Raw genomic sequence first — 143,710 nt, forward strand, 5'->3', positions numbered from 1 at the left:
AGAATCAATGGCATAACTGATTATAAGATATCCAGAGAAATGCTGCCAACTAGTACTGGAATAGGTCATAAACTACATTGTATGTAAAGGCATTAACAGGAATTTGTCTGTGAGCTTCATTCCTAGCCTAAATGGGAAATACTGGTTCACAAAGCTAGTTACTATTTTGAGCCCACACGTGCACATGTTCTTACGCTTCCCAGTAATGTGTGTATCCACAACTGCACGCTTGTTTTTGTACTTTAAATCAGAATTGGCACAAGCACTAGTCTTTGCCACAACACATACACTGAGCTGATTAGCTCTGCTCTGGCTCTCTCGCTCAGAGAACCCCCCACCCCCCAGCCCCTCCAAGCTCTCGGAGATGATGGAGAGGTGCAGAATTAAATCCGAAATAGAATCAAACAACTATAGTGTTGCCTTTTAATTAGCGTAGGAGAAAAATAAGAGCAATAATTAAAGACTAAATCCACCCTCATCGTAAGCGCCAGTCTCAAGGTTTAGGTTTTGATGCAGCTAATCCCGGATTTATCATAAATTCCATGTGATAAAGTGTCACATGGAATTTTACTTCATGAAGAAAATGAGGCTGACAAAAATGGGAGCACAGTTTGCCCCAGTGTGTTCTGCTCTGATTCATTCATTTTAATTTTAGAGCTCTCCCGAAAGAGTGGTTGTCTTTTTCCATATGCAGGGGCAGCTGATCAATATGCATGTTGCTATCTGTTACACTGGACCTCACAAAACCCAGCAGCAAGAAACCAGGGCAAACTAGTATCTTGACACACAGACAACCTAAATGGATTATCTTCCTAATGCTGGAGGGGTCTGCTCTGCATACAGTGAGGAAACAGCAGATCACTTTTTTTCAATGTCCACAGCTGCATATATGTGTTAGAGGTTTTCTGATTCTTGCAGGGGACAGTAAACATCTATAAAAGCTGCACATCTGTTTTTTAAACGGTAAATTCATGTTGATAACTTCATAATGCAGCTTTTATTTATAGTCAGGTACGTGTCTAACTAGGGACCTGTAGCTACACAAAAAGAGAAACTCCAAAGCACAGACCTCATGTCGCCCTTCATGTTGGTGCCCATGTGTCTTCATTACTGTCCTTCATTCAATTATCCTCTCACTGAGGATGGAGGCCAGATGACCTAGTGTGATCAAGCCAGGGGATTCATTCAGCAATAATCAAATCACTGCTCGATGATGTGATGTATCAAGTGGGTGTGTGTACGTGCAGTTTAACTGCAGTGTCCATTCAATATAATTATTTATCCCTGCAAAAACCTGCAATTAAACGTGTGTACACTGTGGGTTTTTGGAAATTATTTTTCCCAGCACTGGATTACTAGGTCGCACTTTCCATTTTTGACGCAGGCGACAACAGAAGAGCAAGTGTACAAATGGAGGAGGGCTGAAGAGCATGGGGGAGGGTTAGCAGAATGACATCATACTGAGATAATTGATTACTGCCCTGCAACAAAGGCAGGGGGGCATAACATTTGGTGTGTGTATGTGTGTTTCTGTATGTGGCCAAAATGTCAACACAACTGCTTGTATCTCTGGTACACCTGGTTGGGAAATGCACAATAGTTAGCAGTTAATGAAGTACAATTCTGCAGTTTCTGTGCATTTTGTAAGAAAATAAGCTTGACATAATTTTAAAACTACCTACAATCCACACAAAGGTGCTTGTTTGTAAAAGCACACATAACTATAAACCACACAAAGACACATACTGTCATAATGCTGCGAAGACAGAAAGTAATGTCCCAATGAACAAATTTATAACCTGCACAGATTTGAAGTTCTTATTGGTGATTAGTATGAACAAGAGGCAGAGGCACAGATGGCATCCCATTACTGCTATTCTTTTTTATTGATGCCTCACTATCTTCCACTTTATATTCCTGTCTGCACGCTGTAGGCTACTCTTGCCTACTTTTCCTGCACCACTTTATTTTTGCTTATTTGTTTAGTTCTAGTTTGTCTGTAATAATATAAGAATTTGTCCTTTTACAGCCGCAGTCTGGCTGCAGAACAGTCATGCTTGAGTGATGTTAGGAACCAGTACTGCTGATGTCAGCTAACTAAATCTCTGGAGTTGCTGCAGGAAACACTGCAAGAAACAGTTTTACTCTAAGTTGGATCAAAAAGCCCTTTTCAAACCTCTTTACACCACTGGTGCTACTTTTCGCTGTATTTATACTTATTATTCTTTTGGAAGTGCAAACACTGGATTAAAGTTGGTTGTTTTAAAAGCCTATTTTGCCCGTAAATAAATGTAAGCAAATCATTTGTGCACAAAATTTGATGATCATAAAACTGCAGTTTGTTGATAAGTGTCATCACCATAAACACCATCAACATATGACAAATTACTTAATTAATTTTGGACTTAGCCAATGTTTCATTTCTTCAGAGCAAATCATCTTAAACTGGAATACAATTTGACATTTTGTAACATATTTAACTTCCAATTAAAAATAAAATAAACTTCAATAATAAAGACAGGAACAATTTCAATTCACTATTTTTTTTTCTTATAAGTAAAATGACCAGAATTAAAGTGCGTGTATCTCTTCCTCATATGCACAGAGGTACACAGTAAGCACAAGGTTTTCAGGTAGTTTGTGGCCTTAAGATTACACTTAGCCTTCAGTGCCCAACATGAAGTAGTAAAAAGTGAGCAAATCTGATGGAGTGGAAGAAAAATACCATCCAAGAGGAGAAATGTTTCTTAAAAATGTAAGTCCAACAATCACATTTTGGGTTAACCTAGGTTTATTGTCCTCTGATGAAGGTATTTATTTATTAATTTTATTATTTGTTGTCTTTAGCCAACTGCTTTACTTACATTAGCGGCTAACATGAGTTACAAGCTAACTATCCTTTTGTTGTTGGGTAAGCAGGATAATCTGTTTTGAGTGTATCTGTCAAAAACAGCTGTTAAAAAAGATAAGATTAAACTATAGAAGAGTTAAATATGCAGTAAACTAAACTGGTACTGCGTGGAGCTTTGAATTTATACTGTGCAACTAATCACAGTATTGGCTGATTAAGATCAAAAGAGCATCAGAAATGTCTTCTTCAGAGTGGATTTGGCTGTGATCTTTGTGGAATAAATTAATTTTCAGATGTGTTCCCCCCCCCCCCCCCCTTTTTTTGGGTTTGCTTATTTTTGCTTTACTTACTAGCTAAGAATTTAATTATTGTAGAATGAGAAAAGGGGGAGGGTAGAGGGAAGCAAACAAGAGAAACAGTTCAAATCTCAGAACATGCATAAATGTATAAAGGTTGGTGTTTGTGTGCCAGTGGCTAAAGCGTGTAATTAAATCTTCTGAACTGTTTACAGTCTCTTTAAGGACTATTGATGAGCTGCAGAAATTAACTGACTTCGCCATAGTTTCAATTAGCATTAGTAGTGGTCTTTGTTTCTAGCCAGAGGAAGGTCTCAGGTGTGACTGTTGGAAGTGTTTGCAGTAACAGCGTGGTGTTTGCACTGCATCTTAATGTATGCTGCAGCCTCTCAGTGATGTGTGACCGCATTTCTTGAGAACCTAATGGCTGCCAGGTTATCAGCTGAGCTTAGCTGGTGCAGGTAATGTGAGTGAGGGGTTAAGGAAACTGCCATTAATGAGCACCAGCATGCACCCGGCAGATGCTCATCACAGTCTGCCAATCCTTCCCTGTGCTGTGGCTCCCTGCCTTCACCCTGATGCTTGTTAAAGCTCTCTGTCTCGTTGTCAGGCTACCTCTTCAGGTGCATATCTGTGCAGTGAAATTATCCAGGCTTTCTAATTATGGGTTACTGCAGTGCATAGAACGAATATGGGATGAAACGTGTACATTGATTTATATACTCACTCATGACATAACATGTGGTCTCTTGAATAAATATTTAAGAGCAAACAAAATGCTTAGATCCTGCATCAGTTTTAAGAGATTCCCCTTTTGGCTATTGTTGACTTGCAGGATATTGCTTTCAGTAAAGTGCATATAAGATATCCATCTGATGGCTGCCCTCCTTTAAGAGGTCAGGATCCTGTGGAAAAGATCAGGGCAGATAAATGAGAGATTTCTGTTTGTACTGGTGCATCGAGACACAATAAGCTCAGTATGGAGCGTAGGGCGTGAACCGTGAGATAAAGGTAAAGTGAGCTGGATTTGAATGTTTCATTTTTTGCTTATTTGCATGTCAGTTTCAATAAAGTGAATGCATAAATAATTTTCCAGGGCAGTGGCAGTGTCACATTCACAAGGTGCCACCTGTCATGTGAGCCAGGATGCAGGTTTAGGGGAGGGGCAGCAGGATGGCACAAGAGGCGGGGAGTAACAGAGGCACCAGGCGGTCTGATTGGCTCACCATCTGTCTCTGGGACCGAGCAGATGTCTGACTAGAAAGACCAATCTCGATTTGCTTCCAAGTTCACTTTCTCTCCCTTTGTGTGGGTGTGTGTGTGTCTGCTGCTGTGAATGTGACTGCCGTGGGTCATGGATGTGTATATTGTGTGTGTGTGTGTGTGTGTGTGTGTGTGTGTGTGTGTGTGTGTGTGTGTGTGTGTGTGTGTGTGTGTGTGCTACAACGTGCATGCATCTGACATTTCACACTCTGGTTGACACAGGTCCCAGAGGGGCTGATTGTCTTCCATATGGAGTGAGTTAACATAGAACAGGCCCTTGTCATAATGAAGAGCTGTCCTGTTAGCAGCACTTACAAGGTAGGCATGAAGAGAAAATATGACGGGTGAGTCACTTTGTCATACATGTGCAAAGTAACTCACCTGTCACATTTTCTCATCGTGCCTACCTTGTACGTGCAAGGTTATGTTAGGTAAACTCAGGGAATATTTTTGCAGCTTCCTTTTTTCTGCTCCAAAAGATAAGGAATCATTTGAAGAGCCCTTTGTGTAAAATGAGAGATATATCGTCTTCATCTGGGTCAAATTATACATGCCAATCCTATGGAAAGTCAGCAACAACCCTGAAGAAGGCAGGGTTTAGCTACTATAGAACAGTGATGGTTGTTGGGCAGGACACAGATCAGAATTGTTCTAAAAACCACACTTAGTCATGGTTTCAGTATATTTATTTATAACAAAAAGCAGTTGTCTACCAGTGAAGTCCTTCAATTATATTCAGTTGATCCAGTAATAACAGAAGGCTTGATTAGCTCCATTTTTGTACTCAGCAGCCAGGTTTATCTCATAATTCTCTTCTGTCCGTTGTTGCCGTGATACATCGGTTGCAGCAATATTGGAAACAGAGATACTGGTCCATCGTTTATAGAGATAAAGTCGCAAGGTTTGTCATCCAGGAGACTGAATTGTGTTCTGTTTGACACTGTGTTTCCACTCACTTGCAACTTTTTCTCACTGGTTTAGTTTAAACACCAAAAACCTCTCGGTTAAATTTAGGAAAAGGTGCATGGGCATTTAAAAAGTTTTAAAATGCTCCTGCGCCTCATTAGCACAGCATGTTGGTCCTTGCATGTTTGTGTGTTTAAATGCGTTGCAAAGGGTTGTGCACTTTAAAAGTGTCCATACAAGCGTTCTGGTGACCATGTCAAGAACGTGTTTTGGGTAACTGTGAGACTTCTTTGGCAAAATGGCTGTATTTGCTGCCTAAAACTGGTTGTTTTTGCATACCAGGAAACAGTTAATTCACAGTTTCACTAACAAATCAACTTTTTTCTTTGTACCTCTTAAATTTCTCTCTTAATGTCAGAGTGCCTCTTATTTGAGGTTTTTTTTTTACCGTTCTTCTGGGTCCTCTCCATCTTTTAGCCATGTCTTGACCCACTTAGCCCACCTGAACCGCATCAACATTTCTAACAAAATGTGGCATGACAATGTTACTGAAAAGCAGTGACTTTAAAATAATCAACGACAGCATCTGTTTGCTTTTTAATGTAAAACGTTAACTGTTTGGTTGTGTATATGCCAAACTTCATGTTGCCCATGATGAACTCACAGTAGCTGTGGAGATGTTTGTCTCCTTGTTTAATAATATTTTCCTGCTGGCTGCTCAAATTGGCGAATGGTAGCTGCGGTCCTCCTGGCCTACTGCTTTAACTTTGCTTTAAAGAAAAGAAAAAAAAAGAAAAAAATGGGTGTATGGGCAGTGAAACCAGGAACAAATCACCAACATCCTGTTTTCAGCAAGAAATAGAAGACTTTCGGAGACTTGAGAAACTCTTTGCTTTGTGTGTACTGCAGTTTATCTATGTGTCAGTGTTCAGTTCTTAAAATAGTCCATGACAGTCAGATGTAACTGAATCAGCACACCCCATCAGACTGACTTTGCTGCGTCTTTCTTTTTTGTCTCTCGCTTCCACAGACATATGACCTTGGTTGTCCTAGCAACAGTCATCTTATCCAACGCTTTTTGAAAAAAATCTTTATTTCTCTACGATTAATTTCCAGTGGAGATGTTTGTGATGTAGAATATATTCAAAACAAAACCTATGTAAACTTGAGGATCATGTTTATGTTTCATGTCAAGGCTTACCCAGTATAGCAGGGTAACAAACAGGATATCCATTTAAGGCACCATTAACAATGACTGGTCTCATTTGAGTGGGTATTTGAATAAGGTTTTGAATGTGTTTCAGACGGTTTAATTATAAGGTGGGAAGTTGAAATGCGAAATGTCATTTCTTCCCGCCGTGCATTTATTGCAATATGTTGAAATATGATAATGTTAAAAAATATGTTATGTTAAAATGCTCAGTGCCACCAGGTATGTGTTCTTGCTTTTCTGTGAGGAGCAACTGCATGTGTAGTTCAGTTAAGAGAAGTAACGGAACAGCTATAGAAAAGCAGAAAGTGCAATTTCAGTGCATGATCTTCCTGTGTGAAAAATGATGTAAACTGCAGAACTAGGTGTTGAGAAATATTAGCAGAAGAACAAACACACATGCTGCAACAAAATTAGTCAAGACTGTGTTACAGAGTTTCACATATGACCGACAAAATCTTTGATTTAACTCCCTGTGACTCTTAGAAATGTCATGATTTAGGTGTGATGTTCATTAACTCACTGGGTGTTTTTTTTTTTGTAATGATATGGTAATAGCTTACAGTACAAAAAGTGCCTGTGTGTATATGTGTCTGTAAACAATGAAAGCAAGACTTTTGTTTAACCCACTGAGTTAAAGCTGAAAGTCTGCACGTCAATAACATTTTGATTGTGTGATTTCATATCCACTGTGGTCGTTTAAAGAGGCAAGATTGTCAATTTATCCAGATATTTATGGACCTGAATGCATTTTACAGCTAATTCTCCATGGAGCAGGGGTAAAATGAAAAAGATGAAATAGCAGAGCAGAGCAAGACAAAGAGGGCCAAGCTATAAACCTTTCGTTTTTCTGCCTCTAGAGGGAGATAAAGACATGATAAAGCCTGTTTGAAAGTCTCACCTTTACTCCAACGTACCTCATGTCATTGTTGCCAAATAGCTCAGTGTTTGTCTTATCTGTCCATAAAACTTGCATGCATTTTGTATGCATTTGACATGTCCATGTGGGCATCTGCAGATTTCTGCATATTGATGTATATTTCACTTAACTGTGGACAGTGACCCTGGTGTTCATGCACTAGTTCCAGTTCAAGGCAGGTATGAGCCTTAGTGGTTCCAGGGTTCTTCCTGAAGATCCTAACCAATTCCCGCTCATCGGAGGGTAACAGTTTAGGTCTTCTTCCAGGCCTTGGCAAAATGATGGCTTCTACTTACATATAGTGTTTTTAACTGATGATCTTGTATAAATCTGTGAGTTTCCTTGTTAGATCCTCACTGAGTTCCTTGGACTTTCCAATTGTTCCGAGTGTTAGTCAGTCTAATGAGTGCTGTCAAACAAAACCATTTTATGTTGGCAAAAAGGACCTACCAGCTGTAGTCAATCATGATCACTAATGAGAAGTTAATAGGTTCAGCAACAATTATTAAATGTTTTTAATGAAGTTAACATATTCAGGTATGAAAACCATTGAAGATGTATGCTGTACAATCATTTCCACCCTGGCCAAATGCAAAGTTATGACCACAACTATATATCTAATATAAGATCTATGATCATTTGTGCTTTTAAAATTGTACCGTGCATTTTGCAGTTCTTAATGCATCCAGGAGCCTACAGGAAGTGTTGTATTCTGGTCATTTGAGCACACCTGTCATTACATGCAAATTCAGCCAGTCAGAGAGCATTAAGTCAATAGTAACGTTTTATTATTGCAAATTATTGTAAAAGGTGTGTACCCATGAGCTAGTTCATGTTTGTGCGCACACACAAAGAGAGTAAAAACAGTGTATAAATGAGGTTCATAATAGGCTGTCATTCTGCTATGGCTAAATCAGGATTATGTAAGCAAGTTACAAAAATATGAAACTATAATAAACTAAACTTACAAGATGTGTAATTAGATTATGATTACACTGTTAATGACTGTCTTTGTAAGGGAAATTTTATTTGACCAACAGAGGATGCATTTTATTTGCTTAAACAATTTGCATAAAGGAAACAAGAGTATTTTTGAAATTTAAAAAATTGTGGCTGCATCCATTTTTAAGTGAACATTTATTTATGTTTATCTGTTTTGTAATTTAGTTAATTACGGTTCTTATTACAACGATGTCCGGTAATTTGTATTCAGTTCATTTCAAACTAATGCACAATTTCCACCCAGAGCTATTAGCTGAAAACTTAAGACCCAGTCCTGCTGATCAGTGACTGATATCAACACTGACTGACGTTAACCAGCCTAATTCCCTCAGTCATGTATAATATTTAATAAATATATATATATATTATTTAGTACTGAGGGAATGTATTACCCAACAGGCACACTGATGACGGGGTGAAGGATGAATTTACTTACTGTATGGATTCCTAATGGTTGTAAAATAGTGTATTAGTAGTAGTGTATGTGCAGTATATGTAAATTCTTACATTCATCTTAAAAGTTGTCAGACTTGCCAGAAACCTGCTCCAAACTTTGTTCGTTAAAGGTCGACATACACATTAACATATATAGTATAGGAATCTTTCTCCCTGAGGAAAGATATGTAATTTTTTACTTTAATCATGATTACAGCTTTAGCAGTAATAAACTTTTTCAAACAGTTTGCTATTTGATGTGTCATCAGATACAAGCCTAATGCTTAGCTTTCAACCTCTTTTTATAAAGAGGGCGCATTTTATTTGAATATAGGAACTGCCAGCATGTTTTATTAGAGTTTCTTCAGTAGAGGGCAGTGTTTGATTGCAGGTGAATAATGCATCACTCCTGGTACCTGCTATACTGAGTTTCTGGCCATGCTTTGGGCATGTGTTTGAGTGTACAGCGTGTGTCAGGAATATCGAAATAGGTCACATTTCTGTGAGTGTCTTTGCCTGCAAAAGGAGTCATCATGGCAAAACTGCAAAGCCGCACACTTCCTCTGAATAAGAAAAGGCTTTTCATGAACCGGTATGAGTAATGGTGACACATGAATGTAGATGATGAGTCTGTATAAGCAAAGCCTGACACACAAACACCAAATTAACTGCGGTCAACTCTCCACCATGCTGTCACTCTCTGTGTATCTCTCGCTCTCTCTGCAAGGCTCGGTGTGCTGTCTGCAGAGAATGCTGGTTGCCCGTGACGACGGTTGCTAGGAAACCGTTTTGGAATGACTTCATAGCATCGGGCATGCTCATGCCATGGCTCACGATGAATAAAATCAATTCACTTTCCTTCTTACCCAAATGTGCATTTAAATAAGGGGGAAATATTGTTTGGCACCGATAACACTTCATCAGCACGCACATATGTGGTGGATAGAAAGTGTTTTCACATTAGCACATCTATGGAGGAGAAGATTCTAGGCTCCTGTGAGATGTCTTGTGGAAAAAAACGTGAATATAGTCCAGCTGATGCCTATGTTGTTCTTGTACAACACATTTCCAATCAGTGGTCCCACAGAAGCTGCTTTTTTTCCCGTGCATAAAACTTGGAGAAATGAGGCTGATTGAATATTTTCACCCTCTTTGTCTCTCGCTGCTATTCTCTTATGCCCACACTCCCTCAATCCCGTATGTCCTTCGCCTACAAACCCCTGCTCACATTACCCTCTCCCATCCATCTTTCTCCCTCCTAATTCTCTGTCTCTCTGCAGTAGTGAGATAAGATGTTCGTCCCTCTGAGCTGTGGTGAGGTGTGAGAGAAGAGAAGGGGTTTCCCCCTCTTCCTTTAACTACCTCCAAGGACTGCAGGCCAATGAGGGCAACCACACATATCAAATGTATGCGTCTGTGCATGTTGGTGCAGGGTAGTTTCTGTTTGTGTGTGGGTGTGGGTGACTGCGGATATGTGTGTGTAAGGGCATATCAATGTGCAAGTGCAGCATGTTTCTAGGGATTGCTGTTTAATGAACTTTAGATTAGATGTCAGACATATTCCCTCTGGCAACAATCAACCTGGCGCTCTTAAACATGGCCAGAACCCTTGGCACACCCCAATATATAACAGTAAATCTCAACCTTGGCCATGACTGGTGACTCTAAATAGCAAAAACCAATTGCACTAACATCTTGTTGAAAGCAGAGACTAACGCCTCAGTTCTCAGATGTAAAGTGTGTATGAGTGCGTGTGTTTTGTGATGATTTTACTCTATTTCAATGCTTAAATAATTCCTGGACTAATCCTTTTACACCAAACGTTTACCAAGAGTGAACAGTTTAAATATTTAATGATGATTATGTGGTTAGTAGATTAATGCAGTAATCAACACTTCATTGGCTTACTATTTTAATCCCTCAGACACATACCACATAGATTTGTCAATATTAATTTACGAGATTGCTTTTTTGCCTCTTTTGAGGCTTAATGTGGAGGCAGAAATAAGAGTGGAAGGGTAAAATTCAAGGGATGATACTGATTTTTCTATCCTAGGATTATCAAGCATAGAAGCTGTTGACTGAAATTTACACCCAACATGTGAAAACCTGGAGCAGCGGGTCCCAGTCTGCCAGTTTTTCCATCAGACCTCCCACAGTATTGACAGTGATTGTTAACAGGGACACATCTTATCTCTCCAACTCCCTACTGAGCCGATTCTGTTAGTCTGTGTAGACAAGAAGTCCCTGTCCACCTTATGAGAGTCAGCAGCAGCTTACTCTCTTTTGGCATTGATTTAGCTGTTGTTGTGTGACAGGGTCACACATTGACTTATAGGGTCTTCTGTTGTCAGCCAGATGCCCGGACACACAGTGAATAATGATAAATATGACTCCTTTTTTCTTTCCTTCCACTGTTTCTCTCTGTTTTGTTGTCCCATTCTGCCATGGGGCTGCCAGTCTCTTGTTTAGTGTAGTCACCTGGCTTGCTGTACCAGATAGGTTTTGATATATCCTACTATGCAAAAGTCTTGGCTCATCCTTCATTTCTTATATCTTGTTTTCTTCCAAGCAGCCAGACTTTCTTGTAATCTTTTAAAGTGGTCTTGAGCAATAGTTTTCTTCTCTGAAGGTCTTGCAAAGTTTTTTCCTGGCCACTGGCTGTTTTGTTTTTTTTTATATTTATTTAATTTAGTCCAGTCCTCAGACCTGACCATTTTCACAGTATTGTGATCTTTGTTTGCTGAGTCACTTAACACTGACCTATGAATCTCGCAAGTATATAAAAGGCATCTAACCAAAGAGATGAAACTGTGTTGTGTCTACACATAGCAGAGAAAAGACTATTTTAAATGGAATCTTCAGGCACTTCATTCCTAGCAGCCTGATGCAAAAATCTGTTCCCACTGAATACATAAAAACAGATATAAAGTAGTATTTTTGCACCAACAAGATAATTCCAAAAGAGCTATTAGCTGAAAGCTGCTTGCTGTGCAGTGTGTATTTAAAAAATATGAGGTAAATGGACAATTTGAGGACAAAAGAAGAAGTGTCCTGTGTAAAAAGCTCTCTGCAGCAGATTAACGGTATCTAAAAGCCACATTCTCAAGAAATAGGCAGAAATCCAGTAAAGACCTGGTAGTTGAGCTGAGAGATACAGCTAAAGCTTCAGTTAATTCATCTACTGTTTGCTTAAGTCTCATCGCAAATGGTCTCAGTGGAAGGGTGGCTGTCAAAAAGCAATTCTTAAGGAAAAGAAACAGGTATAAAAGGTACAGGTAGTGGATCTTATCAAAACGGATGGCATTGTGAATGCAGAAAAGTGTTTTTGCTGCACTTGCGGAAAAGTATCTGATTATGTGCTACCATGAAATACCTTCTAGAAAGTGTCTGATTGGCATTGGGTTCATTTTAAAGCATGGCAGTGAACGTTAGATTATATGTTGATGCAGTAGAAGCATACCTTGATGAAAACACACACCGAGACAATGAAACGCTATCATTCATAGATTGGCCTTTTCAGAGCCCGGACTTCAACATTACTGAAGAAGTGCTGTCATGCCATCAGGGAACAGAGCAATAAGCAGCCAACGTCCAAAGAAGAGCTCTGAATGTCCTTCAAGAAGCCTGGAGAACTATTCCTGAAGACTACTTAAATAAATGAGGTTACCTAAGAGAGTTTAGGCTTAGGCAGGGATAGCTCAGTAGGTAAAGTGGTCGCCCCATGATCGGAAGGTCGGCGGTTCGAATCCACTTAACGGCTACCCTGAGGTACCCCTGAGCAAGGTACCGTCCCTACACACTGCTCCCCGGGCGCCTGCTTAGTGGGCTGCCCACTGCTTCACTGAGTGAATGGGTCAAATGCAGAGAAAAACAAGTAATTTCCCCATGGGGATCAATAAAGTATCCATTATTATTATTATTATTATATTGCATAATAAAGGTGTTCATATTAAATACACACTGCGGGTCTCAATAAAGTGCTGCACTTTGTGAAAGGTGACTCAAGTCACCTTTGCACAGTGCTGTAGTTCTGCAGATATTCCCTGGTTGAATTTCCACTATTGGATATTTTAAAAAATCAAACTAAATAATCAAACTAAAAAAGTGGTGTCTGGCTAATTTATCAGAAGAGCACTGAAACGTCCAGAGTGGCAGATGGAACAACAGATTAAACGACAAAAAAGACATCAGGTTGAAGCATGAGTTGGAGAGCCTCTACAAGGAAAAAAACTCAATAAAAAAACCAAACCTCGTTTATGCTTTCTTTTTCTTTTTTCTTTTCTTTGTTTTGATGTAGTTTAATTGGTAATCATTGCAATTAATTCCTTTGTTTCCCCATGAAGTTACAGTCTCTAATTACCTCAGCCGATTGGCCGTCTGCTTTTTGCAGTGTAATTGCAGCTCTCAATAGAAACACAAACAGCCAGAAGAAAATTACACACCATTTTCACATTTGTCCATGATGTGACCCTCATATGTTCACTCAGTGGAAATGCTGTTGTCTGTACTGGAAAGTGTGAAATTTACAACGAGGGTTAAACGCAGAAGAATATAAAAAAGCAAGCGTGCGAGAACCTAGAGGCGCCAGAACAATAAAGCTGCACACTCGGACCAAAGTGTGTCTGCTCACATCAGAGTGATGGAAAAAGTCACCAGGGATTAATTTTGGGGTTCAGCTGGGGCGACGGGGACAGGAGTGAAGTGGAGGAGAGGAGAGTAGATGAAGGGGGATGGGGAAAGGATGGAGGCAGTGGGGATGGGTTTAAGGAAAGTGTGCATTATTGAAATGTGCAATACCCTGTGTAGTATTGTCCTGTGATTGCAATGTTTATCACCCCCTATATTCCACCCATTCTATTCTTTATGTCCTGTAGAGGTGTAATAGTGAGTGGGATGACGAGGTGTGTGTGTGTGTGTAGGATTTGCTGACAGGTTAACATTCACTGTCAGCAGTAATGTGTGATGGTGATATATGGGTATGACAGCACATATAGTCTGGTTAAAAAAAAAAATAGCACTTCGACCTTATGCCTCGATGAATTTTTATGTTTGTCCCCTCAAAAAAAATGTTTTATTTAGCCAGAGTAGTAATATATATTTAATAAAGAGAAACAGAAACTGTGAAAATTTGCTGTGAAAATAAAATAATTTTCAGGCGCAAATGCGCTCTAGATTTATGTATAAACTTACATTTAAGAGCCTGCTGTGAGGTCAGAGGTCATCTTATTAATGCAATTTGAGCTCCTCTCTTTGCCTCCCTATAGAGACCTCTGTGGCGCCTGACAATTTTCACCTCATCAATAAGCTGGTGTTTTACAGAACTAGGGATTGATACAGTGTGTGTCTGCACTGTCTGTTTATGTTTATTCATCTGTGTCTGTTTCATGTCACTGAGGCGTGTGAATTTGTTAGCACGTGCAGCGATACGGTCGCGTGGTGTCATGGCGATGTTCCGTGTGAAGTAGTAAATTGTCTTATGTTAAGTGAACCGAGGAGTGTTTTCCCGAGGGAAATCTTTTGTTTATATATGCGTCATTAATGAAATTCATGACTTTGAATGCTATCCCTTTTTAATTAGATGGTTAGTAGCTCAGTGGCTGTAAATATTGCATAAATTTCAACCTTATGGATCCCCGAGCAGTGCTTTTATTAAGCATACATTCATGTTTGTGATGGCGTAGTCCAGAGAAGACTCTTGTGCAACCTCAGTCTTTGCATTAACGATAAAATCAGTTTGACAATGCTTGTTGTTCATACATGAACATAATAGGACCACATTGGTGATCATGTCCATGCATTGCTGTGCTTAAATGTCTGCGCCGTCCAGGCAAGGCTGCGATCAATGCTGAACTTTGACAGCAGATTCCAGTTTATCTGCTTTTTCATCGGTGCAGTGGATATCTGATGGTGTAGTGGTCACAGCAGGATTTCAGCTTGTCGACACAAATCAATCACTTGGCCATTGATTAACTGCTGCTGGGATGTAAACGTACCTGAAGACACACATATTGATGCACTTTGACCAAATCATGTTACGGAAGAGAGCAGTGGATGCTTTTTGCGCAGCCTGATGTGTTAAAGTTAGACGTAATAAATGGAATTATTCCTCTTATCTCCACTTCAGCACACATTAAGAGTGTTTAGAACCATTTGTTTAACACGCTTTTCCTTGGCTTTTCTCTGTTGGCCCTCTGTGTGTTTCAGAATTGATTCTGGGATTTTACTGACCAATTTTAAAGCAGATTTGGGTCAAAAATGCCGATGTGCCCGTATGAACCAGTTCACAGCCTTTTAATTTGAGGTGCTCAGGGCTTAAATCTAAAGATGACTGATTTTGCCATCAGGGCTCCTCAGCTTTGGAACAGCCTGCCTGAGGAGATAACGCTCACAACATCAGTGATGTCCTTTAGGTCAATTTAAATACTCTTAGGGCAATTTGAATACTTTTGCTTTCATTTAAAAAATGTACTTTACTTTTAATTTTTTATGGTCCTTAATCGGCTGTCTAATCATCTAGGATTTTTCAGTTGCCGTGTTTTTATTCATTTCATTCGTTTATTGATAGTTTTTAATATTGACATTTTGTCAGTATAATATAATGTGTCATTTTATTGTTAATTTTAAACAGCCTCTCCATTCATCATTTTGTGTTGGATTTCTGTTTGGCTTTCTTTATTTAATTTACAAGCAGATTCCTCTTTTTCCTCACTTCTTTTACAGCACTTTGCAAAGTCTGTTGTTAATGGTGGTATACATAAAAAGTTATTACTGTTCTCTTACTGTTTTTATCAGAAGGACATTGTAAATTTAAAGGTTAGGACTGTGGAGGGGCAAGGATATGTTATGCTGTAGACAAAAGCTAATCAGGAATCCTCAAAGATAAATTATATAGCAATCATCTGAGTTAATTTGATTCTTTTTTGGGCCTATCTGGGTCAATTACAAGAAGCAAGGATAAGAAACAGGAGAGGCAGAGTGCTTCAATTGCATTCCAGGTATAAAGGCTTGTTGAAGTCAGCGGGCAGCCATTTGAACCACTGATGTCTTCTAAGTGCATAGTTTGATCCAGCTGCTGTGACTGAGGAAAGACAGCAGGCACAGGAGTGATTTACTTATCTATTTATTTATTCCATGTATTTATTTATTTATTTAGAATTATCCCACCGCCTCTGCGTGCGCCCACCCTAACGGACATTGTTGCCATGGCAACGGCGAGATGCAACTCAGAGCAGAGGTGATGATTTGTTCACATTTTCGTCCATTTATAACGGGGAATAACGCTGTAATGCTGTAATAGAGCAACAACAGACTGAATCTAAGAATCTAACATCACAGCACCAAAGCGCTGCTGTAACACAATATACCGGATGACCTGTCACATGCTATGAATATATACTGTGGGCTTTGGTGCAGGTGTAGCTGTGTAAGCGTGGGCATGCCAGGAAAGGAGGGACAGGGTTTGTGTGTGTACTTGTGTGTCTAGAGAGTGACTCATGCCTTGTCTGTTAAGAGAAAAGAGGCTGATCAGGTTGCTAGGCGATTAAGAGCCACTATTGTCTGTAGGGACAATAGGAGACCCAGGAGTGCCCTCTTGTCGCTTTCTTTTCTCTCTCTCTTTTTTTAATCCTTTTTTTTTTACACGTACTACAAATGTACATTTTGTCTGACCCACCCCCCCAGCTTGGGCGGGAACACAGAGTTGACAGTCAGCAGGAAGATCGACAAAAGGGCATTATGGGAGATGGGGGGGGGGATGTCCAAGGTAGCAAAACAGGCGGACAGAGAGATCAGAGTGCAAGCAGAGGGAGAGCACTGCCAGGAGAGCTGTGCCATAGAGAGAGAGCGAGAAAAAAACCTGCAATCATTTGCCACATTGAAGGGAACAAATGTAGCTGGAGGCACTGAGGGAGAGGGAGAGAGAAGAGGACAGGCAGAGAGAGAGAGAGCGGGAGAGGGAGAGAGAGGGGGAGAACGAAAGCCAAGGAGAAAGGGAGAGAGTTAGAGAGAGACAGAAAGAGAGGGCAACCTTCCGTGGACATTGCACGTTAAAGCCACACTGTTTTGTACGGGAAGATCCACACCAACTGACAGGTTGGCGGAAGGAGGAGAAGCACTGGGAGTTTGGCACTGCCCTCTCTCCTGCTGCCTCCCTCTGTGTGTGTGTGTGTGTGTGTGTGTGTGTGTGTGTGTGTGTGTCTATATGCTTGCACTCACACACATACTGGCTCTCTCTGTGAGCCTGTCAGAGCGCTGGGCTCTCTGGGTGGGTAGGGAGCAGTGTTGTAGAAGAGATGTTCGCTCTGAGGATGAGACAGCGTTTCTAACAGGATCTATTTGCGGACTGGAATAATACGGTGACACAATCGAGAGGGGCCCGAGCCCACTGGAACCAACCTCATCAACTATGGAGGGACTGCTGTCTCCAATGAGGACGCGGGTAAGTCACCATGGGGATTGCAGAGCATCCCACACTCTGTTTCTTCCACAGGAATCCATCACCAGAATAGCATAGAGTGAGATGGCGTGCCCTAAAAGCTGCATGATTGCTGAAATAAATCAGAAATTGTAGGCAGGATGCAGGGAGAGAGTGGGAGGCGCACGTCTCAGTTTGGTGTGTAGGTAAAAATGTTAAACCTGAAATTTAGTTTCAGCTTGCATGCAGTCTGTGTGCGTGTGTGCGTGTGTGTGTGTGTGTGTGTGTGTGTGTGTGTGTGAACAGATTAACAAGGGATTGCTTTGAAAGAATGACTCAGTGTTTTCAAAGTGGTGCCCATCTCCATTCAGCACAAACCACTGGCCTTTTGATTTATGGTAGAGAAGGAGCACAGAAAGAGGTGCAAGGGAGGAGCCGTGCAGTGAATTGGATGAATATCTGAAAGTGGCCTTTCACTATTGTTCCCGTTAAACATGACCTTTTGTATTAGTTGCTCATGTCCCTGTCCGGCATAGTTGACTATAGGCTGTACCCTGTACTCAGCATCTGTTGGACAGTGATTGAGCCTGAAGCACACAGAAAAGGCTTGTGAGAGAAGTAAATTATATATGTCTGTCTGTGTTAGCGATTGTGTGTTACTTTAGAACGTACAGTACCAGGGAGTTTATTCAGCACCAATGTGAGGACAGTAATCGAGACTGAGAGGTGTCATTCCTTGTACGTTTTGACCCTGCTGCTTCTTCTGGATGGCAGTTTGTGTTACTAAATACATACAGTATATATTGATGTTTATAAAAGCATTACTGCATTATTTTTGCAGGAGATGGGAATGATTTTGTAGAAGTTTCTCAGCAGCCATTAATCCAACACTAAATCAGGCGCAGGAAATAAATAACTTATTAGCTGGACCCTCTGTTACTATTTTACCTGCTTCCCCCTTCCTGGGAGGACAAAGATGATTTAGCAGCACTCATTTTATCACCACTGGTACTGACCCGTGCAGCATAAAATAAATTCCCATACATATGAGAATTTGCATACATTTTAATAGGCTGTTTATTTCTGTTGTAACCTGCAGGTATAGTTCATACACACAAGCTTCGATGTGCGAAGATGCTGAAAGGTTTGAGACACTGGGATGACCTGATGGGATTGTCACACATGAGTACCCCCGTCTGCTCACCTTCCCTCTCTCGCCTTTACAACTCACACTCCTTCTCTTCTTTTCAGTGGGAGTTTTGACCCTTTTTTTCTTTTCCCGTGTGCATTTGGATTCGCCCAAATTCTTCTGGTGTTTTAAGCCAGATCTTTCTTGCTTCTCCATCCTTTTTGTCTGCCCACCTGTCCGTCTGCCTGTCTGTCTGCCCCTTGTCGTGTATTTGGCAGTTAATGCGAGCGATGTAATTGGTATTTGCAGATCGGCCCGTGCTTTAATCCAAAGAGGAGTGTTAGCGGGCTGTTTGGAGATAGACTTGGCTTCAGAGATATGGCGCCGAATCAAGTCTGCTATATCTGTGCTGTCTGCCACCCTGGACAGATTTGCCACAGAGCTGTTGGAATCATTTTCAATAACTAAATGACTTTTTGCATTTATCTTCATCAGCCACATTGAGCTTCACATGCCCCACAGTTGATGTGGGTATCTCTGTTTTGGCATCAAAGTCACTTTCAGTGGATTTATGAATCACAGCGTGATGAACCAGTGCAGGAGTCTGTCAAAGTTTATGCTGCATAATCTCATCTTAATACACTTACTCTCATCCTCTGAGATAAAAGGGCGTATGTAGTGAAAGCAGGAGTTTTGATTTGTGGCTTTCAGGAACAGTACGGAAGGTAATAAATCCCAGATATTTGTTTTCAGAAGCAGCGTAATGCTGTGTTGTTTCTCAACAGAAGTGGAGCCATCTACTCTCACAGCAAATACTGCACCTGAAGTAAATAAAAGAAACTGAAAAGAAAAAATGCTATCCCATTTAGGACCATTTTAGCCACTAAATAGTTCATTCTTTCTGAATCTTACTCCAAGGGTGTGCAAAAAGATGTTCAACACCTACTAAGAGATTGAACCAGCTATAGCCTGTAAAAGCTCCACTATTCCTAATCCTCAGCTCACTAAAATGGGGAAATTGTGCTGAGAGGGCCGTGTCAGCTATCGAGTGGCCTGTAGAAGAGCTGTAGTCATATCTCCCCAAAGCTCCTGTTCTCTCTACTTCAATCCAGCAAGTTTTTTTCCATGTGCACTCTCTTTCTTTATTTGGATGACAGTAAAGGCCACTGATGCAGGAAAATGAAATAAAATAAGCATCAGTGAGCTGTGCGTCTGTGTTGCCTGTGCATAGTTACATACAGCAGAAAAACAGGTCAACACGCACACACACACACACACACACACACACACATTGCATACAGGATGCAGTAAGCAAAGTAATCCTGAGGGGAATCTGAAAAAAAGTAGCTAGTTTGTTAGTAGCTAGTCCATAAACTTTGCTCACATGTACCCCTTGCTATTATATTTTCTCTGTGTCTTTCAATGTGCTCTTACAGTTGCAGTTTATTTTAGTCAGGACAAATATCTCACTGCACTTAATTTCCAAACTTTATCTTAACTCTGCGCACTGTCCTCTTCTTGTTTTTTTTGTTTTTTTGTAAACGAGAGACTTGAGGGTACATCCAGATTCTGTTGGCCCTTGCAAACCCGAAAGATGCGCTCACAGACTCCTAAAAAGAAAAATAGAGTTCCCTGTAGGTTTCCCCTTCTTGTGTCTAATATATGCATATAGGTCAGCAGAACAAGGAGCTCAAACTTCATAGAAATCTTTCTCTGGAGACCGTGTGTGCTTTTATAGGGCACGCTTTGTGCACACCGTACGGCGTAAATGTGCGGGGGTGTGTCTTGTGTATCCTCTCTCCAATCAGCTCCTCCTGTATGTTAGTGGATCAATGAGGAGTAGTTATCTAGAGATTAACCCTGTCAATGCTCTGTCAGTCTAACCAGAGAGACTCCTCTGCTCTTCCTCTCTCACTCGTGTTGTTTAGTTCACTTTCTCTTTCAGCACTATGTCACTGCCTCTCTCATCTCCAGGCTCTTTCCTCAACTGGTTGTATTTCTTCACATGAGAATTTGTGCGTGTGTGTGTGAGCGTATGCTCTTTGATAATTAAAAAACATTTGTTTTTTTATCATGCTTGCATTAAAATGCAGAGCAATTAATGTTTTCATAGGATCTCATCGCAATGTCCCAAAAATCCAAAAAGTAACAAATGTGGTCACATGGTGAATACAGACGTGCACCATTTTACTAAAAATCCAAAAAGGACTGCAATAGCTTTGAAGAAAATCAGAATTTGATATTTCCCTGAATCCTTCAGCCCTAATGTGTGTGTGTGTGTGTGTGTGTGTGTGTGTGTGTGTGTGTGTGTGTGTGTGTGTGTGTTTGTCCAGATGCCCATGACAGATGGTGCCATTAGAAAAATGGCCATGGGCTTGCACATGCACACACACTCTTCTGCAAACATGCACTTAGTCCATTAAAGAATACCCAGTTTAAATAACACACACACATCCACACACCTCCCTCCCTGAGGATGCACTGCACCCCCCCCCCCCCCCCCCCCCCAAGAAAAAAAAAATCCCAAATTGTTGTGTTCTCCATACGTGCATGCCTGAAGCCGACCTCGCTGTCTGGATTAATATAATTACGAGTGAAAGGCCAGGATGGTGGGCTTCAGATTTGCAGCAAAAGGTGGGGCTGCATTTGGCAGCCTGCTCAGTCCTCTCTCTCTCTCTCCCTCTCTCTCTCTCTCACAATGAACAGCAGGTTAGCTGGCAGCATTTAAAGGCCAAAGTACGCAGCAGAGGGATGTCTGGTTGCTGAAACCACATGGGGCAAATGCAAACAAACACACATGCTGGGGTTCTGAGGCACAGACACACACATGAACACACATACTCAAACACACACACAGTTACATGTACACTGAATGTAGAGCCACATCTCCCAGCTGTCATCATCTTAGCCTAATAAATGCACTGTCAAGGGAAATCTCCGTTATGGGCTGCATTGGATTTTATGTTGTGATTATAGTTTTTTGCTGAAGTACAAACAGCTGCGCTGCTGCCCTATGATATCATGGGACTGTGTATAAATGGCACACCTCTTCAGCCACATTTCTATTGTTATGTTTGTGCATTTTAATGTTCTTAAATGTCATTTTACAATGTTGAATGATGTAGAATACAATCACAGGTAATGTTAGAGTGCAACTACTTGCTGTGTTATTCCTGTACTGAAACGTTGTCCCATTTGGACAAAAGGTACACAACAGCTCTGATAGTTGTATAAGGCGCATATGATATTGTATATGCTTTGCCTCACACATCTGTATATGGTGATAATACTTTAAAGATTATTGTTGATATTATTATATATATTCCCCACTCGCCCCTACGGGTGGTCAATCCTTCAAGCTCAGGTCCTCTACCAGAGGCCTGGGAGCTTGAGGGTCCTGCGCAGTATCTTAGTTGTTCCTAGGACTGTGCTCTTCTGGACAGAGATCTCCGATGTTGTTCCTGGGATCTGCTGGAGCCACTCGCCTAATTTGGAAGTCACCGCACCTAGTGCTCCGATAATATATATATATAATATATATGAACTTTATTAGCTATATATTATCCTTATTAGCGTCTGTTAATTCACAAAAATTCACAAACCCACCTGCAACACCCGTGCACTGATGACATGCAGAGAGGCAGATTAAGATAAAAAGAGGCTCAACTCTTGCTCTGCAGAGTAAGATTAGATCGGCGGGATGCCATGTTGAGAGAGTCCTCCTCCCACAGTTCCCTGTTTGAAGCGTTTCCTCTCTGCTGAACGTCTCTTTCCCCATTTTTGAAGACGCAGCCCAGCGGCCATGCACCACCTCTGGTCGTGTAAATGTGTGTGCATTTGAGCGTACCCTTTGGTGTCAAGCATGTCAAATGGGCTCTTGTCCCCTTGAAGAGTTCCAAACGATGAGATCAATCAGGGCGCAATTGAACAACTGGAGAAGCAAACCAAGCACTTGATGTTGTCATGGAAACGCGGGGTGCAGATTTTCCACTTCATTGGCTGTCATTAGTCTTGAGGCGTTTTAAAATAATTTCACAGAAAGCAATTGAAAGATGGGAGGGCAGAATTAGTCTTCACATAGATAGGTAGAGCACATAACACGAGAACCGTCGTAAAGATAATTTCGCTATAGCGTGGTGCATTTATTTCTGTCAGTGTTTAAACCCTATCTTTTAAAATAAAAAAGCCTGCAGCAGTCCCATTATTAGATATTGACTCTATCTATGTACTTATATAGAATAGCGTCTCAAGAGACATTGACTGCACTGCCGTAAGCCTTTAGACAATCCAAATGGCAAATGTAACGCTATATTTCCTGTATTAGAATGTAATCACCACTGCTCAACCACACAAGTATCTCTAATGAACCTACAGAGGATTAGTAGTGTCAGAATTCCTACAGTGGGTGACACTGGCTCTAAGAGGTATCATACATCACCCTATCTGTTCAGCTATGTTGCACAGATGAATTTTATAAATACACAAATACTCATGCATACTCTTACCCAGGAAATAAGAGTTTTCTTTTTTTTTTTCCCCCCTGAAACCATAAATCATTTTCTTATCTCCTCTAGTCATCCACACTTAAGCACTTCTTCCACCATTTACTCTGTCATTTTTCCCCTCTGCACCATCATAGACTCACCATTTCTAGCCCATTACACCCATACTTTAAGCCACCCTATATGTCTTCCCCTGGGCTCTGAACTGTGACCTTTTATAGATGAAGAGAGTAAGCTTGCAGCGGTTACTAGCAGGTCTACTCAGATTTGATTGGCTGACCATATAACTGCCCCGAGGTGAGAGGTAGAGAGAGAAAAGAGGCATAGTTATTTGTATTTGTAATGGTGTTAAGAAATAAATAAATCACAGTTGCACCATTCTGACCCATTCGCATGCACTGAGGAATTCCAGCTTTATTAGAAAGTTGCAATCACTCCACCACCACCGCCACGAGTCTCAATTTCAGCCTGTGGCTGTGGAGTTTCTGGCTTCTAACCTGGATAAGCTTAATTGTCAAAGCAGCAAATGTGAAGCTGCAAAGGATTTTATTGCTGTGCTGATGGCTGTTTGCTTGGGTATCCATTTAGCATATTGCCTCATGGTGAATTTTTTTCTAACAGATAAAAAGAAGAAACTGAACCCACTCGACTCGATGCGTGTTAACATCAACAAAAACTGCAGAGCACACCAAATGTGCCCGTACGAATTTTAAAAAAAAAAAGAAGAAAAAAAAGGATGATAAACACTAATACAAAAAACAACAACGAAACAAACATTGTCTTTTTCAAATTCAGGTACCATAAAACAGTATTTAGGTCTGTTGACCAAAATACAGTTTTGCACTTTATGAAGATTTCTAGTAGAATTTTAAGTTCAATTGTTTCCTTTTAGGTTTAGTGAGGCTTCCTTCTTGTTTTTTTCCCAAATGTCTTTAATCAAACAGCATTTAACAGTTTTACATTTGCGGTTTTTACGCTCTAGTGCGCTAATGGCTAATTCATGATTTATGTACATGGCTGCTCAAGGAGACAAAGACATTGAGCGCTTTTGCATACAGATGCATTGTAGACTCAAAATGTGCACATCCCCAAACACACGCATGCACACTGGTCAATTTGCATGCTCCATAACATCTATGTGTACAGCCCCAGACATATGGACCCATGCGGTGCCACTAGACAGCTTAATTGATGTTGGCTTGTCAGTTTCCTAGCAGTGGGGCTGGGAGGGGTGGGTTCAGGACTGCTTAGAAAAACTGATAGATAGGAGGATGAATGGATGGAGAAAAAGAAGAAAAGATGTAACGTTGGCGGGATAAAGGAGGGGAAAGAATCTGCTTATAGTCAAAGACTGGACTTGGAGGGGGTAGGGGGTTCTTTAAGACACCTTGACAATTCTCAGTTAGGACTAAGACATAAAACCTTTGAGTTCCCTTAAATAAAAAGCATGCATTTTACTGCTTATTGCATAAGCGATCTAAATGCTGGGTGTTTTATTTTACATTTCTATTCTTTCCACCAATCCTTTTCAATCTGTGGACTCTGTGCAGTGTTTGCCAGGTATCCTATTACCTCTCTTCTCCCCTGTGTAGACAGCTGCCATTACGCTGAATTAAACCAAAATATGAAATCAGCATTGCCAGATTGATGCTCATCCATCCTCCTAGGAATATTTACATCATCCTAAGTGTCTCTCTGACCTCTGATGCTCTCATTATGGCTTGTTAGAGCAATTAAAGGTGACGTGTGTCAGATTTATAACTCACCCCTGAGTGTATTTGTGTCTGCACATACACGGATGTGCATTTTCTTCTGAACAGATGTGAGCATCTGCCATTGCAGTTAAGGCCATTAATAAACGTCTTGAGGTGTTTGTATGCGGATGTGTCTGGTTTTCAGCAGCAGCTGGTGTTATTTGCTGTGTGCTTTGTTTGCATGTACATCTTTTTGTGTGTGTGTGTTTTTTTCAAGTGATTTAAATTAATATATGTAGTTATAAAACGGCACAAGTTAATGTAGATATATATATTTTATATGGAAAACATCTGGATTTAACCCTTCTACTTTAATTTTCTTGCAATTACAGAATAACATTTAAGACACGCACGCAGACACACGCACCGGCAAAGGTTGATGCACTAATTCTGGTAAATACTAATAAATATCGTTGCTAACCATTAACCTCCCAGTAACTTTTTGTTAAACACAGGACATGCATAATGCTCAAAATGCATGTCAGCACTTGTGCAGAGGTTGAACAAAACCAAGGAAGTGTCTAATAACACACAAAAGTAAAAAGCAGATCATGAAGACGAGTCCAACTTCTTTTATTCAGTACACCATCAATCTTACATGAAATGTCGTCTAACAGGTTTCTAAAATGGGTGCAGGTGGATGTTGGGTATTATTATGTACATTGGCATTGAATTGAGCAGCTTAGAAATAATGGTGCAGTACAAATACCTAAAACATAAAAAAGTTCTTGAGAGCAAATGTTTGTTGTTTCTTAGAGCTGCCAGGTGAGTTCAGTGGTAACCGCCCTGTAGAAACGTTGCTGTTGTGGATCTCTAGATCAGCTTTTATCTGCTGTGCCTTTTTTCAAGTGTATTTTCCCCCCGATATGCTTTAATTACATTCACATGAGCTGTTTGTCTTCATTTATTCACCATTTACACTACTTTCACGTATGCAGTGCATTCCACCCTCTTACCACCAGAGTGTGCTGTGCGATGGGATTCCTAATCTTTCCCAAGGCTCCTCTGAATAACAAGCTCAGCACTTGAAAGTCCACCTGAGGAAGAGCAGTCCCGATGGGCCCTGAAGTTATTTTTGTACTTCGTTCTTGGATATGAAGGTTTGAAGTTCCTCTTCACATCGGTAAGCATCAAGAAGGCAAGAGAAAGAAAAAAACTCCTGATGTTGCTTTAGATTGCAGCTGTCAGCTGTTCATTGTGTCCTTTCTGATGTATGGGGCCAATAAGCAGAGACCCTCTGCTCTAATCGGCAGTGGTCTGCTGCTCTGCTGTGTATGAGCGCTGGCTGTTTGGTTCAGATAAGAGCAAAACTGTACACCGCATTTCCTTTCATCATTGTCATCACAACTTTCTCAGCAACGCAGTGGTTGTGGAGTACCCAGGTTCAGAACAGGAGATCATCTGTGTGTGTTGACTGAAGAACAGTGAGGTATATAATCAATGACCTCATCCTGTATCTCCTGCTGTTCACGAGAGACAGTGAGTGGAAAGAAGAGCAATGAAAGAATAAGTGAAATCAAGAGAGGAAAATGATGGGGCGCCAGTGAGTGAGGATTGAAAGGGAGGGGAGCATATGTTAAATGCTGAGCTTGATTAATAATTATGAGCTGTGTCAGTGACTGAGTGGCCATCCTATTACCCCTGCTGTCTGCTAGAGGGGCAATTACGTGGGATTTGCCCCCCATGTTCCCTCCCAGCAGACTTTCTCTCGTCTCCCTCCAGTCCTTAATGTTTCATGTGGTCAGCTTATACCATTTTATTCCTTCCTTTCCCTTTCATAGTTTGCATAGCACCTCTGTTCCCATGGCAATAGTTGGCTCTGAATGTAAATATGTGGTAAATATCATGGGACGTGACCCTGGCTTGGACAGACCCAGGAGTGATCAAGCACTGTCTGTCACAGCACATCTTTTCTTTGACTGGGGTGCAGATGAGGAGGTGTAGCAAGGACAAAGACAGAGGAGGGTGGGAGGTGACTGGTTTGTCTGGCTATGGCCCCAGGTGGCATCAGGCTGCCTCTCTCTATAAACCCAGTGTCTTTCTGGATTCTTCTTTCATCCCATCCATTCGTTCTGCACAGCAGAGAAACACAAATAAGGTGAAGTGTTTGCTAAAAGATAAGGCGAGTAATAGCTGACTATCAGTTCTGATACAGCGAATAAAACCATAAACACAAGCTGCCATGTTGTTCGACATTTTCCCTTCGCAATGATGAGAAGGATGGCCTCGAGTAATGTCAGGAGGTGGAGATGATCTCCTCAAATTACGTCTTTCTTTTGCTGTACCCCGGGGGGGCTCTCCTTCCCTTCCTCCTCTGCACGTTAAAAAAGACAAAGCCTGAGTCATTTGGCAATGCATTTGCCATTGGTTTGCGTGGTAGAAGTTGAGCCGGAGCACCTGTCAGAGGTGTGGGGCCCATCTGTACAGTAACAAGCAGCTTAGTCCCATGCCTGCAGCAAGAGGTGGAGCTGGCACCGTCTGGCTTGGGTTACTGCCCTCCTGGGAGAAAGCATGCATGTGTGTTGAGGGTTATAGCATGACTAGTTCATGTTAGCTCATTAGAAGCATGAGGAAATGCAAGTATGAGTGTGGGGGGAGGGGGGGGGGTTTACAGGTGCATCCTCTTTGTACTTTGTATTTGTTTATGCACATGCTTCGTTAATTTGTGGCCCGCGTGCCTGAGGGATCATAATGATTTAATGTCTATAAAGGAGGAGAGTTGTGTAGTTACGACGGGCTGAGAGGTTTACGAGAGTTATAAGCACAGCTGCATCCTGCATGTAGACAAATATGGCCGAGCCAAAGGTCTAAAGAATGAGAACTGTGTGGCATGGGTGTGAGCAATACAGGAACACTTACATTAGTTTATGGGGTTTCAGCAGTAATCTCTGTTGCCAAAGCAATTCAAAACATTAAAATAACTTCGAGTTGAAAAATGCCTGGCATTCAACACTGATGTTTACTTAAACTGCAGATTTGCTTATTAATGTCTAAACTGAATGTCTCCAAATTTAGAAATAGCAATTAAGATGTCACAGAAACATATTAAAAGCTTAAAACCATGTTTGCCTCTTTTTTTCCCCTCAGTAACCCAATGTTTTCCGTTGGGAGTACAATCGTGTATAACCCATTTCCCACCATGATCTGGTCTGTAAAGATTAAATATGTAGCCGCATCATCAAACATTTAACGCTCACACTGCTACAAATCAGATTCCCAACTGTGTGTGTGCCGAGTTTGGGGGGAGAGCGCCTCACGTGCATGTCTTGATCCTAAGTTGATGTGAGTGTGCTGCTTGCATGCTAGAGTAATTCATAAAAAGTTGGGCAGAGTTGCAGGCAGACGAGCGTGCATATTTTTAAACTGAGTGTTAATTGTTAAATCAAGGAAACAGTGTTTTCTTATGGTGTGGTTGAATACGTCTATCCCTGTTTGTTTCCCTGCATAGCGGAGGCTGTGAATCTCCTCGGCACTGGGTAAAGTGGGCTAAGTTTACTGGGGCAGAAAATCCTGGAGCATGACTCAATCCAGTGCCTTCATACAACCAGGCCCTAAAATATGCCTCTGTCGCATTCTGTCTGCTCAGTGCATCCAAGACACACACATACTCTGTGGCGAGTGGCTTGTGTATAGAACAAGCAAGACAGCGGCTCCAACCAAGGGAGAAAAGGTGTAAGGTGCGTATTATTCTTGTGAATGGCTTCTGATCCCCTCGCATATCAGAAGTTCTTTTCATTTTCTCCTCTGATCTTTCAAAGGATATTTTCTGCGGTCTGAGTGTGAATGGGTCCCTTTAAAATCCAAGGTGACTTTCACTGCAGAATGACATAAGATAGTAGCGTGCACCTGCCTCACTCTTCACAGGTATTTCTAGAAATGCTGCACACACACACACACACACAAATGCACACAGTCTCACAGACAGACACAGAGCCATTCCCTGCATTGTGGAATGACAGATTTGGGTTGCGGAATGACACAGCAAAATTCTCATTACTAACAGCGATGAAGTGAATGATTTAGCAGAATCCTTTGCATCTGCGCTGCCTGTCGTTTATAACCCAGAGAAAAAGAGACAAACTGTCAGCAAAGATAAAAAGACAAAAACATTTGCATCATGTAAAAATTTCTGCTAGAGCTTTAATCAGAGAGAAAACGCATCACGCAATGACATTTAACTGGCCAGTCAAACCATATGCGGTCACCACAACAGGCATGCGAGCTTGTAAAGTGCAGTGCTTGGACTTAAATGCCTTCCCGTCCAATGTTAAAGCTGGCAGTAAACTCTTTCGACAGTTAGGTGGAGACAGGTGCTTAAGAGGCTTTATCAGCATGTCTGGAATAGGTGGCCCTACTATTTTTGAATGCTTGTATGTATACAAACCTCAACTGACTTGGAAGGCTGCCAGGAGTTTGATTAGCACATATCCCTATTTTGCACACCTGGTGGACATCATGATCAATCAGGCTCACACAGGCGCACGCTCTGTACTCTCGCCTAAAATTAGATTTAAAGAGAAAAACTGTCCTCGGAGCTTTGAGTGTGAAGAAGAATCAGAGAGTCTTGTTAAAGGCCCATTTTGTGATGCACAATCTGAACTGCTGCCACTCTGGTGCTCTTTCTGATTATGGGATTAGTGGGACGGTCAGCTTTCAGGAGGAAACTGATGGTTGCAAAAAATAATAAACATCTCACTGTTCCAGCTTGATTCATATTAAAGTACAGCATACACTGCAGCTTTTTAGCTAAAGGGGGTGACAAAGCATATAACGGTTAAATATAGTTCAATATGCTTGTTGAAGTAGCTAGTATTTAATTCTACTTTTATATATATGTATATGAATACATATGGTAGTCTTTGTGTATCTGTGCATATGATAATCGACGCAAAGCAGTCTTACATTAAACCTTTGTCAGTCGCATGCCAATATGTTCGAGTATGCACATTTATTAGTGCCTGTGAGTTTGCAGTTGTGCATGAGGGAACATAATTGGTTTATCCAAAGAGGTGAGGAGATATTCAGCTCTCTGTGAGTCACCTGTTGTAAAAACATTGCACAGAGGATTCATTCCACTGTCTTCATTTATGTTCCCTTAGACACACAGTCTAGATTATACCGAGAAATCTGGGTTTTAACCCTGCTCGTGCCAAGAAGGAGTCACACCGGGACATGCTGTCCTGCGTTGTCTCTCAGTTGGGGGTTAAGCTCTTCTCTAATTATAAATGCTAGGCTAGGCTACCTGCCGCTATCTCTACACTCCTCTTGGCATTCGGACTCCATGAGCTGCCTGCCTCGCAAGTCTTAATGGTCATATACTATCAATCTTCACCACGCTAGCGGATATTTATAATTCATGCAGCATGCAGATGAAAATTAGAGTGATATTTCTAAGTTATTATGGGTGTTACATATTCACAGCAGTCAGCATTAGGAGCTTCAGGAAGGCGGGATGACCTCCTGAGGGCAACAAAGGACTGATGGATGTGCACTCTTTAACACCCAGTTGTGTGTATTATGGGGTCTGAATGTGTCCTTATATGTGTGTTTATGCTAAACCTCTCTGTCTGGTTTCCTTTTCATTCTTTCCCAGCCCTATTTGTTACTGTTCCCCACCCCTTCCCCTAGACTTCATTTGCAGGGACGTAACAACATCAAATCACAGTGCAAAACTGTGAGTTGCACCCCAGTCCTCTGGACTGCAGAGTTGAATGTGAGGACTGATGAGTTCATGAGTTCATGATGACCTCACACCCAAGAGAGTTTAGAGAGCATAGGCCATTGGCATTCTGGGAGTGCATGGATTAGGAAAATAGGGCAGGACGAGGACGAAAAATTTTTTTAGAGGGATGTCTGTGACACCCAGTGAGAGATGAAGTAATTGGAACAGTTAGAAAACGGTTAATTGTGGAGTCAAAAGATGGAGACGATGATGGATGTGACCATCAGCTTAAACAATGCAGGGACATTAATTAATTATTATGTCTGAAACTGGTTGCTTAATTAGTCCTTTGGCTTATTTCCGGACTTTTGTGTTGTTACTATGATCTTCTGCAGCTTCCTGTTGTAGCCTGAATTCTGATAGTAAATGCAGAAAGTCTTCCTCTGTGCACTCACATCCTGTTTGTTGGTCCGGCCCAGCTAAACTCATTTCAGTCTGATCCGGCCTTTCTGTTTTTTCTCTTTCTTGTTAATGAACACAGAATAGTGGTGGTGGGGGGTACATTCCACCGGCTCCCGCCAGAAAAACAGAAGCAACCACTCTCCAAGGAGTGTCCCACCAACATCCTCTGTCTCCCCGCTTCCCCTCGCTTCTGCTCTCCTTCCCCTCTTACTGAATTACTGCCCCCTCGGCTATGCACCCTTATTCTCCCCCTCCCGCCTCCAGTCTCCCCCACATACCCTGCCTTCTACAACCCCCCCCCCCCCCCCCACCCCCGCCCCACCCCTGCTGCAACTGTTACATAAGCTTCCAGTCATAGATCCAGGCCATATCGCTCTTGTTTTCCCCCTTGTGTGTCTATGAGAGCCTCAGCATCCAAGGCCAACCCTTAATGAGGCTACCACAAAGGCCCATTGATGAGAGGCCCAGTGTGAGAGAGGATGACCCCAGCCAAGAGCACCCAGAACTGTGCATCAGCTGCCCCAGGCTCTCCCTCCGCACAAAGACGCCCACTGTGGACAGAGACCTGAAAAGGCGCCGAGAACAAGAAGGGGAGAGAGAAATGTGAAAAGAGGGTAGAGATAACTCAAACAACTTGGAAAATGTTAGAGCGATATTAAAAAAGTCAGACATATGACTTTGTCACAAAATAGTTGCCTCTCTGAGTGTCAGTTCTCCCATCAAGCCGTACGCCTCCTCTATGCATCCTAGCAAGAACAGTGAGACCACCCTCTGCCCTCCCTCTGCCAGGGAGTTGTCAGTGTCTTCATTTCTCTCATGGATCATAACTTAGATGTGAAGAGGAGATTTGGGAGCCAAACTTGCTGGAGATAGTCTTGTTTGTTACAGCTGGCCATTTGGGAATCTTGCAGTGGATGGAGAATAAAAGTGAATTGTTGAAAAGTTAAGTTGGACTGTTACTGGCACAACTCCTTGGAAGAATTGGATATTATATAGCTGATATGGCTTTATTACTTTCTTTAAGTTATTTATGAGGATTAATCCCATGAGCGAACTGAATAAAAGAGAGAAAGAGAATTTTTCTTAAGTACTTAGTAGAAAAATTACTTCTTTTTTTGTTGCCGTGGTTGTTGATCAGTTGAACGATGACTCTTTCTGCACGACTCGAGGACTTAGAGGTGACCTTGGAACACATGCTTATGGACGTTTTCGTAAGTTTCTCCACAGTTTCTCTTGCTCAACATTGTTTTAACATCTCTTTAAAAAATGCTTTAATATACCCATCTTCTCTGTGTTTTATATGGGTGACCTCTCCAGCACATAATTTCAGCTGGAGATGGGGGCTGACATATGTTCATGCAACATTCCAGATGCTCTGTTCTTAATTGGTGCTGAAAACACATGCTTATTAACCATCAAATTCTCTGCTTAGGGAGAATTATGGAATAAATTGGCTGACCAGGAATATAACCTGAACTGCTTGGCCTAATATGTGAGTCAACATAAGGTTAGCCCAGGGACTTAAAACTTTGGAAATTTTAACTCAGCGTATGAGGAGCTTTTGTCCAACCAACTCGAAAGTATTAAATGTAGGCAGTGGGCTTACTTTCTGTGGTCTGCATCCTTCATATTTATCTCTCGATAGCTATAAATCTTTTGATTAGCAATGAACGAAATCTCCAAGTAAAGGAATTGGGAATCGAGAATGAGGAAATGGGGGATGAAAGAGGAATGAGAAGTAGATGGAAAGTCTGATGGATGTGATAGGCGTGTTTCTGTCGCTTGTGACGCTTGGATAGAGGTAGATTACTCAGATCCCTGTGGTTGCTAAAGCATTTTGGGCTGCTAGAACTGCATCCCACACAGACATTTAGATACAAAAACACATGCAGCTTACATGGTCTACCTCAGCACACACACACACACAGACACACTTTGTAAATGTGACATCAGAATCCCTGGTTGCTTTGATCTGCCGGCTGCTGTAATGAGTTTGGTCGTTAAGCTGCTGTTTCCCTTTAACATTGTTTACAGGCACAGGCATCTGTTCAAGGAACTGTAATCTGTCTTCCCTGAGATATATATTCAGTGAGCACTATCAGCATTCAATCCGCTGCCACAGGGCTTCAGTGTCACTGAAATATGCTGGGATTTTTTTTTTGCATGCGCGGATCCATCAAACTACTTTGGAGATTTGGTCATTTTCTTTCTGTATATCCAAAGGATGATTTATGACCATGGCAATAAAGATTACTGTTTATGGCCAGAGCAACATTTGGATTATTCATGCACCGCATGTGGGACGGAAAAATTGGAGTAAGGAAAATGCTTCCTTCCTCTACATTTCCTCTCAACATCCTAATTAGAACGCTTTTTTATTTATTTCTCTAATTGCTGGAAGAGGGTGGAAAACAGAGGGTTATCTGGCCACTTTGCATACTTAAATGAGAAATATTCAAATCGTGTGCACACATTCCAGACTGCTGGCTAGACGTATGCGCATATGGCAATGCATGCATACACAAACACTCACAACATGCAGACGTGAGCTACGCAGAAGCCTATTTCAGTGAACCATCAAGTAAGGGAAGGGGGAATTAAGGACTTATATTGGAAGACTTACCAGCAGTAGATGGTGTTATGGATCAGGCCTGTGATATTGTATATAGTCGTCCTTGTTGTAAAGTGTGTATTCAATAAGTCTGACTGTGTGTATGTGTGAATTAGGACAGTTAAGCTCAGAGACCAGGATCGTTATAGGAAAATTAAGGATCATTAGAATAATGACAGCAGTTCTCCATCCTCTGCTAGAAAAAGACCTCCAGAGCCCTATCTATGCTGCTCACTGGCTTAGAGCAGCAGTGAAGTGCGCAGCTATATTCAAGGGCTCACTGCTATTTTCATTAGCACAGCTGCACATATGAATGATTTAGGGAAGCTGAGAGGATCCGAGGCAATGAACTTCCTTCACAGCCTCTTTTACTACTAGAAAAGGAGGTCACTATTTTGTTGCCACATTCGCTCGCAGGAAGCTGGATATTTCGGGTCAGCAAAGTTGTTGTTTTTTTTTTTAATTCAACACTGTTAAAATAAGCTCACACATGTGTGCTCCTTTGAAATTTAATGAACCAGTAATGTGATCTGTATCTGCTGATTGGATTTTTTTCTTGTTGCTATGAAATACTGGTTTCTGGCATCATATCATCTCACGCCAGAGCTGTTGTGCATTGTGCTGCTGAGCTATGAGGAGAGGAGAAGACACACAGACAGGGAGGCATGGCAACTCCTCTTGCAGAGGATGCCTCGCAATCTAGCACAAAGGCTGACTGTCACATCAGCAACTGAGGCAGCGTGATTAAAAATGCATTCAATCCCTGTGTAGTTTAATTGAATCTCCTCCTTGTGCACCCCACAAACACCTCCCAATCATCTCTTCCAACATCACATCTATGATACAGCCTGCAGGCGGTACTAATCCTTCCATCTCCTACTCTTCCTTAGTCCTACATCTCTTCTCGTCTCCCCCATCCCCCGGTTTCTTCCAAAGGAGAAAGACCTCAGCTGGATGGGTTTGCTTCCATCACAGCTGTAATGCACTGCTCTGCTTTTTTTTTTTTTTTTCGTCTCCATCGTCTCCTCTGCTTCCAGCAGCCATAAAGTACTGGTTTATATCTTTGGGAGAGCTATTTGGTCACAAAGGGCCTGTGGTCTCTGAGAGCATTCACTCCGCCAGGAGCACAAACACTGTGACGTACCGATACCAAGCGCTTCCTTGTCACAATGAGAGTTTTGCTACGGAATTATACAACATGCGTGTCTACAGTACATGCATACAAAAAGCCTCTTTATTAGCAAACTATTCTCTTTTGACTGTACTGCTGCAGATGTGTTGATTCAAACATTGGCTATTGACTGAGTGTATTATGTGAGAGTATTCTGTTATGTAATGGGTGTGTTCTCTGACCAGTTCTCTGACCATTGACAAAATTGTTCAGCTAGTGCGAGCTGACCTCTTTCCCCTTTCTGTTTGCACCTCGTCACTCACTCTCCCGTTTGCTCCCAAGCAATCAATTGTCCTTTAATCTGAAATATTTTGATCTCGATATTGATTGAGATGTGACTTAAGTATCTTTCTTATTAACAAAAAAAAAAAATCCTGCAAGAAGAACAAAACCAGCATGTGTCAGTCGATCTCTCATTGTTATTTGAGTCCGTCTTTCTCTACACTGTCTGCATCCTGCAGCCCCAAGCCCATTTGTTACTACTGGAGATATAAATATTTAAAAGCTGGACAAAAAGAAGAAGAAGTAAATAATGCCTTGTGCGGGGCTATTTGCAGTTGCAGAATCAGGGGATTGACTCAAAATAAACTACAGTCCCTATTCATGTTAATGGAACAAAAGAAAAAAAAACTATGTCCCCCAGTGCAGCAATGGCTCATTGTTGTGTTTTGATAGCTTTTGGGCAACAACAGCTGAGAGAAATAAGCAATATCAGAGTTTGGTTATACTAATATTTGATAGCAGAATCAATTTGTTTTTATTTATGGGGGTCTTGTATGATTTACTGAGTGGAAAATATTTACAAGAATGGAGAAACTTCTTTTTTTGAAAGATATTATTCAAATTTCTTTTGAAAAAGAAGTTTGAAAAGTATAGTAATATAGTCAGTTTCTGCAATCAGATGTATCTCATTTACTTGCCTCATTAGTCTTTGGCAGCAGGATCATTCAAACAGAATTAAATAAATAAATTTAATAAAAACAACCACAAAATTATCATAAACTCGATCCCATTTTATGTGCAGACGGATCAAACCGATGAGCCATTATCATTCATCCTTCAATTTCCATCATGGTTCAGATTCGGATGTCAGCTGGCCCAGCACACGCTCAGGGCTTCCAGCACACTCGGGTGAATAATTCAGAAGCTTTGAATGCTTTTCTCTGAGGCATATTGCACATCTAGCACCACATTCAAATGTGTTTTTGCCCTGCTAATAGACTGCTGATTGGCCCATTGGAATGATATATTGTAATTCTGTTAAGACATAGATGGCTGGATAATAGCAGTGTATTTGTGGACTGCACTTGGACAAAGATTTTATTAAAGGCCACATTTATCTTCTGTGTTCCTAAGGCTAGAAAGACAGCCTGACTGCAGTGCTTTGGTGCCAACGCTTTGAACAATAATATTACGGAACAACACCTAAGCAGGTTTGCAGTTTGCACGCACACTCTCGCGCACACACACACACACACACACATACAGACAGGTTGAGCAGATGTGTGCTGAGCGACACAGTTTGACCAGGACAACCTGTCCTAGCGTTGCACCAAATCTCTCTGAAACACAAATATGCCCCAGTTTTTACTGTGACTCATATAAAACAATCTCACAGGCGATCCATTACCTTTCTTAGCATGTAATGGTGTTTCCCGGGTTCTCTTACACAGACACTGCTGAGAAGATGGTAATTGAAGTGGATGCTTCCCTGTGGAGAAGTCATTATGATTGGTTCTGGCCTGATGAAGGGTGGGGAGGCCCCACATTCTGCTCATCTCACTCTCAGGAGATGCAAGGCTGGCATACATGTAGAAGCGCAGATGAAAGCACACAGTGAGCAGCGAATCGAGTTACGCTATCAGGGTGGTACTGTTTAGCTATACAATCGTTTATCTGTTTTGCCTGCGATGATGCTGTAACTCAACCCTTTGTAATTTGTGGTGTCTTGAAACGTAAACAGTCAATCCCCCTCCATTCCGCTTGGGACGGGGAGTCGGTCCAACTAGAGGGCATTTCCATAAACACATACTCCCACACACATACACACGCACACAGACGCACAAACATACAGAGTTGAGGAGCAGGACCATAGGGATGAGTCAGACAGCCGTGGGCAGAGACTGGCTGGGTTATCAGGGTAAATTAATGCATCACAATGCCGGGAGTCTAGCATTGGAGAACCATCGCTTCTTATGGTTGCAACTACGAACAAAGACTAAGCAGACACGCACAAAAAAAGAACAGCAGAAATAAAACCCAGACAATCCAGCTGCTTTGTTTCCCTCATTAGCGTCTCTCAGGCGTAGATTTTCTTTTCTTTTTCTTCCTCTCTCTGCAGTTTTTTTTTTCTTTTTTTGCAAATGTATTAATAGCTGATGGTTCACTTTGAGGACAGCGGGTGCTTGTGAAGCAAAGCTTGTCAGAATCTCCTAGCTTTTTCCTACAAATTTATGTTTTTGCTCTTTATCATGTACACAGGTTTATATTTCATGTATTTTGTTACCGAGCGCAAATCCCGTTTGCTTTACTTTTTTATGTGCTTTATGTGCTTGTTGACTGAAATGGGTCATTGTGCAAGCAGCCCGAGGCATCAAGAATAGTAGCATGTTGTTTTTACTTGCCTTTATTTTTTTCTCCCTCCTGTCAAGAAGAGGGCTTATCACCTTTGTGGATTTGAGGAGTTTATTGCACATTTCAAGCAAAAAATAAATAAATAAAGAAGCAAATAAAAAAAGAAGAGAACAAAGGATCGCAAACCAAACTTTAAGTGCTCTATTAGAAGGGTGCATTTTCATCTCACTGTCAAGGGGATGTACAGTACAGGATTTTGTGCATTGTCTCCCCAATCAGCAGCAGAGCTTGAACTATGTCATCACGATGTGAATTAATGTCAAGGAAGCACACCACACAGAGTACCAGTCATATTGCAGAGAGGGAGAGAGAAATGAACCAAGTCATTTTGGTTCCTTATCTGTTAGACCTGGATGTCTGCACACCAAGTTTAAAAATAGCCCTCTGATATTTCTCATGTAGGCCACAGTCACTCACACACCGATGGAGGCCAGGGTGATGAATAAATAATGCTTTCTGGGGATTACCACTGCAGATGATTTCCTCCTGTATGCTTGGCTCTTGGCTTTAACACAATGTGTGGGGTATTTTTGTGTGTGTGTTTGTGTGTGTGTGACATATATAGTCTCGTGTAACGAAAGCTGTCAGAGATCCTCAATTAAAGAAATGATATGGGAGAAGGAAGAAGTTGGTTAGTTTGCTCATTTTAATCACTTTACTCTAAATTTTTGCTCTGTGATCCAGCATCAGTTCACCTCTTGACTGGGATGACCAAGCTAAATCTTACAGGTTTATATTTCCAGTGTTACTGGTTAGCAATGGTTACCTTGCCTTCTCGAGATGTGCGCAGCTGTGCATGTGTGCATGGATATGTGCATACCTAACAGCTTTGCATATGTGAGCGCGTGTCGATTCACTTTATTTAATCAGCTGACAGCTTAGTATTGATGTGCCGGAGTAAAAAAAGAGCACAGGAGTGAGTGATGATGTAGATATGACAAGGTGCAGCAGTAACTCTTGATTCCAATAGCTTTAATGGACATGTAAAGACCACAATGGTGGATACAGAGGACTGACTCAGCTGAATGAAGCCGCAGCTAGTCGCAGATCTCTACGGCTGCGGTTTTACCATGATAAAAGGTCTCCGCAAAGGCCAGATCGATACTCCAAACTGTCCACTGCTGTCACAGCTTTGTGGAAAAAACTCTGGCCAATTGCCACAGTTGCCCCCATATAGGCAAAGAACCGAGTGATAATATGATCAATATCTGCATGCATGAGCAACATGCATGCTGGTCTGTGAGGATGCATGCTAGTGAGTGTGTATGTATTCTTCCTTTGTGTTCTATTCCAGACAGTGCAGGGAGAGAAAGCTGGGATGTGGGATTTCGAAGATAATCTCCCTACCAGATGGCAAAACATCCCATATTCCTTTTGAGGTTCCCCACGTGATTCCCTGTAAGGGCTGTGTGGGTGGTGGGGGTATATATGCTCACACACAATAATTATTGAGTCATGTGACACAAGTGCGTATGCTAATAAGAGCTGTAACGTCACATTAATCCAGTGACCTGGTTAAGCCCCTGACTGAAGGAAGTGAGTATGTGAGGAAGGGAGGGGAAGCTGCCAAAGCTGGAGAGGGGAGAAGAGAGGAGAGACAAAGCACACTCCCTCTCCCTCCCATACACTCTTACACACTCATTCACCTCATGAGCGGCAGAGCGGAGTGTAACTGTGTGGAGCAGAATGGGAAGCCTTTTAACACAGAGGGAAACAGAAGCAGAGAGAGGCACATAGGACCCGTGTGGGACTTCTACAGCTACGCTCACATCACACTCTTCCTTCCCTCTAACACCGCCACGCGCAAGCTCGCGTGAACTACGGCTGTCAGGCTGGACGGGACAGCGAGGACACCCACTTCACACTCTCACACACATGCTCTCACACCCACAGACACGCGCACTCTGGAGCGTACTATGGTGGTTCAGGGAGCGGTGACGCCCGGGAGAACCCGCCGGCTGATGCTTAAGCTGCCGGTGGGGACTCTTCGAAGGAACAGTGCAGAGAGGGTAAGAGACAAGCTTCCCTCAGTTAACCTCTTTCACTTTTATCCCTCCTTCTTTGACTTTATGTCTGTTTGACAGTATTTTTTTAAGCATCTTTGTGTGTGTAAGTGGGATTTAAAAAAGGTTCTTGACTAATCCAAAGGACTATATTAGATTTGAGTTGGTGAAAGGCAAGTCAAGAGCAAAGCTTTTAATCTCTACAGTGGACAATAGTTCTCTGTGTTTCTCGTCCTGCCAGTCTGAGTCTGTCAATCTTTGTAGTTCTCAGCCCGTCTCTGTCACCGCTAATGCATTCGGCCGTCCTCGGCTTCAAGGTTACAGGGAAGTCTCACAGTGGGAGTGCAGCTCGTTTGCCTGTCACTGTCAGTGCAATTAAACTCGAGAGATGGGCTTTTACCAAGCAAAGCTTCAACTTCAGCCCAGTTTAAAGCGCTGAATCCTGTGCTGTCCCAGATCGTTTTGTTTTTTTCTTTAAACAGTACAGTTCAGCTCATCTGCAAGGCACCAGAAGCTTGTGTTTACGTGTTTGTGTGCGCGGTGGGTGGAGATTGGTGACTGGAGATAATAGTTCCCAGCTACATGGAATGTGTTGTGCAAAGTTAACCCTTGTGTCAGTTGTAAAGACACGCTGTAACTTGCCATGTAATTCATGTCTTTTGGTGCTCAGCAAAGTTGTTTACTCCTAATTGTCATGTTTCTTTAAGAAATTAAAAAAAAAAGGTTTGCAGCTGTGCTTTCATTCTGTGATGGGTGTCAGCGTTCTTTCATGCAGTGAATGCACTGGTATTAAGTGAATCACACTTAAGTACAGTGTGTGTTCAGGTGACGTGCGAACCGAAGATATAGAGCTTCCAGATTTGCATTCCAACAATCACAATCTGCTTGCATGATGATACTGAAAGGAATTTCATCTTTCTTTTCAGATCTCAGTCTACTCACTCGCTATGAGGTGACTTTGGTCTCATAAATGTGCCTCTTTGAGTGGCTGGGACTCCTAAATGCCACGAGGCCTTTGGAGAATCGCCACTTTCTTTGTGGTTCTTGCTTTCACTGAGCAGAGGATATACACCAGCACACGCAAGAAAACACATGCTGTGCACATGCTATCATAAATTAGATGGAAAAGCTTTCGTTTTTATGAGCCTAAATATACACACCACCGCTGCATCATCACAGTACATAAAATGCAACCTGGTTTCTTTGTTGATGATAAGCTATACAGTTGAAGTGAAAGAGATCAGAGGCAGGAGCATGTCAGACACTATATTATAGCTATGATGCATTCAAGTTATCATCTTAAGACTCAGTTTGTGTTATTATGTGTTATTAATGCTGGTATTTAAGCTCCTGGGTGGATCGCTTCTGTCTGAATCTATCTGGCATTCGTAACAGTCCTTGATTGAAGGAAATTGAATATTCACTGCCCTTTTCAGAAATGTAATTGCTGCTTGATGATTGGCTGGAGCCACTAACAGACACCCTCGCTCAAATCACCTTAATTAACGGAGAAAAGCAGATTTTCACACACAATCTCTCTTGATTGAATTCCATTTATCTTCCTCCCATTTTTTTTCCTTAACACCAGCTGTGAGCAGACAGACTGAAGAGGGATTACTTGTTGTGGTTTACATAAACTCGGTCACATTTTTGTACTGCCGCACCGGAAAAAATCACTGGCTTGATGTGGGAGGCGGTGACTGCGTCACTTTTTATGAAAAATAGTAATGAGTCAAACAAAACAGGTAACACAGCGTTTAATATGTCAACAAAAATTATTTTAAATCACCAGACTGTCTGAGTAATTTATCTGTTAAGTGATGACAGGTGAACAAGCCGGTTTCTATGCGCGACGCTCTGTAAATGTTGACTGTCTGTTGGTTAATGACTTTTCCTCTCTCCGTGGTCTTACTGAGCCACTGAAATGATTTCACTTCTATTCACAGCTGCAGCTATGTCCTGCTCTGACTTGTCATGTTAGACAACTCATTCTACTCCATCTGTATCTTATACAACTACGTAAGATGGCTAGAGGGCTAAGAGAAAGAAATCTGCTTATAAGTATGTATATATGACCTGACTAAGCAAGTGAAAGGTTCTAGTGGAAATTTTATTACTGACAGCTTAAATATAGCTAAAGCATTTTACATACTTGGAACCTAGTTTTTCCATGTCCTTCAGCGTCTCCCATTTAAAAAGCACACGTTAATGGGTATGGATCCCCACTGGCTATACACTTTGCTCCAAACCATTCGGGAACTTACTTGAAATATATTTTAAAGCTTGATCCAAAAGGTGCGTTTTCACTTGCAAATTGCAGAGTGAAAACACACCTTTTCATCTGTGCCCTGTCACTAATCTAATGCAGATGAATCGTGTCACGTCACGTCTGCATCAGTAGCTTGTGATGGACGAGTGGCTAATTAGCTATCTTTGTTCCCAGTCAGTATCTATGACATATTAAAAAACAAAAAAAACATGCCTTGTTAACTGGACTTGATTGTGTTTCGGGTTTTTTCCATTTGTGTTACACGTTTTCTGCATCTTGTTGTCTGTCACATGCGATTGTTGCTTACAGGTCTTTTATATATGACGTCATCCTTCTTCTGCCTCTGTGCATTAGTGTGAAAATGGGACAGAAGTACTTATGGTATTGACACCATGATGTTGTGGTGAGAAATTGCACAGTTGGTGTTGACAGCTTTAAAAAACAGCTTCTTTGAGGGGATATTTTTCAGTTTAGATTACCTCTGTGAGCTGGCTGAATTAGGAGTATCTTCCTGCCTTTGTTATCTTGCTATCATGTAAAGCTGCTCAGCTTTTATCTGTGAAATTAAGAACAAAGCCAAACCCAAACAAACAAAGAGGAGAGAGGGAGGACTGGCGGTTGTGCCTGTGCAAGTGTTTGTGTGCAATTTCTGATTTTAGGAGATTGAATCGGTCTCCGGGGAAACATGTTGTTGTCGGGAACACTGCAGGGGAGTGAGGGCATGAAGGTGGGAGGGGGGGATCGCTGTCAAAGAAGGAGAAGTTCACACAAACACATATACACATGTTCAGAACAAACATTCATGAGCTAAACAGGAATCCAAACAGACAATAACTTGACAGCAGTTACCATTACAGGGCTGAAAGCTAGAAGCAGCCATGCAAGACTTAAGGCAGGAATACTAATCGATCCTTGTTACCTTTAAACATCCTGTCTGGACCAATCACAGAGAAGGTCAGGGCTGGATTCTGGCATTCTTGCTTCTCTTACTTGTTTCCCATCAGACTGATCTAATTGCCGGGACATTAGAGTCAGAATTCATTCAAGGACTTGAATAGTTGACATGGAAACCAAAGGGAAACACAACACCCAAAATATCTGTAATTTGTTTATCATTTCTCTGCGTGTTTGCTAAAAAGTCTGACTTTTGAGCTTTTTGCCCCTACAGCTCTCCTTTCCTTTGCTACAGTATTGATTTCCTGAGATCCCAACATGCCCCCAGGACTGTAGGTGAGAGAGCGGTGGTCAGTCAGTCCAATTAAAGAGACAAAGAGAAGGAGAAAGAGGCGAGAAAAAAAGAAAGAGGTGGGGATAACTAGAGCTAAAGGTTCGTGACGGCCCCTCTTGCACCACACCCTGCTCGGCATGAAAGGGGACCCCCTTTTCTCCCCAAGGCAGCTCAGAATGAAGAATGTTATTGAGCCACTGAAGAAAGGGGGGTTGAACGGGAGACTCCCACCCTCTTCTCCACCCTGTTTCTTTCATTACTCTGGGCTATGATTTTTTTTTTTCATGTCTTTTATTGCCTGTCCAAAATCAACCCGCAGATAGACACATGGCGCAGCTGCATACAAGTTCAAAGTAAATCTGTACAGATCAAACAAGAGATGATCGCCTATGACTGTGAGTGAAGGCTGAGGACAGTAAGGCTGCTGATGATATGCTTTCTCTATGGAGACAGTCTGCTAGCGGGGTAGCTATGGTGAAAGTGGAGTCTTGTGTCCTTTGCCAAAACATTTCCAGTAGATGGATGGGATGTGTGTGTGTGTGTGTGTGTGTGTGTGTGTGTGTGTGTGTGTGTGTGTGTGTGTGTGTGTGTGTGTCAGTCGGTCTAACTATGTGTTCCCATCATCTGCCACATGCATGCAGAGCTCAGTAAGATTTCTTCATTATATCTGCTTCTCTATTCACAGAAATGACAATCATCTCAAGACAGAGAGAGTGGGGAAAAATTCAATTCAGGTTTATTTTTGTATTTTTTGTTACCTCAGGTCCTTTTTTACACCGAAAGATAAAGACATTTAACTGATATAGGAAGAAACACAATAATGTTCTTTAGGCAAGCACCGAAGAAAGACAAAGATGATCATGGGCTGATGGGACAAAACTCCATCTCCCACAAAACAGGATGTGGAGACCCCTGAAATGTTCCTTAAATATCCCAGCACAATCTGTGCCCTTTGTTAGACAGAGATAACACGTCTCAGTGAGAACCGAGGCATGTCTGTGACTCACTCATATGAAGGGGTTTATTCATAGTTTGCATGTGTGTGTGAGTCTGTGTGTGAATCATTGTACGGCATATTAAGAAATCTAGAGAGTTGAGGGGGGACAGGCATTTTCTTAAAGTGGCAGACTTTTTTTGGCAGTTGTTTGAATTGTGTGTGTGTGTGTGTGTGTGTGTGTGTGTGTGTGTGTGTGTGTGTGTGGGCGTGTGGGCGTGTGGGAGTAGCAAAGAGAGATGGAGCAGGAAAGGGTTAGAAAGCAGGAGAGAGTGGCAGGCTCTTGGTTTCCCGTGGGTGTGCTGCAGTAACATAGTAATCCTCATTAATATTTATCTGCCAGGCAAAGTGGAGACAATGATTAGCTTGAGAGAGATAGGTAGAAAGAGCGAGAGTGTATATGTGCGTGCATGTGCGTGAACACCCTTTAATGCATGTGTGTACAGTATTTAGAGCATATAACACATGAACTAGGTCAACTTCTATACTTAAGAGAGTATAAAAGTCCCAATACTTCAAAGGCTTATGTCATGTCATCACTGGGTGTTTTTCATTGCACAAATGCTCAGTAAACAATATTTTTATTTAATTTATTCCAAACACCCACAGGACTAGTGAAACTAAAGCTCACAGCATGCACTCTTTCACTCTCACAGACGCAGACATATAGAAGCTCATTGCATTCATCCGTCTCTCGGGCCAGATTACTTTATGTTATTGATTTTTCTGCTTGCACCTCTAATGTGATCACATTAAGCAAGACTGATCAGAATTGAATTCCTGGTTGGGTCTATATGGATGTGTCACTTACGAGCTCTGTTGCAATGACATCGATCTGTGTGTCTTTGTATGTTGGAAAAAAAAAAGAAAAATCCAAAGCAATCTAGACCCATGCAAGTCACGTGTCGGGTTCAGTGTTGCATAAAGTGTTTCAACGTGTCAGTGTCAGGTGCACTTTTTGCTCTCCGGCGCACAGCTCGTTTAAGGTATTTGTCTGCCAGAGAGCCTCAGCTGAGAATCTGCTTGTGAATTTATAGTTTTGGTGACCCATTTCCCTCCACTCCTCTCTCTTTCACTCGCTCTTTCTGCCTTGCCTCCACTCTAGTGTAACACGCCTGAGTGGAAAATCAGAGAGCAGAAGGAAGACTGAGAGATATGAGAGACGAGAGATGAAAGAGGCCAAAAGAGATGGAGAAACAGGAGAAAGTAAAGAGGCCAGACATGTATACATGAGGAGCAGACAGATGATTTCCCCGTGTCTTATGTAGATTTTCTCACTAGTTAACTGTCAATTCAATTTGTCCATCACGGTTCTGAATGTAAAAAAAGTCTCTTTTCCACTCCGTCTTCTTACTTCGTGGATAGCCGCCCAGCTGACACTGTTGGCCGTGTCTGTTTACATCACAGTGGCTGTCTGACCTTTCCCAGGATTCAGCAGGACACAGCAAACACATGGAATCATGGGAACAGCGCACACTCATACCCAGCCTCCCTCTTCTCTCCTCGCCGAAACAAATATTTACACCCCCTTGTAAGTTACGGTCACTGTGAGATGAGCGTCTCCAGTCAGTTTGGAAAATTCACACTGCACAAATACCACACATTCCTCATGAGTTTCTCAAGACACCACTGAGAGGACAACGTCAAACCCTGAGATAGAAGTATGGGAAATGATTGCTGTGGAAGCAGAGGTATTCTGGAGCTTATGGTTGGTGTAAATGTAAGCTGATTCTTAGAAGTTTACTTATGTTATGTTCTGAACCCGATGTACACCACAACAGCCTCCCACTCATATGTTTGTGGTTCCTTTAAGTCATACAATAATTTGTATGCACACAAAGTCTCACACACAAGCACACTATCTCAGCAGTACAGAAATGACCCTCGCATCAATAAGCCTCGCAATGAATCAGAGCGGGCTACGAAAGGCCATTTAATCCCCCCCCCACATACACACAGTCAGATTGGTGGTTTGGTAGAAAAGGCAAAGAATTACTGTACTGTACAGAGTTATTGAATTTTTATATCGATCAAGTCTCTGAGGACAGACTGTGACGAAAGTAGGAAAAATGAAAGCATTTGGCTGTACAAAACCAGCAGACGTTATTTTTAAATAGCACAACTGCCATAAATAAAATTCTCTGTAACCAGTCGTGATCTGCAGGAGGCAAAAAAAATGTGTGTGTTTGATTTTAGAGTTACTTTAACATTTCTATCAGACGTAACATAGTGAGCATTTCTCATACAAGCTGTAGTGTTTTAGTAGTGCTGTTAAGCCAGAATTTATAACAGACTGGCAAGGATTTACATACAGGCGCTGCTTGCTTGGCAGAGATTATATATGGGGTTTGTATTGCCTCCATGTGGCCATTTTTGCAAATGGATGTATGCAAGCAAGTGTAAGATTCATTGTGGATTTCTGACTCAAATAAACAACTTAGTTTGACGTAATGAATTATATTCAGTCTTTTTTTTTTGACAAGATAATGAGTTGGCGAAGACTAGCAGACGGTTGGAGCAGGCATCATTTTTCTTTTTTCAAAGCTTAGATAGGTCAGACCAGGATACTCCAGCCTGGGAAAACTGGCTTGGGGGAAAAATATGTCCTTTTTTAAAAACATTCTGGCAAAAATCCAAGTGACCAGATGTCAGTGTTACTGTGATTCATTCTACTGTATCGTGCTTGCAGTTATGCTTGTATATAATGTGTGCCAGTCTTCTTTTCCTTCAAAAACATACACTTAGTGTTCAGTCTGAACAGGTGTTTGAAAGGAATGGACTTACCACAGAAACATACCTCTTTCCTTGAAAACCGAGACAGTGAGAGAGAAAGTGAGAGGACTGGTTTCCCTCAGTGTGTGCTGCAGTATTCGAGTGCATATCGCTTTAAAAACAACCTCCAGTCGGGTAGACTAAGAGACCGGCTGCATTTCCTAAGTGGGAATGTTTGTGTTTGTGACGCTGAGAGCAACGGACAGAGGGTGCTTTGCTTCAGTGGGAAGAAAAGGGACAGGAAGAGAGGAGGACCAGGAGAGAAGGAGTCAGCAGGGAACACTAGCTGTGTGGGACTGGGGCAGAAGGACTAGCAGGGTTTGACCTTGAGGAGGCATCACTCCAGTGAATCCCAGAGAAGCAAGTGGCCCTAGAGGGACAAGAGAGGAGACAGACACTGGGGTTAACCTGTCTCTCTCAGGCTTACCTCTACAAATGACTCATGTATTATCTACTGGATCTAAGTGGCATCAAGAGGACAATAAAGGCTAATCATACCATCTCATTGCCACTACCTGTGGATGTCCCTTTGATATAAACTCACATTGCTGTGTATTCGTCTGGTGGCAAAGTAGTTAGTTAGGGATGGAGGCTGTCTTGTTGGGTTTAGATGAGGTGGTCTGTACTCGACAGGGCTTGCTATGGACTCTCACCTCCACAGCCATCCGGCGGATTCGCGTGCATGCCAGGAACCTTCCTGGGCCTCTGCATCTATTGCACACACACAGGTGTGTTTCAAGGCCGCTTTATCAGGTAGGATTCACCTCCAATACACATAAAACGTAAACATTTAAAAAAGAAAGAAAGAAAAAGAAAGAAAGAAAGAAAGAAAGAAAAAAAGAAAGAAAGAAAGAAAGAAAGAAAGAAAGAAAGAAAGAAAGAAAGAAAGAAAAATATATATCAGATAGATTTCTATGCACAATCATCTCAGTAAGCATTTTGCACTACATTTTATCCCAAATAATTGTGCACCTGTTAAGACATACTTGCGTTTACATGCTGCCCTCCCGTGTAATAAGGAGCTGTTATTAATGAAGGATTCTGCACTTGTGCGTCAAGGGCTTGAGGCAGAAGAAGAAAGACAAGTAGGGAACAGATGATGTACTCTAGGGCCAGGTATGTCCTGACAAAGGCTGGAGCCAGAGACAGGGCAGGGTTAAACTTGACTGATTTGTTTCATTAAGCTTGAAGGACAGAACTGGGTTGGATGTCATGGCTATGTTCCTGCTAGGTTTATGTACTGAATAGAACTTTTTTTCACTTAGCCGTTCCTGTGTATAGTGTTCTTTTGTTTTTGTTGTGCTCGGCATACACAACAGGAAGTTACGTTGCCAAGGTCAGTATTAAAGAGGTGGTAACTAAGCTGTTAAGCTGGTAAGTGTTTCTATGGGCATCTAAAAGGGGGATGCTTGCACACAAAAACACACACATAGAGGCTATTTTGTAAGCTGTTTGGTCTCTCTGTCTCCTTTGCCTCACATTTCACTCCCTGCTAACTTTGTGTTCTCTAAATGTGTCAATTTGCTTTAATAATGCAAGCCCTTTCTCTAGTCTGCATTATTTTATTTGTGTAAAAGCAGCAGCTTCTTTTGTGCCTTGTGCCTGTCTAGCTGTGATTCAGCAAAAAGCTTGATCAGTATTCACGTCACCATGTCTGAATTGATGCACAGGGCTTTCATGGACCCATTAGTATTCCCCAAGCATCTCACCTGGCCTGTATGCAGCTGGTACCACCAGGACAAACCCAACAGACTCACCAGGCCTGTAGCTAAATGATAAGAAGCACACTGCATAGCAAAAATTCATCAGCGCATACATGCACACGAAGATAAACATACACAGCATGCGCGTTTTCCTGCCTTTTTTCTCCGATTCCCTTTTTATTCTCAAGAGGAGAATAATCTGGATTGTTATTCTAACTTTTGTCTTCAAATGCGGTTTTATGTAGCTTCTCGGTTTAAGCATCCTAAGGGAGGGTAACACAATCAGAGGAAGCTGAAACAAGGCCTCCCTAAGTCTAACCCATCCTTAACAACCCCATCCTGGTCCACACTAAGGCACCTTTCAGGAGGGGCTCTTTTAATGCTCCCTAAACATCCTCTGGAGAAGTCCTTTCAACAATATTTCCCCTGGCCTGGAAAAGTGGTACAGTCCAAGGTGGAGCAGTTAATAGCGGTGGGAGTTTCAATAGCAGAGAAGGAGGGGTCAGTGTGTCAGACTGTGGGATGGGGATATCCCTGGCTCACTGCCGCCCTGCCTGGCTTCCTCTATTACTGTTAATGAGATACCCAGCCTCACACAACTGGCACACACACAATAGGAGAGAGAGGGGAAAAGAAAGAAAGAGAGCCGGAATGATAGACACAGACAAGGCCTTAACTTCTACCAACCTGTTTTCACTTTCTACACTTCTTTTCCATCTTTTTTTTCTTCTCTTGAACTGGAAAACATTTCCAGTCGTGGCTCTAACCTGTCCCAGGACCATGCCGTGCCTTGTTTTACTCTCAAACTTTCTTTTTAAAAATTTGTTCCTACTTAAAATTCGACTGCTTTTCCTTTCAGCTCTTTCTCCCTGCAGTCATTTCAACTGTGACCAGTGAAGGCTTGCATCACCAGCAGTCCAGCATGCTCAATCCATTTGGGAATACTGTGCGTCAAGGTGATGATTTCGCACCAACGTCGCTCTGCGTGTTGTGCGGATCATCGCCCCGTTCGATGGAGCCGTAGCGCTGCATTAACCAGCAGACGGCATTTATGAAATGTTGTTTGCTCACACAGACGTACACTTATTTCTCTTGTGAGCTGTGTGTTCACACTTCCATACATCAGGCTGAGTAATATTGACTCAACAGCCTCCAGTCACACTTTTTCCTCTGGTGATGCGACCCCTTAAACAGGGTTAGTACCAACAGGGCAGCGCTCGGCTGTGCTGCGTTACACAGTGTCTCAGGGTATTTGTTTGTCATTTCTCGTGCTGCTTCCAATTTGCATCAATTTCAGCTGTTCACATCGTGCCTTTTCTTTTTTTCATTTATATCCTACCAACCCCCTTCTTATCATCCCACCCCATCCCGAAGGCAGGATATCCTGCGCAGGGAAGACGCAACAGTAAAGACTATAGCAAACGCAGGTGGTCGGACTTCCCCTGAGCTGCAAGATTTGTTGTTTTGTTTCTTGTTTTGTTTTTTTCTTTTAATCAACCTGTAGTCAGTGTAATACAACTCACAAAAATTACTCCAAGCCATCATTTTATTCATAACAACCTGAAGTGACTTGTTTAGCAAGCGTGTTCGGCATCCCCGTGGAGCTTTTTAGACTTGACAAGATAAACATCCTAGATAGACTCAGTTTGCTTCCTGTTACAGCTCTTGCTAATAACAATGCTGACAGGAAACTGGTTCTCCTACATGACAAATAAACTTTGATCCAAGCTGTTTCCTAGCAACACAATACCACTGAAACATTTTATGCATATTTAAGATTGCACGCATAAGGTATATTCGTTGTAACTCTTATGGTGCATTAGCTCGTAGGCTCTCCTCATATTTTACACTGAAATCCAAGCCAGTTTACTCCCACCAAACTCATCTGGTGCCGTTTCCTGTGAGAAAATGTATTGGATGTATTCCTTTCCCACTGAGTGGTCCCAGTACTTTATGATACGAACCAGAGACGCAGCAACGGCACCCTAAGATATAGGATACACAATCCTTCTTCTGTCTTAGACTTGGTTCATTTGTATCTGTCCAGTTACTGCTTTTGTTTGTGGACTTTTGGCTCTCAGTCAAAGTACAGTGTTGGGAAGAATCCACTGTGATTGCCAGCAGCTCCCCTGAATTAGGTCACAATTGTAATCAGCCTACTTTGTGAAGTCTCTCTTACGCTCATGTTCAATTTATCATCAATTTGTAAAGTGTTCTACTGAAACAGATGTCGGTAAATAACCTTATGACAGGCAGGCAAATGTCCAGAATCCGAAATCTCTGTGTCCTTGCTTATTCCCAACGTTATCCCATTTTCCAGCCAAGTAATTATTGGATAGAGGATGAGGTTAAACTTGTGACTTCCTGCTGAAGAATTCTGATCGCTAGGGCTGTCTGGCAGCAGTCTTTGTTCTCATTGCCAAAGTCAGGATCTGTATGTGAGAAAATCTTTTCCCACAACCGGCAGAAAGGGTTCGTGGATGGGAAGGCCAGAATCGACATTGTACCAAAGTTTTCCAGTACTTTGTTTATTTACTTGTAATTTTCTAATTTGTTGGCAACTAGCTGGAGGTGTGTTTGTGTTTGATATCCCTACATCGACGCACACACATGCACACACAAATACCCCTCTGTAGATTGTGTTGGTGGTTCAAGCCGTTTACAGTGTATCCCTGGGGATTAGGACTTATTTGCATAGATCGTCTGGAAAACATTTCCACTGCTCCATTCCCAGGTTTATCAAATACCCAGTGTGTGAGTGTAAATGGATGTGTGAAAGAGGAAGAGGAAAAAGCGGAGGAGAGCGAAGCTTGTCGTTGTTTGATCATGTTTGAAGCAAGGAAAATTCTTCTGAACTGATTCATCAGGAGTTGAACTCTAAGTTATAATTTCACTCTGTAAATCATAATTTACGATCAAAGACTGAATCGTTGTCCACATTTTGTTGCTTTAAAGTTGTTTGATGAGGCTTCTTATGATCTGCAACCCTGTTACATGTTAAATATTTAAAGCACAACACCCTTCTCCAATTTAATTCTCCATGTGCAATATTATCATTTAGCAGCTATCAACCGTGCCAGACTATAATTTCTCCGGTGATGTAAAAATATATCAGAGTCCTTCACAGGATGGCCTCTCACTTTTAATTAATTACAGGCACATGCATGGGCGCACACTGACATCTTCACACATGCTGTACAGTATTAGAAGGGCTAATCTGATTTCTCTGGTTTAAGGCACGATATTGGATATGAACAGGATGGTAGTCATACTTTTTTTAAAGGAAAACCATCCATCGTTGGTGCGTGAAAAAGACTGTCTGATTTTAAATAACTTTGCCAGGCATCAGTTACCATGTTGGAGACTATTTGGATGTTGAACATGTTTGCAGTATCTAGTCAGTGTTTTATTGGGCCAAGGCTGAGAGGCCTGCTCGATAAAGCTGGCGGGTATCCCTTTAAATCCTCTCAGTGTGTCTGAATCGTGGCCAGAACGGACATGATATAAGGTTTTTGGAGGTGGTCCTCTTCCAGCGAATGAAGAGATTGGTTTAAATGCGACATTAGTGTTGGGGATGTAAGAGCTTATAATGTTTTAAGTTCAAAGGTTAGGGCCACGGTATAGAATGGTAATCCCAGAGGATTACTACGAGAATCTGGTAAATATCTGGGGAAATCCCTCTCAGGGACTCTCAGATCCTCTGTTTGTACGGATATTATACCCTCTAACAGTGAGTCCACATGTGTTTACTGAAAAGAGGTTTAGAGTTTTGCATGCGTATTAAACTGGAGAGATGAGAGAAATATCAACATTTGCCTGAGCCAAAACATTCAGATCTGACAAGTTAGTGTATCGCCCCAAACAGTAACTATCTGCTGGGGTGGTCCACCAAGACCGCTATGCATTTCTGAGGTTTTTGCCTGTTTGCATTTGCAGTTAGCAGGAACACTTACATGAAGTATTGTTGCTACATGGTTGGCATAGCAACAACTAGACCACATTCACAACAAGCCGGAAGGTGCCATGATTGGATCTTTTGTGATAATAATAGACTTGGGAAAAAAAAGACATGTAGCTGAAAGCACCCAAATGTGCTATTTTAAGTTATATAATGTAACATTACAAGTGATTATTTTCTTTTTGCATTGTTAAGTATACAATGATTCACTAACAAGAGGCAGAGGCTCCTGGAGCCTTTGATGAAATTAGAATTCGACTAATGAATCATTTGTGCAGCATGTTACCAGTCTGTGGACAAGGGTAGCTTTCATTAAGCCATGATTGTTGTGGTTTTTTATCATCTTATTATTAATGTTAGTTAATCTTCTTCATTTTCTCTCTAAATAGCTTCACTGTGTCTGAATGTCTCAAGCAGCTGAGTAGGAATTCTAGCAGTTATTATATATGCAGTTGTAAGCACCACACAAATCAACACATGTACAACTACATGTGTACAGTAAGCACTATGTCTATGCTGAAGGAGGAGCTAACGAAAGACCTCAAAAAATGTTTCCAAGAACTTTGATGGTTCCTAGTTCCTCTAATGCCGACAAACAAAAAGTAGAGACTACCTTGAAAATTTGTAAGGCATGAAATGGTTCCTCCAGTCCAAAGTAGCTAATTGTGCCCCTGAATGAGAGTGAATGCATATACATCCACAGCTTAGATTTTAGGAATGGTAAGCTTTGTTGAGGTTCTATACCACAGCCGTTTTTTTTAATCAGGTGCTTTCAAAAGAAAGAAAAGGCTTTCCAAACCTTCAGACTGCCAATTTCCTTGAGGCAAAGTGGACAAATGGATAACCTTCAATATCTTTACTGTGACGGGATTCCCTTTGGACGACAGGAATTGCACCCACATCCATATATATTTATATATTTATACACTACACACACCTGTGCACAGACCACACACAAATGCCTAAGGGCTCTCCCTGCAGATGAGCTGGGTCATTTTTCACTACCCTGCCTCAGAGGAATCAAGTGTGTCATAATGGAGCTTAGTCACAATGAACCAAAGTTATGGATTGATAAATCCCAGCTATAGAGCACAGTTCAAACTGACTACACAGGCTGCAGGACGGGACTTGTGGAGGGGCCGATAACTCTTTTTCATTCCCCTTTTTTTCATTATAATACCTCAAAATAGATCCTGAAGCAAGATGAAGAAATGTCCTAGGCTGCACCCTGTTCAGCCCATAACTTCATAGCTTTCAGCTTCTTCTATATGTTGTGTCGATTTCTCTGCCTGGCTCATCTCTCATGTATTCTCCTTTTTTCTCCAATCTGTCTTCCTTAACCCTTTTCAGCCTTTTCCCTTGCCAATTCCCTGTGAACGCGAGCTGGAATAGTGAAGGTGCAGATGTGTGAAATTATGAGTACATAGTGGCTTGGTAGAGCAAAGGGTTCACTTGTCTTTTTCATCAGGCATCATGACACTGTCATCAGTTGCACTGAATCACTTGAAGCCTTTATTGCGTGCCTTTTTGCTGTACACTTGTACACCACAGTCATACCTATTTTTGTTACAATGTCTGACCATTGTGTGACATTGCCTCCTCCTTTAAGTGCCCTACATTTCTGGCACAGGACTGAGTGACAGACAAGAGTAGATCTCCTAGAACGTTGCCATGGCAACTTTTGTTTGCATCTTACTTTGGCAAGCACGGAGCAGTGAGGCCGGTCAAACATTTATGTGCACGCGAGAGTATGTGTGCGTGTGTGCACTTGACACTGCAGGATGTTTCCATGCACTCAGCTAAAGAAGTGGGTGGTTTGAAAATCTCTGAAGTATCATGAGGATGGAAGCTCACCAAGCTCCTGTAAAGCCAGTGCTTTGAATGGTGTTGTTCTTTGGCTGTTTCCCTAATTAGCCTAGAGGGTCTTTGGACCTGGAGGACACACACACACACACACACACACACACACACACACACACACACACACATACACACACACCAGGCAAAATCAGCAAGGCACAGAGAGGATTTAGGCACCTTTTGCCCCAAAATCTCCCCTGCTGTTTCTGGTCTCAGGGTACATGTTTAATAGGCTAGTAGAATACATTAGGACACAAACACACGCACACACACACACACACAAATAGAACTTGCAGACAGCACTGTTTAATATTCAGCTTGCTAAATGATTAGTGTGTTTGGTATTCCATCTTGTCACAGGGCAGGGAATAGAGGCCACATGGGTTCAACTGCTCTGCAGCACTCAGTGCCCTTGAGTTTACGCCACGAGGGCACACACAAACATGCGGGGTTTTCCTTTTTTTTTGGTTTTTGCTTATGGGACACCAAACAAAAGCCAAAGAAAGCAAAGATAAAAAGAGCTCTACAAGGAAGGCTCATTGATCAGCAAAATTCAGTGGGTTGTACACACAGATGCAAACACACACACACTGTATACAAAGGATACTGTGCAGAACCGCACACTCCTCTCTACGTCACACTGTCCTTCTGAGTGCAGTGCCAGCAGTATCAGTGAACACAGGGTCGCTTGGGTCTATAGTGATTTCTCATTGTCTAAATTATAGATGAAGAGAGGAGGTGTAGGGGTAAAAGATCCTTCCCCTGTGAACACTGACAGTCCACATCCTCTCAGATCATCCCCCGCAATCACTGAGACTGTGTTTCATTGAGAAGACATGACATCACTCGTACCTATTTGTCCTGAACTTCTGTACTCTTCTTTCAGGTTGCTGGCACTCTCAGTACATCTATAGACAGACAGATAGACTGTACGGTCCATTCCAATAAACCTGACAGGGAAAAGTCATCTAAAAGAGAAGACATGAAAAGACTCATGAACTGGGGGAGCCACCTTTAGAAAGTGGATTAAGCCCTTTTGGCACTTTCTGTACATCTCATTTTCATAAAAAAAAAAATTCGAACTGAATAATCAAAGCAGCCTGTGGCCATTCCCTCCTATACTTGACGCACTGTGGCGCTGTATCACCGCATTGTGCTTGTTTGCTTGGATGTAATCATAGGAGACTGTGGTGTTGTTTTAGAGTTTTAAATATAACTGCTGGTTCTGTGAGTGAGCCGCCCATGCACACGTGTACGTCTGTGAGGCCAAAATTTTGTTCAACCACAAAGTGCAGTTGAAACAAATGTATATAAAGGATTTACAAAACCCAAAAAAAGGAAATGGAAGAACTGAGACAAACAGAAGGATGATACGGGCTTGAAACAAAGAGGAGGAGGAGCTAATTAAGCATAAAGAGATAAGTCCACACAACTGACTGTTACAGGAACAACATAGGTGTGCAAGGATTGGGGAGGGAGGGGGTGGGGGTTAAGAAAGGACTTCATTATTTTGGGATTAGGCAATGTGACCTTTCAGTGTGTAATCTGCAAAGAATAAAAAGAAAAATTTCATGAGGAATCAAGCGGAACAAGGTGAAGTTTAATGTTATGACTGCAAGGCATGTTCAGATTAACTCTACCAGCACAAAAAAAACTATTGCTGTGTCTTCATGTGTTATTTTTGTTTCTCTTAACCACACAATCTTTTTAAGAAGCACAAACCACTGGCTCACATTGTGCATATTTTTTAGAGACCCTTTGATGACACTTTGATCTGTCCATGAATGTACATTTTTCTTGAGTGCGTGCGTGTGTGTGTAGCAGAAATGCTTTCTGGCAGTTTTCACCATGAAGCAAGAAAAGGCAAAAGTCTTATCTTTTCAGTTCGTTTGGAATCGAGGTTCCTAAGGGTGCAAATGGCAGCGAGGTTGAACTTAAGATGTGAAGGCAGAGGTGGATTGGTGTGACTTCAACACAACAAAAGTTTGGATCTTGCAAAAATCTTTTATACAGCATTATTCCCAATGTCTTTACTGTTCCCGCTAAAAGTGCCCGTGTGGGTTTTGAAATTCATAAGCGTCTCCGTCTGTCAGTTTTAGTCAGAGTTGTGATTCTATATTAAAATGAGGGGGGGATGGGGTTTTTTTGTTTTTCTTGTTTTTTTTGTTTTTTTTAGTGGAAGTCTGGGAATGGAGCTTTGTAGTAAAATAAGAACAAAGCTGCGTTGGCTTCAAAAATATCCCCAGTTTGTTTGAAGTGCCAGTATGTTTCTGATTTTAAAAAACGCCCTAACTGGAACCACATTTCAGTCCCAAAGTCACTCACGGGCAGTGAGGGTGGAGCTCACAGACACACACAATAACACGCACGCACGCTCCCATATACACACTTGTACAAACAAAACAGATCTCGACGGTCAGTCTTTTCTCCAGACATTCCTGGCTGCCTTTCCTTGACCCTCCCTGCTCCATCTCACTCTGCCACTCTGTGAAACACTAGTTTGAGGGGGAAGACAGGATTTGGCCCTGCTATTATTTTTCCATCAGGTCTTTAATAACCTACTGGACTGAACTGAAACTGTATTCCCAATGTTTTATTTTTCTTCTGCATTGTAATCTAATCTACACCATACGTAGATGCTGTTGCGTTCAAACTGCAGACAAGTCGTAAAGCCTGCTGAGATGTAATGATCTCAGCATCATAAATCATCATCGGAGTGCTTGTGTCACAGCATGCTTGCTCTCAAAGTGACGTGTTTAAGAGTGTCTGTTTATTTTGTCTCTATAAATATGTGGGAGAAGCAGACAACGGTAGACGGAGCAAGACAGAGTGTGTGTGTGTGTGTATGTGTGTGTGTGTGTGTCAGTCTTAATTGCCTACCACATCATCCCACAGTTAGGGTTGAGGAGATTCTCCATCTTGCTTCAATTAACCGTTCAGCGGTGTTTATATTGGGTTCCACCAACATAGCTTACCTTTCCCAACACAGACCAACAGCTGTGTTTCCCTGTCTGACCCTAAAACCCCACTCTACCCTGTTAAACCCACCTCAGCCATTCAGATCTTTACCCTTTGGATCGGTACTCTGCAGAAAAATACTTAATCAGCACCTCATTATTACAGCCACACCCCAGCCCAGAATAGAAGCAAACTGGCTCCATAACAAGGCTCGGTCAGGGTCCAGAAATGTTACACCTACAAGTGTTTCTCACTTTGTAGTTCTTGGCAATACTGTCTGTAGGTCATGGAGAGGTTAGCATGTATGGGAAGATAAGGGCCATGGACACTGGATAGGGTGGCTCAGTAAATCACAGTTGCCTGTTATTGTTCCTTCCTGCCTTGCTTCCCTTCTTCCCTCCTTTTTATTTATGTTTTTTTTTTTTGTGGTTCAGCTTCATCCATGCAAGGCAAGGCAAGGCAAGGCAAGGCAAGTTTATTTGTATAGCACAATTCAACAACAAGGTGATTCAAAGTGCTTTACAGAGACATGCCATGCAGGAGGAATCATTCATAGACTCATGCAGTGTAAGTGTTCAGGATCCTGCTTCTAGTCTCCTCTGTCCCCCTTCTTTCACTCTCCCTGGTACTGTTAAACAACAGGACTCTTATCACAGCAAATTGAGGAAGCTACCAATAAACGGAGATGTGAATTTGACCGGAGAAAAAGAATGAGGGGACGGCTGTATGTATTAATGCCAAAGAAAGAGTCATCTGGAGATGTTTAAGTTGGACAGGCCAGTTTCCGGTGTCTGGAGCAGGCCAAAAATATCCAGAAACAGAAAAATCCGGCAGAAGGGAAAAGGATACACCTCCTCGTTTCTCATGTGACCCTCTACATTTAGCAAACTAAGCTGAATTTTGGGGTTGCAGCATACACCGTGGTTGCAAGAAAGCTTTTCAAGCCAAGCTTATAAAATGTAATTGCATCTTGATATTGCTAAATGTTTGGGAAGAGAGCATTTCAATGAATCACATATGGCACAACTGCATTTCACTCAAATAAACAGAATGACACCGAGTACACAAGGTGTGCCACATATGCATACCTGCTTTGCATGGGTGCTCACACTGTTTTCATAACACGGGGACTGCTTCTTGTTGTAAAAGGCAGAATAGCTGAATCATTCAAACTTTTTATAAGCACCCTCCACTGCACATCTTAGTATCTATTTATGGATCCACAAACCAGACTGATTTTGTTATGTTAACAGCTTGCGGTTTTAACGGCTGCTGTTCCAGCCGTGCAAGGTGAACACAAGTGCCCAATTTAGGTCATACAAAAAAAAAGAGAGAGTCAGTGCAACGGCTGCAGTGGACTGAAGGGCCAGGATTCATTCAAGCAAGCCAAACCTGTGAGCAAGATTTGTGTTTGAAAGCGCAGACAGGAAGCTACAAGCTGTAGGGAGAGGCAGAGAGAGGGAGCGCAAACCAAGGGTCTAGACAGAAACCTCTGCTTGTTTGCTTTTTAGCAGGGTATAACCAGCATTTGAAGGTTTGTGCAGCTCTGTCACAATACACTTGTTACATGCTGATTTAAAGGTGATCACTCATATTAGATAGTCTCAACTCCTCCTGCCCCTGCACAGCGGATTTCTTAAAGTAGGCAGACTTTACGTTGTTATGTATCAGTACCGTCCTGCAGACACAGATGTTTGGGTGCAGACACACACACACACACACACACTCACACATCAGGAAAGAGAGAGAGGTCTGCAGTTTCTCATGGCTGCGAGCTGCCGCTGCAGAAAATTCCCCCTCATCTCCTCCTCTCCCCGCCCCCACATCTTGCCTCCATTATTCCCGTGTTTTCGAAGCAACTCCGGTGACAGCGAGAAGCAAAGCTGGCGAAGTGAAGGCAGACTGGAGCACAGTCAGCCGCTTCTTCCGGCCGTCCCCCTCGGTTGCCGACCGATGGTACGGTCTCCCGCGTTCCGCACGTTCACACGCCGTTTGTGCACGGTGCCGGTAGGGAAAGGTGTGGGGAGGGGGTGGGCGGGGGTTGGTCGTCCAGGACTAGCACCGTGGAGCTGAGTGCTTTCCACAAGGAGGGATGAGAGAGAAGCCTCGCTTGAAAAACGCTCCACGGTCGCCGTTAATTAGCGCCTATTTATTTTTTTGCTTGAACGGCGAAGACGTGAGAAGACGGGATTATACGGCCAGCTCGCAACTAACGTTAACTAATGGTCACAAACATGGATGCTGATGTGCCTCATCCTCTAGGCCGGACAGAAAAGCGGGTGTTTTTTGAGGATTTTCTGGCTGCAACACGACTCATTTCTTTCTGGGATTAAATTTTTTTATTATTATTTTTGTTTTTTCTCTCCTTCTTGGAGCCGGCTTCTGTGAGTGGCAGTGAGCATTTATTTGCAAGGTACTAACTAATGATAACCTTACTGCGGTCGCTTATACTGACCAAGCATCACTGTCAACTCTCTCTCTCTCTCTGTGTGTGTGTGTGTGTGTGTGTGTGTGTGTGTGTGTGTGTGTGTGTGTGTGTGTGTGTGTGTGTGTGTGTGTGTGTGTAATTGTGCTGTCAGCCCCAGCGAAGAAATAATGAAACACTGTGAACATGGCTGCTTCAGACAGCACTGTAGTGGTATATGTCTCACTTTCATCTCTGGTCTTTAAATATCAGCGTTTCTTGGTGGTGAGTCAGGCTTGAGGATGCATGTTAACCAATTGAGACCTGACCACTAATGGGGTCAGAAATGTTGCTTTGTTGAATGCATCATGAATCACACAACAGGATAAGGTGATGCAGCCAGCAGCACATGTGCCTTTGGCCACTGTTTCTCTCAGAAGAGTTGCATTGTAAAGAAGAAACATTTTGTAACAATGTATATTATTTAGCTCATGGTGCAGCTAGATTGTGTTATATTGAAAATTCCTCATTTTCTACTTTTGTCAGCCTTCTTTACTGATAACAACCTTGTAATAGAGACTTATTACATTTATTTTCATGCAGTTTTGTGGCCAAAACCCATCTGTTTGTGCCAGATTGGGCTGCTTAGTTTTTGTTCCTCAGGGCAGTGATTTGTTACCTTGACATTAAGACTTGCACTATTCCCATGTGCCTCAAGCTGAGTCCCAGTGACAGCGTGCATGCCACATTACAGTTTGAAGTGTTCTGCAGACAGGATACTTTAAATGTTTGATTATTATACTCTAGTTTTTTGCTGAGTAATTGAGCAAAAATATGTGGATTAATGCGATGTTATGCCTTTACAGCAACCTTAGTTGCGCTTGACATCTCTGAGTTGTTGTACAGCTCACATCTGGTTGCATCTGCACCACTAAACCTACCACTAAGCAGCTATGGTAGTAATTAAAATCACTGTGTACAGTATAAACACATAGTGTTTTCAGAGATATAATGTAACTCCAGGACAGGAGGATGGGGGATAAAAACAAAGGGCAAGGATGGAAAATGTAAGGGTTTGTGTGTCACTTGACTGTGTGCACAGGTGCACCCAATCTAAACCCTCAAACCACAGGGGATCAGTGGCGAGGGGGAGGGTAAGCTGAACCCTGCAAAGACACTAGAAGCCACACACGCCCACCAGTAATGATTTGGGGAAGTTCACACTGGGATGAGTGCTGCGGTACTTCTTTCCCTCACTTTTTCTGGTATCATCGTCTCTTTGCTAAAGTCTCACCCCGATGCAAGCTGGCACAAATGGTGACAAAGTAGGCTAACTTTGTTAAGGAGACACCCTTACCAAATTACAATAGCCTCAGGAGGCCAATATGATCCTCTTGATAGAGTTACAAACCAGTTATACTTGTGTTCAGATTAATAGCATCTGTTTTTTGAGAGGAGTTTTGGACAATGGTGATGTTTCCCCCGTCTCTTTATTCCCCCCCCCCCCCAAATACACACACCATCCTCCAACCTCTCTAGTCCCCATCTCCCTGATTTGAGGGAAGCGTGGGTGGAGCCAAAGGGTGTTTGTGTTCCTCAGGGTCCCTGCTTCCTGTGAAATCGTGGAGGATCTCCACATGTGCTGAAAAACATACGTACACCCAAAAATGCAAAACACTTGAGACCCAGCCTCTTCACATGGCTTTAAATGTCCGGCAGTGTTTATGCAGTGAATGTTAAAGGCCTGGTCCTGGATTTGTTTGTATTTGAGTAGCAAATGTTAGGGCAGGTTTGCAGAGACGGCTTGGCTTTGTTTGCCGTGTAAAATATTTGGTCTAACACGTGTTTTCCCACAGTTGACTGTTTCATCATTGCACCTGCTTCACTGTTTACGCCTGACCTTGGCAGACGGATATTATTCATTCTTTTGGAGCTCTATTCAGCAAACCTGGTATCAGCAAAACAGACAAACACTCCAGTGAACACTGTCAGCAGGCAGCTTCCCTCACTTTGGTCACTAGTCCTCTGATGGATAGTGGATTTCCTGCTCAAGGAGGAATGTTAAAAATGTCCGTGAGGAACAGAGCAAGGCCCATTGTGTGTATTTAGATCAGCTAACCTTGTTATGGCTCGAGCTAACACACATGCAAACTCCAAGCCTGTCATGCAGGGTATTGCTTACATACTGTACTTATTGATGAGAGGCACAATGATGTTTTTCAATTTGAGCAAAATATATGAGTCATTTGGAAATGTACCAAATTTTTGTTGCATGAGTTGTAACAATGTAGTTCTGTAGAATAGTGGGATACAGGTGTATGTTTGGATGAGCTGTTATAAACAAGTATATTAAGAAACATGCATTTTTTTCTATTTCTCAGATGACAGAGGGCCGGCGATGTCAGGTCCATCTGCTGGACGACAGGAAGCTGGAGCTCCTCGTTCAGGTGAGCGTGTCTTCCTCCTGACCTCTAGTTCTTTCTTTCCTTTCTCCCCTCTCACTTTACAGACTATCAGTTCCTTACAGCTAGGGAGAAGTGATGTCTGCAGTCCCAAGTGACTTCCATTATTGCTGACGAAGGGAAATTTGGTCAGGAGTAGGTGACGCTGCGCTTTCTTGATGCTTTCCCTGATCTCTCTCATACACATGCATAAAAGCGCACATAGGTTGCGCTCGCAGCACTGATTTGCAGTGCCTGTTTAAACTCTGAATCCTGACATACAGTTCCACTCGATCGAGTCCTGAATGGAAACCTTTGCTTCAATTACCCTGGCTCTGCTTTTAGCCTTTAGTTCTCCCAGCAAGCCTCTCTGTAGTAATGAATAAAAACAGCACCATCCTAAAAAAAACTGCCTCTCTTTCATTTACGTTTTTACCATTACCTTTTTCAGCTTTCAGCTGCAACTCTCCTCTGGTCTGCTTTCTTTTCTATACCAAAGGTCTTCATTGATTGCTAATGATATTGACTTTTGCCATTCTTTTTATTTTCTTTTGGCTTGGCTAGATACACTGAAATGGATTCATTAGGAGCTCCTTACACTCTTCCTAACCTCCCATAGTTCCCTTTGGTCTGACCATTACTCGATTCCTCTGAAACAGAGAAAGACAAAAGAAAGTAATTGCCCTGGAACAGGAGAAGAACAGCAGGCAGAGAATAGAACGATTGACGCAGAAGCTCGGGAGGTTGAGAAGGAGAGAGAAAAATGAGATGAGGGCTAAGGAATGAAAAGGAGATGACACTAAAGGGAGAGAGAGGAGAAAATGGAGAGGAGAGCCAAGGATAGGTCTGCTGACTTTCTGATTTGATTACTCTGCCAGAACTGATCCTCCCTTTCAAATTGGTACTTCTTTTTCTGCTCCTCTTCCTTAGTCACTCTGTCTGTCTCTCCACTCTTGGCTCCTCATGTCTTCTTTTCTCATTCAACAGCTGGCTAGCTTTTTACCTGTCTTTCCATTGCTTTATCTCAATTTACAAATACAAATGTTTCAGCTCTATCTTGCATCCATCCACCCTCTCTATTGCTCTTCTCGTTTCTTTCAGTACATAAAAATAAAATAAAAAGACAACTTGGGGCTTTAACATAAATATTTCTTAATGTAGTGCTTATGTGAAGAGTTTTGTTGGTATATTCGGATAAGGAGTGAGTGATAAAAATTGGCTGTGTTAACCGCGTTTGTGAGAAGAAACAAGACTGGCAAAAAGGTCAGAAAAGTGGATGTCATTAACAAACTTTTGTCACATAAATCAGGAAACTGCTGGCTTTCTTTCTCTCTCAGTCCCTGTCCTTGCCTCCATCCGTTAGGCGGATGTTCTGCAGGTCATTGAGTTGTTAGTGGGACCACAGAGAATCACAGTGTTATTCTTAAGTTTTCCACTGAACTAAAAAGCAGTCCAGTCCTCCGCTTGTTTGCAAAAAAAAAAAAAAAAAGATTTGGATGTTCACATTTCAAAAACAGTCTAAACCAGTGTGTTTATTTATAATTTGTGTTTATTTATAAGTCTCCCCCGATCGTAAAACAGCGCCATTGTCAGGTCTGTCCCATTGAGGTTTTCATGAAACTTGTTGTAAGCATGCCAGGTACACAAGCCAGTTACCATCTGAAGAAAGGCTCCTACTCCTGTCAGTGAGTTGTAACATTGACCAGCTGTTTAATCCCAGAAGAGTCATTTAGCCTTGTCTACTTCCTCCAGTCTGATAGCGTGCCCTCTGTGGTTTGCTTGTGGAGCAATGCCTCATTGGCAGGGAGCAATGTACCAGAGGGACAGCGCGCTTATTAACCAGGTTGTAAAGATGTAAAGCTAACTACCAAACACACCTCTCGGTGAAATTGTATATCAGTACAGAAGCTATTACTTACGTAGCCTAGACTGTTGCGAGGCTAAAGGGTAAATAAGGTTCAGTTGTGTAACAGTGTTGCTTTTCTACATCACTGAGTCCTTTTACATAATATGAAGGGGAAGTTCAGTAAACTTTAAGTCCGTATGCAAAGCAAAAAATATAAGAAGAGGTTATTGTGCAGGGAAAAATCATAATAATGCAGCATGTGTCTCCAAAAAGCCTTAACCTTAGACAGCCTTAGAGGGGATAGGCTGCAACTAATAAATCAGTTGGCAACTCATAAATCTGAGCAACTCTGAAGGCAGCAAAGACCTTACTGGGTGTTTGCAGAGATCGGGCCATGACTTGTTTCCAGCCAGCCAAGTGTGCAACCGTTTTTTTGTCACTTGTCTTTAGTGTGTCTGCTACTCGCTTACACCTCCCTGTAATTCTTATGTTGTTAATTACCTGTGCTGCTGAGGAGGCACACGCTAAATATCTATTAGCAGTAATGCTGTCTAAGCTTTCAGAGAACTGTACAGTCTGATAGATGGCTCCATAGTGTATGCGTATGTAATGTGTGTCTGCATGGTCTGTATATGTCTAGGGTGTGTTTAGTGTACCGCATCACTTACAATACTGCCTGTCTTTCTCTGTCTACATCACATTATTACACATCTGGTATCTGTAATCCCAGAAATAAGCTGCCACGCATGCTTGTGGAAATGGTGGGTTAGAGAAATGCTTCCTGTGTTGTTCTTAATCTTCAGTAATACACTCCTGATTTTTAACAGCGTATCTGGGGTTTATTTTAGCGCCCCATCATCTGCCCAACAACGTGCCAATATGTCCCTGTTACCCGCTCACTGCTTGCTACACCGTGGTGGGATGGATGTTGTTTAATTGATATTGTTGCCACAGCAGTTTGGCTGTTCTGTGGTAATGAAAGACCATCGCAGCATGTTCCCCAGACTGAACCAAAACAGGTATTACTGCTAATGCCATAAAGATACCCTCTCTTCAAAACCTAAAATTTCCACATATAAAATGTGTTGAGGGCTTCAAAGACTTCTAGTGTAGATCATCTAAGTTTCTGCTCTCCCATTTGGAAGAAATGACAGGGCCAATCAGACCTGTTTTGGATGGGAGTACCAATTTCAGTTGAGTCACACAGATCAGGACCAAAACAAAGAGAAAATCATCACTCTAACCTCTGCTTCTCTGCTTGTGCAATGTAAACATACAGCCGCAGAACAAAAAAATATTCAGAGACATTCCCGATCTTATCTTTGCTAAATTTGCAATTGTTCTCTCTGTAAATATGTATTTGGAAATTTTACTCTTAACTAGGGCTGCCACAAACGATTATTTTGATAGTCGACTAGTCACCGATTATTTATGCGATTAGTCGACTAATCAGATCATCATCCACTGGATGTAAAACTACAGCTTATTGCACCAGCAGCATCTGCTCTTATATAACTATCATTAGCTTACAGCTTTAAGCTTTTAAGGTGCTAACTAAAAATAAAGACAAGATGATAGTTTATTCAATTTTAATGAAATTTGCAGATTGTTTCGGTAAAGTTTAATAAACTCCTTGCTATCTAAAATATAACAGGACACCGGAGTATATTCTCCAGCATCTCACACTTCTGATAATCAGCTGTCTGCTTGACGTTTATTCAGCTGTGTAAAAACTATAACTTTAATCTCAGCCAAACCGATTTACTCAGGAACAAATAAAATACAAAAAAAAAAAAGCCAAACAACAACATTTTTAATTTATCTAAGTGACTCATATATATTTAACCTGAGTCGCGAAAGACGGCGGTGGGTTTGAAAACAGTTTGCCGGGAGTCCGGTGTTCTCACGGCGCTAGTGACCTAGCCCCCGGCTAGCTATCGAGCTAGTGGGTAACAGACGTCTCCGAAAACGTCGGAGCGCTTTTGAAAATATGTGGTGTCCTGATAAACTGAGCCGATATTTGAGGTTTACACAGCTACATTCTCGCCTGAAAATATGTTAAACGTTTATTTTGTGACCCAGAAAGAATAATAAGAGTAATATTAAAACTAACTAGCTACCGCCATTGTTGGAAACTAAGCTGGGCCGCGCTATGAATTCTGGGACACAGCTGCTTCTTCTTCTTCGGGGTTTAACGGCAGCTGGCATCCTTGTACATGCTGTGCTGCCATCTTCTGTTTCAGTCCGTTATTACACTCTTAAATCCTGCTATTATTCCTGCGTCTTTTGCGATCTTACAAAGCTTCAAACGACACGTCGACTATTAAATCAGTCGTCGACGATTTTGATAGTCGACGTAATCGTGACTAGTCGACAAATCGTGGCAGCCCTACTCTTAACGAGACATTTAAATAGAAATGTTTACATCTGTGAATATAGGGTTGAATCAACTTATGCGGTAACTTCACCTTCAGCTCTCTCTTTCAATTCTGATCTCTCCTGAGCCTTTATGTGTAGCAGGATCACTGTAGGCATCGTGATTATATGGGATCTAGGTCAGTGAAGATGTGGTAGTGTGTGTGTGTGTGTCTGCATGACATCACCTCCTTCCCTTTAAATAGCTCTCAGTAGCTTATGACACTGAAGTTGTAGCTATGCAGTGAGTAGATACTATAGGACATTAGGAAGAGGCTCTTAAGAGTGTGGATACTATGGCACTACAATGTCGCTGTTGTGTGTGTGGGCACGTGTAGAAAAATGGTTTCAGACAATATGTATTCCTCATGCCCTCCTCTCCTAGACAGTACAAACTCATGTGCTCCTTCTGTATGCTGGGAGTGGCCTGTATAACACGGTCTTGTGGCTGCATGCAGATGAGTGTGTATGCATGTGTGTTTGTGCGCGTAAATGTAGGCAGCGAGGCACACCCATGGTTAACCTCAGTTACTGGTGCACTTTTATTCAGGATGTGACAAACCAGCAGCATATGGCAGCATTCCCTGGACTCTTGCTTTGCTTTAAGGTGATCTGCATGCTATATAGCTCTTGTGCTAGCATCTCTCTGCAATACAGTGGTTCAGCCCATAGCCGTGACTCTGCAGTGGAGGTGTGGGTCAGGAAGGAGAGGGGAGGGGAAGGGTACCTGCACTGTCAGCAACATCCACGCACTCCATCCATCTTTCTCTTGCTCTCTCACTCTCATTTATCTCCTCCACTCTGGCCCTTTCCCTCTCCTCCCTGGTGTTTGTCAAAATGCTTAGTCATTGCGGTAACTCAACAGCCGATATAATACATTAGCATAAAGTTTTACTACATCTACTTTTCCAATTAAACTACAGTGTGGCAAACCACTTCACACACACACATGACAGCTGATTAAAACAACCTTAGCCTAATCCAAACTCGTATATCTTCCTTCCTGCAGCCCAAGCTGATGGCTAAAGACCTGCTGGACCTTGTGGCCTCTCACTTCAACCTAAAGGAGAAGGAGTACTTTGGAATTGCATACACAGATGAAACGTAAGTTAAAATAAAATATTATGTCACTCAGTCTTTAATTTAACTTAATTGTTTGGATTTTTTCAGTGCTGTAACATGAGATCACTGTAAATGACACCAGCATCAGATCTGATACACAGTTGGTAGCAGTAAAGTTATTAAAGCAACATGTGGGTCAGCAGTAGTGTAATCATAGGCAAATTTAGTATCAAAGTTCAGGTGCTGTTTGTTGTGCACATAGGCAAAGCAACAAGGATATCAGAGGGGAGTGCACGTGAACATGGCTTCTGATTTCATGGTTGGCTGAAGCCAGTGTCATGGACACTGATGTCGTGGACAGTGTGTTTGTAGATGCCAATGACAAAGATAGAAAGCCTTAAATAAATGCTATAGAGTTAGTGTCAAGGATAATGAGTAGTAGCAGGTATGGTTTCTAATTACATTTGATTGCGTTCAGTTTTGAGGTATAATTTAAAATCTTTTTCCACATGGCTACCGTTCCACAACAACCGTTTATATTTTACTCTGTGTGCCCACTAATTGGACTTTGTAGCACTAGTGAACAAAACTGATAATGGTGGACTAAATGTAAAATATATACTCATAGATTAACTTAAGTTGTAGCACAGTGTACAAAAGCACCACTTTAATAATGTGGCATTTGGTTTTGGATTGGTTTTCTCTTGAGGAATTCCCAGAGCACTTTTCCTGTTAAGGCTTAATTAACTATGAAATTGAAAAGAAAAATCTAGTTTAGCTTACATGTCTAATTTGTCTTTTTCTTGTTGTTCAGTGATTTAAAAAATTAAAAAAAAACAGATTTATTTTGTCAGCAACTGTCTTTATCATTGTCGGTAAAGCAAAGAATGAAGATCTGTGAAGATCACATTTAACCGTGAAGTGAAGTGATGTGGGTGGTTATCTTTCTCTGGACTAGCAAAGATCACAAGTCTGTGTTTGCCAGTAGGCTTGCCATGAGAGCTGTGCTTGAAATGCAAACATGACATTCAAATTAGCTTTGTTGGGCTTTCTGACCTAGAAAGGCAGAAACGCCACGGCATGATAGTGATGCCAGCGATTTACATGCAGGCAAACATCGCCATGGCCGTTTTGCCTTTCTGTTTTTGTTTTATCTCATGCATCCACTGATGTCAAGCAAGACTGGCCTCTGCTCTTTGGTATTTACATGGTAGCGACTACTGCCAGTGTCTGTCCAGCGAAGCATTGTCCACTATAGAGTCTTAATTCTGTGATGTGTAGATTTGTTGCTTTTGCCTGGGGAGAGGAGACGCCTGAGCTCTGACCGCTCACTGGTCAAAGAGGCTGCGTGTTGGGGACAGGAGGCCAAGAGATTGAGAGACAAGAAACAGAAGAAGGGAGAGTTTGAGAGAGATGTTGCTCAGTTGCTCAGGAGACCATGCAGGGTAACCAGGGTGACAAGCTGTCTGTGCGGTTTTTCTCTCTGTTGGAAACAAAGAGAGAGAAACGAGAGGGGAGGGAAGAGAAGAGAAGAGGGGGACAGAGGCAAGCAAAGTGTGACAAAAAAGATAAATGGGATGGCTTAAGTAGAAAGTGTTCTGTTTCATGAGATGAACCTTTGTGTACCCTAGTTTGATATTAAGACATCTCTGAATTATAGTGTTGATTGTATGGTTGTTCTTCCCCATCAGGGGCCATTTTAGTTGGCTGCAGCTGGACCGCAGGGTATTAGAACATGAATTCCCCAAGAAGTCTGGTCCCATTGTCCTCTACTTCTGTGTCAGGTGAGTCTTTCTTCTGCAAGTTAGTCCCCTCACACCAATCATTGTCTGATTGCAGATGTATGTGGGAACGAAAGAAAGAAGTCTGTACGTTCTTGAGTATACTCACACATTCATGCCATAATAGGAAGAGATTAATACGATTAGTTATGAAAAGCCCCTGTGAAATTGTTCTGATCGCAGTGTTTACTTCCCACCACAGGGCCTCTCAGCCAATGGCAAGCCTCTCATACTTCATCAGAATGCACTGCATGCAGATAGCATCGGATTCATGGCGACTGTACTCGAAACAAACAAACAAACAAAATACCAGAAACCTTTTTCCTATAAGGGTAGGGTTTGGGGAGGTGGAGAAATCAGCACTGTGCATCTTTATGTTGAAGCTGTTTGACAAAAAACACTCGCAAACTCATTTATAAAAGGTCCTTTTTCAGTGGAACACTGAACAGCACAGTCATTATCCTTGTTTTGTATAAGCCCACCATGACTTTCTTGCTGTTGCTTAACTGTAGTCATCTCTTCGGTTAAAAACAAAATGCTTCTTTTGACCAACTGTGACAGGATTATAAAACTGCACCACAGTTCACTCGTTTTCTTTCCACCGACCCTCCTGTAGGACAGAAGAATTGCAATACAGACACAGGCATGACCAAAATTCAGCATATAGCTGTTTATGATTGCATTTAGTGGTGTTATATATTTTATAGGCTTGTAAAAAAAAAAAAAAAGCAATCCACGTGACATGAAAAAACACACATTCCTATGCACATACAGGTTCCTCTGAAATAAAATTGGAAAAATACGAAGGCTTTATTTTGAATTGTCCTGTTTTTTTCTTTACACCGCTCAGGTTTGTGCACGAGCTGCGTCAGAGTTACATCGATATAAATTCTAGGACCGTATAATTCTCCAGCACAACATTGCTATAAAACGTTTAATAGTGTAAAGCGAAGTGATGCGCATGGACAAAATGTCAGTGAGTCATTTTCATGGTGGCATTTATATCGTGGCTCAAGTCATGAGACACGATATAAATGAGCTGTTTAGAAAAAGCATATTCTTAGCGCGCTGGCTGTATCCTGCTTAGTGGCGTCATTGCACAATGCCACAGCAATACAGTCAGAGTATCTTAATTGTGTTTATACCTGCGTTAACTAACGGTCCTGTTGTTCCCAGGAGCCTGCATATACAAGCTGTAGTGGTAGTGTTGGTGGTTAGCTGTGTGGGGTGCAGGGTCACTGTGTGTGTATTTACACAGACTAATGGGTGTTTGAGGATGTGATGGTAGTGCGATGACACTGTGAACTCTGACACCTCATTGAGGCTTCATCCCCCTTCTTCATCATCACAGTTCCGTCTAATCTCTAACCTTAATCTCTCTAAATGTCACAGTACTGAATACACCCGCTCTCAACACATCCTTACACGTGCACACATTCAGATCCAGACTGTGGACTGCAGTGGAACAACAATCAGCCCAAATGCCAGGCCTGAATCTGTTATCAATCTGAGCATATTGTTTTTAATAAGCACAATATAAGGTTTGTTTATGCGCGGGGGTGTGTTTGTCTAATATGAAGTATGATGTGTGTTTATGTGTGGGTGCGTGTTTCTCTCTGTATGTCACGTTTCTGCATTCTCATGAGGTATTTGTGTGATGCGTGCGTTCCCAATAAGTGCTAGGCAAATGCCCACCTCCTGCTGATTCAGTGGGTGCTTTTTTTGCATGCTTGCTGCTGTGCTGGCAGTGTGGGCATGTCTCATCAACCGTGCTGCTTTAATTAAATGTTCACACTGAATATTGACAAGCACCTCTCATTCTCTCTTGCAGCTCAATGGGTAACGCGAATTAAGCCCCCCCACACCCCCGATTATTGATCTGCCTGCAATCCCTCTCACTCGATGCCTATATAGACCCATAAGCACTGAAATCAACACGCGCATTTCCGATTTATATTCATAAGGACATGTTTGCTGATCGCATTGTTCACAGAGCTATATCAAGTAAACTGAACTCTTTTATGCACACCAGATGGGGGATTTAAGCTATTTATCCGCTAATCGCACCAATTCCCAGTTTGACTCCCAGCTCATTCACATCTGTGTATGACAAGCTTTACCACCAGTGATGTACCAGTGGGTGAATGAAGTGGTTTGGTTTGTAAAACTTAGCTTAGGTTTAAAGACACGATTAACAGCAAACGATTTACCATCTCTGAAGAAGATGTCAGGTGACACTTTAGAGCAGCTGAGCTATATGGAATCTTTTTGATGTGTGTTTTCACCAGAGAGGAGATAACAACGAGTAGCTTCCTGGTGCACCATTCCAGCTTCCCTCTGGCTTTGCAAGCATTCATGAGCTAAATTTAAACTGCATTATTGTGTTAGTTCCCTGCTCACCGCTCTGCCAGAAGTGGGTTACTGTGTTTCTCTCGCCAGAAAGTGACAGCATCTCTGTGTGTGGTAGTACTCTGTGTTTGTGTGCGAGCGCGTGTGATCACTGCACACTGCTGATGATGCACAGCGAAGTGCATCATGTGCACATTCAATCTGCGTGTGTGTGCGTGCATATTCACATTGAGGAATGTGCACACACTCACAAACTGATAATGAATCACTGCCAGCCACTGTGGCGATGTGGTGTAAGGGGAAGGGAAAGGATTTTGGCATAAGTGATCAGCCTTTGGTATGGTGCGCCCCCATCTGGTCACTTTCACCACTGCAACCTTTCAGTCACATCTGCACAGTTTCGTTTTCATAGCTTTCCTGCATGCTAGCTTCTGTTTTTGAAGCAAACACAAAAAACACTCCTTGATGTATCTTCTTTCTGTTTCCTGAAGGTCAATGAACACCCTTGCTTACTTTGAAGCTGCAGGAGTGTTTATATTTTCTTCTGTGTTTTCAGGTTCTACATAGAGAGTATATCCTACCTGAAGGATAACGCCACCATTGAACTGTTCTTTCTTAATGCAAAGTCCATCATATACAAGGTAAATAGCTAGTTTTTTTTATGCATTTCAAGTACTGCTGGTTTCATCTCCTTCTCCTTTGGTTTATCTTTACATGCTATATGAATGATATGAATCCTCTGTGAAATTGCATTTAAAGCCAAGCTTTTTCTTCTGGCCTTAAATCATTTTTGGCTTTCAGTGGTTACATTTTATGGTGAAATTGCATAGAGTGCTGGGCTTCATGTTGCGTGCCACTTCCTTAGCCCATTTTTCTTTCTAAATGAAGAGATGCCACAAGAGGAAAGCTTGGACCTCGGTCCTGCGTGCTGATTTGCTGAAGCAGAAAATGTGAACCATGTGCATCATCTGTTACCCGTCATGTCATGCGCTGCTCCACATTTCAGCAACTAGCAAATGATTTTCATTGCCATCTGTCAGCGCTACGCCACAATTACTTTGGCTGTTTAAATAGCAATTTAAATTATGCACTGGAATACATACTTCCAGAAAGTTGCCTAAAGAGACAATTTAAAGGAGGAAAGATTTTGGAATTATTTTACCACTCAGTTAATATGGTACATTTTTTTAGAGTAAGGAGAGGCTATCCACTTCACTTAACTGGTTAAAATTCAAGCAGGGGCATCTAGTTATAGTTTGGTCAGCATACAGCACATTTATAGACACCAGTATCTAACAGTTATGTAATTTTTCCAGAAGAGGGCGTGTGCAGCCTGAAACTGTAAATAACTGAGCTGAAATGTTCTAATAAAGCCTTGTAGAAAACTGTGAGAGTGTCTAAAGACTCATTTTCTTTGTGCTAAAACGTCTTGTATGTAGCAAGACATTCAAATATCGGCAGTTGCAATATTTCAGGATGGTTAAAAAGGCTGGCAAAGTCCCACAAAGGGAAGGATTCATGCTCAGTCCAGCTAGTAAACATGTTAAAGCGTCTTCATCAAGATACCAATTTTTATCTGCTCATTTATTACAACTCATATTAGCTAAATACCAGTGTAGGAAAGCAAAAAAGAAAGAGAAACAGCACAGCGTAGCAGATATAAATGTGCTTCCTGCAGTCACTATTCTTGTAGTTTCTGCTGTGCTGTGAAAAAACAGTACAAACACACACAGTGTGTGCTGATTTGCAGCCTCACTGGGTGGTACACCCACGTTAGGTTTGTTCTGTCTAGTGTTTCATCCTGGCTGTTTGATCCTCCATCAAATTAAGAGGTGAATTGTAAAGGGCACATTCCTGGGATAGGTGACCCACTACTCACTGCCCACTAATCCTCTCTGTTAATGTACACATATCATGTCATATATATGTTTACTCCCAAAGTAAGTATTTGGCAAATTTTTCACAGGAACGCACCACATGTCACTAAATCACAAATGTTTGTACCAGTGTTGCATGTCTGTCTCTGTCTGTTCTCCCTGCTTGTTGCTTATCTCTTCATCTACGTGTTATATAACAGTAGTAAACATGCATGCATCCATGGTTAAATTCTGAGTTGGTATAGCAATATGTAATGCTAATACCCATGACCACTGACATTGGTAAATGCCATCTTAGGACAATATCAGTCAACAGGGTTTGATATTGGCAGATACCTGTAGATCAGTGCGTCCCTAGTAATGCATTTAAAACACACACTGGTAAATGTTCTCAGTAATCAAAAACCAGAGCATCCATGCTCACCCTCAACCCCTCAACCCCCTCTCCCAAACCCCTCCACTTTGTCTCTAATCTTTGATCTCTTTCTGCATGAAGACATCATGAAAAAAAGAAGGGTTATTGGCATCTAAGTGAAAGGAAATATCATCTTATCTCGACTGATGAAATGAGTGATCATTTCAGGAATGTCCACTTTTTACCCCCACAGGGATCAAAGTGTGTTTTATTTATTTGTGAATGTCTCCAATGGCCTTTGCTCACTCCTTTTCTCCCCTTTTTGCAGGAGCTAATTGAAGTAGACAGTGAGGTTGTCTTCGAATTGGCTTCCTACATTCTCCAAGTAAGCTTGCGCGCGTGTGTGTGTGTGTGTGTGTGTGTGTGTGTGTGTGTGTGTGTGTGTGTGTGTGTGTGTGTGTGTGTGTGTGTGTGTGTGTGTGTGTGTGTACCACAAGTTATTCCAGGGGCTGTTCTTTTCTGAAACCGTTTGAAGTTTTCCTCCAAACTATCTCCACAAGCCTTTGATCCTAATTGACGATGATTAAACTCACATTATCTACTGCAGTAATAATTGTGAGCGATTAAACTCTCATTATCTAATGTAGCTATCAATTTGACGTTAATCTGCAGTAACGCTGGGAGGTTTCAAATCCTAAAAACCTCAGTTGACTTTGGTAACACAAATTTTGGTCTACCAGATAAATGGTGGACAGGAATAGCTGTTGTCACAGAGAAGCACTTACGCTTCACAAATCCTCCTCGACTCCAGCCCTTTCCCTTTCCTGTCCCTTTCTCGGAGTAGGTAAGTCAATTAACCGTGGTTCGCAAGGTCATGTTACACATAAACTAGGCTGAGTAATGTGGGTGCGTGTTTTCGGCCTCTGTGTGCAGGTGCAGACACACAGTGTCAGGTATCTGCTCCGTAACTCTTCAGAAGTTTCGTTCCAGATGGTCGTTTAATGTTTCTCCTTGATTCCAGCATAAAAAAACTTAAAAGCACATTTTATGGCCACTGTTTAGTGCTCACATATCCACCTGTATAAATTGTCCTATCATCTTTGACCTCCTTTTCCCCTTTTTTCTCTTTCACAGGAGGCTAAAGGTGATTTCACTAGGTATGTATACTCATAGTCATCATAGCTATTATGTCCTTTTTGAGGTTGTTAAAAGCAACAAAGCTACTAAAAACTAAATATGCTAACGGCTAACAAAGTATCTTGACATTTTCAAGGACTGGATGTGGTTTATGGTCTGGATGTGGTCCTTTGCTCCCCTCTTGATCACCTATATCTGTGCCTTTAATTTGATTTACCTCACTTTCTTATTTTTCTCCTACCAGTTTTGAGCCGTTCGGATTTTCTCTTTTCTGCTGGGTTATATTTTCATTTTTGACTTATTAGGGGAAAAAATACTAATTTATGTGCAAGTTTTATGTGAGCTGGGGACCTCATGTGGCCCTTCTGATATTCATCTGTGTGATGTTGGCTTAAATGTATGTGATTCCTCATCCCTTTATTGTAGCATGAAAAACATACTACTACAGCAATCACCTTTGACCTCATTTCAACCAGTGAAAGGAGTAAATAAACACAATAGGGATGGAATGTGACACACTCTGGAGACATTACTTCACATTCCTACCCTTTTTCTTCCCACACATACACATAAATCTTTTTTTTCTAAAAGCTCATAGTTCCTGCCCTTTGCATTTCTCATCATAACTTTAGTTTTACGTCTCCTCCTAAAATACAGTTTTCAAGCCAAACACCTGATTTCCTTTGTTAAATGCATATCATATTGTTCCCAAAGAATTCAGTAAATTGACTGATTTTCAGTGCGGCTTATGTTAATCTGACTACGTTTCAGTAATCTTAATTGAATCTTAGTAAAACAGCGCTTCATTTCTCTCTGCATTTAACAGTTTAAAGAAAAAGATTTGAACAAAACACTATTTTTTTGGATGTTTTTCTGCACAGCTTGCACTTCAGATTGTTATCATGTATCCCAAAGTTGTCCACCCAACTGGTATACTTAATAAATAGCTACATAGTGAGTATCAGTCAATGCAGACGCACAGCTGTGTTCACACATTAAGGAACAGACGGGCAGGGTGGATGGATCTCTGCCAGGGCTTTAGCTCATAGGTTGTCATGTTCCCAGGGCTTTCCCCAATCTTCTGAGGCCTAGGCAGAGGCCGGAGAGAGGCTGGGGGATTAGAGTTGGGTATTAAGACCTCCTGCCGCTGGAGGTCTGAAAACTGAATCTGGGGCCAAGTTACTTTAGCTGTCTGTATGCTTCCCGGTCTCATTTAGTCTTTCTCAGTCTTAATCTTTTCCTGTCCCATTCCTGTTTTGTTTTGTTTTTTTGTATCGCCTTTTATCTTTCTTTATTTTATCTTTGTGTCTCAGCTTCTGTCGCTCTTTTCTTTCTTCTGCTTCCAGCTGTCAGTGTCTACTCTCCGCAGCTGTTCAGACAGACCACAGAAGCATTTAGACCGTGGACATTTACTCCTGTCTCTTAACCAAATGTCCCTTCTTCCAAAATGTTCTAAAGTTCATTTTAAGACTTGGAGAAAATCCTTTTTTTAATATTTAATTTACAACTTTTTTTAAGTTGTCCCCTTTCTACAGTTGATAGATATCTTCCAGGTTTGTGTGAAACTGTTGAGAATAAGTGTCGCTGATCAAGTCTGCTCTTTTTCTTTCACAGTAACGATGCAACTAGGTCTGACCTGAAAAAGCTGCCTGCTCTACCCACCCAGGCCCTAAAGGAGCATCCGTCACTGGCTTACTGGTGAGACACTTTTACCCAGAAAAACCCACCAAACGTTTTATAAGTTCACATGTTGTTTATCGTCTTGCTGATATTTTCCTCTTTTCTCTTTATCCCACCCCCCTACAGTGAAGATCGGGTCATAGAGCATTACAAGAAGCTCAGCGGGCAGAGTAGAGGGCAGGCAATCGTTAAGTAAGTGTGTAAATGTCTTATGTATTCACACAGAGATAAGGTGGTAACGCCTCTAAGAAATCCCCCACATTTTGGCTGGTGGAGTGTCACCCCAGTTTGTGACTCCAGTAAAAGCATTATGTGTTTCACACAACTGCACTGGGGTTTAGTGTGGCATGGCCATGCCAGCTCTACCCTTCACGCAGATGTTGAATCGGTTCTGTGACTACCTCTGCTGAAGCCTTAAAAGCACAATAACAATTCCCCCCAGTTCTGTCTTTGTACAGTACCTTTCACTTAGACGTGTGAGGGGGAATAAAGACACAAACACTCTGCCTTGAACAGGGGCTTTGTGTGAAGGGGGCTTATGCTTTTAGTTATGTTGGTCCAGCATATTGAAAGCTGTCTTCTCTGTAACCCTTACATGTCTCTCTTTCTGCTCCTCACAGTTATATGAGCATTGTAGAGTCTCTACCCACATATGGAGTGCATTACTATTCTGTAAAGGTACAGTTTTACTGCTCTGCCGTTTCTTTTTTTCTCACACATGCACCGCACACCACACACATTTTTTGTTCACTTTGGATCTCTAATCACCCAGTTGGGATTTTTGCACACATGATGGAACTTAAATTTTTACTGTTCCATTTGTGCAGTTTTTTCTACCTCTCTTTAACTTTCCCTTTCTTCCCCTTTGAGTCTTGCACAGATGCACAGCCGTTCCTGAGCTATTTTTGTTGTGTTACAGGACAAGCAGGGGATCCCATGGTGGTTGGGTCTGAGCTATAAAGGCATCTTTCAGTATGATTACCAGGACAAAGTTAAGCCCAGGAAGGTGAGATAATGCTCTTCCTGATCTATCTACCGCACAAACTAAACCGTTCCTCCTTCACTTTTTAAATTCAGTTTATTTCACCCCAAGAAGAGAATTTATTCAGGGAACATGTTGCTTTATACGGAAAGCTCTCTGTCTTTCTTTTTTTACAGTTCCTATCGCCTATTGTTCCATTCAGTCATCAAATGTATTGTGTTTGCAAAGAGCACTAACAATGTTGTATAATTATTACTATCTGGAGATGTTCAGTCTTAGAATGTTTTGCATCCTGTCCTTAATTTATTTCTGCCTCCTCCCAGTCATTTCACTGTGTGGGTTATCTGCAAAAACAATTCTTACCTCACCTTTGACTTCCAGACTGGTTTCAAGCCTTGATCTCTGCCGTTCACCTTTGTCTCGAAAGATGTTATTTGTGTTAACAGCGTCCTTGCACACTGATTGCCCACTAAGACCCTTACTCATACACAAACAGATGCACACTCTCAGAGACAGGAAATGGACTGAACACTGAACTCACCATCCTGACGAATGCTTCCTGTCACCCAAATGCTTTCCTGTTTGCCACTAACGTGTTTTGAGTGTGTCATAATTAGTGCATTCCAGTCACCAAGCCTGAAATTATGTCTCATTCAAGTGTGCTAAATCTAGTGGTTTCCTTGGTGTTAAGTAACCATGGTGATGAAAAAAAGGAGTCTGTGTATCTCACATCACCAGGTCATTCTGAGAAAACTCCGGATTGGTTGCAAACCGTGTACTTTTTTGATATAAAGCACAGGCTTACACTGTAAATTAAAGTTAAGTTGTGCAGCATGAATGGACTGGTATTTATATATGAAGTAACCGATTTTACACTACCCATGTGTTTATGGATTTATATTTAGAAGTTCTGAGTTGAGCATTTTGGTTGTTACCACCTTTTTTGGAACATACATTCAGCAGAAACTTCATTAATTTTATATACATACATATATATATATATAGGTTTTGTAGACTAAAAACTAACAATTGAGGCCATAAACCTATCAGGAAAACATGTCCTGAAGTTTTAAATCAGGAGACTTCCCTTACACACTGTTTAAAAGAATGTAGAATTAAGTGAAGTGAAAACCTTCCATATAGGTTTCCCTTCCCTCCCATTTTTCTTTGCTGTAAATTTTTCAGGCAGGTAAACAATGGTATATATTTGTCCGATGTAATTCCCATCAAAAACTTGAAGGGCTCTCTACTAAGACTGATGCTATAACGCTATTGCTTAAAAACCGAGCTGGTTCTTCTTCGCCAGCTTCCATGGCATTCTATCCAGTATTTTTTCAGCACCTTTGCTGAGAAACAAACAAACAACAAGCAAACTATACCTCTGTCTGGACAGAGAAAACAGAAGCAGGGGCCACTTTTTGAGAAGTGCCAGCTTATCAAGCATTCAGCTGCCATAGCAACAGTCAGTGTGACTCAAGGTCCATTAAGCTTTGGTGCTGACACCCTGACTTTGTTCTCCTTTCATACTCACCCTCCCTTATTTCTTCCATGCATTTGAGAGCAGAGAATGAGTGAGATTGGGCCTCTTTATCATGTTTTGACTCAAGCTGAAACCAAAAACTGACAAATTTGTTTAAAAAATTATTCACATTTTTATTTCTATATATGACTTTTAATTTCTATCGTATTTGCTGAATCTGGGTTATTTAGGTTTTCGGGAGAGAAAAAAATCTCGCTGATGATTTAGAAGTCTCAAAACACACTTTGCATCACATATTACGCACTAGGCATTAAAGGGTTAATAAAACATTACATATTCAGCTAAACTCCACTGAACACAGTGAAGGTTTGTTCAATAATCAGATGATAAAAGAGAGTTAGCACTTCTTCTTTCCAGAGATGTGTTCTAGAAAAGACGAAGGTCATTCGAATGCTAGTAAGTGAGTGTCACCACTATTTTAACTGCAGGAAGTGCAGATTTGGTGATTCGTCAGCCCACAAGTCAGATGGATTCCAGCAATCACTGACTCACAGTGCAACCACTGTTAAAGTTTTCATTACTGTAAATCTGGGAGATGGAGGAGCAACGCTGATTATGAGACATTTTGGGGCTGTTGTCTTTGGACACAGGAACAAAAAACCCTAATGAATTAGAGAGTAGCTTCACGCTGTGGTGTACAATAGCTGTGCACTAAAAGTAGTTCTCTTTAATTAGTTAGTTTTTATAAGGGGAGATCCTGTTGTTTCTAAATGCAAGCAACCTACCACACCCTCAACTTTTTTTTATTAGTGGTTTTAAAATACCTCCTCCATTCTTACCACATGCTAAAAGCGGACACACTAGAACAGTTCATCATGGCAGGGGTTTACAGTGGACCCACACACTGTTCTAATACTTCATTAGTGTCTTGTGACTTACTTAAGCAGAGATGATAGAGTCTGTTAGTCACAGACCGGGAAAAAACAGTATGATTAAATAATAAGAATATTTAAGTTAAAAACCCCTTCGTCTTTGTCAGCATCTGTTTTTGTGTTCTTTTTCCGAAACATTGAACAACAAGTTTTGTGACAACTGGTGCGCACTGGAACCCCACCCAAGGGTTAAACAATAGTTTTTGGGACTCCTAGTTCCAGTTATAGAAAAGAATACCTGGCTACACTATAGTTAAACCAATGTAAGCTATTTAAACTTTCTATTCTTTCAGTGGGCCTCTGGGAGTCTGCTACACCAAAGAAAGGCGTTTACACTCAATCAGATGTGACCTTTCATCTCCAGTGGATGTGTGTTTTTGTGTGCAAACATTATTGTGAGACAGACGTGGCTCCGTGCACACGGGCACCTCGTGTGTTTATGAATAATGACCAGTCACTTCCTCTGTCTGTGTCTGATTGTGCCATTGTCTGTAAGGCTTCTACAGCCAAATCGAAGAGGATTTATATCCACACGCACATGCTGAACCTTCAGCCTGATAACAGCAGCACCCGCCGGCTTTCACTGGAGTTCCCGAGGAAGAAGCTGCCAGCATGTTTTTATCAGATATTCAAGATATTAACAGAAGAAAGTCTTTTTTAATACAATAGGTTTATGTAAGAAGAGTACTTACATAATCTGGTATATACTTGAAAGCAAAAATGGCTAAATTTAAAGTTCAGGGTGGCATAATTGTGTCTCTTTGTAAATAAGGTGGCTCAAACAGATTCAAATACCTTCTGCGTACACGTACAGCTTATCCGCAAACATCAAAGTGCACTTTCAAAATTGCAGCAAGTCTGTCCAGCTGACAGTGAGGACAGTTTTAGTGGTTTCGTGCTTGAACACAGTTACAAACAGTTACAAACACCTATCTAATCTCCACAGCTCTGGCCCATATGTAGCCAACACTCACACAGTCACTCGTTCCATTTCTACTCTGCCTGCTATTTTTAGCAGCATGCTACATTAGCACTTAACACTCCATTGACAACGTGCAGTACAGTAAAAGTTTTGATAAGATCACTGATTTTCTTTCATCGTGCACCCACAGGCACGCATGACTGTTTTGGGTTTTTTTGTTCATAATATTCCCCCCCCCCCCCTTTTTCTCCCTCTCATCCTTCTGTCCATTGTTTTCCCAAGCTGTTAAAATTCCTCGGCTGTGACCTGTTCCTCCCTTCACACCCTTTCTCCTCTTCCCCTCCCGTTTTCGTTTTCGCCTTATTTCTGTTCTCCTGTTTGATACTCGTTTCATGTTTCTGTGTGTCTCTTACAGCTGATAGATGCAGACCGTCTTGTGTTCTTAAGCAGCCGACACTCTGCTCTTTCCCAAGCACGAAATACACTCAGACATTGAATGTCTGTGTGTGCAGGCAGAGAGGTCTGACTAAACAAAGCAAGGGCACTTCAATCGGCAGGACCGCAAAAAGCTTCTTTCCCCCGTATCACGCCCCAGACCCCTCATCACACACACACCACAACCGCAGCCCAGAGCAGAGCCCACAGTCCCTCAGGGAGGGAGGAGGGGTCAGAAGGAGGGGAGGCACAAACGCCCCCTCACTTTTTAACGCTCCTAGCAAAGCTCTAGGAGAGGAGGAAACTTAACTTTACACACTTTCTCTCCGCCAGCACAAGCACATGCTTACAGATGGTGAGCACCCACCACCTCAGAACTTTCAGCTTCCCTGCGCCTGGGAGGATTTAAGATACACATATGTTTTGGAGTACGTCTAGAGGGAACTTTTCTTGCCCAGCTGGGTTTGGCTTCTTTTAGAGCGGCGCTGATGGTTGTCAAAGGATCGGAAAGGAGGCAAAAAGAAAGTGAGATCTCCAAAGTGAGATCATCCAGTGCTGGGATCCTCTGTGGACACGACTGCCTGGTCTGGACCTGATCATAGAGCTCCAGATTAGGTCCTCCTCTCTTACCAACTCCTCCTTTTCAGCCCCGATTCCCCCCCTCCTCTTCCTCCTTACCCATTGCATTTTCTTTCAAAACAAATTGGAACATACAGTGAAGAGACCCGGCTGAAAGCTGCGCGGATTTAATGTGAAGCACGTTTTTTCTGTGAGAAGTCCTGAAGAGTTTCTGTTTTTCCTAAATCTCAGGTGTTCCAATGGCGTCAATTGGAGAACCTCTACTTCAGAGAGAAGAAGTTTTCGGTGGAAGTTCATGACCCCAGGAGGTAAATTTATATCACAAACTGAAGCTGAGATTGATTTGATGCCGTTCTTTTCTAAGAAACCGTTTAATTATCAAGCATTCGTGTCCTCTTTGTCCAGAAGTCCTCATTGGACGATCGTGATCTTAAATCAGTAAATTTAATGATGAATGTTCTTGCAATTGATCTGTGGTCTCAAGCCTAATATCTGGAACTCATAAAAGTCTTACATCAGTTAAGAAATGCCTTCCAGTAGCTTTTACTGTAAATTACCACTGCGGCCCGAGTCAATATGTTGAGATTCAGATTCCATACTGCGCGGTACACGGAAAGAGAGATAGAATCTAATTGAGTAATGGCTGAAAAATTTGTCTTGGCAACAGTGCAAGATATTGAGGATGTCCTGGTGGAGCCCGCCACGGATTGAAAGGCTGATTATTAACACGCTCGTGCAGCCACATGCATGCAAAGAATACATGCGCTCTAGTGCTCGCGCACACAAACATGCACACATATATGTTAAAACCCTTGGTAGTTGACCACAGAAGGATAGATGGCTGTGCGATAGCTCTTTTGCGGAGGAAGTGACCTCTCTTGTGTTTATTTAACATGGCTATATGTGTGGAGTGTTATTCCAATGACAGAGGGAATGGGAGAAAAAGAGACAGACAGGGTGAAGCAGAGAGCAGCGGTGTTTTCTTTAAAGGAAGCTGTCATTAGAGGGAGCTGGTCTGTTGCTCAGCTACAGATGTGTGTTTAAAAAAGGATGACTAAACAATGGGAAACATCGTGTGTGGCTTTGCAAAATGTATCTCTATCAGGACAGTTCTCCTCAGGCTTCAAAAGAAGCTCGCTCTCTAAGTAGCAGCACTAGTCACTGGAGCAGTCCAGTGGGAGTCTTTTCATTGCTGTAAACATGTAGCCATCTTTTTTATTCAGTGTATATAAGGAGGCTTTGTGTCCGCTCCTACTGTAGGGCGTCGGTAACGAGAAGGACGTTCGGTCACAGCGGCATTGCTGTGCATACCTGGTACGCCTGTCCTGCCCTCATCAAGTCCATCTGGGCCATGGCCATCAGCCAGCACCAGTTCTACCTGGACCGCAAACAGAGCAAGGTCAGTCTCTCCCACGACGTTTTAAGTCAAAGCGTACGATAGATCTCACGAAATAATTACAATTCTACAAGGCATGGTCAGCAGGAGTGGTGGGTTAACAGTTTACAGATGTGTTAACACAGCCTGTCCATGTTCGTCCATACAGTCAAAGATCCATGCAGCGAGGAGTTTGAGCGAGATTGCCATAGACCTGACAGAAACAGGAACACTGAAGACATCCAAACTGGCCAACATGGGCAGCAAGGGCAAGATCATCAGTGGCAGCAGTGGCAGCCTGCTCTCCTCAGGTCAGTGCGTGTTTGCTGCTTCAGAGGAAAATAACCACGAGGGGGAAATACCCCGACAAAGATTTGTCTTTGTGCTCGCATCTGTTGATGATGAGGAATCCTGCTGACAACCAGAGAGACAGAAACAGCTGTGACTGGAAAGAGACCAGCGTTTCTGTGTTGAATGTTCTCAAACATATACTGTGCTCACACCACACCCAGTGTCTTTCAGTATGTATAGAACACCACTCCCATGTCACACAGACTCATCCTCCAGAGGCCCCCGACTCCTCTAATTTTAGTGGGTGAGAGAATGAGAGGGGCAGAGGGTCAGTGAACAACTTTGCGTGGCCTTTAAAACAATGCTTATCGGTGCTGAACAAGTAACAAGTTTGACGGGAAGATTTGTAACACTAGCTAAAATTAGAGTTGGGAGGAAAAATGCCCTTTTACTCCCATACAGCCACATACAATGTGTTCCATGCCAGGAAATCAAGTGCAGCAATTCCATTGATGAGAAACACCAGTACTGTAACCTGATTCGCTACTACTGTATAAATCACTTTAAGTTGCATGCATTAGTCCAGCCAAGCATAATCTATGATTAGCATGTACGTAACTACATGGTCAGCTGTTTAAAGTATTTCACACTTTACTGAGTCAATTACTGTTGCCGGGGAAGAACACAGTTCCCTTTCAGTATGCGTTGTCTGCTTGGGCTTGTCATTTCGCCATTGATCACCTCGGTTAGATTTACTCCTTCCTTCTGTTTCACCTCCACCTAGCCCTTGCTCTTCTCATATATCCCTTCCTAACCTTTCTCTATCCTCCTCTGCGTTCTTCTGTAGTTCTGTTCGCACCTCATATCATTCAGTGTTTCTTCATTTTGTCTATCTGTGCCTTGTCACTTCTTTTTGTGACTACGGTGTTGATTTCTTGATGACTAGGGTAGCTCTTAGTCAAACAGCATGAACGGGAACTGTGACACATCTGTGACACGTCTAAACGGGGCTTTCGAAATACATCTAAATTGTAAAGTCTTCAGAAATCTTTCAACGTGCAGGCTTTTTTCCTCCAAAACAGAAGTAATTTGGGTTCATCTAAGAATTATAGACAGCTGTTTATTTCTAACAAAACATTTTCACCAGTACTTTTTAGTATTTGCGTGTCCATCCGTCCGTCACCCCCACATAAGGGGTCAATGAGAGAGCAAGAAACACAGTGTGAGTGGGAGGGTATGAGTTGTTTTCAAACAAGACTGGCACCACCTCGGGGTCTTGGAGATGTGCGTCACCGACTTTGTCCTAAACTGCCCCTTCCTTTAAACACTCACACACTTGCACAAACACACCAGCAAAACTCAGTTTCCTTATCGAAACGTTCCACTCACTTCCTTGTAAACATCCTGCAAGACTAGCAGGTGCACAAGCTATTTCTCCCTCTGCTTCAGATTCTGCCTCAGAACAGTACTCTGACTCCTGTCTTCACTTATGTGTTGTTTGCACCTTGCAGGCTCCCAGGAATCGGACAGCTCCCAGACGGCTAAGAAGGACATGCTGGCAGCGCTGAGGGCCAGACAGGAAGCTCTGGAGGAAACGCTAAAGCAGAGACTAGAGGAACTCAAGAGCATCTGCATACGGGAGGCGGTAAGTGAAAATAATTGTTTGAATTGGTGAATATTTTGAAAAGCGTAAATCCTTTCTAATCTCATTTCAATGGCCTCACACTTCCTACCTTCCTTCTCCTTAAATTTTTCCAGGAGTTGACTGGAAAGCTTCCAAAGGAATATCCACTGGATCCGGGAGAGGAGCCGCCAACTGTGAGACGGAAGATCGGTACCGCCTTCAAACTGGATGAGCAGAAAATTCTACCTAAGGGAGAGGTGAGGCCATAACTTCCATTTCTTTTACTGGCACCTTATCTCTCACTCCAGTCTCATACTCCCCAAATAAAAACATGAGCTCATTTAGCAGAGTCAGCATTTGAAATGAATACCTAATAGTATATGTATTTGGCCAAGTGGTGTAATGCAGCAGCTGGAATATGTCAGCGTTAATTAGTTTAGTGAGTTTATCTCCTCTTAAGCTAGCTGTAATGTTAATGGTCCGCACTGAACAGTAGTGCTGTTTAAGGGCTCTGTGTTATTCTGAGCAAATCAAGGTTTTCCTTAGGATTTAAATGAAGCTAATATACTCTACATATTACTCTCAAAATGTAGTGGGATGAGGATTCACATGATAATAAAGTAACTGATTCTATCAGAATTTAATTTTGAAGTAACAAAGAAAACTGAGAACCCTGAAAAGCCACAATCTGAGACATCTTGATCTTGTAAAGTAGCTTTGTCTCGCTGCCGGTTTTGTGCCACGGTTAGATTTTCCAGAGCAGCAGAACTTCTAAATATAGCCCGGCTGGTTTCTCACCACAGGAAGTGGTGATAGTAGGATTGTGTGTGCTCCTGCATGTGTGCAGGCATTCATGTGGGTGTGTTCCACAGAGGTTTGTGTGCTTTGAAAAGAATCCAGGGACACGATATCACAAAAGTGCATCGCAAGCACAAACGGTGTTTCTTGATCTACACGGAGTACCTTAAACTCGTAGACACACAGAAACAGAAGCCGCTCGGCTGTAGTGTAAAGCCACTGTTAGTGAGAGGGATTCTTCAGAAATGAGGTAGCCCACTATGAAGTCAACCCAAGTGAATACATCATTGTTCTGCCTCTGTGGAGACAAGTGAAATCATGTGTGTGCGCGCTCAGATGTCAGTGAAGGAATTACGTGCTAGATGGACACAGTGTGTCACAGGACTTTGTTTTCTTGTCATGTTCATGAGTTTTAACAGTAGAGGTATGTCTGTATACATTTTACTGTGCAGGCAACACAGTATATATACAGTGCATTAAACAGAATATGTTTACTTGGTTCACCTGTGTGATTTGAGAAGTCTCAGGAGAGCTGTAGAAGAGGAGAGGACGGATTGATGGAGAGGCGTTATTACTGGGGACAGAGTGTCTCAATAGAGATTATCCAGTGGTGAGAAAATGCACGGCTGCAGCACAGATAAATGATTTCCGCAGTGTGTTTTCTCTGGCAAGGCTTTCTGTATGTGTATAACCGAACTACGTTGCATGGGAGAGTTATTCTGAATCCGTATCTGCAAACTAGAACTTGTTATTTTTGGATCATTCCTACATTTCTGTTGCTAAAAGCTGCGAGTGGATCCAGTAACTTAGTGCTTGTGTTACTCTAAGTTTGCAATCATGTTTGTGTATTTGCCAGGAAGAAGAACTTGAGCGTTTGGAGCGGGAGTTTGCCATTCAGTCACAGATTACCGAGGCAGCCAGGCGTCTCGCCAGCGATCCTCACGTAAGCAGTAAAAAGCTGAAGAAACAGAGGAAGACTTCTTATCTGAATGCACTGAAGAAGCTCCAGGAAATTGAGAACTCCATCAATGAGTACCGGGTCCGCTCTGGCAAGAAGCCTACGCAGAGAGCGTCGCTTATCATAGAAGGTACCAATAAACTGCCTGTTCACTTAGGGAAAATCAAATCGCTTTCATATCTATGTCATATCAATTTGCTGTAATTGCCACCACAGACAGCAATATTCTTATCTGTACTGTTATATAAACCCACCCATTGTATGGCGAGGCTAGTCATTTTCAGTATTTTTGCTATTGATATAATAAAGATCTGAAAACAATGACACTGACACAAAAGCTTTTAGATTTTGTAACCTCTTGTTTTTGTTTTTATGTCCTATAGAAGCCAATATTGGCTCTGAAGACAGCTCATTGTCTGATGCACTGGTCTTGGATGACGGTGAGTTTCCATCCCTCGCCTTATTCCCATTGATAGCTGTGCTGTTCCTAATAATAATATAATGTCTAATCCAATCCAATCATTACTTTGTTTCAGATGATCCTCAAGTTACAGGTACCCCCACCTTCTCTCCAGTAGCTTCACCTCATAAGGGGCTCCCTCCAAGACCACCATCTCACAGTCGCCCCCCTCCACCGCAGTCCCTGGATGGCCTGCGACACCTGCACTACACACGCTCTGACTATGACAAATCCCCTATCAAACCCAAGATGTGGAGCGAATCATCACTGGATGAGCCCTATGAGAAAGTCAAGAAACGCTCATCTCACTCGAGGTATGAGTGAGTTTGTCTTTAAATTTGTAATATAGCAATGTGATCTCTTGCTATATTTAATCAGAGTTAGACAACAAGTAGTTCATTCAAGTTACTGTTAGAGGAGTGTGTGTGCAAGAAGTATAATTGCAGAGAGGAACTGCAGATAGAAAATGTAGAAAGTCAGTGGATGCTGATGATAATAATTGCATTTATTTTGAATGTAACTTATTTAACTTCTGTCTAGTCACAGGCGTTTCCCGAGTTCGGGCAGTGCAGAAGCAGGGGGTAGTAATTCTCTGCAGAGCAGCCCCATTAGGAGCCTTCCTCACTGGAATTCTCAGTCCAGCATGCCATCAACTCCGGACCTGAGGACCAGGACCCCGCACTATGTACATTCCACCAGGTCAGTTGATATACCTTAAATCATTTCCTGGCAGGTAAACTGACTAAGCCTTGTTTCCCAACTGGAAATAAGCCATTGGACCTCTTCACTTTAGCTCTCCTTTGCTGCTCTTTCGATTTTTCCATTTACTTAACTAGAAATTACAGCAGTTTCTGTGTTAAATAAGTTAGTAGATTTTTAAGCCCAGTCTTTACACTTAGTATTTCTGCCAACTCTCACAGGTCAGTGGACATCAGTCCCACCCGTCTGCACAGTCTTTCTCAGCACTTTAGGAACCGCAGCTCCAGCCTTGAGTCCCAGGGCAAACTGCTGGCATCCGATTCCGACGCACATCCGCACACCCTGGGCAGCCCTGACTTCTTCCTCGGCCCAGGACGCAGCTCCAATGGCTCCGACCCACTGGATGACTGTTCATCCTGCACCAGCCAAAGCAGCTCGGAGCATTATTACCCCTCTGGAGGACCCCCTGGCAGTAACCCAAATTACTCTACTCTGGGAGAAGATTCACCCTCCAAAGCCAGGCAGAGGCAGAGGCAAAGACACAGGTAAGAGCAGGGAAATATACATATATATATATATATGTTCATGTGTGAGACTGTCGTATATGATTTTTTGTTTTCTCTGCAGGTCTGCAGGTCACCTGGGTTCCTCTAACTCTGGCTCAATGCCAAATCTGGCAGCTAAGAACGGTTCTGGTGGAGGATTAGGTGGTAGTGGAGTGGGAGGGGGACACCATGGAGTCTACCTCCACAGCCAGAGCCAGCCCTCTTCCCAGTACCGCATCAAAGAGTACCCTCTATATGTAGAGGGCAGCCCCAACCCCGTGGTGGTGCGCAGCCTGGAGAGTGATCAGGAGGGACACTACAGCGTGAAGGCTCAGTTCAAGACCTCCAGTTCCTACACGGCTGGGGGACTGTACAAAGAGGCTTGGGGGGGAGAGGAGGGAGGAGAGGGAAGCGGCCGACTTACGCCGTCACGCTCTCAGATCGTAAGGACTCCATCATTGGGGAGAGAGGGTGGTGGAGGCGGAGGAGGTGGGAGGGCGGCCGTTTCTGAAGAACTGCGGTGCTGGTACCAGAGGTCTTCAGGGAGCCTAAAGGAGAGGAGTCACTCACATTCGGGATCCACATCCTCTGAGACTGGGTCACAGCAAGGAACTCTGGGACATGGTCGAGGAAGTAGAGTAGGAACACTCGCCAAAGGCTCACCAGGTAGGTCTCATCGTGAAACCTTATCTTAAACAGGTGAACCGATATCAGCGGTCACAGCCTCATACTCATAGCCTTGAGATTATGAGACTGTCACGCTACTGCACTGAGAAGGCATGCAGTACATCCCTGCTGTCACTAATTTTGTCAAATGACCCCGTGACAAAAAGGCAAACCGAGGCCATCGCCACATGTAAAGCATGGTTTGAATTCCTTTGCTCCTCAGATTATTGGAACTACTGAGGGATCGTTTAGCTTCAGATCTTCTGACTGAGAGCAGTTCTATATTAGTTTTCCATAAATGTTTAGATTATAACAACAATTGTTAATAATTAAACGGTTTACAAATATCTCTGCATTCAGAAAAAAATGACAGAGCTTCTTAAGCTAATATTTTAATTTCACGAGGGTAGACAGTTGCTCAGTTTGACTAATTATGGAGTTTGAGCAGCACGAAAATACACTTTTAATCTTTTCTAGTGGTATTGATGTTTTTGAAGAAGGGATGGGAAATTTTGCAATAGACTGTTTAAGGCGTCAGTAGAGTGAGGCATGTGTGTGTGGGTATGAAGCAGTGTTCCTCCGGTTGGCTGCTTGAGCTAAAAGGCAAGCCTGTTAAAAGTCTAGCTTTGGATAGGAACATATATCCTATCCAAAACTGGATCTCTCTGTTCTACTCTTTTGTCTCTTTCTCATTAACCCCAAATGGTATCTGACTGCCCCTCCCTGACCCTGGTAATGACAGAGGTCTCTTCCTGTTACAAAGACGTTCTTCCTACCCACTGTTGTCAAATGCTTGCTCATAAGGGATCATCTAATCGTGCGGTTCTCGCTCTTAATATAGTTTACAATGTAAAACACTCTGAGATGGCTGTCTGTGTGGCTCTATGTAAATTGAATTGAATTGACAAACTGATTTGTGTTGGTCTTGGTTGTAATTTACTAGCTGGTATTGCTGATTTTAAAAATGCAACTAAAACTCCAAATCTTTATTTTATGAGACCTCACGCTGCCTGCTGTGTGACCCACGCGTGCAATAATTAATGAGATTATTCATGTATATTCAGAGATTAGGGTTCCGATTAAGAGCTCTTACTGAGTAGTTCAGCAGTTCAACTCGCATTTATTTTTAATTATACATAAATTAATAATGTTTAGGAAAATTGTAATTACTAAGCAATTAAAGCTGAATTTAAATGTTGAATTTCTGGATTTGTGATCTGAAGCCTGACAGGCTTTGGTCACGTCGCACACACGTTAATGTTTCCCGCATTTATGTGAGGATTCTCACATCTTCACCCAGTTTTCTCACTTGAATGACAATTAACCTTCAAATGTCCCTTCGGGGAAGTAAATATACATCTTTTTGGCCCAAGGATGACATTTTGGTACTTGCTCATCAATTATGTGGAAGTGTGTGCTAAATGCATTTTTGACAAGTCCATATGAAGAGATAAGGGCTAAGAACAAAATAAAAAAGAAGCCATGCCCCGTGTGAGGCTCGAACTCACGACCTTCAGATTATGAGACTGACGCGCTGCCTACTGCGCCAACGAGGCCTGTTCCCCTCCCCCCCTCCCTCAGCCTTCCCACCCAAGCTCACAGGGTATTTCCCACCCCCATCCCCCGAGCATAGCTGGAATTCCTTTGTCTTTCACCTCACTGTAACCTCTGGTCTTTGTGTCACTTGTCTGACTCTACTTTTTTTGCTTTAGCTGCTTCCCCTCACAGCCAGAGGAGTATGACCCCGTCAAGTGAACACGCAGCTACACCCACACCTCCCTGCAGCCCACAACACATCCTTAACTGGCAGAGCGGGTAAGAAACCCACAAGCACGCATAAGGTGGCTGAAAAGCTGCCAAGACGTTGAAGCGGATAGGAATATTAGGGAAAACTGCATCTGCTGCTCAGCTTTTTTCTCTTTCTTCATATTTGTCCAGGACTCACGCTTAACACACTCACAAACTTCGAGTGTCTGCTCTTCTTTGTGTCGTTGTCTGTGATTTTGGGTGCAAAACACTTCCTAATTCTTTTCAGACTTCAGTCAGATCATATATGTCTGTATTTTCCCGCCTGCTTTCCTGTTTGTGGTCTTTATGTACATTTTTTCTTCACTGTCTTTCTTGATTATCTTACACACCTATTACTCTTAATTTTTTTTCTCTTGGGAATCTTCTTATTGCTTACTGTTTGTCATTTCATTCTTGTCCATCTTTCTGTCTTTACTAACCCTCCTTTCCTTATGTGTGTGTCCTCTCTCCTGGTTTAGAGGGACAGCAGACTGCTCTCCTACTGAGGACGTCTGTCAGTCTCCCCCTCAGCCCAGCTCTGATGCATAGAGGTACCGTCTGTGGTCTAAATCTAGCATAGTACTAGGAAAATGCAATATCAGTAGATTTTAAAGCAAACCTTTTTCATTATAGAACATCAGGACCAAATTTAGTCCAACTTTTCATTCATAAAAATGTATCCCATCAAAACATGATAAACTAATGCACATCTGTGGGGCACTGACAGTTGTGGTTCATTTCTCATTTCTTGCTCTTTGACGGTGGAGGTATACGTGTCATGAACTCCCTCTTTGCCTGTATCTGCCTGAATTTTGCATGCTTTCTGCTCCGTTCTGATCTGCAGCTCACAAGATTCACTAATAAACAACACTTAACCGTGCACCGTCACAGACCAGAGATTGAACAACAACAAAAAAGCTCACAAACAGCAGACAAAGACAAAAAAGCTGCCCTGCATCTGTTCTGATTCTGGTCTTTCTTCCTCTGCAGGACTTTGAGTGACAGCTGTTTTCTCAGCAGCCCTCTGTGTTCAGAGCTGGCAGATGTCCAGTGGTACGGACAAGACAAGGCCAAACCTGGAACGCTGGTCTGAGACCTTCCTATGGGGCCTAGAAAAGTCCCATTGCCCTCTCCTACTGCCTCTCCATTGTCCCCCACAATTATCCATCAACAACTGACAACCTCATCCTCAAAGCCCTGCAGAAACCCTGCCCTGAGCAGACTTGACGGGCTGGACGTGAGCCTCCCTCCTCCTAACATCTCACCACCTCTTTATTATGACCTGTCTATTGCAGTTCAGCAGGACAGGGACTACTCGCTGGGCTCTTTAAGGGCAGATTTCACAGGACGGACTGAGAAATGCCACCTCATCTGTTGAACTGTCACCCTACAGCACCACAGAGCCCTTTCTTTACTCACCTACTGCAGCACACAAATAACAGGGCAACGGGAAGCGAGCGATGGGAAGAGAGAGCACAGCAAAACGTCCCACATGCAACTCAAAACTCAGCAGAAACAACACAGGCCATTCCAGGATCTCTTTCATATTCATCTTTGGTCCCCAGACTTATTCCAGTGCACTGCCTCCCAGTCAGAGGATACCTGCTGGATTTGAGCCACCAGTTTAAAACCCATTTCCAGGCCCAAACGAACTGTGTTGCATTTCATTCCCATTAACACTTGTTTGTCTTTCTTTTTCTTCATTTCTTCCAGCGTATTTATAAACAGAAAAGATGACTGAAACATTCAGGAGTTCTCTCTTTTACCCACAACCACAGACAGTTTCTGAATCGACCAGTCACACCAGAGTTCTTGGGCAGGCACAAAGAAAAAAAGTGAAAACTGTACTCAAAGTGACAATATCAGCATGGTTTCTGAGAGACTGTCTAGATATTAATAAGGACTATAGCAATAACAACCCTCGTAGAAGTCTTTGGACTGGTTTGAATCGGCGGAGTGAATTCAAGGATCATGATAGGGGGAATTTGGATTTGTGGTTGTTTGGCGTTACTCTTTTGCCTTCTTCACTGACTTCATCCTTCGTGTTTATTTTAATATCTGTGATCTTCAGAGGATTACTCTGTCCGCAGCAGCATGTTTGATCACATGGTGTATGAGCCAGGGAGTAGAGGAGGCTTGGAAGAAAAGGTCATTTATGGGTGCTGTTCAGTCATTACAGCACTTTTTAAAATTTTGTCTGAAGTTTGTTGGTCTGGCCTTTGCGCACTGTTTCATATTAAACCCTGAAAGAAAGAAAAAATGTCTGACATGTCTTGGCATTACTTCTATTTTAATATTGCATTGGCTCAGTGAGAATTGTTTAACCTTTGATCTTGGCTCTACACCAGCTCTCACCATGCTGAGTATCCCTTTATGGCACTGTGTTTACTCATCTTACTTTATCTGTTCCAAATATGTTGGTGCTTTACATTAATACTGTAATTTACTACTGAAATCATTACAAATCACACAGCCCCTTTACTTCCCCACAGCAGAAAGCCATTCTATGAAATTACAGTGAGGCACAGCGGACGGATGACATCCAACGAGGGTTTATTTGGTATTAAGTGAAATGTATTTTAACACCATGAAGTCTGAAAGCACAACATTAACAGTGTCTTTGAGGGCTGGACCTACAGTAAGTGTATTCTCATATCAGTGTGACCACAAGGTGTTAAAGGGCAATCCTCTCTGTGTTTCAGGCATCAGATAATTAAAACCCCTGCTGTCAGGGAAGAAACGCTAAAGCCAACACACAAATACTTTAATCCGCTCAAATGGAGAGAATTATTTTCCTCACACGTCCTAATCAATCAAATATTCAGAACAGGGTTAGAAAAGCACATCTAGTTTTGTAAAAAAAATAAAAAATAAATAACAATAAAGGGAATTTTGGTTGTTTTTAGCCATTTTCCTTCTCTTCCTTTGACAAATGTTTCCGTTGCAAATTAATGCTCACCACTGTTTCCTTATTCCTCAAAATCTAAATTAACCAAGTGCTATTTTGCTCTAAAACACGTTGTGAATCTCTGATAGATCCTATAGCACCATTCAGACTGGATAAAAGGTGTATTGTGCTTCTTGGTATGAGAGGAACGGTACGTCTTTCATTTGTATTTCCTTTATAGACTGCTGTGAGTTGTTTGGGGCAAACAATATTTTACTAAGAAGGTTTCGCCCGACCTCCTGCATGGCCAGTTCTTGGGCAGTTGTTCCTGCCAAGTTTGGACAAATTGAATAAGTCGTTAAGCAGAGTTGGAACCAGTGATCACCTAATATGACTTCTTTACTCGAGTGTATTTGAGTTTGATCTTGCTTTTCCCTCCGAAACATTTCTGTGCTAGACAAAAAATCCCACGCATGCCGTGAAGATCCTCTGAGAAAGGAAGACCCCAAAGACAGCGCCCAGCTCCTTCGTGTTACCATTAGCACGTTTTACTCCGTGGTGTCATCCCGCACCAAAAAAAGTACCATTTTGACCTTGTTGTAATCTCTGACCTCTGAGCTCATTGTGAAGACGCGTGACATCCCTTCCCTTCATATTTCCAAACAACATATTTCCTGTGCTCCATACTAATGTATGAGGTTTTTGTAATACTCCCAAGAGAAGAAATGAACTAACTATTTTATCAAGTCTTTTCCTGTATGTACTGATGGGGCACTATTAGATTTTGTGGGGTTTTTAACATTCACATCCTTTGTTTTAACAATGTTCCACTTTAAATGAACCAGTATTGTTTTTTGTTTTTTTAAGTTTCGGACATTGTAACAACCCTTTCAGGTGCTACAAAATGACCACTTACTGCTTTGTCACGTAGGATCTAGACATCTCTTCATTGTTATCAATAGATTCAATACCAGATGTGCAAAATGAAGCTTATTTTAACAAACAGTTTAATAGTAGAAGCACTTCCTCTACCAGACAATAGAGCATGTAACTCAATTTTATCAGTTCTCTTCAGCTGAAACAGTACATTAAAGGTGTTGTAGGAAAACAAATGTGGAATTGATTAAAAAAACAACTTAATTCCACACTTAATTTATTCTTTTTTCTATTAAGAATTTGTAAAGTAACTTTGCATTTTTCAAAACTGTGTTGTTCAAAATTGATGATGAAATTTTCAAGACGAGAAGCTGTGGTGGTTCTTGAGAGTAAGAAAATAAATTATTGATGAATGTTCTCAAGATAAGTGGTCTGTCGTTTCTTTTTTCACTTCTTCCGTTCCCTTTCTCCAAAGTGGTTCAAGATCAGATACCTTGAGGCCATCCAGCTGAAAGGTCATAGTGTCGGCCAGACTTATCAAAGGGAATCCCAACATGTGGTCACTGTTTCCTCTCCTCCGGACACACTCACTCTCCTAACATCCGAGCTTAATTTACTTCCCTCCCTTCTGCACCTTTGAGAGGATTTCCTGTGGAGTCAGAAGGGAAGATACACTCCAAACAGAAAAGATATTACTCATCAGAAAACGTGGTTAAACAGCCCGGCTTCACCTTTTTTAATTTGCTGATATCCACTGGAAAACAAAATCCTCCTTTAAGTAAATTCTGCTGAAATGTGTGTTTAACTTATCGTGTGCTCTACTATTTTAAGGCTAGCACTCAGGCCCAAAACTCACAAACGGTAGTTGTGATCCTTTGTGATGATATGTGGTTTCTGCTAACATGAGCACAGTGTCAGTTTCTGCCAGGACACCCAGCTTTATCATCCTGCTTTGGTTTGTACCACTTCTGTGTCCATTTACTAATTAATCCCACGTTGGTCTTTGTACTCGGTGTGTTCCCATAGCAGTTCTCCCAGCCAGGCAACAGCTGGAAGCTGTTATCCCGAACTGCCGTGAGAAAGTAACTGCACTTGGATTTTTTTCCACTCATACGTCTGTTTGTGCATGTTTGTGTGTCTGTATGTGTGTGTGTGTGTGTGAGAGAGAGAGAGAGAGAGAGAGTTCTTGCTGCAGGAGTGGTGTATGACCTTCGTTTAAATTCCTAATTAAATCCTCCATCACTGAAATACTCAAACACACCACACCCTCTACTACACAATACATAAATATAAGAACTATTACTCATGCACATATGTCTGTGATGTGCAGTTTTTGACTGTATGTTGAGTTTGTGACAAGGGTTAGGGTTCAAGTAAGATGCTTAAAATCCCACTGACAATCATGAAAAAATATCCAGAGGGAGGGGGGAAAAATAACAGATTCTTGCAAGCTTTTTCAACAGGAACATTTATTTACAGTCAGCGACGGATAGATTACAACTGAAGAAGATGCATATTCATTAAATCACTCTGGCTTCTCAGCTCTGAAGGTCCTGAGTGCTGAAAAAAAGAGAAAAAACCCTTAAATAATAAAATGAAATTCATTATCCAGGTTTACGCTCAACTACTGCAATGGAGTAAAATATCACACTGGTTTACGATGTGAAAAATCTGTGGCAGCATTGCCCTCTAGTGCCCTCTGCAGAATAACATCGAAGTAAATGAAGAAAGAAAACCATGGCAGCAATTTTAACCATTATAGCCTTTGAATTACAAAAAATAAAACAAAAAAGACCAAATTTTATTGACATATTTATATATGACAGCAATTTCCACTGTCAATTTTTTGACAATAAGAGGGCCCTGGGTTTGACTCCACCAGCCAGTCTGAAGTCTCTGTGGAGGCCTGTGTCTATGTCAGCTGTCTCCAGGTAATCCAGCTTCCTCTCACCGTCCAAACACGTGCATGTTAGATTAACTGATGTTTGTAGAAACTGTTCTGAGGTGTGAGTGTGAGGGTGAATGGTTGTCTGGAGGATAGGTTACTGCCTTTAACAGATTTACAACATTACTATATTCAGATCAAACAAACAATTTAATGACAGTAACTATGCTTGCAAACAATGAGATTTCAGATCTTTCACATATTAAATTCCACTTGTTCCAGGAGAGGCCCATTGGTTTCATCTGGATCCTGCCAAGAAAAGCATCCAGATGAAACACTAAGATAGCAGTGATTAACAAATCAATGCAAACTAAATAATTCAATATACATCATCATGCCCTAAAAAAAAAAGCTAACAGAATTAAACTGCATTCCTGTATTCCTTTAAACCAGAAGTCACAGCATTGATTAGGATTTTCTCCCAGTCTCAGGTTTTTTATTTTACCCTATCATCCAATATTTACCTGTGAGACGCGACTGTAAACCTGAAAATGGGGAGAACTGTAGCGGCGCAGACCCCTCCAGGACAGGAAAAGTATGTAGAGTGATGCCAGGAAGCAATGTACGGTGAACACTATGGTGCTCGCCCTTGCAACATAAGAACCAGCACGCTAGTGAGAAGAAGGCAGAAAGAAAAGAAAGATTGTAAGGTTTTCTGTGTATGCTGAACACAAACCCCAAAAGAGATTCCTTACAGGACCTCTTTATTATAAAGAAAGATTCAAACCTAGTTACTGGAATGCAGAATTACCTGTTGGTAAGTGAGTGTGACGGCTTGTGCAGCTCTGATACCGTTGGCCAGCAAAGCTGAGAATCCAAACACGAGACTAAAGACATTCACACCCATCAGAGCGATGATCTGTTTGTTGTTAAGATAAACTAAGTCAGGCTGATCATAACATAAGTAAAAAAGAAGCCACATAAGAATTTACCAAACTTTTTACCTTCAGTTTATTCGCTTTTCTTTGAACCTCAATTGCAAGACACCCAGCAGCCACATACTGGAACAACAAAAAACAGGTACAACCTCCTATTTGGCTTTCTCTCTTTTAAAACAGAAATGTTATACTGTGTGCATGTCAGCTGAAGCAGATGTGGACTCACAAATATGCTTGACCATGCTGGTGTTGTCATGGAGACAGCACAGCTGTAGCTCACACATGCGTGAGTGATTGTGGTTAGTATGCAAACTAAGGCACTGAGGATTTGAATCACCTGAGGGGGAATAAAGAATAAAAGATGGGCAGGTTCAAAGCTTCAGGATGTTAATCAATAGTTTGGGCGAGCTTCTTACCCCACTGACTAAAAGTCTAGTATTAACCACAGCCCCGAACCAACGATGAATCCTGGCATTGCTTAGCTCTCCATTATTGGTGACCTCAGTTTGTGGGGATGGTGAGGGTGTATCCTTAAAAAATACTTGGTACAATCCCTCCTCAAACATGTTCTGCCTCATCTGTCAGGGAAAAAGTTAATTTGTATGGATGTTAAATGCTGCACAAATCATTTGATATTTTGCCAAACAAATCATGGTTGATATGAACGCCTTCAGATTCAGATTTTGCATTTAACTTCAGTCTGTGACCTCTTACCTTGCCCAGATGTTGTAAAGCCCTTGTTTATTCATCCACGGGCTTTTATATAAACAGAAAATATCCATCCAACCAGAATAACAGACATTGAACAGCTTTTCTCATGGCTACAAAGTTACTTCTTGTACCACACAATAAACTTGTTTGGTCAAAGTTCACTTGAGTTGGATGATAATGAACGGTTAAAGTTCACTGCTGAGGAAGTGATTCAGAGAGCGTGTTAGCCATGAGTAAAGTGCTTATCAGCTTGAAGGCAAGGCTTTCTGTAAGATCAGAGGACTTGGTTCATTTTAGACACAAGAAGAATACTTAGAAACACAACCCCAGCTCCAAAAACATCAGGATGCTGTATAAAATCAAAATTAAAAAATAAAAACCCAGAATGCAGTGATTTGTGAAACCCACATTTTATTCACAATAGAAAATAGTAAAAAATCAAATGTTACTGCTGAGACATTTTACTATTTCATGAAAAAATATCTCATTTTTAATTTGATAGCAAGACACTGAAAAAAAAGGAACTGGTATTAATCAGTTAAAGTAAAGATGGACAGACCCTGCATCTAGAAATTGTGGAACAATTTCAGAATAATATTCCTCAACACTTTGAATATCTCACCATCTACATTACAATCTCTGTGCTTGAGGTTAAAGGCTGAAAACAATTCAGAGTGCCATTCACAAGCGCAGGTTAAAGCTCGATCATTCACAGAAGCCATACGTGATGATGATCCTAAAGCACCGCCATCTTCTCTGGGTCAAAGGCCATTTAAAATGGACTGAGGCAAAGTGGGAGAACTGAGCAAATCAAAAATTGAAATTCTTTTTGAAAACCAAACATCCTCCTAACTAAAGAGGAGAGGAAGCGTCCAGCTTTTTGAGAGCTCAGCTCAAAAGCTTGCATTTCTAATGGTATGGAGATGCATTAGTGACAGTGACTTTGGCAGCTTGCGCATCTAGAGAGGCACCATCAAGGTATATACATGTTTCAAACCGTTACAAATGATCCTTTTTCAGGGATCGCCTTGCATAATTCAGCTAGAGCGCATACTGCTCTATCTATTACGACAGCATAGCAAGTCTGGCTGTTGAACTGGCCTGGCTGCAGTCTAGACCTTTCACCAGTTGAAAACATTTGGCACATCATGAAATGAAAAATACAACAAATGAGACCCAAAATTGATGAGCAGCTAGAATCCCATATCAGATAAGAATGAGAAAATAATTATCTCATAAAGTCTTGGTATTCAATTCAAAGTTTAGGGCAAAGAGAAGAGGGAACAGAGAGGCGAGACAAAAGACACTGTATGAGACAAAGAGCCTTAGTTTAATCATTTTTAATGATTGAATGCATAGTGGTGTATAAACACGAAGGGAGTGAAAAGAAATGCTCAGAGCTTAATGTGATGTCCCCCAGCAGCCGAAACCTATTGCAAAATAACCAAGAGATGGATGGTTCAGGGTCATCTGATCCAGCTCTCACTATAAGCTTTGTCAAAAAGGAAAGTTCTAAGCCTAATCTTAAAAGTAGAGAGTCTGTCTGTCTCCCAAATCCAAACTGGGAATAAAGGGGCCAGAAAGCTGTAGGCTCCGCCTCCAATTTTACTCCCTCCCAGACTACTTTTGAAAACTCTAAGAACCACAAGGAAGCCTACAGCCTGCGAGTGAAGTGCTCTGTTAGGATAATGAGGTAGATATATTACATAGAGTGTTAATAAATATAGATTAATCATAGTTCAAATTGAAGTAATAATGATGATGGTTTAGAGGAAAATACTGAAAATACAGAAGTTAAATCAAAGATCAATCAGAGAGGAAGTGTCTAAGTAAAGAAGTTATTAGAGATTCTTTACCTAATGACACATCTGTGGGAACATATTTTTTTTAATCAAACAAATAATTTGTGCTATTACTGCCAATGTGAAATCTACATTTATCCTTAGCTAGCAGTTTCAAATTTCCTTTAGTGTTGCCTGCTTTGGCCCCTAGAATACAGTCAGCTATGGTCACTGGAGTATAGCTACGCATGTGTGCATGACCCTCAAAAAAGTCCCGACTGAATCTAATGGACACGGTTACCAACAATCATTGAGCCATTACAAATAACAAAAGATACAAAGATTTTTCTTTTCATTCAAACACAAAAATATCCTAAAATAACTCCACATAAATAAAGTACATGCATAGAAAGACAATGACTGATAGAAAATAGTCAAAAAAATCTCTTTTTATTACAAGAAAAAACCAAAATCTTATATTCTGTGTCAAACAATATAGCGATCATGCATAGATACATATTATAGAAAAATATTACATATATTAAAACCTATAAATCCAGTACATGAGACCATAAAAGTATATTAATCATTATATTAATTAGCTTAGAAACCCTAATAAAAAAAATAAAAATGTATCACACTTGATCAGGACAACAGGACAACAGCAATTCCTCATTTAATCCTCCAGGAGGTGCTGTTTGCAAATGAAATTTCCAGTAGACTTCCCCTCAGAGAAGCTTCGGCTCTTTATCGCCACCTTTTATTAATGCTCAACCATTTCATCGAACTGAGTGAATCTGCCTCAGAGCCTTTACCTTCACGGTCAAACACCAGGGGAGAGTCATAAGGAGGAGCTGTGGGTTCACTGTCTGCAGCACATGTATTCTAAGAGGGGACAGCCACAGGCACATATAAGACTCTGAAAATATTACAGTCATATAAACTGTAAATCTTTACATATATACCAAAGGTTTGCTATTAAATGCATGTACTGGCTTTTGCATTGGCTTGTATTTGTAGGCGGTAGTTTGGGCAGCTCTGTGCAGCAGGAAGAACATCAGTGCAGAAGACTTCAGGACGGTTATCAAGCCCTCTGTGGAGCTGGCTCAGGTCATAGACCTATAACACAAGATGAACATATGTACAAAACAGGGAAGTATGGTGGCCCTGATAGGTCAAACACACCAGCACATATAAAAATGCTGCAACACACAAAACACGAAGGAAGTTGAATAAAACAAATCTCACCAAAAAAACAAGGGAAGTTGTTTTTGAAGGAGACATTAATGTGAGTGAAGCACTGAGGAAGTGGCAGAAACCAAAACATGTGAAGGATTGTATTTGTAGTGCGTTTGACCTTTCAGGGCCACCGTAGAAAAAGCCTCAGAAAAATGTACTCCCTACTTTAGTGTGACTGCGGCATCAACTTTCTCAGGCAGTGATACTGCAATTTTATTACATCATCAGCATTTCCCCCTAAGTCTTCTATTTTATTCGTTAGTTTCATTAGTAATACATTATCCAGTGTTGCATCACCAACACAGAATCTCTCATTCCAGGTCTGCTTATTCTCCTTCTGCCCACCAGGATTCCTCAATCAGCCGTCCAACTCTGCAAGTGATCCAATCACTCAATACTTTCTAAGCTCTATCTCCCATTTGCTTTTCTCTCAATCATTAGCAAACCATTCTCCTAACCACCAGAATTATGTTTGCTTTAACCTGTTTACATCTATTAAAAACTGCAAAACTGAGCATAGTCAAAAGGTGTGTTTTATCCTCTCATGTGAGTCTCTCTTGTGAGTATTTTTTCCCTGTCCAACGGCATATGCACATACAAAATCCCCGATCGCCGATCAACAGTAAAAACACCCTCAGGGGGCTGATCTGCTCCTGGTCCAGTGATCTTGTAAGTTATGGCCACCTTTTTTTCTTTGTTGGACTTCAGCTAATCCCAAAAATAAAAATGTCATTTGAGCAGAGGTGAATACAACACAATATCACTTGGTTTATATAACCCCAATTCCAAAAGAGTGAAGACACTGCATAAAATGTAAAAAAAATAAACCGAATGCAATGATTTGAAAGTCTAATAAAGCCATTTTACAAATTTGTTCCTTATCCCTGCATCCAAAGGACAAGGCTGAAAATCAACATGGGATGCACTTGTCCTCAGGCCCTCAGGCAGGACTGCATTAAAAATAGACATGATTCTGTCATTGAAATTACTGCATGGGCAAAGAAATCACTGTCTGTGAACACAGATAAATGCAGGTTAAAGCTCTATCATGCAAAAAAGAAGCCATATGTGAACATGATCCAGAAATATAGCTAGCACCTCCAGAAAAGCAGGACAATGTGACACTGCATGCTGGAGCTGTTACAACAGCATGACTTCATAGTCGACTGAACTAGCCTTCTTGCAATCCAGATGTTTCACTAACTGAAAGCTTTTGGCCCATCGGGATCAAAAAATAAGACCCAGGAGTGTTGAGCAACAAGAATCCTGCATCAGACAAAATCAGGAAACATTCCTCTCCCAAAAGTACTGAAGCTGGTTTCCTAAGTTCTAAGAATTGTTGTTAAAACAAGCGAAGGTGATATGCAGTGGTAACAAGAGCATTTCCCAAATTTGTCTTCCTGTCATCAATTGTAAAATGATCGTGATTGATATTTGATATGTTTCTATGTTCTATTGTAAATAAAATACGTGTTTATGAGATTTGAAAATCATTGCATTTACATTTTACGCAGCATCCAACTTCTGTGGGATTAGGGTTGCATGGCAGCAGTTACCTTCACCAGATTTTTGGGGTAAGGATCCCTGACATTTTCTGAAAAGCTAATTGGTGGAATAACCCACTCCCTCTTCATCCGTTTCAAGCTGCCAGACACAAATGGAAACTCCACAATGGGAAGCTGCAGGGGGAGGGTGTAAGACCTTTTGAATCAGGACATCATGTCGCACCAGATATAGTATTTAATCAATGAAATGTGACGATGCAAATAATTCTAAAATTACCTCAAGATCTACGTTCTTGGAGACTTTATTTGGGCAGCTTTTTCTATTTTTCAGGCACTGTGGTTGGATCCCTGCAGGAGCAGCTTGAAATGCCAAGCACTGAGGAAGCAACAATAGACATTATCCTAGTAATGCTAAGCTTACAATATACGTGTAAATGTGTCATAGTGAAGTGTTAAAAAACAAACTATGATCTGAAAACAATGTAAGTTATAATATAAAACAAACACATCCTGTTTTTCCTGACTTTCATTCATCTTCTCTTCAGAGCATGCCTCCACCTCTCCAGGCTCTCTCCTACCTGCTCCCCACTCTCATTACACATCACAGCGCTCTCCACAAACACTGTATCCCATGAACACTTCTGCCTTAACTGTTAAACTGACTTCATCTGTCAGCTTGTCCATCACTACTGTGAACGGGCTCAGAGTTGAGCCCTGATAAATCCCACCCCCACCTTGAACCTATCTGTATCTCCAGTTGTCGTTCTGCACCACCCTCACATACTTCTCTGCCACTTCTGACTCCCTCATACAATACCACAGTTCCTCTGTTTGGCATCCTGTTACATATTTTCTCTAGATCCACATAGACACAGTGCAACTCTTTGAGACCTTCTCTATACTTCGTCATCAGCACATTCCAGCTGTAGCGCTCTTTCTTGAAGCCATGCTGCTCCTCACCGATTGTTACCTCTCTTGTGAACCTAACTTCAAAAGCTCTTTCCCATATCTCATCAGCTCTCTAGTAACTGCAGCTCTGCCCGTTTCCCTTTGTTCTTATAAATCTGTACCAATACACTTCTTTTCCATTAAACATCCTCTCACTCTCTGAGATTTGTGTTAAACAATCAGGTTAAAAAGTCCACTGCCCTCTCCATACTTCCACAGCACCAACTGCCTGTCCAATTTTCATTCTCTTCATAGTTGCCCTAACTTCCTCCTTACTAATCCTCTGCACTTCCTAACTCACTAACTGTCCCCCATCCACCCTCCTCACTCTGGTGTTCTTTATTTATGAGCTCCGCTAACCACTCCTTCTACTTTCTCTCTTCTCTTTACTTGTTAGCATATTTTTATCCCCGTCCTTAATCACCGTAACTAGCTCCATGGTCTTTTTCTCCTTCTCTAGTGTCCAGGTTCACATACAGTTCACTGTAAGCCTTTTACTTTGCTTTTTGTTGTACTCCTAGCCTCCGAGTAGTCATGTCTACTTTTTTTGTTTTCCAATTTATCTCTTTTTGATACTTCCCCGTATTTCCTCATCTTCCTTCCTCTGTCTAAATAATACCAAACACCTTCTTGGCTTTTTTCCTCACCATTCAACCGTTTATGTGGTGCTGAATGTTCTACAATAGCTTTAACTTGACTAAGCCAAGGCCTGTTAACTTCTCATTAGTGATCATGGTTGACTCCGACTGGTAGATTCGTTCAAGGCATGTTTGGAGGAGTACCAACTGTACCAACTGTCAAGCATGGTAGTGCTCAGGTGTTTTGCTGTCTGTCGTACTCGTAATTAAAAAAAAGTGTAGGAGGGCTAACTCCAAATGCTCAAACTTCACCTTAAATCAACAGCCATACAGTTGAAACTGGGAGACAGTAGAGTGTTTCAACAGGACAATGATCCCAAACATCAAAACTGGTTTTGGAACAGGCAGACTGACATTAAGCTTCTACAATGGCCTTTCCAAATCCCTGAACTCAACCCTACTTAAAATTTGTTAACCACTCCTAAATATCAGGATGGTGTCAGGAAAACACACAATTTAAATGAACAATTGATTCCCCCAAGAAGAGTGGTCACGTGTCCAGACATAATTATTTCAGAAGCTTGTTCATGGATCAAAAGTATCTGCTCAAGGTTAAGGACATTTAAACAAATACTAGTGAGCTTGTGTGTATCATTTCAAACCTGAGTGGTTTAGAAAACAAACAAAATAAATCAAACCTTGTAAAACCAATAATGCTACTAAATAAACAGTCCTGCAAAAAAGTATTTACCCTCTTTCTGATGTCTTTTTTTCATATTTGTCTCAGTTAAATGTTTCAGAACATCAAACAAATGTAAATATTAAACAAATATATCTAAGGAAAGACAAAACGCTATTTTGTTCAGTGTGACAAAGTGGGTGAGAAGACCATTTGTCTACATTCTTAGTTAACATTCTTGTTTTGATTTAACCATATTTCACATGTAATCTGCAATAGGCAAACATCTACTATCCCGGGTTTGTTTATGTTCTGCACTTTTACAGATTATATAATATAACATCTTGGTTTAAATCAATTCATGCAAGTTTGTTAAGTTAACATGTTATTTATTTCAACTGTTAATTTGTATTGTTTGAACTTACCTTTACCTACCTGTCTTCCAGAAGCAAAAGGAGGAAATGTAGTTCTACTTCCTGCTTTATACCTTCTGGGTTCATCTGAGGTCACAGGAAGAGACCAAGGGCAGGAGGGGAAGAATTCTTATAATTTAACAAAGTTGATTTTAAAGGGTTTATAAAGAAATAGATTTAATGTTGTGATATGTATTGATTACACCAGAGTTTATGTTGCCAGTCAAGAGGAGTAGTAGAGGATGAATATAATCATGTTCATCTCACCTACCTACTGAATGGAATAGTCCAGAGGAGAAAGTGTTTGATTAAGGGGACTATTTAAGCAGACGAACTCAGGTGTTTCAGGAGAAGGGTTCAGGTCAGTGTAGCTGTGTGCAGTTTGACCTTAATTTCCGTTGATTTAAGTTCAGTTATGTTTATTTGAATTGAGTTTATTATAGAGTTGAGTTTCTTATTTGTTTCTTTGTAAATATTCTTGGGCCACAGAATGGTGAATAAATCACTTGCTACACTGGACAGCATCAGTCTCCTGCACTTCTTTGACCGCTTAAGTCGAGTCCTACCACATTCAGTGATGTGAAACATGTAGGTTTGACAAATATGCAAAAAACTAAGAAATTTTAAAAGTGAAAATATTGTATATAAAGATGCACATATTATACAAATATAAAGAAAAACCTAAGTGTTAAGGGCCATGAGGTGATTTGAGATATCTCGAAATGCAGCGAGAGAAACAACTGATGGAGAAACGTCCTCCATCAGTGCAGTAACTTTCCTAGCAACTGTCTGTGACTGCCTTCTTTAACTGCCACCGGCTACAGTATTTGTGTTTAGCGTTTCACTTTCTTCACACGCCGAGTAGCTGATTTCCACAGGAAGGGGTTAAACTGGAATTAAGAATACATCAGACCTGCAGGTGAAGGTGTTTACACATGTGGGTTTCCAACTTCACATTTCAAAAAAGGCTTGAGGTCTGCTTTTTTTTTTTTAAAGTGGAATTTGTTCATATTCTCTACAATTGTAAGTGAGAGACCAGCAGAAAAATGTGAGCCACTAGCAGCATCAATTAAAATAACTTCACTTATGTTTGTACGACCATTAGGCTGATTACAGACTAACTTTTTTCCTCTAATATGTCACACACATGTTTAGAAAACACGTTTGAGAAGAGACAGGCTCCCATGACAAGCAGAGTTTATTTTGAAAACTCCTGACCCCACTTATCTACTTTCCAGGTTTAGGCAAAAGGACATTAAAACTATGCTTTACAATATTTAAATGTCCCCTTGTAACTTCTTTTAATCCAAATGTTTCTGACAGAAAAAAAATACAATCTGTTCAATGTAATATTAGTTTAATTTTGTAAATGGAATGGAAACATAAAAACACGATTACAATAAACATTTAAACTTCATTAAAAGATACTTCACAGCTTACACAAACAGGGACATGGAAAAAAAAAAAAAGACTAAATGGAAAAACAAAAGCACAATAAGAAAATCAATAGAAGTGAGAGGTACCATTATTTCACATCAAAAATACACTGAAGGACTTTTTCCAAACAAAAACTGTATTTGTGACCCATTAAATGCTGCAACTATGAATTGGTAACTGAACTTTTCCTAAGAACCAGACAAATTGGAGTGCCGATGTTTCTGTAGAAAGCATATGGATGGCCACCCTCTATTCCAAAGACATTGAGCAGGCTTAGCATGTGTGGGCCAACTGATTGTCAGATATGCGGAAAAGTACGAGCTGCAGTGTGTTTATATTTTTGGTCACTCGGGACTGTGCTGCGTTTCGTTGTAGTTCTACAGTTTGATCCGGAGGTATTTTGACCTGCATCGGTTCACAATGTGTTGTGAGCTAAACTGAACAGTTCCAGACCGATGATTACTTTTGCATTTGTCTGTTCAGGCTAACTGTAAGTAAACACTGAAAATCAATCAGTCTATATAGCAAGCTGTAACTGTGACAACCTTTAGAAAATGTTAACTGACTGTCATGGCCAAAAGAATTCACAATAAAACTGTATTATTAACATAGATACAGAATATTTACAAAAAAATGTTATCAGTACAATTCTCCAAGAATCGTTGACTTTATTATTTTTCTGTTTTTTTAGAAAAATTAATTGCACTAGTTATAAGAGTGTAGATAGGCATTGTTTGTAACCAAAACTGTATAAAAAGTATATAAAACAATAAACTACAAGACTATTTATTGTATTATCATATCTGTATAGTTAATATGATCTCAATAGTTCATTTTCTAAAGATCAAGGGTCTCGTTAATACTTACTGTTACAGTCCTAATCTGAATAGCCCAATTCTCGTAATTGTTTCTCTCTGTCCATTAGTTGTGGTGAGATCTAGCCAGATCATAGTTCAGATACACCACAGTAACTGTGATATCATCTCTGTACATTCGCGCTAGATCCTCCGGCAAAGCAAGCATTGACGCCAGCCTCTCCTGGGATAGTTCTCCATAGTCCCCAGTGCCGAGAGCATGTCTGATGAGGTGTGTGGCAGCGTTTGTGTCTAGAGCCGGGGAGGCACGGGCCTGGCGTTTCAGCAAGAGTTCATGCATCTGACCCAACTTCAGCTTTCTCTCAGACTGAGAAACTGGAGCCTGGAAGAAAAAAACAAAAAGGTTAGTTAGAAACCTTTTTGTTTTTTCAGGTCAAGATTGCAGGATAAAGTCTAAATAAAGTGCTGTATCTAAAAGTTACATGTTGTGAAGTAGTTACTCCATACAAACCTGTAGGTGAATTCCACTCAGGTGCTCTCCAATGAGCCGTACTGCCTCCTCACTCCCTAGTTCATCCCATAAGCCGTCAGTACCGAGGATCAGGAAGCGGTCCTGGGGTCTCAGTTTATGATAAGTGACCTCAGGTGACACGTCCAGGTACGGCGGTGTTAGATAGTTAGGCGGAGTGTACTGATACAGATTAAGAGAGTCAAGGTCTACTCCAGATTCCAGGCTGGCTAAAATACTTTGCTGCAGCTCATGGCTCCATTTAAATCTCACATCACCAAACGCACGGAGTGGCATTAGGACCTGACAGAAAGATAAAGAATTGAACCAATGACTCATTCTCTAAACCGAATGGCAAACAAATTTGTGATCTGTTGCATGTGGCGACAAAAACCCACCCCTAGCAGCCTGTCATCTGTAACCACTGTGTCGCTCTCTGAAGGTGGATGTTGGGCTTTGATGCGTTCCACCTCAGCCTGGTTCTGTGAGTTATGGTCTTGAGAAAGGGGTAAAGCGCTCCATGAGCCATCTTCATTTTGCACCCCTAGTACTGCTCGACAGTCACCGGTGTTCGCCACGTGGATGCCATCCATGCCAACATGGGCCACACAAGCAGTGCACCCGGCAAATGCAACCTGGACAGATAATGCATGTGTATCAACCTTGTATGAACTTAAAACACACTAGAGACCGAAGACTGCTGTATCTTATTACCTGAATGGCTGTACTTCTCATTAGGTCATTGGATAGAGGAACTTGAGCCTCCAGAGAGATGTCAGCATCAAGCCGTTTGAAAGCATAATCCAGAGCATCCTGAGGACTAAAAAAAGAAAACAGGCTTTTTGTTTTGTGCTATTCTGCATACACAGATAACTGACAAGTTAAGACATAAATCAACACGTATTAGTAAAGTGTTTGATGCTGAAACGGCTTCAGTGCGTCCTGTTATTGATTTCAAATTTTCTGTAAGGCTACTACAGGGATGATGTCATTCTTTAAAAATATTTTCCATATATAGTGGTTAGATGTTGGTACTTAAGAGCACTACAGTCACCTCAGTCTAAAATTTCCTACTAGTATTCAGTAGTAGAATATGATTTAGATCATTTTCATACTCATCAGTCCATTGTGTGACCCCTATTGCCCTTTAGATGTGTGCACTCTCATCATAAAAGAGACCACTCACATTAATATAAAAGTGTTTCATGTTACAGTGAAGGTGTTCACTGAGACGTGGAATCAAATCATGCCAGCAAAATAACTTTCAAAGCATAACAGAGCCAACAAATCCAATCACTGCAGAAAATTCATGTTTTTCCTTTCACTTTGTGTTATGTATTTTAAAGGCCGTTTGAAAGCAAAAAATAGCATAAAAATTAAAAAGTAATCGAGGGAAATGACAAAACTAAAAAATCTATCAAATGTGTGGAAATACATATACGTCTAGACACAAGTTTGCAGCTTAGGTTAGTTGCCATCATATCAATAAACATTTTATTTCTTGTTGTGCTTGTATTATTTCACACCCACCTGGTTCCTTTAACAAGCATATAGCCTATTTTAAACTGTATTATTAAACCCCACTCAAACCTTCTATCACTACCACAGCATCCATCCCTCCACAGTGGGTCAGCGCCCTGACCCACTGGTGTCAAGACAACCATCTCACCCTCAATGTCGCAAAGACAAAGGAGTTGATAGTGGACTTCCAGAGGTGCAGAGAAGTACACACCCCCATCACCATCAACGGCGCTGCTGTGGAGAGAGTGAGCAGCTTCCGGTTCCTTGGTGTACATCTGGCTGAGGATCTTACGTGGTCAGTACACACAAACAAAACAGTGAAGAAGGCGCAGCAGCGCCTCTTCTTTCTCAGGAGACTGAAAAGATTCGGCATGAGCCCCCGCATCCTCAGGACCTTCTATCACTGTGCCATTGAGAGCATCCTCACTGGATGCATCACCACCTGGTATGGCAACAGCACCGCCTACAACTGCAAAGCTCTCCAGCGAGTAGTGCGGTGCTCTGAACAGATAATTGGAGGTGAGCTTCCCTCCCTCCAAGACATCTACAGGAAGCGGTGCCTGAGGAAAGCGGGGAGGATCATCAAGGACTCCAGTCACCCCAGCCATAAACTGTTCAGACTACTTCCATCAGGAAGGAGGTTCTGCAGCATCCGGTCCCGTACCAGCAGACTGAGAGACAGCTTTTTCCATCAGGCCATCAGACTGCTGAACACGTCATAGACACCTCAGCTTCACTACTGGAACTTTAACATTATGCACTCCATACTGTACAGTAACGCCACTGTTTTGCACATGTCTAACTCTGTATATTTTATTTTATATATTTTATTTATTGTTTACTCTATTTAATTTGTAAAATATGTGTACACACACACACACACACACACACACACACACACACGTAGAAAAATATTTAGTATACACATCCAGAAATGCATATACTATTATATATTGTACATATATTTATTAGTTTCAGATGTAGCCATTCTTGTATTTTGCTTGTTTACATTATTGTATTTGCACAACTCTGTTGCTTGTGAAGCTCGCACACAAGAATTTCACTCACATGTGCTGTACCAATGTACCTGCACATGTGATGTGACAATAAAAGTGATTTGATTTGATTTTGATTTGATTTGACACACACAAAAACTGGATAATGCTTTAAAAGCTGGGTCAAAGCGTTGACATTTGTATAATTTTACACCATTTGCTACATCTATCAAGGACTAGGTTTGAAACAATAAAACAAGCTAAATAATAATTCCTCCCAGTCTTTGCTGAAGAGAAGATTTATTTGCATTTACCTCATGCCTGACTCGTGTTCATCACTGTCCAGTAATTCTTGCCAGAAGACTCTGAGGTTGTCGATGTACAGGGAAGCAGATTCACGATAATTAAAATCTGTATGATGTTTATACCACTGCAGGATGGGAGGAATAGGTCTGCTGTGCTCCATGCATTTTTCGAGTTCTTCCAGGCTGTGCCTTTGCATCATTGCAACTGCTATATAGTACAGCAGCCGCTCACTAACGGCCTGAGCACACGCCCAACCCCCGTGGCCATCAAACACTCCAAAGAGCATGCCCTTTGACTGGAGAAGACAGAGAAACATAAAATTTGATTTTACAAGAAACAAGTGGAAAAAAAACACAGATTTCACTATAGCAAGGGGGAAAAAACTGCATGCCTGTAAGCAGGTGGCTGCACTGCGACGGTCCTCATTAGGAGTGTTAGCAGCTAGCTGGTTGCTCTCAAACTTCCTCACAACACTTAGTCCCCTGCCATCAAACTCTGGGACACTCACAGACTGAAACAGAGATATGGTTTGTGTTACTTTAGCTATTTACCAAAACAGTTACATAATAAATATGAACTTAAAATGAAGACACTTAACTAGAGTTCGTCAATATTCACATTCAAACTGAAAAAGGTTTTTGAAAGAAAATGGCAAAGAAAATTACTGAACTCTTTTCAACCCAACTGAGGCAAGCATTCAGGTTGCTGACAACAAAATGCAATAAATGAATAAAAAGTAAAAACTAGTGTTTAGTGCATACTTCTTCTGCACATTGTACAATGGCCAGCTCATGATAGTCTGAGTGCTAAAGATTGTTACCCAGTCAAAATATGTGAGTAAATTTTTAAGTTCCCAAACACTTTCAGAGTTTTGCTAAAAGAAGAGGTGATAGGCATAACGGTAAACACAATATTTTTGATGCATATCGCTGGTATTTAGTAAAAAATTAGCACAATATTCTGTCTTTGTTGTATTTTCATTTAATTAATAAGTTTAAAGTATCTGCTGGGTAAGACTGTGTGCTATCCCTTACTTGTTCATTGGATCTAAGAATACTGTTGATCTGTACTCTCCTCTGCTGAAAGTCCAAATCCTGATGAGTTGAGAGGTGTCGCTGGCTTTTAGACAAATTCCCAGATTCATCACCATTGGATGGACCCCAGGATGAGAAGTAGCAGTGGGGTAAGTGAGACTGAGAACAGCAAATTGCTACAGCGTGTGCATTCTGAGGAAGAAAGGGGATTAAAAATACATTAGGGCAGTGGTTGCTAAAGCTTTTCTGCTAGACCCGCCTTTGATTTAGAAGAAAGAATAAAATAAAAGCAGACAAACCTGGAATTGAGCACCATAATAAAGCGTGAGTGAGTTTGACGCTCGTTGCAGGATGCTGGCGTACACACGTCCATACATCGCTGTTGCGACACTCTAGGTAGGCTGTGCTGCAGCCTAATCACCTTTATGCCTAGCTCAAGGATGAAAAAAATAAAAATGTTATACATTTGCTTATGTGTATGGTGATGCTACGATGTTCCTGGCGATAATTAAATGGCTAGCGTAAGCTGGTAGCATTTTACATGCTCCATAGATCAAACAGTTTCAGATTAACAACATGATACATTTGTTACACGCCACTCCCAAGTGGCATCTTCTGACATTTAGGTACATTACGTGCAAGTCCGCCACGTACCACAGAGCTGTCAACATGACACGTAAAGTTAGCTTGCTAGCTGGCTAGCTTGCGCTAACATTTGGTTAAAAACCACACCGTACTAGCGTTACCCAGTAGCCTGTACCTAGCTAAACTTCCACACATGTAGCGGCTTAAGATGTATGTCAAGTCAACTGAACAACCAAATACGTACAAACTTCGTAAAACTTCGAGTGAATCGATGTCCATTGAATCACTACTCAAAATCATAACAGGACGGTCACGTGCTGAAACGTCTGACGTAGCAGTTATCGCGCTCTGCTGTAGTAGATGTAGAGCTTAGTGGGGTGCATGCTTCCTCTTTTCTTACCTCTACTGCAAATTTTTGGTGTCGATCCATTACACAATCGATCATTGTGATCTTTACTTCCCACAATAATTAGTGACTATAACAAAACACATTTTTCAGCTTTATATGTATTTTGAAACTGAGTTTTCTTTCGAGACCTGCAATGTATATCTGCTTCTAAAGCACTTTGGATCTGTTTCTGTTGTTTGTATGTGTTTATAGGCCGTCAATAAAATAATCTCGACGAAAAGGTTCAGACATTTTTCATAGTGACTGTTTGAGGTATAGATTTTAATGTAAAAACAATCATTTATCTTTAAATTTCTTTTTCTATTTTTCTGTCCACTGCTTCTTGGCTCTTTCAACGCATTTGGGAGAACAAAAAGTTGTGTTATCTTTCTCACAATTCCTGTTTTTCCTAAAGATACAGTCTTTGTTGTAACCAATTCCTAACCAATCGATATAAGTCCTTTTCTCCTTCCTGTGTTCAGCCGCCTCACATACAACTCACAATGAAAAATTAAATTATTTTATTTATTCGTACAACATCTCTATGTTGTACGAATAAATAAAATAATTTAATTTCAACCAGAGCTCAACCAGAGAAGAAAAAAGTTATTTATATTTTTTCCTCAAGACTGTATTATAATTTAAACGTTAGGCTCAAGTGGCAAACTACCCGTTTCAACTACAAATTTACAAATCAATCAAATTTTGCAATTTTTCTTTTTTGTCCATTTCAGTCAACTTCCCTCAGTGACCTCCTTGTTTATGCTGCAGTTGGTTTTTGGCGTTGAATGGATATTGTCAACCATTTTTCTTCAAACATTATATTGATCATCTTTAAGAAGTTATCATTACAAGGCAGCGAGAGAGACAGAAAGGCAGGAGAGTTCAGGTAAGAGTTGGATTTTAAATAGAGGGCTCTGTGTGCGGGCAGGCGGAGATGAGGATCCAAATGCAGGACTCAAACACAGAATTTTAACTCAAAAGCTCAGCTTTATTGCTGGAGAAATTAAAACATGAACTGAACAAGGGTAGTGAACACAAAAATACTGAACACAGTATAAAACACACAGGCATAATCCGACGGTACGATGCAGCACTGAGCAAGGGCAAACACAGGGCTAATATACACAGGGAAGTAATCGGGGAATGGAAAACAGGAGGGAGACACAGCTGGGAGAGATTGGGGCTAACGAGTCAGGGGATCGAAGCTGGACACACTGACATAAGACACAATCCTTCAAAATAAAACAGGAAACAATACACACTAAACTAAGACACGGACAGAGAGAGACAGACTAGACACTGAACTAAACCAGCAAAAAACATGAGAACACAAAACCTAAGAACTAATCCCTAAACAAGAAGAACTAAAACATAGATTAATAATCATCATCATCATAACCAACAAAAGCACCACAAGAGAATAAGAAAACTATCCATAATGCAAAAACACACCAAAACATAACAACTCAAAATACTGGGTCAAACTGACCCAGAATCGTGACAGGTAAGGAGATGTCATTTCAGGACTTAAACCAGACTCTAAGAAATTGCTGTGTCTAATTTTGCGATGCTGCGAGTAACAAACTGGGTTGAGTTTGGAGGTTGAAGAGGAACTTTCCCTCGCCAGGCCGACAGCCGTCTGTGTTTATCTCATGCAGCGCAGGGCTAAATTTAAAATTATTAAATACTTAAGACAATGTATATTCTTCTATGACAAAAAATACAAGTGTTCATTTAAGCAAATAAACAGAGCCGTAAGAGATGTTTTTCAGAAACTGTTGTCTTTATTTTGATTTGCAACTAACAAATTTTTTTTAAATTTGTAGTTTTTGTTGTGCTCTCTATTATGTGAACCCCTCACCTAATTTGTTATGTTTTTTAACAAGTTAAACCCCAACAATCAAATGATCCCCTGTGAGCAAGCACTAGGCACGGTGGAAAGGAAAAACTCCCTTTAAACAGGAAGAAACCTTTGACAGAACCAGGCTCAGGAAGGGGCAGCCATCTGTCGCGACTGGCTGGGGGGTGAGAGGCAAAAGAAAAGAAAAATGAGAGCACAAGTTAGCTAAATGTTGCTTATGTTGTCTGATATGAACAACGTATGGTTTTCTGGACTGTGGATGAAAAGCAGTCCATCATTACTAGTCTTTAAAAAGGGACTAATCGATCACCAAGGTGGCAATATGGCTCAACGAGGCCATAGACAGAGTTAAATAGGCAATCACTGTTAAGCACTGAAAAGCCCCAGTAACCTGCAGCTATAATAAGGCCTACTGCAGCAACACCTAAACCTATTTTAAGTAGGCGTTTAGCACCATGACACCATGAACCACTAGTCGGAACCACGTCAGGAGATGGTTCTGAGACAGGAGAAACAAGCTCCTCGGGTTCAGGAGCAAGATTCTCCTGTGTCGGGACCACGTCAGGAGATGGTTCCAAGGCCGGAAAAAAAAGATCCTCGGGTTCAGGAGCAAGATTCTCCAAGGCCGGAAAAAAAAGATCCTCGGGTTCAGGAGCAAGATTCTCCAAGGCCGGAAAAAAAAGATCCTCGGGTTCAGGAGCAAGATTCTCCAGCTGCAGAGGTTCACCAGTGATGTTGTGAACAGCAGCTAATATTTTTTCTTCCTGCTCCCTTCTCAGCTGATCCTTAAGATTATTAATTATTTCTCCTTTAATTTTAAGATGTTCATAAAGTTCATCTATGAGATCTTCGTTATGAACAATCTTGAAATTTTGCTTTTTGACTTTTTCTTCCAGCCAAAATATTTGCAGTGTCTGACTTTCTGTTGTGTTCTCATGCATTTTAGCCTTCAGAGATTCCACCTGTGACTGCTTATCATCCAGTGTCTGTCTCACCCGGCGCTGAAGAGTACAAATTTCTCTTTTCAGCTCAACTGTGAGTTCTATCTTCCGAAGTATTTCCCTATATTGTTTTTCTATTATCTTTTCTTTTTTTATCATGTCATGGTGCATTGTCTGAAAATTCTTTTCCTGTTCCTGGAGTTTAGCCTCCAGAGATTCCACCTGTGTCTGATTTTGTTCAGCCTGAGCCTTCACGTGTTTAAGCTCATCTCTTGACTGATGGAAATTATCTTTATAATTATTCTTTTTGAGCTTTAGGGTGCTCAACTTCAACTGGAGTTGTTGAATTTTCATTTGAAGCTCCATAAATGTTTCGTTTGACATTTCTTTAAACTCTTAATGCAAAGTGTCAACAAGAAAAAATGTCTGCTTAATTGTTTAAGTTTAAAAACAGTCCCTTTCTGAAAGGTTTCTGGTTTGTTAAACACAACTCGCTGTTTCTGAAAATGTTCCAAGTAAAACTGTGTTTGCAAAGGTGAAGAGGGGCTATTTATAGACTTTTGTGGCAGCGAATTTGACGTCAGCGCTCTTCGAGCCTTTGATCCTTTGTTCGATCACAGGATCACATGACAGCTGTGCGTAATTCTGCGCATGCTCAGAGAATACCCATTGTGATGCACGGTTTTGTTTTGTTTTGAATTTTTTTAAATACCCTGAAAACAGTCCAAACAGTGTTGCCAACTTAGCGATTTTGTCGCTATATTTAGGGAGTTTTCAAACCCCCTTAGCGTCGTTTTTTTTTTCTAAAAAGCGACTAGCGACAAATCTGGCGGCTTTTTCTGGTGTTATTGGAGACTTATTTATGACGACTTTTGACGTGAAACCGCTGTTACTCTCAACAAGCAGCGGGTGCTGCCGTGGGCACATCGCTCGTGCCAAAGCGCTCACAGGCGGAGGATAGTCCTCCTCCAGCCGCTGTCAGGGCAGGAGATGTTCACGTGCGTCCAAACTGCAAATGAATCGCGCACGAGCAAAGCCGCCGCTCCCGCACTGACTGTAACGCAGTCAATTCTTCTTTTACTGTTATGCTGTTTTGTGGATCACAAGGTTTAAAACTACTTGTAAACACACACACAGTAACTCCACCCTAACCTGCAGCTGCAGCGCAAATAACAACGAAAATTGTTTGTAAACGTGTCCTGGAGTTTACAGGTGCAGACAGTGCAACAGCTTCCAGGTCATTTATTCTGCCAATATGGCAAGAAGGTCATAACTGCTTCAAGCACTGTCTATATCAGGGGTAGGCAACGCCAGGCCTCGAGGGCCGGTGTCCTGCAGGTTTTAGATCTCACCCTGGGTCAACACACCTGAATCAAATGATTAGTTCATTACCAGCCCCCTGGAGAACTTCAAGACATGTTGAGGAGGTAATTTAGCCATTTGAATCAGCTGTGTTGGTTCAAGGACACATCTAAAACCTGCAGGACACCAGCACTCGAGGCCTGGAGTTGCCTACCCCTGGTCTATATGATCTGGTCAGAGAGGCTGACTGCATCACTGCTGATGATGAGTACTAGCGGTTCTGAGACAGGAGAATCAAGCTCTTCACGTTGAGGACCAAGATTCTCCTGTGTCGGGACCACATCAGTAGATGGTTCTGAGACTGGAGAAACAAGCTCCTCAGGTTCAGGAGCACTACTATGGCAATTTCCCACATGCCAAAGCAACGGAGGAATGTGCTTCATTTGAGCACGATGTAGCCAGATGGGCTACTCGCCTTCCGTTTTTTTTCTTCTCTCTCTCTCACTCTCTCTCTCCTGCGCTCGTTCTTTTCGCCGCACAACTCGGTTAATTGGGAACCCACCTGCACATTGATTGCACGGTGGCGCTAGCCCGTATAAAGCTAAGCCGATGTTTTGTTGGACTATTTCCTCCCGTGCATTTAGCGCAAAACAGCAGTAAATGCTGGCGTACTGCGACGGACTGCTTAGCAAGAGCCGATTATATGACAGCTACAGGTATGCTCTCGCTTAACCTCAGATTCCCTCCGAATACTGGAATTTGTGTTCATAACAGGACGTGGCCATTTTGCCCACGAACAAGCTGAGAGGGAGTTCTTTTGTTTTTCTGTCACTGCACAACAACAAAGATGCATAAAATTCATTGATACTGTTAATTATTGCTAATGTAGACCGCTCATAGTTGTCCAGGATTGTCATGTAACCTGCGAGCCCACAAATCCCATTATTACAGTGATGACTGCAAACACGATCTGAATGTTTAAGCTCAGAATGTTTGAAAGTACACACTAAAGAAAGTGGTTACATTTCTCAGTTTGCTCTCATTAACATTGGAGAAGAGCGGCTGTGAGGCTTGATCCTGCACTGTGAGTGTTATGCCTTTTGGTCAAAAGTCAGTAGTTGGTGCATAGTCTGATTAAGTTACATAAGCAAAGTGATAAATGAGTTCAAAGTTAAGAAATATATTATAAGTGATTCATGCTAACAGTTAAAATGTATGGGTTCGTAATTTGCTCAGAGTGAGAATTCGTTACCACAAGCGATCTTTGTATTGTATGTGCGGAAATGGGAGCAAGGGAGCGCTCTGATTATTAACCTATCTTTGAGGTATTTTCTCCGTTATTGCCGTGAGTTCATGTACACGCTAAGAGTGCCCTACACGCCTGTACCTTGGGAAACGTTCGTCTTTGCGAGTATTAATATGTTCAGAGATAACTTTTGTCTTTACCTGGAGTGAACTGCGATGCTAATGTAACGCACGTGTTAAGCTAGGCTAATTAGTAAGTTTGTCATTAAGATGTGTATTAGCTAGCAATTTATTTTCATTTTCTGTATGTTTCAGTTACAAATAAGAAATGGCAAGGAGAAGCCTTGAGAGATAAGGCTTTAAAGGATCTTCTTTAAAAGCAAGCATTGTGTGGAAGATCTCCTCTATTTTGTTCGCTAGCTGTCTAGCTTCACATGTGTCGTGAGGGCAGCATAGTGAGGCTGCACTGACTTACAAAGCTTGCTCTACCCTAGGCAGTTCAAACACAGAACACGTCTTTGTACAAGGACAAGACACAGCAGGCGCTAAATAAACTAGAAAAGATTTGTCACCTGAACAGAGTTTGTGTGGATTCTATCAGTCATGTGTTAGCAGGGTGAACAGCAGTGGGCTGTGTTTATTCCTAGTGAGTCCAACTTCTTTACCAGCTTCTGGGGAAGTTGGGATATATATATATATATATATTACCAGTAACTTTTCAGATCAAAAGGTGATAAAGTTCAGATTTTTTTTCACCATATCATTGATGAAACTTACTTTTTATTATTATTTTTTTTTTAATTTCAGCATCAGGGACAAGGCTGTTAATTGTTAAGGTCAAGGTTAAGCATGTGTACTCTGTGTGAACACTCGAGAGCAACAGAACATGATCTGGGATGCACTGAACAGGTTCCTGAAAACTGTGGAACAAACCAAAAATGCTTATAAATATGTGACCTCATGCAGTGTGTGCACTTAACAAACAATGAAGATAGAGATATTCCATTATTAAAATATGTAAAAGGACTCTGATGTGTGAGTGACGTCTATTGTTATATCTTACACCGATTAGTTTTCTCTGAAATGTAAAAAGAAGAAACAAACATGTACTCCCCCTCCGTCTGCTCTCACCTATCATTTTAGTGATAAATATGTCTTGAATTCTCGAATTGACTCGTTAAATATTTAACCTAATTAAACCCTAAAAATGGAGTCATAAGACTTTTGTCCAAATGTTACCTGCAGTCACAACAACAGTCACCGGAAGGGGCTGAATACTGCAAAGACCCCACAGAACAATCAGACAATCCACTGTCAGTAAATGTGAGTAAATCTGTGATTCTGTGAGTAACACACTGGCTCCAGTTTGGAGGCTGAAGTGGAGCTCTCCCTCGCCAGGCCGGCAGCCGTCTGTGTCACAGTTAATCTCATGCAGTGCTGATTTAAAAACTCTCACATATTTGGACAATCTATAATCTTCTAACACAAAAACATACAAATGTTCATGTCAATATCAAATCAGTCTGATTTTACTTTCCAAAGTAATGGCCCATTGAAATTGCCCATATATGACTGACTTTTGTAACGATTTTGAAATGCTCTAAATAGAAAAAAATCCTGTTATCCGCATATTGTAGCATCATCCATAACTGTGTCCCAATTCAGGGGCTGCATTATGGGTAGTAGTAGTAGCAGCTAGGCTAGTCCGTTTCTATGGTAACGTGCAATGTAAAGTTTCGTCGTCACTTTCTTTCTATTAAATATCTCTGGTAACGTTTAATATTGCTGATATCGCAGTAAGATACTCGAACCTTTTTTCCGTGACGGTTTGGGAGTGTGTTTAAAATAGGACATTAGGGTGACAATAAACAAATTGTGGTTTAACTGAGCACAATTACTTCGTTTAGATATTAGGCTTTAGCTAACTTTTGGCTAGTTTAGCTATAGCTAGCTAGTTAGCGAGCATAATTTCTGAAAATGGTAGTATTATAAGGTTCACCTAACTGAACAAATATGGGAAATAAGATATGATGTTCTCGTAATTTGGAGCTATCCAGACACTAATGACATTTGCCAGTGTTTTTGTTAAACACTTCAATTAAACATTGACATGGATAAGACTAAGATTTGCAGCAACCGGCGCAATAGTAAGTGTAATTTCCGTTTACTCCTCAGGCTCTTTCATGTATTTGTGGAAGGACAAATGTATCCCTGACTGGCTATATTACATTCTTGCGTTTTCAGCTATTAAGACAGATCTCAGTTTGCTGCTGGAGTGTCTCAAGTTTCAGATGAAATGCCCCGATTTACAGAAACAAGCCCTTCTCACTATTCATTCAATCTGCGAAAAGAGAGGTAATAATGAACAGTCAATGACATAAACGTACTTTCAACTTGAACTGAACCCGAACACATCTGTCATATGAATACATGTATTTAGTGAGATATTTATATAGCATAAGGTCTTGACATGGTAACTGATGACTGTCTCACTTTAAATTGGGAATATTTCAGAGGATAATGTGGACCTGCTAAGAGAAATGGGAGGTGTGGCATTTGTGTATAACCTCTCCAAATCCAGCATTGTTCATCCAGATGTTAAGGAGACTGCTCTCTTTACACTTGGCACACTGGCAGAGGCCAACGGTAGGCACGTCTGATATTTGTCCAATCTAAGTTCAGGGAGGTTTATTTTTTTTTAAAGGATGCAGTTTCTGGAATCTTCCGATAATTACGTAACATTCTCACGATGGGACGATCAAGCATCGGAAGGAAGAAATACCTTCCCCCTCCCCCAAAAATTAAAGGCAGCTCTGTGGTCCTTATGTGTGTAATATGTGTTTGTGTGATATCTGGTATTTATTAAGTGTTTATTAAGTGTAAATTTTTTAAAATAAATTATAGTTTTAAATTTTAACAACATATAATTTGTCTTTCATTTTGTTAGTCTACTGCAAGAATTCTCTGTGCAAAAATGAGATATTTGCAGACCTTGCTGATTGTCTAATGAATGAGGACATCCCGCTGAAACAGAAGCGACTCTCTGTTTATTTGCTGCTTGTGCTGGTAGCCAACAACAGTAAGATCAAATTCTAAAAAGACAGAATAAGTTTAAGCTACAGGACTGGATCACACATTTATCTGCATGTTTATCAGTCACTTTACTCTATATGGTCTGGTTTATTTGGAAGCTCATTAAATTTATTCCATATAACTAGAGCAAAATATAGCATGAATCTCTTTTTTTTTTTAGTTCTGAGAGCATGATAATGTTTGCAACCTTTGTCTGACTTTGTTTTATTGTAGAATTAGGACAGACTTTGGCTCAGAACAGTGGCTGCCTGGACGTTCTACTGAATCTCTTCAGGTATTTCTCATTGCTGAAATCTCTTTTGACCAAAGATAATTTTTAATCACACCACTTGTAGTTACAAAGAAAGGAAAACAACATCAATAAAAACACTCATTTGAGTCCATGTAAGGTAAATGGTATATATTTTGCAGGGCCACTTTCCCCATCTCCACAGAAGCCACTTTCCGAGCAGCTAATGCTACTCAAACTTACCAGCTTTGGACGTCTGTGTCTAGTGCTCTTTGTGGATGTGTAAACAACCCTCAGAATGGTAACATGAGATTTGTATTTTTCTGTCTTGTTCAGATAAGGTGAAATGTAAAATACAGATTTTCTTGCTATAGTGGCAACAATTTTCAGTACTCAATTAAATGTTTTTTTTGGGGTAAGCACAAAAGCTGGGTTTTTTTTTTGCTCTGTTATTTCTTTCTTTTGTATTGCAGAGGAGGGTCAGCGTATTTGTGTGGCAGCGTTTCCTGTGATTAAAATCTGGCTTCAGCAGCTTACTTTTCCACAGACTGAAATTTTTCAGCCAATATGCACATTCATAGCAATGACAGTGGCCAACAACTGTAAGTGCTGAAACTATGTTTTTGTTTTTTTGAAATGTAAAACATCTTAGTTGATCCTGAAATGCAAATGATTAAATGTTCTTCACTTCTTTCTTTTGGCAGCCTGTGTTCAGGAGAGTTTTTCTGCCTGTGGGGGATTAGAAACTCTCGCTCTTACCCTGGGTCGTCTAGCTTCTGCTGCAGATACGAGCTTATTGTCTTGCCAGCTTTCTGTCATTATATCCAAGACTCTGTCAGCTTGCATCACTGATAACTGTGCGAACTGCTCACGAACACATACACATGCACCCTAAATCCACAACTGAATAACCAAAGTATTTCCTTCTTTATTTACAATCTCTTCTTTGTAGCTTCTCTGGCTTCAGGTCTGGCGCAGTATGGCGTGGTCTTACACCTTTTCTCTTTGCTGGCTAGTCCACACTTGGACCCAGAAGACAGGCTTCCTATTTTACTAAGCCTTGGTTACTGCACTGAGGCCTCTGGTGCGACTGCACTATTTTTTTTTTTCTGCTTAAAATATATATTCCAATTTATATCATAACTATGATATCTTGCATAATGCACATATTGAGAGCACAGTGTTCCTTTTTTAAAGATCATAACACACTGTCCATGCATTTCACAATTGCACTGTGCTTATTTGGTTCTACAGAAAAGCACCAGTCCCAGCTGATATGGTGTGGAGGGCTCCCCATTATCATAACTTTACTCACAGAGGATTCAAGTGAGGAGGTTAGGAGGGCTGCTACATTCATATTGCAAACTTGCAAAAAGGCCAGTAAGTCAAAGCAGTTTTATTTTCCAATAATTCTGTATTCCTATGTATTTTCACATGTCACAATCACTTTGATATTTCTGTTTAGCTTTTAAGTTACTGTGTATCACAGCAGTCTATCTTATATACATTTTATTTGCATTATTTGCCTCTGTCTTACATTTAAGATAACTGGCATGTATATAGTATGCAAAACATAAGAATCTGCAGTATTTGCCTTTTCTATAAAGCTATGTGCTCAGGAGTGGGTGATCCGATAGCAAAACAGGCTGAAAATGTGGAAGCCCCTAAACACATTGAGGAGATCAGGAGTTCAGCCAGAGAAATGCTACACAGGATTAACCTGCTAGAGAAGAGAAGGGTGAAAGTTAAACATGCATCAGACACATGTATTTGCCAAGTCTGACCAGATCATATCATGGTGACTCATGATGTGTACTTATGTTGATCTTCAGGATTTCGAGGGTAAGCAGGAAGACACAGGTCTACCAAATTCACATGAGGGGCGAGACCAAATATCTCTACCAGCTTTAAATCTGCCACTGCACATACCACAAAATGAGGGTGTTGAAACTGTCCCCAGAAACATAACTGAGAGGGGGAATAATGGTGAAAACAAGGAATTGACCTCTGGGTTAAGTTCTCACAAAGAAACCAGTGAAGGTGACGTCAGGTGTTCAATGTGCAAAGGTACTGGAGCGCTCATGTCTTCTCATATCCTGCCACTAGAGGGAGCCAGTAAGCAACTTGAGGCAAACAGGTTAGTGGAGTGGCTCTGCGTCTGTTATTTATCAGAAAAAAAATGAGGGTGAATGATAAGATATTTTTTTTTTTTTTTTTTTTAGTCAGTGGTTTAAGCCACTATTTCCAGTGAGGTACACAAAACCAAGCGAGATTAAGTGTATTGAAGGTAAGAGACACAGTATCACTTATTTTCACTTCCAGGCACTAGAATTACAGTATTTAGCTATATGCTCAGACTGCCTTTACTTCCTCACCTGGTTCCCCCAGTTAACTCACCTGTTTGCACTCTGCAAATCACTCCCTCAATATATACACATATCTTCCCAACATTTAATCTCTAGATTGTGTGTTGTCTGATACCTGAGCTTACTGGCATTCTTTTACTCAGTTAATCCCTGTGAATGTTTTTTTTTTTTTTTTTTTTAACGTGTTCCTGGTGTTTGGATTTTGCCTTTTTATGCAATCTGCACAAGTCTCTGCCTGACCTTTTTTGTATCAGACTGATTTGTGTGTATGGGTGTGTGTTTACTTGCCTCCTGTGTCTTACACTTGGATTTTCAATGAAAAGGACTTTGACATTTTCAGTAAGTGTATAGTATGTGATGTTTTCCTAAATGTGTTTTATGTTTAGAGTTACAGCATACTGATATGAAGAACGTGATCAAAGCCCCAGTCCCTTATAGTCGTTGTGCAGGTAAGAAATAGCACAGAAATCCTATTAATTTTGTATTATTAAAGGCAGAGTTTAAACAAGGACAGTGTTCGACAGCCTTTACTTCTCTATATCTTTGCAAACACGAGTGTCTCTCTTAATAAGCCTCATTTCAAAATAGTTATGACGTGTTAAAGTAGGACCATACATTTAAAGTTCTGGTTAAATGTACAGGTAGGCCTCAGTCAAACAGGCATAGACACCGGTATGGGACCCACTGGCATCACTAGTGTGAAATTTGTCGCAAAGAAGTATACACACTTTTCCCAATGGCCCATCTGTAGACCTGCGAGAAAGAAGAGATTTATTTCACAGCCTCCACTTGCTCCTGATGGTCACCAAAGTACATTTGTTTCTTGCTTCTGGTATATATATGTCCAGGTTATCCTGGGGACTGCATCATAAAGCAGCTCGATCCCTTCAAAAACTGCAACGAAGGAGTAACTGGAAAGGCAACTGTACTGAAGAGCTCAGTCACTCTTTGTGGGCTGTGACATTCAGTTACATTTTTGGGGAGGTTGACATGAGGTTATAGTGTAGGTTATGGTGTGGAGTTTGGGAAGTATTTGTGGTTATGACATAAACATGGTTTACAGAAGGAGTTAAACAGAAGTATAAATCCCATGTCCTTCTTTCTCCACATAGCCTGTGTGTTACCTTTTGAGGAAGTGACCAGTCACACTTTTGAGTCTCTCCAAAGCTCTTGCCACCAAAGCTGTGACAGGCACAAGGTTCTCAGAGAGGCCACCAAGCACTTCAGAATGCATCACTGCAGGCTCGTGTTTGAGAAGGAGCACCAGGATCCCGCTGAGGCTGAGAGATATTCAACAGCGGAGCCACAACAAACCTGCAAAAACTGGACTGGTAAGAAGATTCTCCATATGCACAGAAATCCAGTTTATCACTGGATTTCTGTGTATTTACAGTTAACACTAATAGTTCCTGTAGGTCCTAGGTTTGCATTTTTTTTGTTATATTAAAAAATACTAAAAAATACTAATTATTGTTAGTTTCCTTTAAAGGCCTTGCTGCTAATGGATAGACAGAGTTTTCAACATGTTTGGTTCAGAAGGTGATGCACTACCTGCTTTATCACTCAATTCGCATCAAAGTTCAGCAGAAAAATTATTTTCCTCAGTGACCACAAAGGGTGCAATTGTTTGCACTTTGATAGGCGTTTGTCATTGGGTAATCTGCTCTCTGTAAATCACACACTGAGATTCTTTGTCTCTTAGACAGGGTCGAATTAGTGGCAGCATATGTGATTTCAGCTAACCACATTTAATGGTTGAGTAATGCCCACATAATCTCTGAAGTTTTCTTATTAATTTCTTGCATTGGTAGTCTTGCAGTGTCTTGCAGGCACTCTTCACTGTTAGTGTGAGAGAAGAACTGAAATGCATGGGTGGAGCTTTACTTTACCTTTGAACAGTATTTTATTGTCATTGTGTGAAAGTTTTTCTTTTTAATCCCTTTGTATCATATTTGATACATGAGTTTCGGACACCTTTATCTCATCAACATGATCAATACTTGTTGATCAATACTTATGGACAAAACTATTTTTTTTGTCTAAAATTGACATTGTTGTTAACAAGAAGGTGTCAAAAACGCCCACTGTATCAAATATGATACAAAAAAATATAATTAATATATAATAAAAATATATCATACCCAACATGATATAGCAAAAAAAGTGGATTTTGTTATAAGGGTTAATAAACATCTCAGTTCCAAAAAAATCAGAATTTTCTGGCTAATTTTTGATGGGTTGGGTCTTACAGGGTTAAGTTGAAATAAAAAATGCTTAAATGTAAAATTGTTGCCATGTGTTGCTAATAAAATGACTTTCTACTCCACTGTAGGACCTTCTGAAGGTGAAGGAAAGGTAATTAACAAGAACACTCTGCCTGAACACCGATGGAGAAAGCACAATGGTAAGAAATTTACCACAAACACCTGAAAGCACTGTTGCAAATGAGATTTTGTAAATCTAATATACGAGCTATTTTGAACCCTTTGTGGTAATTATTTTGTATCAGAAATACACCAGTGCAAGTACAAAAAAGAGCTTTTGCCACATACTTGGCACCAGTCACCTGGTAAAGGTGAAGACATTAACACAAAAGTGTGCCTGGACAACACGCAGTGTTTCCCAAATGTGTAGTTCACTGTGGGGTCCATTTGTGCCTGTGTGAGAATGGTGCTGCTAATGTGCAGCACTCTCAGCTAAACAGACTGAGACTGAAAATTACTTCATTCACACCTGGCCTGGAAACCAGGTGCCCCATGATTCCTCGAAATCCATAGCAGTCTTCTAAGAAGCCACAGTTTAAACTGTAACCTTCTATTATTATGTACTCTGTTTGTTCTGTAGAAATCAATTCAACTCACAAGTCTCAGAGGTTTAATATACCTACTGCTGATATAACAGCACTGAGTAAAATGTATGTTGTTGTTTTTCCTTATTTTTTTCCACCACAAACCCTGAACACATTTTGAGCTTTGGGGTGAGAAATATAGTTACGCATTAACTGACAAACATGACAGCTTTTAATGTGTCACCATTGGTCCAGTGCCAGCAAGAGCGTGCAGTTATGGATTGATTGGCAAACATGCCAGATGTTGATGTGTCACAACAAAACCACCGCCTCTGAGGGCATTTGGCAAAATATGAATTCACAAACATAAAAGATGTTAATAGTCACCTCAAGGTACTTTATATTGTAAGGTAAGGAACTTAAAATAATACAGAGAGAGGCCCAACAATCAGATGACCCACTATGAGCAAGCACTTTGTGACAATGGGAGTGGTGACAGTGGGAATGCATGCGTGCATAGGCATGTGTCCCTGAAACAAAGAGTTTGTACTGTCACACCTTATCCTAGCAGTTATCCTGTAAGGGAATAATAATAATATATAACAATAATAAATAATTATTGGGGGGGGGGGGACAACAACATTGCTTTATGGTAGCAGCAGTAGACATGCACTGAGAAGATTTTCAGATGAGGCAACAACTTTGAAGCAATAGTTTCTCCATTTATGTTGCATCAAGTAATAACTGCAAGAGCAGTGGCAAATAATGCAGAATGACTAACTTTTGGTTTTACTTTACATGTTTTTTACCACCACCAAGGATTAGCATTACAGTTTAGTTTTCGGTATAAATTCTATGGTGTGTGGGATGGTTAATGTCACAGAATTATGTGATACAGCGATAGGAACATAGAAACAAATTCAAGATAATAGAAAGCAGCAGGAATGTCCTGAAAGATAAAGAAATTGAGCAGTTGCGAGCTGCTGTGTTTTAGGTGTAGGACATCTATATGTATAATTTGTAAATTTGGTTGTCTTTTTCTTTTTAGGCGTCACATTGGTTCCACTACAAAGAAGAGCTAAAAAGACAACATTCGCCTCTCATAACAGGACTGGTATGAGATGTTTTCACAAAGCAGCAGTTTAATTATTTACTGTAGTCCTGCATTTCTGCCATAATCAGCAACACAGATCCCATCACTCCTCTCTTGGCCCTCCTAAAAAGGGAGAATCCTCCTGAAGATAGGGGTATTTACAGCTGACTATTTAACTGTGTGAATGTTATGATTGAGAGCCTGTGGTGGGAGCTGTTCTCTGCAATGTGTTCCTGGCAGCAGACAAACCAAACAGCAGAGGGAATGTTGAACTGCAGCCAGTGTTCTCACAGTGCAGGCCGGGGCTGGTTCAAAGCAGCACAGCTGCATTAAGCTGTTTCACACTCTGTGTAACACTGTGAGAGATTAAGGCGGATGCTTTTGTGTCTTGCCAGTGACGCTGTAGTGAAACTAGAGGGATTGCAGTGTTTTGTCAGTTTGCAAGTTTGCATCATCTCAAAGGTTGTGTAGCCCAAGAATTGCAGTAGTGTTGCAAAGCAAGGGGCACTGTTTCATAGTGCATTCTCTCTGTGCTGTCACACTGAGATTTACTGTTGTTTTTTTCCATCTCAGCTCCAGCGCTTACTCTGAGTCCATTCTTCCTTAGATTTTTCCACTGTCATCCATTTTTCAGCATGTTAAACTATAATACCGCCCCTCCTGCTCTGTCTTCATCTTTTTTTTTACTACAGCTTAGTACTACTATAAAATCAGTCCTAGGCAAAAAGAGAAATTATCTTGCATATTAAATCTGGGGCAATTGAATATATAATGATAAAACAGGAGTTGTAAAGCTTTGTCTTTTCCAGTAGAGGTGCAGAGATGATTTGCAGTACTGATTGTTTTCTCACCTTTTGTTGGAGGAGGGGAAAAGCATCTCCACTTTTAACAATAACTTTAAATGTAATTTAAACACACTGTCAGCGAATTTACTGAAATTCAGCTACACAAATATATGAAACTAGATGCAACGCTGGTGACACACAACAGAAATCCACTGACCTCTGTTATCATTTAATGTCATTGTATTTGCTGATGGCTGTATACAAACTGAATATCAGTGATGTTTAGATTTAACTAATAAATCAGTGCATCCCTGGTAAACATGCTTTCACGTGCTGTGTTTCAGATATTGAGATGGGAGGGAGGAGTGGTCACCATAACAATCTGCAGAAGATTGGCTTGGATCACAGTTCCACTGTAAGTTTTCTATCAGATATGTTTTTGGATGTCGAGAAAAAGCTTTATTGTCATAATCAGTATTGCATCGTAGTTATAACAATAATTGAAGATAAAGGGCAGATACACACAGTAGAGTTTCAGTTTACCAAAGCGCCTTTTATCCCTGACAGTGCTTTCTGTTATTGGTGCTTGCATTATTTTGCAATAGGGACAGCCCATCAGAAAGCGAAGATAATCCCGTTAAGAATTAACAAATTACCATTGCTCATCGAGATGTGTTGAAATCATTTTAAATGTGAATAGCATGCTTTGCAAAATGCAGCTATTAATGGGCTGAAACCAGTGTGGTCTGTGGATGCTGGTTACAGGCAACTTGGCTGGATTGTTTTCAGTATGAATAAATGGAAAAAAGAAGAAAAAAAAAACAGATGTTTTGAAAACATTTTCCTCTTTCTTTATTATATATGTGATTAACCATGGCTTCAGTAACCAGGCCAATTTTTGATAGAAAATGCTTTAAAAGTTACTAAGCACTGAGAGGTGTGGCAAATGGATGTGCATGTGCATACATGCCCACATGTATGCACATGTCTCTGGCTGTCTTTGTTTACTTTTCTTACTTTTTTTTGGCTTCAATACTCTTAGAAAAGGAAGAGAAAGGACTTCAGCTGTGAGGAGGTGGGTTACCTGCTGTCTGGAGTAAAGACGTATGGCTTCTCTTGGAACTTAATCTTGTGGTCATATCCCTTCCAGCCTGGGCGCACCAATGTTGACTTGGCCAAGAAGTACAGGCGACTAATGGTAAAATCCTTAAATTAAGTGTTTTACAAGTTACAGTGGCCTTAGAAGTTTTGAGCACAGTGTTACTTATTTCCAAACTCTAAAGGGATGACATGATTTACAAAATGCACAAAGGTAATTTCATACTTTTTAAAAATTATTTTGAGTAAATTACTTTCCCCCCCATTCATTAAAAAATTCCCAAAACAAATTTCATCACCTGGTGTTCAGGAAGACCTAATTTGGCCAATTTCATAAATGTGTTTTTTACTCACCCGAAGTTTTCCCTTAAAAGCCTCTCCTTCAGACAGAACCTCTCATGAATCTGCATATACATCTCTTCTGATGATGTTTATTTGCAGAATTCTCTCAATGAATAACCTCTTCAGGAGACAGGCGAGGTTTTCTTATGACTCTTTCATGAGGTCATATTTGTGCAGATGTTGCTGCAGTGCACCACCACTCCTGAGTCTACTAAATCTGACTAGAAATGTAATCCTACTGCCATAGGATTAAACGCTTTTGTTTTATTGGTCTTGTTGTTTTTCACCATTAAGTTGATCTTTCAAACCTTTTGAATTATGTAAGTGTCAGTTTTTGACTAGGGGTGCTCAAACTTTTGAATGCCACCAGAACCGCTAAACTACACAGACTTTAATTAGCTTCATTTGTCTTTTTGCCTTCAGAAACGTAAGGCCCAGGATGCCAGCCGTGCAGATTCTTAATCCTTGTTCAACCTAGGATTTGTTGATCAGCTGACTGGATTTACCTGTGAGGCCTTCATTCTCACTTCAAAAAACATTTCAATAATTTTTTTTATGATCTCCAGCAGTATATATTCCTTATATTATACCTGGTGTACTAATTTTAGTGATTTGTGGTTTCAATGCAATATTGTCTCAAACCTGTTTGAGTTATGGTTTGAAAATGAAAATATAGCTGTAGATGTTATTTATTTGTGATTATTTGTTCATGGTTTATGTTCATTTCTTTGAGAATGAATTGTGCCCGAATTAAATTGATATTAAAAGGTAGATTTAAGCGATGCAAAAGCACCTATTGAATAATTACTATATTGTACCGCATAACCGTCTATCAGACTAACTGGCCTTTGAACAGTGTGTTCAGATAGTCAGTATAAGTATAGTTTTCCACATATTTATTTTTCTGTATCTTAGCTGTTTTTAGTCCAGGTCAGATTTACTGTATGGCAGTTTGGATAAAATCTGGTCATTAAAATGACTCTTGTTATTTCATATGCATATTAAAGAAAGTGGTGTCTGTTTCACCAGTTATTAACCAGAGTTGTTTTCCATAAAGTTTTCAGGTAAAACAAGACTATTTAGATTATGTCTGATTGCTTCTTTTGCTTAGACCCTGTTAAGGCCTTGACATAGAGCATCACAGAAGCAAATGCCAAGTCCTGCTTTCTTTGTTTTTGTGCTTCAGTTCACAGACAGGAAATCAACAAGGGGAGAGGGGACTCAGGTCAAGCACTTTTGTTTATTGAGCTGAAAGCCTCTGGTATGACAGGAATCACAGTGCAAATCAAACTGCTTATCTTTCCCAGTGTGCCTCAAGAAGCAGCTCAGTCTGCAAAATGTGTCCTTTAAAGCTTAGCTTGACTGAGATCATTGTCTAGAGTGCCTCTCCCATTCTGTGGGGACTCATCAGTGTGTTGCTAAAATCATGGGTCTTCCCCATTTTCCATGCCCTGGGGTGTGGGCTGTAATAGTTTGAGACCTCATATAATAATGGAAGGGTGAAAGGGAATTTTTTACTGGTGATAGTTATACCCTGGCATTAAGCTTTTCCCGTCATTGATTTGTATTTCTGTTGAATTGGCAAAGTAAATGTGCAAATTATTGCTTATTTACATTTGCAAGTACACCCTCTTTCAATTCTAAGCTTTTGCATATCAGGATATTTTAAAAAAATCATCCAGTCCTTACCATGTTCTAAAATTTCTAAAAAATACAACAACCTACAACGAAAAACAACACAACATATTACACTATATTTATTTAACAAAAAGCTAAACTGCAGAAGTGGTATGTGAAAAACTAACTGCACCCATGTAGCTTGTAAAACCACCTTTAATAACAATAACATGAAGTAATCATTTTCTGTATGACTATCAGTCTTTCACATTATTGTCGAGGATATAAAAGACTGATACATGGCCTTACATGTGACTCTAGACTGATGTACAGAGGAGTTCACTGTCGACTTAATGGCTGCAAGGTGTCCGGATCCTGTAGCTGCAAACTGAGCCCAAATATTTACCCCTCCACCACTGTGCACGTGGAGATATCCACAGCTGGGAAGATTGGAAACAGTCTTAAATGTTTTCCACTCATGAAAAAACGGGCAATGCTTCAAACCAGCACTATGCCAAAATCTCTGCTTTTATAGAGGTGCAAACATTTGCTAATTAATCAATTAATCAAATGTATTTGGTTAGCAGCACCTGTCGGCTGCTTTTCACACACTGCTTCTACATTGTGGTTTAAGCTTGTTATGATGTAATATCTGAGGTTGTGGTTACCCAGTTATAGGTTATGTTTTATGACCTGATAAATTAAACCACAGAATTGCAAAAGCGTGTGCTTTCTTTCCACATGACTGTAGATTAAAGTTTTAAGGCATTTAGGAGTGGCCTCTCATACCAGTGTCCTGACTACTCAGACATGATTTTGGGATAGCAATGTAGTGAAAGCAAGGGGAGGCATGTGAGGAACAGATTTCTCATGGACTGAAATGCAGTCACACTGAAGACTTTTGACCCAGGCCCCATGAAAATCTCCTTCCTCTGGAAAGAATGTGGCCTAGTCTCCCCCCTTTCTCCTCCCTCCTCTGATGTCCTCTCTCCCACGAGACAGTGAGAAGCTCCAGTCCCTCTTAAATGAACTGGGATTTGCTACATAGATTTCTATTGCCATTTGCAGAGTGCCCCGTACATGTAGTAGTTTGTCAAACATGCCCAGAGTATCTCCTATTTTTCTTCCCCCACAAAAATCTATTCCCAGAATCTTCAGTGTGACCAGATACTATAAAATATACCTTTGAAAAACAGGGAGCAAGATTTTGATGTGTAAATGCCAGTTTATTGTCAAAGGCAACTACTTGACATTGAAAATTCATTTATTTTATTTAAAATTACATAAGATGACAATCATTCTGATTAGTGGATTATTGAAAATGCCAAGTATTACTATGTTAATTCATAAATGTGTAGTAGATACTCGTAACCAGTTGTGGAATGCACATGCCGTTTCCAGCTGAAGTTGCATTCTTTGTCCTTTACATTTATTTCATTAACCTTCTTTTCATTTTTCTTTTTGTTGCTATTTTTTTTTAAACAAAAAAGAAAACTGCTCAAATATATACAAGACACATTTAATTTCTGCCTGGATCTTCACAGATGAAGATCTCTGTCTAATAATGAAGCATTCTAGGTCACTCTTCTTTCCATCACAACACACACATGTACACACACACTGCTTTTTGGCACCTTTGGTTCATTTAACATTAAAAAAAAGGCTCTATTGGCATTAATGTGGGCACTTGGGTGAGACAAACCACTGTTTTTAGATCCATACACAATTTAGATTTAGAGGGTTTCACTTCCTTCATGAATCCTCTGATGGATTCACATCAGCTCAGTAGATGTGCTCATGTCTGTGATGGGAGTGTCATCAGGGACATTGACATCTCTTGGAATGAGGTCACTGCCAAGGTCATTTCCTCTCAGCTCCGAGTTCTTTGGGGTTTCACTAATGCTTTCCTCGTTGACATCACTTCCAAGCTTCTCCAAACTCTCTTCAGCCTCCACCTCCATCGGCTTTTCCAGATGCGCTTCTGCTGGCTTCTCTGGCTCAAGCATGGAAATGTCAGCAGCCTCATCCCCATCTTGGCATTCCTCACCAGCTGGGAGGTCTGATGGCTCGTCTGGATTGACTGGGACAGGGATGGGATCTTGGGAGGGCGTGAAATCAGGGGAACCAGAGTTGGTCAAAGGGGGCGAAGAAAGAACCGGTTCATGGAGAGAATCTTGTGTTAGTTGATCCGGCTGCTGCTCCAGATGCTCCACTGAGGGTGGTGCTGGCTCTGAGCTGGGCTGGACTATCTCAATGTCTGGTTCGGAGTCAGGAGCAAGCTCAGCTTCAGCAGCTGGTTCTGAAGGTGAAGGTGTGCTGGCTGAGACCTGAGGTTCAGGTTGGACTGGGGCTTCCTTTACCATAGGTGCTGGTTCTGTATCATTTTTCGGGGCTGAGGCACTGGAAGCCTCTGCTTCTTTAAAATCCGCGACACATTCTTCATTGGGTAAACATGCCACTGGTGTCACTGGCTCTCCCACCACCACATCTAGATCCTCCGTTTTGGCGGCTTCGTGAGTCTGTGTAACTGCAGAGTCGTTTCCTGGCTCCTTTGTGGTCTTCTCTTCAACAGCCACAGTTTCATGGGTGCTGGCTGGGGTTTCTCGCCTTCTGCTGAGCCTGTTTCCCATAATGAGCCTGTACAGAAAGTCAAAATGATAATAATAATAATGCCAAGAGAGATGCTTATTTGACTGGTGGAGATGAAATTTGAGTGTTTTAGTACATTATGTTCTTCTTCTTTGCACTGTGTGCTCTATTTTTTCTGAGAAGTCTAAATATATTTCTGGAGAGCCCAAGGACCAACTAAAGCTGTTGACTAAAGCACTTGTTTGATTAATCCTTTACTTCCTGTACCCTGATATACACACGCCGACCACAAAAAAACAAACAAACAAAAAAACACTCTGGACACATCATGACCTGTGCAGTCACAACTTTTGACCACTTCATAGACTTTCAGTCAACATCCCCTTACTTAAAAAGGTCAATTAAAGTCTTCAGATTCATTGTTGTTTTGTCTTTCTTAGACAAAATAATATGTTCCAGTCGCTTATAAAAACGAAGCATAACTCACATAACTAGTATTATGCGCTACTAAAAAAAATGCAAGCAACATAAGTTAGGCAGTAAACATTAATATTTGGTGATCGCGAAAGGAAAAACAAGTTTTGCAGACGACCCCGCCTCCCTGTCGCGGTGCTCAGACTGTTAAATTGTATCCAAATAGTAGAGAAGGAGCAAAAACACTGTGGTTAAAATGTCTAGGAGGATAATAGTATTTCACCAACCTTTGTACTTTTGGCGTTGCAGCAGGTTTATATATATAAAGTTGCTGATGATCCCTCTCGTGGAGGAGACTGCTTGTTAAACCGCTCGAAGTGCGCACAGCAGAGAGGAGCTGAGCCCTGCACAGACTGCTGAGGCGCACATTCTCCGCGTCCACGGCGCGCGCTCCAGCGCGAAACCACTTAACTTCCTGAACCAGATTGGCTTCGTTGCCTTTTCTCGGTTACTAAACGTAAGTAAACAACAACAAAAACGATAATAATAATAATAATAATTAAAGGATCTGCCTTACTCAGTCAAACTAGATATTATGCCATTAAACTAAACCACTAAATTGTGTGTTATTAAAGCCCTGGACAGTTGTAGATTTGCTTATAGAAAGCTTATGCATTAGTTGTTCAGTATAGCCATGATGACAGGAACGTGAATACAGTTATATGACATAAGGCCTTCATATTGGGGAAGTAAACGTGCTGATCGGCTGACTGAGGCTGAACCCAAAACCACTGACACATTTACTGTAACATCAGTGTGTTCTTAAGCTGCAAGACAGTCAAACGTCTTTAGGATCTTTGGTACATTGAGCTTCTCTTTTCTGCTCTAATATACGTCATTCTCATGCTTAGTTTGCAGAATGTTTGTTTTGATTGATTGCATGACTCTTTATTTAATCTACAGAGTAGTGAGGATGTGGCCTGAGCAGAGAGCCCAATGTGCTGTGAGGAGTCCCGCGTGTCACGTTCGTGGGATCTTTCTGCTTCTCCTGCTTGTCATGGTTCAGATGATAATCTCCTTGGTGCCTTTTGATGGTGTGTTCATTCGCTCTGATAAAGTCCTCATCAGCCCCTACAGATTCTGTCAGATCCAACAAACTGGTGAATGGTCCTGTGATAATGTGTATAAGAGTCACCTGTACAAGCGATCGCAATCCCAAGGAGCTGAAGCTGAGACTTTATCTAAGCCACATTCTAACTCTGTCAGAGTAGCGGTTTACCTAGCTGTGTATGTTCCAGTGATTATTGTGGCGTTTGCCCTGATGGGCATGCATTCAGTCATCTCTGACAAAGACGAACCTGCTATCTTTTGCAGCACGACTTTCCAGGTCGGAGCAGCCTTGCTCACCCTGGCTGGCCTTTTCAGTTTTTTGTTTGTCTATCAGTCATATGTGAGCTGGCAAAACATAACCGTTTGGTTCTATATCTATTTGGGTGTGGTGATAGAGCTGGCTATCACATCTGTACTGACCCATGTGTTAGGTAAGCGACTGAGATCATACTGGGAATGCAGCGAAATGCTTAAGCTCATCCCTGCTTAAATGCAAACATGAGCCACTTTGCAGTTTAAATAAAGCGATTAATGTTGTGATCATATCACAAAGACCTTTGAGTGGTCAGTAAAACTAGAAAAGTACTATATTAATGCAATTACACATAAATCTACTTAGGAGAATATGTTGATTGCTGGTGCTGCAATATCACTTTGTATCTCTTTACCAAGTGGTTTATGAAAGCCAACACACATAATGTATAACACAACAAAAAATATGGTCTGTTGAGTCTGAAATGCACAGCTGGTGGATGCATGAGTGGTACCCTAATTGTGCTGACAGTTATTTCTATATAAGCTGTAAGGAATAAAGAATATATGTATTTTTTCAAAGTGTGTTCTTATATCTGCTACCTCATATATTCAAGGAGCAACAGTAATGTGATTTCTGTAACTACAATTTCTAGCTAATTCACATGAATAACAGTATGCTTTATGTTTTGGCAGTTTAATGCAAAAGCAAGGCTTTTTTCAAGTTCCCCCCCCCACAGAACAAGGCCACTTGTACTGCAGCAGTACCATGCTCAGGGTACTTGCAGGAACTTGTTAGGTCTTCTGGTGGAAACATTTCTAACACCAAACCTTTGTGGTGAAAAACCCACAGATGCTGTCAGTTTCATATACAGTGTCATGCATGTGAAAACAAAAAACTTTTTTTTTCTTCCCCCCATTAAAACCTTCAGTAAACCTAAAAAAAATGCCATGTTTTCAATTTTAGTGTTTGGAACCAAGTGAGAAAAAGAACAAACACAACACTTAAGTAACTGTCACACTGTAAGATACTAAAATAAGTAGTTCCTCTCACGCGAGGTGCTAGATGCTGCCACTGAAACATAGACTGAAGTGCTGAAATTTGATTTCAGTACAGAAGCTTTGGTGAATTAATTACTTGTCTCCTTCTCTGGATGTAGTCCTGTAAAGCGCTGCTGGGATGTACCTCTCTGAGACACCAATTAATGGATCCATTCTCCAAACTGTTTCTTTGTGGATGAGCTGCCAGCTATGTGTCCTCAAGTACTGACTGGACTCTCACCTGAATTCGTAATTTAGGAAGCATTCCCCCAACTGACACTTTTCGACTTAATGCAAAAACTTTTTAGTGTCAATTAGATAAGTTAATCAGCTGAAAAAAATTTCCCGTACAAGGCGTAAGGCGTCGCTGTCCTCTGCTGCTGTCTGGGGTGATTCATGCGTCTTCCCAGCCTCCAAATCCTCAACTGTTCCTGAATGCCGACGCTCAGATGTTTGATGCTGCCGGCTGCTGGTGTACGGTAATGTTTCTACCGCTGTAATGTCCAAGTCTGATTCTAAAACATACGTCAAATCCAGATCTTCAGTGCAGTCTGATGGGGACTCCTCTGCAGCAACTGGATTCACTGTCAGCTGTGAATTTGTGGATTTCCCCATCTTCTTAACTGTGTCCACTGCTTTTTGTTTACCCTGGGTGTGGGAGAAGGGGAGATCAAGCAAATATTCCACGACAGTTAAGAGAGTAACCCACATGTGATGATTAAGAGTTTAACTGCACACAGGAATATTGGATAGAATGGACTTTCACATCATTATATTGCACGTATAGGGCATGTAGGGAAAAAAAATCAAAGGTCTGAAAAGAGAAGCAGCACCACCTGCTGGTGAGTCACGAGTGTCAGCTCCTCACATGAGCCGTTTGTGACATAGGAAACAGCTGCTTCTACCAGCTCTTGCTCGTTCATACAGTAGAAAGCAGACCTGGGAACATATAAGTGGATTGGGTAAGTTTAAAAAAATTAAGGAGCTTTAAATGGGGCCTTAAACCGACCCCGATCGTGTTTCTAACGATAACTACCTGGCAGCTTTCCGCTTTCTCTTCAGTGGCTTCTTTTCTTGGCTTTTCTCCTCTTTCTTTGCCATCCATGCAGGCAGCGACCTGTGTCTTTCTGACATGTCGCGCTCTTTACGTCGTACGCAGCTTTACAACATTTCGAAAGTCTGCCGCAACATCACGTAAAAAGAAACGAGACTAACCTGTTTACAACACGGCTCGCACGAGCTCTGGTGCCGCTGGCAACCAATCACAGCAGAGAGTAACCGTGATGTCACCGGCTGACAGAGTCGCTAGCGACACCTGGCGGACAAGGATGTAATGGCACCATACAGCCACGACAACAAAGGATTAGCAAACGGCGGTTTTCAAAATAGTGATTCAGACTTTATTGTCCGCTAGATGGCGGTAGAGATCTACTTTTTTTTTTCATTTAATGCCTGTAAGGAATCTAACCCCCACCTTCACCCACCCCGCCCTTTGTGCTTAAAACCTGTAGATTTGCTTTTTATTTCAGCACTCATGAATGGAGACATTATGTAATCTCACTGTCTGTCCCAGAGATACAATATTTGAAAGGACCTTGAGAAAATTTCTTTGACTTCAAGACTCAAAAGTCACAGTGAACTCACAGAACATGTGTTTTCCCATACTTTAGGATCAACAAAAATTCTAGTAAGACAAAATCGCGACATCATAACATTTATATCAAAAAGGTCAAAGGCAAACTTCCCAGTAGCATCATATATTCTTGACATTATTTGTGGTTATAATTTAAAGAAACCACATGCTGCTCCATGAGAGATTGTGACTGTTTCACATTTGTCTTCATTCTGCAGTGGTGATAATAACATTTTGTAACCAACCTGAGTGGTGGGCAGAGGCATGAAAACCACAAGGTAAAGTTTTAGTTTGAGGGAAAATAGCCAGTTTTTGTACAGTATCTTCCATATTTTCCTTTCTTCCCCCTTATCTTACATTAATATTTTGGCACATGGTGCACTGTACATTCAGAACTGAGCTTGACACAGATTAAGCTGTTGTTCTTACTGCTGAATCTGTTTTGAAAAAGGGTGAGAGTGAACCTCTCATCTGTGAAAAGCACATGGCACCTGTACTCGTCCTGCCCACTAGAGGATGTATGGCCATGACCACATGCTCATGAATGCTTCTGATTGCTTGGTCAGAGACATTCACACCAGTGGCCTGCTGGAGGTCATTTTGTTGCTCTGGCAGTTCTCTGGAGCAGATACTAGTCATGCTCATGATTTATAGATCTTCTACAGCTCTGTCCAGGTCTCTTAGAATAACTATCTGTCTCCTGGAATCTCCTCCACGCTCTTGAGACTGTACTGGAAGGCACAGCAAACCTTCTGGCAATGGCACATATTGATCCTGGCAGGGTTGGTCTGCCTGTGCGACCTCTGTAGAGAGTAGTGACACTGACCCTAACCAACCAAACAACAAACATTCAGTCAGCTAAGATGAGGAGTAAAAACACATCACTGGCCTCCACCTTTAAAACCATTCCAGTTTTTTTGTTTTTGTTTTTGAGGAGTATAAATAAGTGAATCTACAAATAACTTAAAAAAAATAATAAAACAATTCTAAAAGTGGTAAAGAAGAATGTGAACACTATTATGAATAAAACAATAAAAACATCAGTATAAATAAACATCAGATAAACTTAGGCCATTTTTACCTTGCTCAGTTTTTATATTTGCTTTTATACTTTTATGACTGTTTATATCTAAATTTTATCTACCATGTTTGCTATATATACATTTTTCTTATGTTTTTTATGGTATGTTTACGTGTTACTGTAAGGTGACCTTGAGGGTCTGAAAGGCGCCTATAAATAAAATGTATTATTATTATTATTATTATTATAAACATCATTAGCCAGTACTTAATCAATAAGAAATGTAGCTTAGCTATTTCCACTTCAGTTTATGATAAGTGGATGGCACTGATAGCAGATTGAGTTTGACAGCTTACAGACGCACTTAAAAAAATGCACCACTATCACTGAAAACAGTTAGTCTAGTGGCACATTTCTGTTAATGATCCTTATGCTCCTCCAGTTAATACACAAATGCGTGGGCCCAAATGTTAAATTATGTGTTGTAAAAAAACGCACAGTTATATACAGTATACACAAAATTCAAGCACCATTTGCAAATCTCTTTCTCTTTCCATGTCATTGCACACTTACTTGTGCACACATATGCTCGCTTTATTTTGCTGGAAGTAATCAGGATCACAAGTACTGTGAGTGCAATTAAAACTGTGTTCTAAGTCTGGTCTAATCTAATTTCCAATCTCTCGCCCAGGACTTTCTATTGTCTCAGCTCTTCTGCAGATTCAAGCACAAAAACGCAGACGTAAGCTAAAATAAATAAATAAAATAATAGTAATCTTTACAGACCAGTACCACTTTCTGATTTGTGTCCTCTCGCTTTAGAGATACAGTTAAATGCTTGTAGCTGTTAAAATGCAATCTGGACATGCTGGAGTGCTGATGATCTCTAGCCATGTGTGACTTGATCTTGCGGGCCATCAGTAGATAATCTGTCCAGCTGCATGACACATTTCTTTCTCGCTCTTTCACTCTACTCCTTTCTCCCCCCTCTGTCCTTTTATCCTCCTCTTTAAATCACTGATGTTCTAAACAACCTTGCATCAGACTGTCACTTTCTGTCACTTTGTACACCAAAACTGCCTTCTCTCACTCTGGCCTTTTAATTATGTCTCTAAAGCCCCTGCCTACAAGCGCTTAGGCTTTGATTACAAGGACCGGCTTTGTATGTTTGACTAAATTAAAAAGTGGGAAAAAGGGACACAAAAAAAATCTCAAGGCAAACAGCATGTTAACAGCAAGATGTGTTCACAATGTAATTTTCCTTTAAGCTCTTAAGTTCACTGCATTTTAAGAAAAAACAATAACCAGCAGCCTGAACTGGCAAGAAAAATCCTCAAAATCTCCCACGATATTATTTTTATTTATTCTTACAGATTGCACTGAAAAGGGGCTTTTAACCAGCAACAAACTGTATTAGTGACTATAATTTGGAATAGCTTTTAAATCCACCAAGCATGAATTATGAGTTTGTCACTTTTAAAACGCCTCACTAACTCTGTGTGCGGTATTTACAACTTATCATCATCATTAACTCAGTGGCATCACTGCAAAATCAAAAAAATCATATATAAATGATCTAAACGTAAAGACACACACACGCACGCAAATCTGTGTAGACCCCAATATAGTATTGGACTCATCCTCCTCCAGGCTTGCTGCCACATCCACAGATCAGGCTGTGCTAAGAAGATTTCTGTTTGCCAATAGAGTAAATCTTGTCGCTGCTTTTCTAGCCTGCTGAATTTGTGGGTCAGACATGCCCGAAATGTGCTAAACTTGAATATCACCGCCATGATTTTGTTAAACACTTTTTAAATGTCTTTTTCAGTAGTAACCCTCTTTTTTTAATTAATTATTTCATTTTTTGTAACATCTTCTTATATTAAATTTTCACACGGTAGATTTTTGTGAAGTCGAATCATTTTAAACAAACCTATCAGCTGTTTATATCATATACTACTGATCAGCAGTATCATTAACCTAATATTGTGCGGGCCCCTGCTCTGACCCACTGAAGCACAGTCACGGCACCTCTGGGGATGTCCTGTGATGTCTGGCACTGGGAGTTTGGAGTCAGTCAGACCGGGATCTGATGAGTTTTGAGGCTGCGTCATCATTGTGATCTCAGCCCTAGCTGTATGACGAGGTGCATTGTCCTTTCAGAGTGCCATGGCGGGAGGTGGCTGGATCTATGGCAATGTTTAGATGGCTGACACGTGTCAAAGTAGCAGCCATACAAAAGCCAAGAGTTAAGATTTCTCAGCAACAAGGTGAATAGTATTATTTACTTCACCTGTTGGTGGTTTTAAACTTGTGGCTCATCAGAGTAGAAGTGTAATTATATAATATCTGATTTTCCATAGGCTTGTCAATAACATGTTCTTCTTGCTCTAATTGGTATGAAGCAGAGTAATCTTATCGTTGTCTTCCTGAGATTAACCCTGATTTGAGTAAGGGTCATTGCCATTGGCCATCTGGCTCAGAAGCCCTCCTTGTGATTGGCCATATGGCGCCAGAGAGCGAGATTTATGAAGAGCAGAATGTTTAAATTGAATGAAAATTTTCCACTGAATGACCTTATCTGTTGGCACAGACACAACGCCTTCTCGCTATGGCATAGCTGTGGATATACAGGACCATGAAAGAGTATGTTTGCAGGTCTGGCAATACTTAATGTAACATTTTTCTTTTTTTGTGTGCGTAGCAGAACACAAAGAAGAAAACCTGACACTTAAGGAAAAGCAGAGACATTTTTTTTTATCTTTCAGGTTGCATTTGGATGTTCCCACAAAACATAATGGAGCCAGTCATTCCCATTTTCCAAGTTCTGGATGTGTTTACACGTAGGATGTGTGAATGCATCCTTTCACTCCTTTTATTATTTGTGTTTGTCTGCATATATGTATGTTTGATTGGAATGCATCATGACGTGGCTACGATGTGGTTTCCCACGTTAATTTGTAATTCCTTTTAACATTTTGCTTTGCTTCATAAACAGAAATGAAGGAAGAGTACTGACAACTTAAAAACACAAGACTGAGATTAAAGAGAAAAAGCTGTTTTTTTTGGTATATTTAGAACCAAAACTGATTTCATAAGAATTTTGCCCTGTGATCTTCTAAAAGCTTAACCTATAGTTCTCTTTCCCACGTTCTTTCTAATAGGGTCGTTTTTCTTGCCCTTCTTTCTTTCTCTAATCTGTTGTCATGCGGGCCTGAGATCAGTATATTGTTTAGTGTCAGCGCTTCGTGCTTCCTGATATCACATATGTCTAAATCTCTCTAGGAATGGGACATGTGTGTTCACAGTCAATGGCTGGGTCTCCTGGGTCAACGTGACTTTGAACCTTAAGCTGGTTCTTATGTAAGGCTTCATCTATGGGGATGATTAAACATCAGTTTAAATTTCCTTGAAGATCAGGTTTTGCACCAACAGCTTTTAAATACCCCAAGAACAAAGAAAAGGAAAAGGTCAATTATGCCACAGGTCTGCTGATTAAAGATTTTTTATGGCCCACACTAGAAGACCCAAGTTGGGCTCCTCGGCTGAGTGTAGGATTTAATGCCGCAGACTGTGCGTGAGGGTGATTGGTTGTGACATAATCTACGGCTGTAACATCCAGTGCCCAAAGGCCGTAAAATCTCCAGAGCCCCCCCCCCCTACTTTATGATGATAAATAAGGAGTTGCTGGGATGCAGTAATCTGTTGTTGAGCTTGAGACTTGAAGGCTACTGTGCTGCTTCATCGGCAGTAATAGGCCAAATCCATTGGGATTTCCTGCCAATCACAGGCTTGTGGTGGGATCTTAATAACTTTCCCTTGGAAGCTGATAAAACTGCCTTTTTTTTTTCTTTCGTTCATCAATCTGTCGTTTAAAATGGTGACACGCAGACATGCAGCTCAAGGAAACAGTGGCATAGATTCAAAGTCCAGGCAGCGTGTTTCTGTGGCAGTATTGTGCTTGGAAAGGGTTAAAGATCCACTGGAACTGCTTTACCGTGTCATAACA

The 143,710-nt window shown here is 41.2% G+C and overlaps 5 protein-coding genes across 33 annotated transcripts; 2 read left to right on the forward strand and 3 right to left on the reverse strand.

Moving 5' to 3' along the window:
• Window positions 1-2,699: 2,699 nt before the first annotated feature.
• Window positions 2,700-95,029, forward strand: frmd4a (FERM domain containing 4A). 13 transcript variants are annotated; one of them, XM_082539879.1, is made up of 25 exons: window positions 46,312-47,242; window positions 61,754-61,819; window positions 67,084-67,178; window positions 68,828-68,920; window positions 71,823-71,907; window positions 73,827-73,883; window positions 74,633-74,655; window positions 76,250-76,333; window positions 76,442-76,507; window positions 76,936-76,993; window positions 77,235-77,321; window positions 81,877-81,953; window positions 82,906-83,044; window positions 83,190-83,331; window positions 84,823-84,956; window positions 85,070-85,192; window positions 86,590-86,821; window positions 87,075-87,131; window positions 87,228-87,465; window positions 87,692-87,850; window positions 88,072-88,395; window positions 88,478-89,061; window positions 90,774-90,876; window positions 91,329-91,400; window positions 91,840-91,953. In XM_082539879.1, exons 1-24 carry the CDS (start codon window positions 47,075-47,077, stop codon window positions 91,396-91,398), a joined length of 3,264 nt encoding a protein of 1,087 aa, XP_082396005.1. In that variant the 5' UTR covers window positions 46,312-47,074; the 3' UTR covers window positions 91,399-91,400; window positions 91,840-91,953. The 13 variants fall into 13 exon arrangements, with proteins under 13 accessions (XP_082396013.1, XP_082396012.1, XP_082396011.1 ...); XM_082539882.1 differs by having other exon boundaries at window positions 46,313-47,242; window positions 81,877-81,952; window positions 82,902-83,044; XM_082539887.1 differs by lacking the exons at window positions 46,312-47,242; window positions 91,329-91,400 and adding an exon at window positions 2,700-2,755 and having other exon boundaries at window positions 81,877-81,952; window positions 82,902-83,044; window positions 91,840-95,029.
• Window positions 95,030-96,639: 1,610 nt separating this feature from the next.
• Window positions 96,640-98,262, reverse strand: tmem253 (transmembrane protein 253). The gene is made up of 7 exons (XM_082542855.1): window positions 98,150-98,262; window positions 97,852-98,013; window positions 97,662-97,772; window positions 97,502-97,558; window positions 97,309-97,416; window positions 97,022-97,168; window positions 96,640-96,806 (listed from the first exon to the last, which is right to left on the reverse strand). Exons 2-7 carry the CDS (start codon window positions 98,011-98,013, stop codon window positions 96,753-96,755), a joined length of 639 nt encoding a protein of 212 aa, XP_082398981.1. The 5' UTR covers window positions 98,150-98,262; the 3' UTR covers window positions 96,640-96,752.
• An 8,367-nt stretch (window positions 98,263-106,629) lies between these two features.
• Window positions 106,630-118,921, reverse strand: pdp2 (putative pyruvate dehydrogenase phosphatase isoenzyme 2). Of its 3 annotated transcripts, none has more exons than XM_082539909.1 (9): window positions 118,803-118,921; window positions 112,205-112,334; window positions 111,906-112,097; window positions 111,263-111,382; window positions 110,880-111,166; window positions 108,764-108,869; window positions 108,448-108,684; window positions 108,053-108,352; window positions 106,630-107,923 (listed from the first exon to the last, which is right to left on the reverse strand). In XM_082539909.1, exons 2-9 carry the CDS (start codon window positions 112,280-112,282, stop codon window positions 107,648-107,650), a joined length of 1,596 nt encoding a protein of 531 aa, XP_082396035.1. In that variant the 5' UTR covers window positions 112,283-112,334; window positions 118,803-118,921; the 3' UTR covers window positions 106,630-107,647. The 3 variants fall into 3 exon arrangements, with proteins under 3 accessions (XP_082396035.1, XP_082396036.1, XP_082396034.1); XM_082539910.1 differs by lacking the exon at window positions 118,803-118,921 and adding an exon at window positions 112,891-113,171; XM_082539908.1 differs by lacking the exon at window positions 118,803-118,921 and adding an exon at window positions 112,735-112,878.
• On the forward strand, window positions 116,515-131,111 carry terb1 (telomere repeat binding bouquet formation protein 1). Of its 14 annotated transcripts, XM_082539897.1 has the most exons (22): window positions 118,082-118,330; window positions 119,038-120,377; window positions 120,475-120,585; window positions 120,745-120,876; window positions 121,178-121,309; window positions 121,537-121,597; window positions 121,735-121,853; window positions 122,026-122,154; window positions 122,257-122,409; window positions 122,505-122,636; window positions 122,807-122,932; window positions 123,160-123,290; window positions 123,385-123,689; window positions 123,775-123,839; window positions 124,305-124,367; window positions 125,031-125,249; window positions 126,251-126,322; window positions 127,755-127,820; window positions 128,929-128,999; window positions 129,627-129,659; window positions 129,735-129,782; window positions 130,448-131,111. In XM_082539897.1, the coding sequence occupies exons 2-22, from the start codon at window positions 120,341-120,343 to the stop codon at window positions 130,484-130,486; spliced, it is 2,244 nt and encodes a 747-aa protein (XP_082396023.1). In that variant the 5' UTR covers window positions 118,082-118,330; window positions 119,038-120,340; the 3' UTR covers window positions 130,487-131,111. The 14 variants fall into 14 exon arrangements, with proteins under 14 accessions (XP_082396022.1, XP_082396017.1, XP_082396020.1 ...); XM_082539889.1 differs by having other exon boundaries at window positions 118,083-118,330; window positions 129,627-129,782; XM_082539895.1 differs by having other exon boundaries at window positions 118,083-118,310; window positions 129,627-129,782.
• Window positions 131,112-132,846: 1,735 nt separating this feature from the next.
• On the reverse strand, window positions 132,847-138,327 carry LOC309710444 (uncharacterized protein). 2 transcript variants are annotated; one of them, XR_014277718.1, is made up of 4 exons: window positions 138,084-138,327; window positions 137,884-137,986; window positions 134,932-137,695; window positions 132,847-134,278 (listed from the first exon to the last, which is right to left on the reverse strand). XR_014277718.1 is itself a non-coding variant. In XM_082539912.1 (2 exons), the coding sequence occupies exon 2, from the start codon at window positions 134,269-134,271 to the stop codon at window positions 133,414-133,416; it is 858 nt and encodes a 285-aa protein (XP_082396038.1). In that variant the 5' UTR covers window positions 134,272-134,278; window positions 134,932-135,068; the 3' UTR covers window positions 132,847-133,413. The 2 variants fall into 2 exon arrangements, 1 of the variants encoding a protein (XP_082396038.1); XM_082539912.1 differs by lacking the exons at window positions 137,884-137,986; window positions 138,084-138,327 and having other exon boundaries at window positions 134,932-135,068.
• Between the last annotated feature and the right edge of the window lie 5,383 nt (window positions 138,328-143,710).

The sequence above is a fragment of the Aulonocara stuartgranti genome, assembly GCF_965226115.1.
Source record: "Aulonocara stuartgranti genome assembly, chromosome: 7".
NCBI classification, from domain to species: domain Eukaryota; kingdom Metazoa; phylum Chordata; class Actinopteri; order Cichliformes; family Cichlidae; genus Aulonocara; species Aulonocara stuartgranti.

What these genes read in the sequence shown, in the direction of transcription:
- frmd4a (XM_082539875.1), top strand. Translation starts at nt 47,075, where the DNA reads ATGGAGGCTGTCTTGTTGGGTTTAGATGAGGTGGTCTGTACTCGACAG. An exon ending in GTCCTCTACTTCTGTGTCAG is followed by an intron (nt 68,921 to 71,822) that starts GTGAGTCTTTCT and finishes CTGTGTTTTCAG; the next exon opens with GTTCTACATAGAGAGTATAT. An exon ending in GGAAGTTCATGACCCCAGGA is followed by an intron (nt 81,953 to 82,901) that starts GGTAAATTTATA and finishes TCCGCTCCTACT; the next exon opens with GTAGGGCGTCGGTAACGAGA.
- tmem253 (XM_082542855.1), bottom strand. Translation starts at nt 98,013, where the DNA reads ATGAGGCAGAACATGTTTGAGGAGGGATTGTACCAAGTATTTTTTAAG. An exon ending in CTAGACTTTTAGTCAGTGGG is followed by an intron (nt 97,773 to 97,851) that starts GTAAGAAGCTCG and finishes ATTCCCCCTCAG; the next exon opens with GTGATTCAAATCCTCAGTGC. An exon ending in GAAAAGCGAATAAACTGAAG is followed by an intron (nt 97,417 to 97,501) that starts GTAAAAAGTTTG and finishes AACAACAAACAG; the next exon opens with ATCATCGCTCTGATGGGTGT.
- pdp2 (XM_082539909.1), bottom strand. Translation starts at nt 112,282, where the DNA reads ATGTATGGACGTGTGTACGCCAGCATCCTGCAACGAGCGTCAAACTCA. An exon ending in GTGCAGCCACCTGCTTACAG is followed by an intron (nt 111,167 to 111,262) that starts GCATGCAGTTTT and finishes TGTCTTCTCCAG; the next exon opens with TCAAAGGGCATGCTCTTTGG. An exon ending in CAGATGACAGGCTGCTAGGG is followed by an intron (nt 108,353 to 108,447) that starts GTGGGTTTTTGT and finishes TCTTTCTGTCAG; the next exon opens with GTCCTAATGCCACTCCGTGC.
- terb1 (XM_082539889.1), top strand. Translation starts at nt 120,341, where the DNA reads ATGGATAAGACTAAGATTTGCAGCAACCGGCGCAATA. An exon ending in TTCAATCTGCGAAAAGAGAG is followed by an intron (nt 120,586 to 120,744) that starts GTAATAATGAAC and finishes GGAATATTTCAG; the next exon opens with AGGATAATGTGGACCTGCTA. An exon ending in CCCTTATAGTCGTTGTGCAG is followed by an intron (nt 124,368 to 125,030) that starts GTAAGAAATAGC and finishes TTCTCCACATAG; the next exon opens with CCTGTGTGTTACCTTTTGAG.
- LOC309710444 (XM_082539912.1), bottom strand. Translation starts at nt 134,271, where the DNA reads ATGGGAAACAGGCTCAGCAGAAGGCGAGAAACCCCAGCCAGCACCCAT.